Source organism: Oenanthe melanoleuca, chromosome Z, assembly GCF_029582105.1.
Source record: "Oenanthe melanoleuca isolate GR-GAL-2019-014 chromosome Z, OMel1.0, whole genome shotgun sequence".
In the NCBI taxonomy this organism is placed as follows: domain Eukaryota; kingdom Metazoa; phylum Chordata; class Aves; order Passeriformes; family Muscicapidae; genus Oenanthe; species Oenanthe melanoleuca.
This window is the reverse complement of record NC_079362.1, coordinates 4,975,779-5,119,957: the sequence shown is the minus strand read 5'-3', so window position 1 is coordinate 5,119,957 and position 144,179 is coordinate 4,975,779. Positions and strand designations below refer to the sequence as shown.

Below are 144,179 nucleotides of genomic sequence, written 5' to 3'. Positions count from 1 at the left end.
TAGCATTTGCTCTGTATCATTCCATATTTCACCTCCTCTCACATTAGCCTCCTATAGATTCAGCTACTACTTTTTGACTTGATATTTAAGATTACTCTCATACTTAGACAATATTGCATTACTCAGAAAAGCACTTTGTATTTGAATGTTCTGTTACAAATCAGAAAATACAAACATGTTCTTTTGAAGGATAACTCTGTGATGCTAACCAATGTAAATACAAATTCAGATGATTTGGCAAGCTAATATGAAGGGAAAACTCTTTAGTCTACATTTACATTTTAAAGCATGTGTTTTACTAGGAGAAAGTGAAGAATGTTGACATTCCACCACTTAGACCCTAGGCAAAGCAATGTCTCAATGCCAAAATGTCAACATTTATTGCAGTTTCCTTCACAATTAACATGCTAGAAACACATCTGGCATATTTCTTTCTCTTTTTCCCCCCTTTTTTCTCCCTCCCTAGATAGTAGATAGGAAAATGGGAAAGCAAGATAATTGTGATTTCTCTCATCCAGCCATCAGCTGCTTTGAAAAAAGAAAAAAACCCAAACAAAACAATCCAGAAAGCAGAAGGCAGCCATCTCAGGTGCACATATTGTGCACAGAGATCCATATTTATTGTCTGTAATCTATAATCCTTACATCCCTTTTAGAATATATATTTATTATAATTTCCATTCTTTATTAGGGTTTGTAAATCTTAGAGAACCTTGTAACTAACTGTTCTAGATTACAAGCAAAATTAATTCTGTCTGTCTTTGTTTTCATCTGCCTGGTAATGTCATGGTCGGTACTGTCAGGTGAATTTTGTTTCATGGCTGCACTGCAAAGCTCTCAGGGAAACACTCTGATTTTGGCCCAATTCCTCATCAAGCTCACAGAAAATAACCATTCCCCTTTTCCAGACACATCCAGTGGCAAATTGAGACCCTTTTCTGAAGAGCATTTGGCTTTCCTGCCTTGCTCTGATTCTGCACCTGTGAACTGAAAAGATTTTGCCACTGATTTTTCCTCGTGGTCAGAAGGGGAAAAAAAGAAATTTCCAGCTTCAGGAGCCATGAAGTGCAGACACAGGGCTTGGTGTCCTTGTCCAGCTTTTCATTATGAATTTATTACCTTTGTCCATATTATCCCTTGTAATCTGACTGCCTGAAGAACCACTTAATAATATCTGTGTTCCTGATATTTCATTCTTCCATTTGCCAACAGAAGTAGAAAAAGTCCTCTACAAACAAGAAAGGAGAAGAATAAGAAGATATTTCTGGAATGTCTGTCCCAATTGATCCTTTCTTTTTCCTTGGAAGAACAAATATAACAAATGGATGATGATTTACATAGTCTTTAAATTAATCATAGGGTGGGAGTTTTGTACTTTTCACTGTTCTTTCCTTGCCATTGCCTCTGAAAAAAAAAATTGATTACACTTTCCTCTACTACATGTCAAGTAGTGCTTCATTCCAGAGCTGGTTTAAGGTCTCTGCACAAAGTGCAGGCCAAAGTTTTGAAATGTTCCTGTGATGTGATTTGGACTCAGGACCACAAGGTTTAGAATTTGTTGTCTCCCCATGCAATCCCCCCCTGATCCAGGTTCTGCTACTTTCTTTTTACTATTTCCTCCATCCCTGATCTGTATTTTTGAGCATTTTTGCTTCTTAATCTTTTCCCCCTTCTGTTTCCAGGATGTTTACTGATGGAAGCATTTCCCAGTTTTTATTCTTCTGTGCAAATTAGTCTGCTTCCCCTTTGAGTGACACCATTATCTGATGTATATAAAGCATTCTGGAATAAGTTGGGATTGGTGCATTTGTTCCTGATGCAAACAGAGGTTTTGTCTCAGTATTCTTTTGTATTCTTGCTTTAGTGACAAACTGAAAAATGTCCGTAACTTGTCCTTACATGCTGTTTTTAACCACACAAAGAAGCTGTTTGCCCTATTGACAACTTAAAAATATTCAAGATACTCAATCCTGAAGAAATGCCGAAAGCAGTAGGGTTCTCCCAGCTATGAGCAAATTCAGGGAAGGAACTTGATAAATCTGTGGCCTGCTGAAAAAACACGGGCAGAATTTGTACATTTGTAGTTTTCTGGATGTGTTTTAACAATTGAAATAAATCTGGCATTTTCTCTTCTGCCACCAGAAAAATCACTTGAAAAAGGAGGTCTAAAAAATAAAAACAAACTAAAACTCCAAACCACATTTCTAAAATTTTGTTCAGAAACACAAACAGAATTATTTATTTTCCCCTTTTGTGAACAGAAAATTGAAAGATCACAGCCTCCTAAAGGCTAGCACTGCAAACCAGGCTAATCCTGACACCAGCACATCTCCTTCAGTAGTTGAGGCAGCCAAATGTGAGGCCAGCCTGGAGCATGAGGAAATCCAGCCAGGCAGACAGCTACATCACACATCCCTTACATCAGTCCTGGGAAAAGCATTCCAGAGCCTGGCATTGGTGCTCTGGTGCTTGCCAGGCACACCCAGCAGTGGCCAGGTGTGCTGGCTTCTGCAGCAGAGAAACAAAAGGAAACTGGAGAACATGCCATAGCCCATTTCTTTCATCTAGAGAAAAGAAGATTTTCTGAGAAGCCAAAAGAGAGACTGCACGTATTTTCTCTAAGCTACGGAAGGAGTGTTACTTCTTATTTACATCCAGAAATTTTGTTTTCTGTTTCTGCTCAAACTGTTTTCACCTACTGTTTTTAAAGGACATTACCTCATGTAGCTTCTCAGTTATCCCAAGCCATTCACAAGGAAATCAGGATGAGAATCCATACGTGACAAGCCACAGCCACAGCATGCAGACAGCATTCCAAATCCCCATTCCATGCAATTAAAAGGATTTTGATTTTAATTTTTTTTTCCTGTGTATAGGCTAAAGATTATTCCATTACATGATGAGTTCTTAGAAAAACAGGAATTGTATTTTTTCAGACTCAGGAGGGTTCCAGTGTTCAGGCTGAGACTGGGTCTGAGCTTTGTACCAAAGGGGCTGTGCCAGACCTGGGAAGACACCCTGGATTAACACAAATTGCAATCCATGTTTTCTAGACTGGCTGTGGGATCAGAAGCTGTACAATTATATGGCACAGGAGCAATTCCATGTGGTTCAGATATCCTTAGGGAGGCTGCTGCAGCCTTGATGATCCACCACCCATGAATAAACTGCTGGAAACCAGCTCAGCTGCTGATCCACACAGGAATGCAAAGGCATAATGATGACTTAGAGAAAAACTGTCTTCATCTTCATTGAGTTACAGCTGCTGGACCTGTGAGAAACACCAACAGCAGGTGATTTTGCCAAAACCAGTGTAATCTCAGAGAAAGAGAGATTCCACACACTTGAGAGAGTCAGCCTGTGAAATCTGGAGATGAATTTGGTGATTAATGAGATCAGTCCATTAAATCTGACCATTTCCTGATGATGAATGTGGTGGTTTCATGAAGATAATTTCTAGCTATTTTGTTGTTTCACTAACATTCAACCATTACTTTGTTTCCACGGTGCTCTCTAGGGAACCAGTAAATACTGGGAAACCTGTAGCTACTAATTTTAGACCTGTTTCCTCATTTTCAAAGAGTTAGCAAATTACAGCATGCCACTACCATGTATGGCCCATCTCTTGATCTGCATCTCTTGGTCAGTTATTCCGCTGTGGGCTACACACCAGATTTTCAGGATTGCTATTAATAATTTATTATTAATATGCTGTTTCATAATTATCAATGCTGTTTAATTGAATTTATGGACTATGAAATCTTACTCTGTGTATACCTCATTGCCTGAGATCCCCAATGAAGATGCAATTCCTAACACAAAACCAGGATATAATTAATTCCAAGTTTTACATACTCTATTGAACCCTTTTTGCCACAACAAATGGAGTTCTAGGAACTTTCAGAAAAGAAAAAAACAGGAACAAAAAGCAGAAGATTCATCTTCACACATTTCTAAGAAAATTTCTCAACCTGCTCAATTTCCAGAGGTCCTTTTTCTTACAATGTCACTTTAAGTGTCTTTGAATTTATTTCCTGCAAATGTAGGAAGAGTGATTTTTTTTAAAAATGTCCTTCCTCAAGCTAAATTTTATAGTCTTGTAACATTGGTTTTGTCCTGGGATATAAAGTGGATCTCCAGCCTGAAGAAACAATGCATTTTAATTATATAGAAGAAGCTGGAGATTTTTAAACATTTGCTTTAGTCTGCAAAATTTTGAAAAGTTTAATTTTTAGAATTCATAACTGGAGAGTGCTAAGTAGAGGATCTCAGAACCTATTATGCTAAAGAAAGTTCACCTCTTCTGCTAGCATGAGTTATGTTGCTGTTTTTATTTCATGCAAATGATGATAAACTTCAATCAGAAATAGGTGAGGATGAGATCTATCATCTCAAATTTAGTGCACTAAATTTTTTACGAGGTTTACTCTGAAGTAGAAATGGCTGCATGAGTAGAATAATAAACAGCCCTAAATTTACAAATACTGATGACAACATTGATGACAATGGTTTCATAAGTGATAAATATTTGGTGGGAGGTGGTCACACGAGTCCTGGAAATTGGCCCCCAGCTCAGCCTTGCACCACTAATACTGACAGCCTGTAAAATTTAAATTTCTGTTGACTGATAAGAGATGCCTTTTAACAAGAGAACACTCATTGGCATGAGTGATCACCCTCAAAATTATTTTGCCTATTTTAATTGAAATATTTTTAATATTTTGATTGCTATAACCAATAAGAAGTGTAAAATAGTGTCTGTCCTCAAGAAATCATCATTTCAGGATCTCCTGCCAAATGAACTGTGAACCAACAACTCTGGCAGATGTCTGGCACCTTTTTCCTGACTTCCCAAAAGTCAGCCTAGGTAGGGAAAACCTCTGCACATATTTGAGAGCTATAAATTAATTTTACATATTTCTATAAAAGCAAAACGTGTAAACAGAGCATGTCAGCAAAGCCAGCACAAGAAACTAGTGTAAATTGAGTGTGAGTGACAATTGTGGGGGTACAAAATCACATTATGATGGCTTTCACAGAGGTTTTTTTATGCTTAACAGGTGGATTTGGCAGCCAGGTGAAATGTTGGCACTTAAAGTTTATAATAATAAAGTTTCTAGAAGCACCAGTTGCGGTGAAGGTGATACCCATAATCACCTGCCTTTCCAGCCTGATAGACTCTAACAATATACAGGAAAATCCTCATATCTAAAGCTCCCCATAGGATAAGTTTGTATTTCCTTGCCTTAATCCAGCTTTACATAATTTCCCAAGGTTGATTTAAATTCATTTTTCTGCTTAAGTCTACTGTAGCATTAGTGCACATAACTTACACATTCAGCATCAAATTATGTGCAGAGGGAATAAAGTTATGTACCCAAACACCATCACTGCCCACCTGTTTTATCATGCTCATTTATTGTCTTTATGATGGTCATAAACAAGACATTGTGTCTTCAGATTTATGCAGCAAGATCAGTTCCCGTGAAGAAGTGAGACAGGATGTAGTTTATTGGAGAATTACAGCCTAGGCTTCACCTTTTTTGTTGCTTTCATGTTTTGAAAAATTATTGCAGCATTTTTTTCGTAGAAAGAAAGCAAGTGACAACATTTTTTTTTTCTTTTTTTAACAAATGAAACAATATTTTCAGTGGTAAATATTTATATATATAGAACATGCTTCAATTCTGGACTTGGTTAGTTTATTAATTCCAAGTTTATTTATTCAGTCCTGTAATATTATATGTAAAGGAAATGGGTTTACAGAACTATTGGTGATGGAATTCATGGCTTGTGGGGTAACAGAAGGAATGGATAGTGCTGTGTTTTGTAGTTTGATATGTTTGCTGCAGCTTGTGTCTCAACTAGGCAATTTAACTTTAGACTACATTTTTTCCGGGGGGGTTGATTTTTATCACATTGCTTTAAATTTTTAAAGGCACAGTATTGCATTATAGTTTTCAAGTTCTATTTTAACTTCAAAAGAGTACAGGAAAGTAAACAAGCAAACAAATAAAAAAATAAACAATGGAATAAATTGTGGGCTTGTGGTAAACTCTTTTCAGCTGCAAACTGGGAGCTCTACCAGTCCTTATCACTGAGCTATTTGAGTAATGTGAATGCCAGAATCAACTTGCTCACAAAGACAGGCTAAATGCCATGAACTATTTGTTTATTTGCTTCTGACACAACTATTTTGCTGATTCCACATCCTATATTGTATCAAATACTGGTTATGTAACCCTACTTTGGAAGAATGTTGCAGTTACCCCTCTTTGGGATGAAGATGCTGCCTTTTGCTGGCCTGGGGAGCAATCCCTCATAGACAAGCATGTGTAAAAACTTGATATATTTCTGCCTTTTTCTTTTTTTGGAAAGCATCTGCAAAGCATCATTCTTCTCCCCACCTCATTCATATAGCTCTGGAATTTTAAGTAGCCATGCATAATGTGCATAATGAATCCACCTGCCAATCTTACCAGCACGTGTTCCGTGCAGTCTCTGCTAGACAATTCCCTCCTCTTTTATATTGGTCATATTATTTTGTGATCAAGAAATTCATTGTTTATCCCACGCTTGCAGAACAAAGCCCCAGTGCATGAACAAGGCCCCTAGATGTCACTATAATAAAGATAATATATTTATATAAATATGTTATAAAGGTAAGATGGTCTTGAATGACACTCAAGGAACTTTATAGACACATTTTAATCTATGGTTTAGGGAGAAAAAGATGTTTTCTTCACATTCACATGTGTTTTCCACCAGGTTCTGTGCCAATGGAAGTAGTGGAGAACATGGCTTGGTTTTAGCTGTAACTCTGAAAAGCTCTGGCATGGAATTCTTATTTTGTGCAAAGAACCTTCTGGGCTATGTAAGAATAGTCACATTTTATATCATGTTTGGGGTTTTTAGTTCTCCTGGACCAAATTCTTCTGAAAAATGTTCACATTACATATATAAATCCATATTTGTACAATTGCACACCTATAAAAATACAAATATATGCTCTTTTCCTTAACAAAGGAGGACATCTAAGAGAATAAAACTGTTCCTATTTTTTGTGTTTGCATGTTGGAAAAAAAACAACCTAAATCCCAAGGGCTAGTTTTCTATCTTGTGGGGGAAAAAACCCCAATATATATAACAGATATATAAATATCCATGTATGAAATATACATAAATATCTATGTATGAAATAAATATGATGCTTGAATTAGCAGAGATCTGTGACTGGTTTTCTCTACATGCAAAACACGAATGCAAACTGTGAAATGTTCTACAGTAGGCTGAAGGGGAGAGGGGTGTAACCAGCATTTCCTCTTCAGTCTGAAAATGTACAGGAATGCAGCAGGACATCTGTGTGGAATTAGCATGGCTTCTGCCCCTCATGCATTGAGATCCATGTGCCTGCAAACTGAGACTCTGTAATCTCCACTCCAGATTTGTTTTTCCTAATAAAAACATCAGGACTGATTGTACCTCAGAGTGCAATATTTAAAAGGACTGAAATTAAGTTTTTAAGGAAGTAGGAATAAAAGCAGGCAGTTTAATGTTCTTTTGAAGTCTTTGAATCTTTAGATATCTTTAGATATGTGTAAGGGGTTGTGTGTAGCAGCCTATACACCAAACCTTATATTTGCAGGCAATATTTGGGAGCTGAATTTGGGAGCTTCAAATGTACTCAAAAAGTCCTTCCTTTTGGAAAGCCATGTGACAAACATTTCTGCCAGTTTTCTTATGGAATTTGCACTGATCCATGACCTATTCTTTTTCCCTCTTATGGTCCATAGGAAGGGCATGCTGTACACAACATTTTATAATTACAACATGCTGGCCTAGGGCTGCTGAAATACATTAATGCAAACTTTGAATTTTCTTAGTTAATGTAGTGCCATCACAGATGTTTTAAACGTTCAATAATGATATTATAAAATACTATATACTACAGTTTTATATAAAATATAAAACAGTGAGGTGGGACCAACTCTGGTCTCTTGCCACCTAAGCCATTCTGGGATTCTGGAATTCCATGAACTCAGCATTTGCATGGCTCTTATGGCATGTAATGAATCAAAGGCTACCTTTACTTATATTCCATGAACCTATTTCAATTTGGCAAAAAAAGAAGTTTTGTTCTAGGACACAAAAGCAATCATGGAATCATGGAGTTGTGAAGGTTGGAGAAGACCTTTAAGATCAACAGGTTCATTGGACAGGAAAACCACAAAATGATCACCACAGAAAACTGCTACTACTTCTTTTGTTCAGGATTATTTATATAGTATATAAGTAATCACATATACATACCATGATAATTTATATATGCATATCAGGATAATGACATTGCTTAATTCAGGGGTTATCAGAGAACATGTCATCTCAGTGAGTTTTAGGACAGCTGATAAATGTGTTGTTCAAGAGAAGATGAGTCAGAAAATAATGCTTAGAGGAACATATAAAATGACAACTAGTTTAAATCATCCAGCTATAAAATTATTAATGTGTCTTAAAACAACTTAAAACATGTTGTTTAAGACAAAACATGAAGTTTCTCCTGAGTAATTGGGCCCTTTCACCTGCTCCACCTATAGACTCCTCAGGGTAGAACTTCTAGAACAAGACAAAATAAATCAATTATTAATTATATACTTCTTCTTAACTCCTTCCATTTGATGATAGATTTCAGACCTTAAAGTCAGATTTAATTACCGGTAGTTGAGATGTCTAAATTAGGAACATTTCACTTCTGTTTACTATCACTTAAAAAAAAAAATTAAAAAAAGAAAAACAGTAGAGTGGCCCACCCTACTTCTCCTATGCTAAAATACATAGACATAGACATAGACATAGACATAGACATAGACATAGACATAGACATAGACATAGACATAGACATAGACATAGACATAGACATAGACATAGACATAGACATATACATGCACACACATATACATATATACATATATATCCATATATCTCCCAAATTATGATGAGGTCTTACAGGCAGAATGCACAAATCTCTTCTGGAATGATGTGCTAAAATATCTTGCCTTGTTTACATTTTTATTTGGGTCACACAGTTAAAGAATCACATATTCCAAGCTGGGTAATCCTTTTGTAGCTTCAGTAAATGTTCTGATGTTTTGTTTAATTGCATGGAACACTTCTCTCATGGCGTCTTTCAACACTTTTTTTGCTTTTTTCAAATTGTCTTTTGTCTTAAGTATCTTCCTCTTTTATTTTATTTTTTTTTATATATATTTATTTTATTTTATTTTATAAGCTTAATGATTTTCTTACTTTTCAATATGCCTCAGGTAACATATATGGTTTTTTGTCCTTCTGCAGTGAAAGCATTGCTTTAAAACCACTACTAAAATATTTTAAAATTTTATAAATTATAAAACTGAAACTCTGGGATATTTATATATTTGTTGCATATTCAAGGCACTTTATGTTGAATAATATATTCATATATATATATCAGTGAATTAATACAAAAATATGAATCAAAATTGCTTCTTAAATGGCTGTCATATCCTTCACATGCGTTGCAGTTTTATAAATGAGCACAGAGAGGAAATTATAACTCTTTAGTTATTTCTTTTTTATTGAGAAAAAACTTAGAGTGGGAATAAATTAGTTCAATCTCTTTTTACTTATTAGTTTTTATTTTTTGTTTGCCAAATGATGGCCATATACCAAATCAGTGCCTATATTTAAAAGGTGGGAGAAAAGCAAGTTAGGCCAACTAATCTAATTCCCTGACCTGAAATAATGCTGAAAAATTAAGCTATTCAAGTTTCTATGTGAAAACAAGAATACCAAAAGTGACTAAAAGAGACTCATCCAAAGCAAGGAAGGCACAGTCAGAGAATGAAGCAGACAGGCCGAATTTAAAAAAAAAAAAAAAAAAATTAAAAAAAATTGACTACTTAACCTGAGCAATGCTTTTGAAACAGTCTCAAATTACATTCTTCTATGTAAGAAAAAAAAAATCACAGTGTAGACTGAAATGTTTCATTTTATATTATTTACTCCATTTCCAGATTAATGACGATCTAGAGATAGCACAATTACATTGGAGGACACAATTAGAAATCAAAATGGTCAGATATATTAGACAAATGTGGTCAGATATATTAGACAACTGGTAAAAAGAGAAGAAAGCTCAGCTAAAAATCAAGCAAGCAAAAGAGGATGCAGCTCAACACTTCTTGGTGGTAAAACCACTGTCATCTGCACCAGATCATCAGCAGCTGTGCAGAATTCCTGTGCTTGAGGGACAGGTTAAATGGCCAATTTTCTTTTTGCTTTACAGCAGAGGTTTAATCAAATCAGTTTCCAAGGTCTTTGCAAAAAATACTTTAAAAATAGATCTGTGGTGAAGATACCAGAGATATTTAACAAACGAAGGTTGGGCACTCACAGAGCATGCAGAGGTGTGGATTCAGCCCAGTGGAGAAGAGGGAACAGCTGAAATGAAATTTTTAATCCTGGCATTGTCCTGACACTTCCACGTTCAATACCTGTGCTGGTCTAGACATCCACCACTGGGTGCTTTTGGTGACTCAAGCAATGAATAGCTGAAAATGCTTTTATTTTTCAGATCCATGTGGCCACTGAGAGACATAATTTTCAGCACTGTAAAAAGCTATTTACACCCACCAAGTCTAGTTTAATTAGATCCTGCATTAGCAAAATGATGGTCTATGTTTTTATTCTGTTTCAAAATGTCAAAATAATATGACTGGCTTTACTCAAAGTTAGCTACCTCTCACCCTTGTTTGGGAAGAAAATTTAATCACTTGAGAAAAATGCGGATTGAAAAATAATCCACATTAAAAGCTTTTCTCTGGAAAAAATTTCTTTATGCAGATGTACACATGCATGTTTCCTGCACATTCACTATAGATAACATTTTGAACAATTGTTACTGGAATTGGCCAGACTTGAAGTGGAAGTTCAAGTAGAGCAAAAGAGGTATCACTCATCCTTCTGCATCAATAGGACAACAATATTTCATGGCATCCTCTTGAAAGAAGCTTTTCCATTTTACAGTCAGGGAATAGGATGGGAGAGAATCTCTGGGATCAACAGATCCAAATGCTTTCCAAGAGCAGGGAGATACAACCTACAATATTTTTCCTAAATAAATTCAATTTCATCCCACAAGTACTTCTAGTCTTAGGTGCTACTTTTTCGAATGCAGAGCTGTTTTCATGTCTTATCCAAGTAGCTCTTAATTGTGGTGGTGATTTCATTGATCACATTGCATTTTCTTTTTTTCCATTAATTTCCTTCCATATTTTTAAGAGAACTGCTGTTAACTGAAGAACCCCAAGCCCTCTGGCAGCAATTTTTCCTCCTTTACTGTAGCAGTGGCTTTTACAGGAAGCTATTCCAAATTTAACGTGTAGTTCTAATGTGAATGATCAGAACACTGTCATTATTTTAAATCATGTCTGGTCTGTGTTCTTTTACCCATAAAAAGTATTTATGATGCCCATTCTAACGCAGACTGCTTTCTTGGTAAGCATTAATTTCTATTCATATTTACAAAGACAAAACTTATGCAAAGTAAGACATCTTGCCCAGTGAATGTTTTAATTTTGTGTCCTAGTTCCTTTCAAAAATCTAGCAAGGAGCTCCATAGTCCTCTTTGGATTTGAGTGCAAGGAGGTCTCTTGAGTCTTACAAATCACTTTACAAATCACTGGTAGCTGCTGACTGTGCTTTTGTTACTCTACTCAGTATTTCCTGTTTCACATAATGTCTCTCTTGGCTTTAAACGGTAACTTTCCCACTCTGTAATTTCTAGCCCACCCTTGCTGTGTAATTGCCTAACTTTTGGGGAGGAGAGGGGGTGTTGGTTACTTGTTTCATTGTTTGTTTGGGTTTTTTTCCCCTTCAAGATTTTCTAGCGTTGTCTTTTCCCAGATGTGCTGTTTAACTTCTGAGAATTGATTGCTTCTTTATCACTGTGCTTCCTGATATCCAAGACCCTGAGTTTATCTCAAATCAGGTTTTTCCTTTTGATTCTTTGTGTCCTATCTATTTATTCCTTGTGTTTTCTGAGGACAATTATTCACCCGAAGTGGCATGGAATCTTTCTCTTTCCCTGACTCTTGGCTGCATTTCATTCATGACAGGTCTAAAAGCTTCTGTTTAGAAGAAATTCGAAACCTCACTCACGATTAGGAGGTTTCTGAACTCTCCTACCCAGCTGCCTTGATAAATAGTTCCTTCATTAAATACTTTTCGTTTCTCAAGGTCTTTAAAGACTGAAATCCTGTCATGCAAAATTTCTTCTTCACAAATCTGAACAAAATCAGCTCCTGATGTATCAGAACACAGGCCTGTAAATGGAGATTCTCTTAGAGCCACTGGACCATCAAAGCAGAGGAGAAAGTGTAACAGGAGAGCTGCTGGCTCTGTGACCTCTTGTCTACTTGGGTTTTATTTCAGAGATAACAACACGCGTGGCTGCTGCTTCTCACCCCAGAAGTCACAGATAATATGCACGTCGAGCTAAATGAACGTTCCGGTTTTGTTTTAAAAGACAAAAAATTTCCAGGTCGCCACCGTATGCCACGGGCTGTACGGTGAGGTGCTCACCCCTTAGAGCTGCAGCTCAAAGGGATAAATCTTGCCAGATGACAAAACCAGATTGTGTCCTGTTGTTATCGCAGTGACCAGCAGCCAGAACTCGGGGACTGTCAGCAGGACACCTTTTTGTTTTCATTGCTTTTTTTGCTTTTCACCGGCGGCTAACTATACGCCACGTCTAGGTAAATGCATACTCTTAAAAAGCAAGCAGGAAATTTCCTACGCCACGGTTTTTTTTTCTGGGGGGGGGGATGCTTATGTAGGGAGAAACAACAAGCGGAGAACAAGCCAAATTTCCAGGTGTGAACTTAAAAAAAACTATTCCTGAAGGGAAGTGCCAGCTATTCCAGTACCGCACCTCCTGCCCTTGGTGGCAGCAGCCCCAGCCCTCGGGCTGAGCTGAGGGAGGACTCGGGGCTCTGACCCGGTGCGGGGCTCCGGCGCCCTCCCCTCCGGGCTCGTCCTTGCCCCCAGAGCCTTTGGTGCTAGCCCAGGGCGGGTTTTTGCCTCCAAGCCTCTCCGCTTGGCACAATTCCCGGAGTTTGCCGAGGTGCAGACTTGTTGCAGCCTCTGGGACCAGCTCTACCTGCCCCGCTCGCTCTCCGGGATCCCCGTTCCTTCCAGCAGCCTCCTCTCCTCTCTCCCCTCTCCCTCTCCTCTCCTGCCATCCCCTCTTCCCGGCCCCCTCCCTCCCTTCCTCTCCCCTCCCATCCCCTCACCGGCCCGGAGGCACCGGCCCCTCCTCCGGCTGCTCTCGCTGTAAATCCGCCCCTGGCGCTGGGCAGCGGCTCTTCGCTCCCCTCTGTGTCCCAGCACGTTTATTTAGGCGCGGTTAATTATCGTCTGATTCCCTTTTTTTTTTTTTTTTTTTTTTTTTTCCACTTATTAGGAGAAATTGAGAGTTCTCCTGGATTTCCTTTTACGGCGAAGCGGGAGTGCAGGCGTGAGAAAATCCCGACTACTCTACTTTTACTCCCCTCTTTTCTTCCCCTCTCTCCGCCGAGGGGTGTCTGCGGGCGGCGAGGAGCTGGCACAGCGTGGGGAGGGCACTTCCCGCGGCTGGAGCCTCTGCCCTCCCCTGAGGGGAGCTGAGGGCGGCGCGGCACCGGCTCTCCCGCCCGCTTCCCGCCGGGACAGCCGCAGCATGGGCCGGCTCTGCGGGCAGCTCTGCTGCTTCTTGTGCCTGTGGCTGGGCTGCCTGGCCCTGCGTGCGGAGGGAGCGGCCGGGAGGCAGCAGCAGCAGCAGCAGCAGCAGCGCCCGGCGCTCCGCGCTCCCTCAGGCGCTCCCTCAGGCTCCGTGGCCGCCGCCGCGCACCGGGAGGACGGGGCTTGGAGCGCCGCCGGCCGGGTCCGCAGGAGAGGACAGCAGGACGGGCTCCGAGGGTAGGGACAAGGCTGGAACCCCCTTCCCGTGAGCTCCCCGGGGCATCTGCCCCCCGCCCGCGGGCTCCGTGTGTGCCCGGCGCCGCTCCCGCTTCCCGCCCCTTTCCCTGGCTGAGGGCTCGGTCCTCGCCTGTGGAATCTGGCCTCCTAATTAGCGCGGTGTAATTAAGGGCAGGCGTTGTGAGGGGCCTGTGTGACAGCTAACAAACTGGGCTCCTTGGTGTGCCATGCTGGGATACTTTGACGCTCACTTTTTTGGGGTGTTTCTGCGAAGAAGTGACGCAAAGTCGGTTTGGTTTCTTCTTCTGATGTTTCGGGTACTTCTTGGTATTTTGTGTTAGCTTATGTTTCCTTGTGAGCAGGCATCCTTTCTGTCTTGTGTCAGATGGCAGCAAGCCCGTTTTTATGGCAAAGCTTCTCAGACTTTGAATGAAAGTAGAATCAAACTCATCCCTTCCTCAGTTGTTGCCACAAGGAGGAATGTGGTCTGCTGTTGCCATATCTACCTCTTTATACTAATCAGCTGAACTAACCAAAAATAAAACGCCATGGAAGAAGATTTTGTTCTTTTGGGAGGACTTTTTTTTAGTCGATGCACTTTTTGTTTGTTGTATGCAGCTGGATTCTTTCCATGTGTATGTGTGTAAAATGTTAACTTCTCTTTAGAGTGCCTCGTATTTTCCCATACACATTTATTGATTTGTCTATGTCGCAGGCCAAATGTGTGTAGTTCTAGATTTCGCTCCTACTGTTGCCCTGGATGGAAGACACTTCCTGGAGGAAATCAGTGCATTGTTCGTAAGTGTCTGACTGCTTCTGTTGTTTAAGGGGTAACAATGAAAGCAAATATTCTTCTACGAGTCACTGTTCCATTCAGTATGAGAAAAGCCTGTTCAGTTCTCTGTTTCACCTTATTTTTAAAAATATGGAAAAAGAAACCAAACCAAGTTGGATTTACAGGTCCACGTTCCTTGTAGCTGAAGGGCTGCCCAATGACCTTGATATGTTCTGAAGAGATGTCTCCACCTAATTTTTAAACGAAAACTGGGACAGGGAAGGAGAAAGGAAAAAACTTTGTCAAATGAAATACTGAACTATAGTAAAAGGAAAAAAAAAAGCCAAAAGGTCTTGATATAAGCAAATCAGATCTTGAAGTTTCTGAAACTTGGAATTACAATCAAATAGCTTCTTTACATCTGGGATGCTTACTCTCTTGTCTGCTATTTTTAGCTGTGTTTTGGTATCTGTCAGGCATGTAGACTGGCTACTGGCTGGTCATGGTAGGTACTGTGCTGACAAATGTGACCTTTGGCATGGCAGAAAAAAAAAAGGAAAAACGTTATGAGTGTGGGGAATGTGCTCAGTACTCTGGTGGGATGATGTCTCAGGGGATGTTTACCATGAAACAGAAAATGAAGTTTAACTTTATCTCTGTTAAGTAACAGCTGATAATAGGCACTTGCTTCCTTCAGACCTCACATTTTTAGTCAGTTGCCATTTATTCTGGCCTGTCACTGTCTTGTTTTGTTTATAAGTATGCTCAACTTCAGAATTCAGGTTCAAGAACATACTGCTCTTTATGTAAGCAATGGAGGTCTGTGTAATACTCCATCTGATAAACTGCAGGCATGCAGGATGAAACTGGGGAAGGAAAGGGGGATAAGCCAAGGTGTGCCAAACTTTTGACTCTTGGTGGCTTTTTTCTTTTTAATGATTTCAGGCCTCTCTCACCTGTTCACATCTAATGGTTTTACATGATTTAACTTGACTACCTAGTACTGAGGATAATATTTATCATTTATTTTCACCTAAAGCTGACTCAGAATTTCCCAGCAAAGGATAATGGTGCCATTCACAGGAAAATCCTTCTATTAATGTCCCTGTGGAATTAAAGGAGTTCCTCAAGATGTTCTGTTCACATTTATCAACTCTTTCAATACTGGCTTACTCTAATATACAATTTTTAAGAAGGAGTTAGGCTGCCTATTACACTGTTGATAGGATTTTTCAGATTCAGCTGTGTGTCTGGCTCAAATGTGGCTAGCAAGCATTTCAAGATACCTTTAATTAAAATTGTGACTCTCAGTGTCACTTAAGGGCCTTGGTCTCAGGTCTGCCCACATCCAGAATCCTCTTTGATTTATTTTTAATTTATGTGCACAAAGGACATATTTTAGCTCCTGCCTATTTGCTGCACTCTAATTGCAGCTTTCTAACTTGTTTGGAGGGTGAATGACTTTGTCAGACCAGTTTTGTCTGTGACACTTTTCTGTTTCTGCTTTTGGTGAAGTTTTAAGTGTACAGATTTCTATGCCCACATCTAATGTCTGTGGAGATGGTGTTCCCTTTAAGCTAGAGTTCTTCACCTAGAAAAAAACTTCTGCACAGGATGCTGGACAAGCTGTCAGACTTCTTATTGAAGCTATGCTGGTTATAATTCTGCATATTGTAACTAGTGATTTTAAAGTAGTACTTCATGAGGAGAAATCCATGATCCAGTGGCAGTTCAAAAATAAACCATTCTGACCTGATAGTGTTTCAAGATGATGATGTGGTAGTGGTGGTTGGTGGTCTGTGGCACATTTATGATTAAAAGTGATCTTTTATCTAAAAAACAAAGGTCTGCTTACTTTTACTCTTTTGTTACACCGAATAAACTGTTCTGATGAAAGCATATTTAGGATAAGCCTTCATGTCTAGGGATTTCAGTTTGTTAAAAAGTTACTCCTTAATAGATAATAAACTAGCAAAATGGACTGAATATAAACCTTACTTTATCAGTAGATTGACCTGTGTTGTGTAGAGATGGACTGAACAGGAATATAAGAAAACAGCCCTGTTTCCTGTGCTTGTCGAGTGCTCTAAATCCAAGTCCTGTTTCTCACTTCTGCTCATGAAAAAGTACTTTAAGTCAGTCCATGGTGTGTCTCTGATTCCAGCTAAATAGAAAAATCCCACAAACTCTTTGACCTCTCATACCTTCATGTATGGGACATAGTGGTAGCACAATTTAATGATAAATGTAGACAATGCATTTTGCATCTTTTTGATGCCCAAAGAGTGGCAGGTGATCTCCTCAAAGTGTTTGTTCCATTGGAGTCCTTCAGTGCAGATGTGCTGCTAGATTATTTAGTTCTCACAAAACTCTAAGCCTGTTTACAAAGAAATTGTGATTTTTTTTTTTTTGGTGGTGGTATTTGTTTGTTTGTTTTTGAGGTTTTTTCCTGTATAAGTTGTCTGTTGCACTATATATGTCTTTTTGAAGTCGTCCTGTATTGTGCTGTAGTGGCTTTTATGTTCTCTTTTGATTCAAATGCTCCTTGAGGAGATTAATTTAGATTTGCTTTAAAATCTTTTAGACTTCTAGCTCTTTTTCTTTGTGGTTCTGTCAGTTCTTTCTTCATTGGAGCTGTGTTGAATGATGAGTGAGAAGGGAAGGCAGGGCTCTGGATCATCAGGGGGATGGCACAAGGTCAGACACACACATATGGGGTGGAGAGGCTTTCCTGGGGTTTTTATGGTTAGTTTTAGATCAGAGTGTGGCAGCCACCAGTGTACAGAAAACTGTATTTAGGGAAAGACCACAAAATCTGCAAAGTCCAGCATGTGGGCTTTGATTTGCCACAAAACTGCTTTGGGTAAAGGGACAAAAAAAAAAGGCCCTAAAATTCCTTTAAAATGGTGATTATAAGAGTGAAACCCATTGGATAAATTTGCATTGTTTATATTCCTTCAAATTTTGGATTATTGGTAATATTTTTTCACAGGTCTTGTGGCCTAAAAGATGTATTTTTAATGATTTTATATTGCTTGCATAATTGACTGGTATTTCTGATTGGGGAAAGAGTTGAGTACCTGATCTCAGTGGTCAGGTCAGTGTTTGAATATGCCTGATTTAATTCTGATTTTCTTCAAATTTGTCAAGGGGTACTGATCATGCCAAGATTCAGTTTCCTTTATTTAACTTAAAATTACTTTTGCACATGTAATAGCTGTGTGGATTAAGTGAGTTTTTAAATGTTGGTGATTTTTTTTCCTGCAAGTTTAAGACTCAGGTTAATCCCTGTCACTCTCTTTCTGTGTTTTTCCTCAGCAATTTGCAGGAACAGCTGTGGTGATGGGTTCTGTTCCCGTCCCAACATGTGCACCTGTGCCAATGGGCAGATATCACCCACATGTGGATCAAGACCTGGTAAGGACTCACTGTGTTTTCGTTAGAGATTTAATTGGAAGTCATTCTCTTGAAATTCCAATGACAAAAATGTCAACTTTCTTAAAAATAACTTCTCTGTGTTTCTGCACACGCAAATGTAAATTTTTCTCAGGTAAAATACCTCAAGTACTTGATCAAGTTTGTTATGCCACACATGCCTGTTTATTCTGTGTGGCAAATTTAAATAAAATATGCTTAAAGAGAGAAGAAAGTTTACAAATGAATGTGTGTGGTATTTACATTTTCATTGAGTCCATTTTGGTAAGAAATTAAGCTTGCACACTCTCCAGTGCAATTAAAAGTTCAGAGCTGCTACGTAATAGTTATGAAAAACTCAAGAAAACCTCTCTGTGAGCATACACTCAAAATACATAGTGTAGATGGTACAAAGCTCATCTCTCAGATCCCATTTTAAAGACTGTGGGAGGTCGTTGCTTTGTGGTGTTTTTGGCTGATTTTGGGTGTCTCTCTGCAGCTCTGCAGTGCAGCATCAGCTGCAGGAATGGCGGGACGTGCGTGGACGAGCGCTGCCAGTGCCAGAAGGGCTTCTCTGGTGCCCACTGTGAGCAGCGTAAGTCACACACAGTTTGCTTGAGCTGCAGTGAAACCCCTGAAAGGAATGCTTGTCGTGGGGTGTGGTGGTCAGCTGGCAGCCATTTCTCATGTGAAGTGCTTTTGTGTTCCCTAAAATCCGAGTTACAGACTGGATTCACCGAGCAATTTTGGGAAACCCTTGGGGAGCAATGTCACTGTGCATCCCACTCTTCATACCAGATGCATTCTCTTTAGCAAAGTTTTCTCTACCTCAGAACAATAGTCTCGCTGCTGGGTTGAATAATTTTTTTTTATTTTGTACTTAGTCTAAGGAATAAAGGATTAAATATGGTTGAAGCTGTTGGATACTTCCTTGTGTTGGCAGACAAGCTAGAAAGTGAATTATTTGCCCAGCTTTACCTATAACAGCACAGTGTTTACAAGCTGTAGCAATTTAGCAAACAATAAAAATCCCTGAAGGCTGCAGGGATGAAGAAAGACTCAAAATGTATTCTGAGGCCAGCTGACTACTAAATAGGAGAGAAATTAATTGCATAAAGCAGTCTGAAAGAACTAGAGACAAACAGAGGGTAGCTATGCAAAAACCAGATGGAATATTGTGGAAGTTAATTTTTTTTGCCCTAGTCATTTTTATAAATGTTGGAAAACTCTTGTTCTTGCTTTAACTGGATAAAACTCTGAAATTTTATCAAATAGTTGTAATCTTGAACTGTGACCCTAGCCACAGAGAAATTTTGTGTTAAGGGTTGCTGGTCCCTTCCTGCTTTTTTTAATATATTGGGTCAACACCTCTATGCTCTCAGGCAAGGCAAATTTCCAGTGAATAAATGAAAAGATGATTGAATTTTCAAGTGGTGACCCTGAAGCAATCCAGAAAATCTGAACAAACTCTGGAGATTGGTTTCAGTGTATCAAGTAGTTAAAATTTCAAGCAGCATTATGGATATCTGTATTCTACACAGTCTTAGAAATGTAAATATATTTTTATTTCTATTTAGAAAAATGTAATTGTATATTGTTTTAATAAAAAAAGACAAGTTAACTGTCTTGCTGAAGTGTCATCCATTAATTCAGTAATGTAACATGCAGCAAAATATCTTAATTTTATCTGTGCATTCTCAGGAAAAGCTAATTCTGTTTGGTGTTTCTTGGTAAGAAGTAAGGCTTTATCACATTTCCACACAACAGTATATTTTATTCTCCACTGTGATAAAGGTGTCACATACTTTTTTTCAGTTTGAAATCACTACTTTCTCTAGGCTTCTGAGGTTCTTTTGCCCTGGATATTTAAATGTGTTACAAATGCCACATCCAAACTGAGGAGACATGTATAGGAAGGCAACCTAATGACTTTGAGACCAGCAATTTAAAATTTTAAAAGTTTTGTGGCTGTCCTGTAAGCTGAAATATTTTGATTTGGAACATGTGCCAATTTGAAGCAATGACCCAAAGCAATGAGTCAGAAAATAGCCAAAATGAGTTAGTTAAGGCACTCTTTTAATGGTGTTTTTCAGCCTCTCTGAAGAACCATCTTCCTTTTGAACTGAGCAAATTCAGTGGTCTGGCAAGAAGCTTTGTTCTTGATTCAGACCATTGGTAAAGAATTTGAGTGGGTGCTCTGAAGTCCCATGACAGTGAAATACCTTTTTCATCTAAATGTGCTGTGGGTTTATAATCCTTTCACCCCACCCAGCTTCCTCCCTCAACACAAAAATTTTATTTTTTGTTGCGATCTTTTAAGAAACACAGATTTCTCAGGCACTTAAAAGGATGTGTTAAGTGGGTAATTCTTCTCCCTTGCCTCTAAACATCACTCCTCCTTCCAGCAGCATCATCTCTGAGAGATGATTATCTGTCTCTTGGACTCCTTTCTCTTCTCAAAAGGTTTGTTGCTCTTGTGACTGGACAATACTGCTTAATATTCCCAAAAACCCTCACCAAATAGTTGAGATTTGATAGATAGCTAACTTCAGTGAGGGATAAAAGTTCTTATAATACAAGTTCTTATGTAATTCCTATTGTTATGAATGACTAGAGCTGCCCAGCTGATTGAAATACAGTACAAGTTGAACATCTGCTGTTAGTCTGTGCTGAGCAGCTGTCTGCAGTTAGCATCAGCAGGTACTAATGGAATTTGCTTTGCACAGCCATTGCTGGTGGAGGTGCTAGGAGGGAGATCAGCTCCATCCCCAGGCCTAGAGAGACTCAGAGCAATGAATATTTTTAAAATGAAGCATATGTTGACGTTGGAAATGTCACTGCCATGGCATTACTGAGCTTTTTATCTGTTTGTTTTGTTGGTTGAAGCTGTCTGTGAGAGTGGCTGTCAGAATGGAGGACGCTGTGTTGGACCCAATCGCTGTGCTTGTGTCTACGGCTTCACTGGCCCCCAGTGCCAAAGAGGTAAAACAAATCTAAGGAAGGGAACCATCAGCTGTTATATACAAAAAAAATGCTGTGTGCACATGTTTTGCACTGTATTTTCAGCCAGTAAACTTTCAGTAAACTTCTTACCGTTTGTAATTTTAGAAAGTGTCCTCCTTTTTTATTTTCTAGTTTGGCAGACACATTAAAAATTGACAAGTATGAAGCCTAACTGGTAGGAATTCCAGCTCATTTGGGCTGCATATTTTGTCCATATAGTAGTTAGATCATCTGTGTTTTGCCCTCTGCTATATGAAATAGCAATCCACCAAATTGCTGGTGGTGTTAGGATTGTGTGAGTCTAGATAATTGAAGGATTTTTTTCTGTATAACACCTCTTTCATAACAGGACCTTAGGAAGTAATTTCCCCTGCTTAGTTATGAGGAAGTCAGAGAAGGATTGAAAAAATAACCAGTTATAATAGTACAGGGACCAGTTCCTAAACCATTCTTATTCCAGAATGCATCTCAGAGATGGTTTCTGAAGGGAGTCCTGTGGAATTCCCTGTTTCAAATTCAGCTGTGAAATTCTCAGAGCTGTGCATAAATTGGGAGAAATATCTTGCATGTTTTTTGTTTTTATATGTTTTTTTATTTGTTAACTGTGAAATGGAAATAATTTCCATGGAGGTAAAGGAACTAAACATCCAAACACTGAAAAAGCAGGAATTTCTATTTGCTATTCCAGCCTGGTTTATATACCCACTAGGTATAACAGGCATGAGAGGAATGCAAAGGATCAGTTTGTCTCTAGTTTGTTGTTTTCATCCTCAAAACCTGATTTTCAGTTTTCTATTTACCCCATTTCCTATAGTTGCTTCTGAAGCAAGCACAAGGAGTCAAATCTTATATAGTTGGGTTTGTGGAGAAATAAGAACTAGTATTTTGGCCACTTTATAGCCATTCAGAGATATGTCTGTGCAGGATGTATACCTGTCTAAAGAAAGAGAGTACCAAGTCTCTCTGTTTAGAATGGATTCCCAAAGGATTGGAAAAGGTTGGGGTAATTTATATTTTGAGCCTTACTTCTGATGGATCTTAACACTGCAAATTCTGCAGTCTGGGCTATGTGTCTAAGATGGATTGTAGTTCTAGCCAAGCTATGGCATGATAGAATTGCAATATTCAAAATTATTTCTTTTTTTTTTTTTTTTTTTTTTTTTTTTAAATTTAGCTGCTGATTGCATTCAGACATGCTTTTTATTTACTGCCAGACCACTTGGTAAGCTTGCTTTTAGTCCCAGATAAAAGAAATCTTTCCTAGTTAAGGTTTGCTTCTGTTCTCTGGCTAAAGTCAGGGCTGTGGAATCATGTTAATGCATCTGACAGGCTCCAGCTGTGATGATGGCTCAGAGTTTTTACTAATGATATTTATACTTTTAAGAGTTTGACCTTCAGAGCTTAAAAGATTCTTAAAAAGATTCCATTCCACACATGGGTGTTGCTACTTAACTTTTGTGATGATGAAAGGATTTAGGTTTGCTTTCTTACCATTCAGTGTGAAATCTTTACATGCAGAACTCAGGCCCTGTACAGGAATTGATACATCAATGTTTTGGCATCCATATTTCCCAGCTGTCCTTGAAAATCCTAGATTTTCAATTCTATGTAGAATGCTCTTGTTCTGCAAGGGCTCATCTGCCTTATGTTCCTATTTGAAAATTATTTCAGTTAAAGGTTTACATTTTATTGCTTGAAATTTGAGGTAGTAAGCCAAATTTCCTTTTGTCACTATTAATAAAATATAGCATATACTGAGCATATGTAATTGCATATATACTAACTATCTAATATATCTAATCTAATAGAGTATGTTTTTACAGCTTTGACAGGGTTAAGTAAAATTTTACCTAGTCTTTGTGTTGCAGAGACCTTCTTATATTCAAAAAAAGAAGTTAGTAATTTTTTTTTACAGTTATTCAGTTAAGGAAAGATGACTCCTCTAGTATATCTTGATAATAACTGCAAAAAATATCTGAGTGCTCATTTTGTTTATGCTTTACAAGAGGTAGAGTATGTGAAAGTACTGTAAAAGATGCCTTAAATGCCTGTTTAGTTCAACAGTAATTTGTAATTTATGCATTTAATGTAATAGTTTATGCTTTGCAATAAATAGCAGAATGCAGTGATTTCTTCATCTGTGGCTTGCCATAGTTGCCTGTAATATTTTACAGCAAGAAGTGTCTCAGTGGTTTAATTTTAAACTGAACTTAGCAGCAGTTCATAACTTTTTAAGTAAAATTTTATAGTTTAAGGATACCTGAACTTCCCTTGCAAATCACATCAAAGTTATAAGAGACGTTTTATAATTTTTATTTACATCACTCTGTTTTAAATGCACACTTTTTATGGTTCTTTAAATTAAGTTCTTTAAAATCAGGTATTTTTTTCCTAATACAGAACATGTGTATGTTTCCTTCAGCTTGGCCCCCCAGCCTAAGCTGTATGATAAAATGTGGCTGGTTTTTCAGCTATCTGGGCTCTGAGCAGACTAATTTCCGGGCTGGAGACAGGAGGCTGAGCAGTAACTGATGACTGGCATGATTGGTGCATTTAACTTCAGGTCTTCTGGGGTAAAAAGAGAGAAAAACCTGTTTGGGAGCTCCTGCTTTTTCTGATATGTGCACTGACCTCTTACATTTCCTGTCAAATCTGGTCCTTGGTCAGCTGCTTGTCTTTGACATAAGACACACAAGAGCAAGCACAAAGACCCGGGTTTTTTGTATGGTGCTTTTAAAGGAAAAAAAAAAAAAAATTGATATTTCTGCAGTTGAATTTTTCCAGTGAAAGGAACAGAAAAAAGAAAGAGCAACAGAATAAGAGGCCTCATTCTCAGTTGTACATATAAGGACTTTTTTTTTCCTAACATGACCAATTCCTTTGCTTTCTGAGCATTGTAAATGATAGTTATATCTCTGCTTGTGATCTTTGTGTGTTTTTTGGTTTTTTTTTAATTTGTAATCTTTAGAGATTGGAAGCTCTGGAAAAGCAAGGATGTCTTTCTCCTTCTTTATGATGTGATGAAAGGAAGAAGAAGTGAGAAAGGCAAATCTTGTCACTTATGCAGGCTTGCCTTCATCCCATATAGGGTGAGGAGGAACAGTTCTCGTTTACTCTGTATTAAGTGGATCTTAATGGGAAGCAAAAGGGTTTGGAATGAGTAGAAATGTGTAGCTTGAGAAGAGCATCCTTTTGGAGAGGGAAGAGGATTTCAGACAAAGCTATCAAGCTTTGGCAGGTAAGATACTGGCAAAAAATAAGGAAATGCATTATTTGAATAGCAGCTTTCCAATAGCTAAAGGGGCCGAACACAGATCTGGAGAGGGATTTTTTGCAAGGGCATGCAGGGTTAGGACAAGGATGATGGCTTTAAACTGCCAGAGGGCAGGGCTGGATGGGATTTTGGGCAGGCATTGTTCACTGTGAGGTTGGGCAGCCCTGGCACAGGGTGCCCAGAGCAGCTGTGGCTGCCCCTGGATCCCTGGCAGTGCCCAAGGCCAGGCTGGACACTGGGGCTGGAAGCACCTGGGACAGTGGAAGCTGTCCCTGATGTGGATGGGGTTGGAGCTGAGCTTTGAGGTCTCTTCCAACCCAAACCATTCTGGGATACTTAAATTCTATGGTTATAACATGAGAGAAAAAGTTTTTCTTCAAGCTGTGCAGTGAATGGAAAAACTTGCCAACAGCACAGAGAAAGAAGTAGGATGAAGCAAAATGCATCCTCAGTTAAAGTGTTGTTAGTGTGCAGTAAAAAAGAATAACACAGAACTGAAGTGGATATGTACTGAAACAGCTGATAGCACAGAGGTTATAAAGATGTTTGGGGAAAATACACGTGGTTAAAATTAAGCTAGCATATCAAACTGACACAGATTGGTCAAATACAGTTGTGTTATAAAGAAGTACAATATATATTTAGTCTGTAGCATTGTTGAAGTTGCTTGTGTGTGCTGAAGTGATAGTGACCAGGTCTAAATGAAACAGTAGAAAATGTAATTCCTTAACAAGGTACTTCTTCTGACAGATATTTAGAAGACCTCTTAACTTTACACAGCTTTTCCTGTCTGTTTTTGCTAGCAGTACCATGAGGTGCTTAACAGCAAAAATATTTTTTTGATCAGCAAGCTGTTCTCTTCTTTTGAGAGTCATGGAAAGGTAGCTTTTTAATTTTGCTGTGGGGTTGTTTTGGGTTTTTTTCCTCTTTATTAATAGCTGCTATCATCCTGAGCCAGAATAGAAGTATTTTATGGTCTTCCTGCTTCTTTTCTTTCAGTGTACAGTAAATGAAAGACTGACCTGCTAAACATCAGTTTAGTTCATCTTCATTCCAATTTTAGCCTTTGGGAAGTGGAGCATGTGGTCTTGGGTTATTTTCTGCAGGTTCATAAAGGAGTTGTGCAAGGCCTGCTGAATGAAGAAAAAAGTAATTAATTTACTGTAGCATGCTCAAAACTACATGGCCCAGTTCACAGCGGATGTTCATGGTCACTGAAGGAAATACAAGTGTTTAATCATCAACTTGAAGCCTAATTTATCTAAAATTATAAAATAAAGTTCTGTTTAAGTAAATTGTCAGCAGTAGTTTAAAACTATGGAATGTGAAACTTCCTAAGATTTGTAACTTCATTCTTGTCTGCTTTTATCCCTTTAATTTTTTGTTAAAATGTTAATTTCTGTCAGCTTTCAATAGTTAGTTGGAAGTTGATTGCAAGCAAAATGCCACAATGGTCATGTTTGGTTTTTTTTAACAAAAGAAGCCTCAGTTTAGACTAAAAAAGCATGCTTCTATTCCTCTTGAAGATAGTAGGAGATAAAAATTGCAAATACCTGCAGCAGTAAGAGGCAAAGCTTTATCTGACAGGAAAATACCTGATTCAGGAGAGTAGATCAGATTTTGGAAGAACCTGTTATATATTTTGGTTTTTTGGGTTTTTTTTGAGACTAGATGTCATCAGGTGTTAATAACACACACAGTCCCTGCTCACCAAGCTCCTTTTACTGCTGCAGGTTCTGACCTGTAGATACTGGCCCACATCATCCCTTGATAGATTACAGCAGGGCAGATTCAAAAAGCTGCTTTTCTGCTCTCAGATATCAGTACCTAGTGGTGTTACTGGGACTACATTCCCTGCTTTTGTTATCCATCCTTATCTCCAAAAACAAGGTCTTCAAAGGCAAATATCTGCTTAAAGCACTAAAAACCTGCCAGGTGTTTACAGAGTATTTGTTTGCTTGTTGTTAGCTGCCTTTGGGAAATTTCTCCCTTCTAGATCTGCAAAAGATTTAACATTTAGCAGTTTTAAAAATTTCACTGGTAATGCTGATCATGCAGTAGTGATGGAGGAAGTGTTGTGATGCCAGTCAGTGTCTTCTTACTCCCTTCTTTTAGTTTTTAATTAAATCCCAATACTTGAATGACTCTTTGTTTGGCACCAAATGAAAAAGGTAAAAACCCTTCAATGCAGCAGCTTTGAAACCTTCAAAACTTCTCAGTTTGTTCAAGCACTGGACAGGCAAGTGCCAAAGTCATAGAAATAGTTGTTGCTCTTATTAGAATTAAAAGCAGAGGTTTTATCCCTATAAAGTAGGTCTGCAAAGGAAAAATGAAAATATGGATTTGAATGACCTCTTCTGAAGGCTTGAGAGTTTTCACCAGAGTGCAGCTCAGGCACTTGGAATGTTTCAGTCATTTAAAAAGGAAGCTCTGTAGCTGTGCTGCCCTAAATTGTGAAAAAGAACTACCAGAACTATTATGCCTTATACTTAAGGCAAATATATATATTTTCTTCATATAGCTATTTCTTAAAACCTGCACTCAAAAAGTAGTTTTTTTCCTCTTAGCTACTTGAGAAACAAGTCTAGGAGAGCATTAAAAAAAATTTTTTTTACATGTTAGGTAGGACATAGGTTAGCTTATGCTCTGCATTTCAAAATTGTTCACTGAAAAGTGAAACAAGGATCTGATAATTTAGAGCAGTGAAGCAAAATCATGAGTGAGTGAGAAACATGTTGCAGAGGAGAGGGATGAGAATACTTTTGAAACTTTCTGTCCATTCTTCTCCCTTCCTCAGTGAAAATTTTCCTCTTTGTCAGATGCATTAAAATGTCACCTTTTTTTAAAAAATTGTGTGGGGAGAGAGAAAACACAAGAGCTGAGCATGGCCATGATGGCATTGTTAGAGTTTCAGAAGAAAAATTTTTTTTCTGAAAAGTAAAATAATTACTAGTTTTATTAAACTAATTAATTTGTAAGATATTCAGAAAAAAATATCTTGATATATTTACACGATATCTAGGAAAGTTAGAGATCAGAGAAAAATTGTCTTTAACAAAGCAAATGCAAATACCCCTGAAATATCATGTGCATTTCTGTCAAATTCAGCAAGTTCTGATGTTATATATTGCTTATATAGACACTCTACACAAAATTGGAAAAAGCAGAAAAAAACTAAAGAACCCGGTTCTGAAGTACTGGGAAAAATGAAGAAATAATCAAATTTTTCACTTTTTGTGACTGTGAAATGTATTAGAACAAGTTAGATGAATTTCCTTTTAAGTTTACAAGTATTGTGTAAAGGAGGCTTGAGAGATTATTTGGGAAACTCAGGAAACTTGGAATTGTATTTCTGTAATGGTTATGAATGTCTGAAATTATTGTTTTACCTTGGGTTTATATTCTGTGTACACAGAGGTTCCATATTAGATCCGGGAGAGTGAAGGGAAGTGGAGGAGGGAAAGTAAATATTATTCAGTAACACCCAAACAGTTGTTTGTGAAACACTGAATTTGAAAAGTAAGAAATGGGAAGATACTTTTTTTTTGTTTTGCTTATTTTTCTCTCAAAGGGTATAGTCATCCACCTTAGACTTGTTTTGGTTAATAAGAAAGAAGTTTGATAAAACTATCTCAGTGTTGAGCCAGGAGAACAAATGTGGAGAACCCAAAACTCTCTGTGGCTCTGTGATTGAAGGTTAGATAGATGCCAGATATTTGGAAGTAATTTTCTTTTTTTGTATTTTCTCCTCCTGTGTTTTTCACACACCCTGGTATTTTTCATTATGTCCATTATGCTTCAAGCTCCCTTACAGCAAATTAAATGTTAAAGCTTAAAATTCTGTAAATTTGATTTGCATTAAATTTTCAACCTTACTGTCTTCATAATCATTAATTGTGCAGTATTAAAAGCCTTAGTTGCTGTAATAAAATATATATGGGAAAGAGTAATCCAGGTATTATCAGGGGTAGTTTACTGAAGCCAGTCAAGAGCACATTGCATCTAGGATTGTAAAATCATGGAGTGCCAAAAGTAAACTGGTTTATTCCACCTCAGACTAATAACTTGCTATATTGGAAACAGGATTAAATTAATTCTGTATTGAGAAGATATATAAATTATATTCTTTCCTATATTTTGGCTGTTAAAAGATACTTATCTTTATAATGCCTCCCTGAAAATCTTGTATAAGCTCAAGAAATAAATTTCTAAAGCCCTCTGGTTTTGGTGAGCACACCAAGAGATCTGAAGAACAGGAGCTGTGTTTCTGCCTCTGCACAGGCAGAACTCTAGTAAATAGTAGCAGGCTGGGTTTTTAGCTTATTACGAACTCAAATTATCACAGCAGTCTAGACAGTCATCTGGGGAAACGTTTCTTGCAGTTTAAATACATACATATATATATATTTTTTTATTTATTTTATTTTTTTTTTTTTTTTCCTAAGGGTAATGTGTGAAACAGCTGTTTTTCCCACTTAGGTTAATAATTAACAAGATTGCATTCAGCTCCAGTGTCTGTGGTTTAGTTAGGGTTTCTGGTCTACTGAGAATGCCTTTTGCCTTTTTCCATGCCTTTCTAATTTAGATGGGGGTACGTTATGAAATATTTTCCCTCCTCATTTTGTGAGTGTGGATACATTCTGAAAATCTTGGCCTCTGCTGTGGGGAATGACTGAACTCCAGAGTGAGAGGGTGAGGGTGGAGTGTGGGAATCTACACTTTACACTGTTCAGCAATACTCTTAAAAGGGTGTCCCATCTTAAAATTAAAGTCTTCCTTGTCACTGATCCTGATTTTCTGTTCCTTTGAGGCTGAACTGGGTAGCACTGACTTCACAGAGCAGGGAACCAAAAGCCTGTGGACAGTGTAGCTCAAGTTTATATCTTATGGCCAAGCAAAGTCACATGTTTTTGCACACACAGAGTAAAATACTGGCTTCTTAATTCCTGGGATGTGAATGAATTAAGAGCTTTATGTGCATCTGTCTGGCTTTCCAGTGTCCAAGCTTTGATGAGTAAGGTATTTTTGAAGAAGAAGCATGAGAGAAAGGAGCAGAAGGCAGCATGAAGGTGTTCCTTTGCTGCTTCTGATATTTTACAGCAAATATGTACAAACATCCTATTAGGGTAGTTGGTATAAACTGCTGAATCTTTTGAAAAGCCAAAAAAAGATTATTTTGCGTTTTTTGTCTACATATACACTTTGCCCAAGGGTGATTAAGGCTGTAACTTCCTGCAATGACTGATGATTAGTATTTCACTGTGTGTCAGATTGTGTGCTGAGTTTTGGGATTTCATTAGGTGCCATCTTTATATAGTAGCATGAGGAGATACATGCATTTACAAGGAGCTCCAACCAAACCAAAATTGGACATCTTGCTGGAATCAAAATTCAGGAATGTTTCTCTCTCTGCTTTTATTCTGTGCTTGAAATTTTCTATCAGTCTGTATATGATACTTCAGTTACACGTGGAAACATTTTGTGCCAAGAAGTTTTTAAGCAAGTTACTTGAATTCTGGAAGGTGCTGAATTCCATAAATGACAAAAGCAAAGTATTTCCATGTTTCTCTATTTCTGTGCTTTTTTGTGTGTTTATACACAAAGCTTTTCAAAATGTTTTGTGTTCTGAAATGCTGGAAGCATTTTTTTCAATGTTCAGAGCAATTAGACAAAACTGCAATTTATTTCAGAAATATTGTTGCTACTTGGCCTTTTCCTCCCCATGTGCTTAGGTATGTAACAACGAATTGCTTTTTAGTTAATAAGAGTTTTAAGATCTGCAGTTACTACTACAGTAAGACTATATCTGCTTAGAACTGTCACAATACCAATTATATGAAAATGTCAGTGTGAGCCATGGAGTTGTTGCTTTTGGAAAAGAGCTCCTGCTGCTGTTCCAGCCAGAGGAAAATGAGAATATGCATAGAATGGACGTGACAGAAATACTGGTGGAACCTGGAATTTAGCTAAAAGCTACTAAGCCCACACAGATTCCTGCATTGAACCTGTGGCTTTTCCTTCTGTCATTTACAGCTGCCCTCCACTTCCTTTCCAGCTGTCAAGAGTGTGTTGTTAAGTTACCCCATCAGTCACAGTAGTTTGTGTGATGGGAAGTTTTGCATCACAGGAGCTAATCAGGAAAGGTCATGTGAGACCACTAGAACAGTAATAAAATTTCAACCTGAAAAGAAAAGCTGTCAGCTGAATAAAAATGTCCAGACCTTTGTGATGTATTTAACATCAATGTTCAAAACCATTTTCCACTAAGCTGCTCTTCTCTGTTACATACAAAAATAAACTTTAGAGAAGTCATCACTTCAGGTAATGACTAAAGAACCTGCTGGGGCTGTGTCTCAACTTAGACTTAGCAGCAATTTAAATGTTTGAGACTTTTGTGATCATTATTTATGTTAATGACAAACATGAATGCTATTAAATATTTAATTAAGGACTTTACACATGAGTTTTTTAGAAAAGGTCAAGGAAAGGAAGCTTTGATTTTACTATTTAGGTTTGTAAGAACTCTTCAGTCTAAATAGCAGTACTACCCACAGATTATTTTTTCCAAGAGAAATTAGTAACATTGCCAACTCCCTTTCATATTCCAAGAGACTCATTGTTCATTTCCAGCCAGCAATCTTTTTTACCATAACTTTTTGGATATCACCTTTGAAAAAAATTCTTTTGATTTACATCAAGTACAATTCATCTACCTTCTTGTTACCTTTGAAATGTCCCTTATTGTGTACTTTGTGTTGGCATCTAAGCATTTATTGAGAAAAAGGCCCCCAAATTTCCATGTAAAGTTGATCAAAATATTGAAGGAAGATAGATTTCAGATAATATTTAATAAAAATATGCTCTTTTAAAATGTTTAATAGCTTTTTGCTTTACCGTGACTTACGATCTGCAGATGTTGGAGTTGAGTAAGAAGAATAATATTTATATATGCATATATTTCAGATTTGTGCTCTGAACCCAAGCACAGTTATGGATATTGCCAACCCTTTCACACTCACATGAAAAGTTTCTGGTTAAAAATGTTTCTTTCCAGATGCATTGCTTCCTTATTTGCTTATGGTTCTGTGCGGGTTTTTTAAAATAAAAACAGTAGAAGATACTTTCATTTAAAATTTCGGTCTGTGCTTTCTCACTAAAGGAAATTCAAATTTTAATACTCTTCCAGATAGCTTGAAATGGATATTCCAGCTTGTGTAGTTACCTTTTTTACTTTTCTTCTTTACTATTCGCTTTTTCTCTTTCATGTTACCTTGGAAGAGGTGAAATTTTTAAGGGCAGGAGTTGTGACAAAATTCAGCTAAAAATTGGATCCTTTCACGTGTACCAAAATATTTTAATGTTTTGTCCTGAGTGACAGTAGGTGGTATCTGGGATGTTAAACACTATGTTTCAAGTTTTTAGCTAGTAGGTATTAGACAGAATTTGTGGCAGACAGAATATTCCACATCTATTTACAGCTGGTTTTTTACACCTTCATCTGAATCATTTGTTTGGCCAGAGGAACAGGAAGAAAATTAAAAGAGATGGATACTGAAGCAACACTAGAAATCTCAGCATTGCAACTACTTGTCTCAGGCTCCTATGAACTAGACTTTTAAAGTATAGGTAGAGTAAGAATTTTGAAAAGGTATTAATAGAAAAAAATCCCAAGAACCATAATAGTTGAATATTCCCATTTGAGAATACAAGATATACACTTTTATGACAGAATAGAAATATTGCAGCATAGTTAAATGCAAAGTCCATGGTTTGATTTTTTCCTTGATGCCAGGAAAAAAAGCACTCCTCATTAAATTAAATTAAATTAACAATTTGCATTGTTGATAAAGGTTGTTATTCTTCAGGTCACTGTGCATATTGAATACAATTTTCTGGAGTTAAAAAATAAAACTGTGTAACACATGTGCTGAAGATCACTTTCTTTCACCAAAGCAGTTACCCTTCCTAGAGTAACAAATGATTTGTAACTTATTTGTTACTTATGTTCAACATATGTTCTTTCTGGCAAAATTATTCCATCAGCAGTGCTGGGAAAGGAATAAATGAAGAAACACCTAAGGATAAGACAAGCAAACCTGCATGGAAAAGATGATTGATTCATTAGTGCGAGTTTTTAAGGTCTGATCAGACATTATAATAATATAATGTGTGAAACAAATCCACAGCTTCATTCAAAGGTACAAGTTATCTTCAAAATGGCATCTAATTTTATTGCATTTGCTTCCCAGATGTAAAATTTACTGTGTGACTCCAGATCTTTGTGTAAACAGCTGAACTTTACCATTAACCAGAACGTGCTTGCCTTCACTTTTTATTTTAAAATCTTGTATTTTCCTCATAGTATAGAAGAGCAGCCACTAATCAATCTCTTTACCTTTGGGCTTCATGATGGGTAAACTGAACAAGTAAGGATTTTTAAAATGGGTGCAACTTTTATTAATAATACATTAAATTACAGTAATATTTTAAAAGACTAGTACTGTTACAAAGCATATTTCTGAATAGATACCATACTGCAGGCTTATGCTAATCAGCGTTGCTTGGTTACAGAATCTGAACATCAGATGAATGCATTTTCTGTTTATTAAGGTGTGGGTAGCACCCAAGCACAGGTGCTTTTCAGAGCATGTATTTCTATTTGATAGGATATAGTAGGCAACAGGTATATAGGTATCACTCCTTCTTGTACCTGGCTCATTCTTATTCTCTTGAAAAAACATGTTTTGCTGTTTGATTATATTCTCTGACCTTTCTACTGAGCACACTCTCTAAACTATTTTCATTGCTCAATTTGACAGAGTTTATACACAATCATTTTGTGTATTATGGGGAGGTAGTGAACTCAGATACAATTCACAACTCTAGTTTGAGTCTCAAATTTAATTTCCTCTGATGGAATTCCAGGCTGCTTAATGTGGAATATCTTTGTCCTGGATATTCCTGTGGGTAACCAGCCATTAAACAGAGAAATACATGGTTTGAATTTCTACTCCTGCTGTGATTCCTTCAAGATGTCCAAAGACTGATCCTACAAAAATTTCTACCTCGGAGAATTGCTGTAAATTGTGAATTGCTAAGAATTGTATTGTAAAAATTCAAGACTATGCAGGAGAACTAATTATTTCCTGAATAGGAATTGCTGAGTGAGCTGGGATGTCATGATTGTCAGCCTTGCTGAATGCAAATTTTGGGAATTTGAAGATGTGTCATTATTTGATTTCACTATAGAGGACATTTAGCCTTGGAGAACTGAACTCTGAGTGTGTGGAGCAAGGACAGGATTTTCTTTTGTATTTATTTTACAAGAAGTGCCATTTTTATGGCCTGATGATCACAGGAGAAACTCAGAGTGTAACTTTGAAGACTATTTGGTATTGATAATCAAGAAACACCAAAGTTCACAGGCCTTACTGAGTATTTAATATTTTTATCTTCTTTTTTCATCAGGCATTTCTGTATTTGTGTATTTAGTTGAGTTTATTTAAAGTGAAAAGCCCACCTGAAATTAACTACCAGTGTGTATAACTGCAGAAATCTTTCCTAGACTGCTGCTTGAGTGACCCTTACCAGAGTAAGGTATTTCTGTTTGAGCTTTCATTTTAAGAGCCCAGGAAGCTCAGTATAACATCTCACTGGGAAGACTGGTTTTTTTTGGGTTTTTTTTTGCTTTCCAAAGATGTCAAAGCTCTTCTTTTTTTTCAAGGTGAAAGTATCAAGTTATAGAAAGCAAGGGTTGTCAAAATTTGCGTCTTGGTTGTGAGACCAGCTGTAACCTAATGAAGGTGTGTGGAGGACAGTGTGTTATCCACATATTGATATTGGAGCCTGCATTTGGTAAGGAAAAAAGAGGAGGATGGAACAGCAGCTGGAGCAGCCATAATCCTACTGTTGTGCCTTTTTTCATGTGACTGAGTCTGGTTAAAAGCTTTGCATTTTCTTCTTTTTTTCACCCCCCACTCTTTTTAAGAGTTTCCGTGAGGGTGTGCAGTCTGGCTTGGAGCAACAAGCTGTTTATTTATTCCTAGAAAGTTTCAGTTAATTGTTGATCCCAGTTTGTGTTGACTCATAATGTAAAAAAAAAAAAAAATAAAATCTCTTTATAGAGATTCAGTGTTAATGAACTAACTATTCACAGGAATTCTGCCAGAAGTACATTTTCATATAGTTTCTATGCTTTATTTAGTGTACTGCATACAGCTTGGATTAGTTGTATTGTCCCATCGTTTTCTTCTGAAAATAAGTGGTGGTTTTGCCAATTAGTCCTCTGTAGGTAGCACTGTTTTGCAACAGGCATTCCAGCAGGAATGATAATTCTGTGACACTCTCTGGATCTCGGCATGGATCTTGATCAATGTGGAGTGAAAAAATGTGTGGCTGCTGTGGTCTGTAGCTCCCTCCCATAAATCACCATGAAGTAGGTTAGGAGCAAGAAAACCACTTTCCCGTCCTTGTTTGCTTAATCTGACCTTCTCTTCTGTTTGTTTGCTTGTTTGTTGGTAAAATTCTTCTGCTTACTGTGGATTTTACTGGGTATGTTGTAAATGCTCAAGAGCAGTGTTGCACCCAGCTGCCTTTCATTTGGTTGTAATTTTATAAAAGAAATAAACTGAACAATAAACCTCATGAAAACCATTACCTTCAGTGGAAGGTGTCATGCAGCTTCTGTAAGAACTGATATAGCTAAAATTTCCATGGAATTTTCTTAATACAGGCATCTACTGGATTAAAAAAAAAATTCCTTCTACAGCTGCCTTGTCTAATACACCAGTATTTCATTTTTTCCACCCAGATTACAGGACAGGCCCGTGCTTCACCCAGGTGAACAAGCAGATGTGCCAGGGCCAGCTGACAGGCATTGTGTGCACCAAGTCCCTGTGCTGTGCCACCGTGGGGAGGGCCTGGGGCCACCCCTGTGAGATGTGCCCTGCCCAGCCCCAGCCCTGCCGCCGCGGCTTCATCCCCAACATCCGCACCGGCGCCTGCCAAGGTGAGCTCCCGCTGCAATTCCCCTGTGGAGTCCTGGTGTGAAGGACAGGTGTCTGCCAGTCAAGGCAAGAGCTTCTCTTTGAAATGGAGAATGCAAACCCCCTCCCTCCAAGTTATTATAATTTTGAAATTAAGGGGCTCTCAGGCAAAGATATGGGAATTAGGAATAACAGTTCTTAACTAGGAAAATTAAAATAGAAATGCAGTATTACACAGAACAATCCCAAACCCTGCCAGAGTCAGAATCCAAGCTGACACCCGTCAGTCAGTCAGGGTGTTGGCACAGTCCCATTCAATGGTGGCTGCATCCTCCTGCAGGGGCAGATGTGGTTCAGCTGGAGCAGTGCTCCTGGAGAAGGTGCAGTTTCCTCTGAAGCTCCAGGGATGATGTGGCAAGGTCTGGTTTTCCTCTGGAATCCAGTGGAAAGAAGGTGCCTTGGTGTCCAAAATCTCAGTTTTTATCTGGGTAGGAAAGGCTTGGCTCCTTGCCCTAGCTGGAGCAACTCCCAGTGGGATGATGGAATTTTATCAGTCATGCCCTGGGACTCACTGGCCATGAACAGGAGATATCTCCTGGAGGGAGGATGGGCTGTGGGAAGATAAAGATGATTGCCCAGCTGGTTTAAAGATGGGACATTAGCAGATAGTATGTGCCACGGAGATCAGGGTCACCGCCCCACCTGGCTTCAGCAGATGGTGACAGAATACACATTTCTGGTCACATCAACCCAACACATGTGGCAACTCTGACAGTCACCCTGAAAAACCTTGCAAAAGGTCACCCTTCTACTTGTGTGTGTGGTCTGTGTTTCGTGATGAAATCTGGGTGTGCTTTGCTGCCTCCAGATTTTTGCTGTTGGACCTAGGGAACAAAGCTTAAGTGCCTGGAGAAAAGTGATTATTAATCAATACCAAGGAAAAATATTTGATGTTGTTTTTCCTTATGTGTCAGAGCTAGGCCTCTGCCTGCATGCAGCAGTTTATGTTTGCCATTTGTCTCCAAGTGATTAATATGTTTTAGACACTCTTTTCATAACAGTGTCAGGAACAGAAACAGTGCACTACAGAAGGGGTGCATGTTGCAATCTCCAAGTCAAGCTCCATTGTATGACTTGGCCGCATACAATGGGTCCTTGAAACTGCTCTGCCAGGCTGACCCTGACATAGCTTCTGGGGCTTCATTTGAGTTATGTGAGAGATCAGCGGTGCTCTTTAGCACCCATGCCCACAATAATTGTGTTTTCTTTTTCTGGCAGTATATTCCCTGTGGCAAATAGTTTTTAAGTTACCCGTTTAACCACGTTGTTAAATTCCGCTGGGGAGCATGGAAACAATGTGGTAGTCTACTTTGTGTGGTGGGTAAACAAAGGAAGTTTGAACAGCCGTAATTTTTGCTACATTTTTGACATATAATTGCTAAATAGGAAGCTCGGATTGTATTTATGTCAGCTAGGCTTAGCACGCAATGTTACAAGGTGATGGCAAGCCATAAATAAAAAATGCTTGGCCTTTCTTTGGGGAAAAGACAGAATTTCTTTATTTCACAGAATCTTTGCCTTCCAGCAGTCGAGATATTTCCATTTAGGCTCTGAGTAGGGGTAACTCCTGACCTGAGCTCTGTGGTGTGAGCAGGTGGTAGCACCATGTCTGCTCTGTTGTGAATTACCAGCCCACACTGATGCAGGAAGGGGCTGGATGTGGCACTTTGTGCCTTTCCAAACTCCACATTATGGTGCAGAGCCTGTTGAAGTAAGATCACAGTGTCTCAGAATGGTTGAGGTTGGAAGGGACCTCTGGAGATCATCCAGTCCAGTCCCCTGCCAGGGCAGAGCCACCCAGAGCAGGTGACACAGGAGTGTGTCCATGTGGGGCTGGAAAGCCTCCAGACCTCCCTGGGCAGCCTGTTCTGGTGCTCTGCCATCCTCAACAGAAAGCTCAGAAGAAACCAAATGTTTTCTCTGAGGGCTTTAGAAGCAAACAGAGGGATCTGTCCTGTTTATCAGTGCTTTTCTTTCTGTTGAGGACATCATAGTTACAGAGACTTAGACATAAGGGGCAAAAAACCTCTTTGGTATTCAGTAAAACTACATTTGTCTTGTATTGATTAGACCTGGCTCACTCAGTCCATACTTCAGGTGTTTGGCATTTTTTGAGTGAATACTTATATCACTAGATAGATAGGTTTGGAAGTTGGTATAAATAGCTCAAAATCAGTAAAACTTGCAAGCCTTGCTGTTGGAAAACAGGTCATAATTTCAATGTGTGTTAGATATTTGAATTTGACAGCATCTAACTCCTAAGTAGCAAGTTGCTCCTACTCTGCAAAGGATTTTCTTGATTCAATCTTAAATGAGTCTTTAGCACCTTTTGAGGGTTAATTCTGTTTTCTGGGTAATGTTCTTGTATAGAACATTGTAGTAGTACTGTTAACTTCATTATTACCATGAACAGGTTTTAAAAAACCTAAGAGAAGCAAAACCAATCAAAATTCAAATTGTTCGGTTGTGTTTCCTTTTTATATCTTTCCCCCAGAAGTTTCTATTCAGTCATGTCTTAAAGAGCAGTTGTGGCTGTTCAGATATCCCTCATTCCAAGAATTCAGGCAGGAGGAACTTCAGTGTTCTGCCTGGATGAATTTTATTGCCACTTCTGCATGGCCTTAGGAGCAGCATGATGGCAGAAATCCTGTGTTGGATGTTCTCTCAGTTCCTCCCTGCATTCCTCAGCAGTCCCATTTCCCACCTACACCCTTTTCCTGCAGACAGTTAATTTTTTGCTCTAAGGAGAGAAGAGTGGTCATGGCTGAGTAGATTTTGAAAGTAGGAAGGTTCTTCTTCCTGCATTTGTTGCTGACATGGTTATGTGCATGTAACCATTACAGGAGATAAAATCCAAGAAAATCTGTTCTGTAGTAGGAATACACTGTCCAAATGTAAAGGCACTGATGTGAACTGGACAAGAGAGAGAAGACAGATGGAGATGCAACTTTACAATGAAGAGTGATGATTTGTTTTTGTAATCTAGTGCTTTGTATTAATGTGTCTGAGCTACTGAAAATATTGGCAGTGGTGTCTAGGATCACTTACTCCTGTTGTGAAAATAATTATTAAAACAAGGGGAAAACACCATGGTATTATTTCTGTTGTGTGCAGTATTTCTGTTTTCTGGGGTGCAGAGGAACAACTAAGAGTTTTCCACTGAATTCATGAACCTTTTTGTTCCCAGATCAGTTACAAAGAAACTCCCCATACATATTCCAGGCAGAATTAAAGAGACAACTTTTAATTTGGATAATTTTTGTCACTACCATAGTAAATAAAAAACTCCCCGAAATTTGCATCTAACATCTGAGTGGATTTATTTTTCCTGAGCTTTTCGGTTTTTCAGAGTTTTTTTTGAGAAACAGCACACAGATGAGAAAGGGAAGGTGCATGTTTAAAGTTAGCTGTACAAATCCCACAGGCATTTTGCAGGGAAAATTCTGCAAAAAGCACAAAAGCTTTTTTCATTTACCAAATATTAGACTATGAACACATGGAAACATTCTACTTAATCTGTAACATATTGAACTTTTGTATATAGAACTCTGTCTACAGAGTTATTCATCAAATTTGCTGTTTATGGTAAAAAGTTTCTTGTGTTAATGTGATTGAGGTTTAAAAGTGTAAGTGGATAATTAATAATGCTGAAACTCTTGTGTGGTTTAACCTAACTGTCAAAGATACTAAAAAAAAAAAATCTTCATTTCAATTTGTTTGTATTTAAAAGAAACAAACATATATCCTAAAACAGCATTTAGGAAGCAATTGATAAAATATACCCTTTTAGTAACAAACTTCTGTTCTTCTTGACTTTTCTTTGTCCCAAAACACCAATAATGTGTTAAAACAAACTTGAGTTTTCAGCAAAAGGTGATACTGACAAAAAAAACCATCAGTCTTCTAGCATATATATATATTTTAAAGCTAGGATTAAAGTTGAATATGCTTGCTTTCTTCACACTTAAATATGATGTAAGTATCTTAAATATGATGTAAATATGATGCATTGCATCACTGGGATTGGCTCCTCAGGCTTCAGCAAAGCTCAACATCTATTTGCCTTCTTAAAATAACTGAAAGAAATTAATGGAAACCAATTGAGCTTAAAATTTCGTTCACCTCAGGCCTCCAGTGGTACTTCTTCTGTTTCTGGGAGGTGTTCATTGCCTGCTGCTGCTGCCATTATTTCACCATTCCTTGACATCTTCGTTTTTAAAACAGTGTCAGACACACTGTGGATTTTTAACAACTGATCTGCTGAGACAGGAAACTTAAATTAAGTGTTAATAAGGGACAAAAGGCACAGGCATGCTGTGTGTGATAAATGCATTTTGAGGCCCCAGGGTCAGAAGACAAACACCACATGTTTTACTCAGTAGGGAGCCTCTGGGTGGGCTGTGTATCAATAAATGCTGGAACCATCTTCCTTCTAGATGTTGCTAAGTCATGTCAAGGTTCACAGAATCACAGAATAATCAGGGTTGGAAAGACTCTCTGGAGACCTCCCAGTGCAGCCCCCCACTCCTTAAAATACTTCAGACATGAAGTGTTTGATTTCCAAGTAAACAAGCTGCAAGCACTGGTTATTTAGGGGAAATAACCCAAAAATTAAAAAAAATGTTAGGAAAGTCCATGCCTTTGATAAAGTCCTTAATCCATTTGCATTCTAACTGTTGCATTTTGGGTGTAGTAGTATGCTGGCTAAATCAGCATGGACTCAGGAGCTAAAAATGCCCCAAAACCCCCCAAACCTGCAAAAAGTGCTTCCCTTCTTCCTGGACTATGAGAAATTTTACTTGCTTAAATGGAAAAGCAGGTGACTGGACAAGGCAAATACCATATGATTATCTATAGCACCAGCACCAGAAGGAATTAAAAACTGAGGAAGCCCTATAATCCACAAACTCAGGTGGAATTTCAGTGCCTTGTAAGGGCTTTGATCATCCAGCTGAAAAAGAGTCCCAGATTCTTGCCAGATGTTACCTGAGGGCACCACACAGCTGGAACAAACAGCTCCAGAAGATTGCTGAAACACCTGGATGGTAATTTCATGGTACAGGTACTAAGGGAGCCAACCAGGAGAAATGTCCTATTGGAGAGTTTTGTATGAAAAATGGACAGAAACGTGGGCTGGTTTATGTAATGGAAGTAGAACTTAATGAAATGCAACAGGAAGTTACTGAAAGTAACTATGTATTTTGTGTCAGGTTGTCAGATCTGGGTCTTTTTTTTGTGTTTGCAGATGTTGATGAGTGCCAGGCTATCCCTGGAGTCTGCCAAGGAGGAAACTGCATTAATTCAGTAGGTTCATATGAGTGCAAGTGTCCTGTGGGCCACAAACAGAATGAGGCAACACAAAAATGTGATGGTAAGTGATGCTGTAGAGCATACCTAGAAAGGGGTTTTGCAGAGCACTAGAGCACTTTGGTAATGAGCATTATTTAATTGTTGAATACTTGTAGTGTCTGATCTGAACAGGCATAACATCACTGTGAACTGTGCTTTTTGTTTCTACTTTGCAGCATCCCTATTTTGCATTAGATATTTTTTTCTCTCTGACTCTTGTGGGTAAAAAACAGTGATTATTCTCTTTGGAAATTCAGAACTGTTGATAAAAACTCTGTGTGTGAGTAACTATAACTGCTGCTGAGTTACTAGAATTTTCTTTGTTTTCTAAAAGATATATTCTAGTTCAGGTAGATATTTTTGGCCTTGTGACTACTATTTTTGCCCAGAGTGGAAGCATATGTGGCAGTTTTGATTACTCTGGGTAAGTAAAAAATACCAGGGAAATGCCCTTCTATTTTAAATGAAAAATTAAGTAGACCAGGTTTAATAAGTGTAGTTTAATAAACACAGACCATATGTACTCAGTAAAGGTGTCAATGCAATTAAGAGCAGTAGTCCCTTATAGCTTAAAATAATATGAAAGAAAATTGCTGAGTTTTTGTGAGTTTGCTGAGGACTTCACTGATTTCAGAGACTTGTTCATGCCTTTGAAAGAACCCAGAACTTCAGACTTCATCCCAAACAGTGGATGTTTTCACATTTAAATTGTGTTGATAAGAGGAGTTTCTTACTAAAGGCTTTGACTTGTTGTTTGCTGGCAATTTAATTATGGTACCAAACTACATTATTCTCAGTATTCACTTACAAACAAATACATGATTTGTAGCCAAACACCCCCTCAGAGTTTTACTGAGATTTGCCTACAGTACAACATTCACAGAAAAATTAAGTAATATAGCCAGTTTAAAAGTAATGTCTTTTCAGTGAAAATGTTGCTTCCAGTGTTGTTGCAAGAAATATTAAGTAAAAAAAAAAAATCTGAAATTCTGAAGGTTTTTTTTTCTGGTCCTGCTCTCCACATTCTTCTGTTTCTCTGATGTTTGTTTTTTTTGTGTGGACTATTTTAAATTTCTACTCAGCACCTAAAAGGGTAGGCAGCAGACAGGTATGTAGATGCTCATGGTTGAGAAGGAACAGTGAAAGTCAGAAGGTCCCTGAAAACTTCAAAAATTGTATTAGGAAATTAAACATTTGGCATGGAAATTGGTGTGTTTGTCCCTGACCTCCTGGTATCAGCACATGGGGTTTTAAAATGCAGAGTAGGGTGAAAGAGAAGAGAGAGGGAGGGAGAAAGGAAGGGAGAAAAAGAAAGAGAAAAAGAAGGAAAAAAGGAAAGAGAGGGAGAGGGGTGGGGAAAGAAAGTTCCTTGCATTGGCTTTCTGCACAAATTAGTACAAGAGGTCCTTTATTGGTCTAGTCCCTGATTTTTACCCACAGACTCATAACCTGTTTGTGGCTGTTTCTCAGAGGCAGCTCTTGTCTATCTATCCATGCCTATAATCCATTCTATTTTGTTAGAAGGGCACTTGATTTTTTGATTTTCTTAACTGTGGTTCTTTTGATGCCAAAAGAATGTATTCAGAGACATGTTTCCTTTCTTCTGAAAACAGTACTTAGAGCATTCTTTGCATTCTGTTTTAACTTTTCTAAAGCTGTAATTGTTGAAAACATTATTCTGCACTTGATAGTATCCACTGGAAAAGGTGAATGTATTTTTAACATAGATCTTCTTAAAAAGTTGTGATGCTAATGGGACAATGCATAATAGAAGTGAAACATCATCTGCAGCCTGATTTTGCTATTTCATGGTTCACTAATCAACAGGTCTTCATTTCCTGTTGTTGGCAGTCTGCTGCAGAGCAGGTCATATGTTCTGGCTTTTTGTCTTTTAAGCCCCTGCCACTTAGTTAATTAGTTAAATTAGTTAAACACTAATTAGTCCCTGGTCACTGCTTCCCTAGTCAGATAACTCCCCACAGAGAATTAGGCAAATAACAGCCCTCTCCTTGCAGCTGGTGCCATCTTTTCTGGGGAAGAAAAACATTGGGAAAGTTCACAGCCAAGGTGGTAGAGCCAAAATTATTCCAGGATAATACCATGCTTACATTACTCTAGTGATGGAGCAGGGAATGAAAGATAAGCCATGGTGTTGTTCTGGCTTTTTTATTTGTGTGCTTAATTAAGTGTTCATAATCTCTTAAATTTATAGGAAACTAAATTTATAGGGTTAAATCTGTAGGAAAAAGCTATAGCCAGTCCTTCAAACAATTGCACTTGCAGTTAGTAGGACAGGCAATTTGAATGAAGTTACATAATTTTAATTATATATATATATGTATCCATATATCTGTGTCTGTGGGTGTAGGTTGGGCCATTGGTAAGGATGTAAGAAACTGGTGTCCTATGAGTTAACAGAACCTGTACACAGAGAAATTATTTAATAGCAACTACATTATTATAATGAGGGGTTTTTTTGTCACAAACATTGTGTAGAAATGATGTGGTATAGAGTATTCTGCTCACTCCTTTCCCTCTCTTAGGTCTGGAAAAGCAGATCAAATCATACTTACTGGCTACATAGAACAAAGTCCAGGCTGGAGACAGTAACCGTCCAGGCTTCAGTGTTCAGAGGCTGGAATCTTGCCAGAATTATTCAGACCTTCTTAACTATAACAATAATTCTTCTATTTTAGGAGAGATTTGAGATCCCCTGTATGCTCTCTGCCCCTGAGCATCCAGATGTATTTTGTGGGTTGGAGTTTTTTTTCTCCTGTTGTTATTCCTGGAAACAACAGCACTTGTTAGAATAAGTAGGAATGTCCATGTTGTGCTTTTTGTACCATAATAGTTGAAAAAATTTGGGAAAGGCCATTACAGGTATTGTATCAAATTTTAGATATCCAGTGCACCAATGTGGTGTCTTAAAGAAAACCCCAAATCCTCCACTTACAATATACTGAGTTTTCACTGTCTTTTTAGGAATGAAATGCTGTTAATTTTTAGGATATTATTATCTCCCAGAGTTAACTGAACTTATATCTTTGGGTTATTCAGAGAAGAATTAGATGTAGAGAAACTGAGAAGAGAGAAACTTCCAGTTATGCTTGCTGCTTTACAGAAGGGGTGGAGTATTACTTACTGTGTTCCAGGGATCTAATAAATGTGTTCTATTTTTTCTTCTCAAATAGCAAATACATCATACTCACTAAACAGGTGTAGTTAGTTGTGATACCCTTTACAATTAACAGTCTTTAAGAGGTAGGATGCCTCTGTTGCTTTTCCAAAAAGATACATTACTATGTACTGTGGATATCAAAAGCTTAAGACTTTATGAAACAGATTAAGGCCTTAAAAAAAAAAAAAAAGTGGCACCAAGATGGAAATAATCCGTTACAAGAAACAGTTCTATTTCAGATTTTCCTGCTTTAATGTATAATTTCATTTGACTGTATGCTATTCAGACTTGTTCCTACCAGGTATTACTACTTTCTAATATTTATTTTCAAGACTAAAACTATTTTCAAGGAAGTCTTTCCCAGAATTCAGCAGTTGAAAGCCCCATTTCTGGTACTTGTAATCCAGTTATTTATAAAACCCTGCTTTCCTTAGCAGTAAAAGCCATGAATTTTGAATTGTGGGTAGCCAGGCTGGGTCTTTTTGGCAGAAACTCACTGGGTAATAAATCTACAAAATTTTTGTAACACTTTTAATAAATGGTTTCTCACATTGAGACTGGCTATCCCATCCTGTGTGCAGCACTGGAACCATTCACTCCTTAACATAGCATCTCCTCTTGCTTATCTTTGGGGCATTTTCCCTGAGACCATTAATTTATGCATTTTGGAGTGGGGGAAGGGAAGAAAATGAGTAACTTTGTCAATCAGCCTCACTAGGCTTCCTGAGGTGAAGTCTCAGAATTTCCAGTCAAAGGTAATAGCAATATTTTGAAATAATTGCAAGAACCAGGGAGGGGGAAGTAGAGACAGAGATTTGGCTCAAAAACCAGTGAAACAAAAAATCCAATTACTTGTTACTGCTCCAGTAAGTTAAATAAATTATTCTTCCACCAGGTTTCTCCATGTTAATTGGTTTTGCTGTCCACATTCAGAAGACTGTGGAGTCTTCCTTCCACTGCCTAGATTTTAGAAAGATGCTTTTTTACCTTCCCAGCTTCCTGTCATTCTTGGACAAGAGCCCTAGGCAGTGTTCAACTCCCATGCATGCAGCCAGTTAGGAAGGATGGTCTGCATCCTGCAGCTTTGCAGAAGTGGTGGAAAACTTCCTTCACTTGCCAGCTACAAACTCCCCTACTCACTGCTCTGATGGGCTTTGCACTGTTGGACAGCTGGTCTGGAATTTGGCAGCCCCCTGTTACACAGAGCAGCTCATTTATCAGCCTGGTGACATCTCACTTTATACATATTTACACACCAAATTGCCTTGGTGTTCAGGTGGCACCACTGCTGTGGCACTGTCAGCAGAAATACTTGGATGCACCAAAAGGTTTGTTTGCGTTTGAAGGGCTTGGCCAAAGTTCTTTCTTGCAGCTGGAGTGTTATGGGGCCAGAAAGCAGTCAGATCTCATGAGCAATATTTGTGTGGTCACAGGAAGACCAGAGATGTCCTGGCTGGCTGCTGTGCCATCCTTCTGCCTTCAGCCTGGAAGCAGGATGTTTATTTTGGCATTCCAGTTCTGTGCTTCTCAGAGGTGGCACTGAGTCATTCAGGAGGAGGAAATCTCAGCCTGCTCAGGTGTACTCTGTGACTTGTAGTGTTAAACACTCATCTATAAGGAAAACCTCCAACAGGTGGCAAACAAAACTCTTTTCAGTAAGCAAGCACCAGCAATATTTTATTCAGAGCTGAATAATAATTTCAGAAAAGCTCTCTTTCCCTTTTTAAATGCAGTATGTACAAGTGCTCTGCTAATTATCCCATGTCCTTTCCTTTTTGGGTAGATATTGATGAATGCAGTGTCATCCCAGGGATTTGTGAGGGTGGTGCTTGCTCCAACACTGTGGGGAGTTATTTCTGCATCTGCCCACGGGGTTTTGTCTCATCTGTGGATGGATCCTGCACTCCAGGTAGGTGCTCCAGCTATCTGGCATTCCCCCTGCCCCAGGGCCTCACTCTGTTGTCCAGGCAAATGTAGGAATTGTTAATTATATTTGTTTCTCAAATCTGTATCTGATGAGCCCAAAAGTTAAGCTCACTTTGCTTTTAAAGGAGCAAATATTTATCCCTATTTGGTGCTTCAAATCCCACCTCACACAGGTTAATTTAACCTTTAGTGGTCCACATAAGGCACAAACATAAACTCAAAACAGCATTAAGCAGCATATGCTGATGTGCCACTAATTTGTCAGAAACAGATAATGAAGAAAACAGTGTTAGATTTCAACAGATTGCATCTTTTACAAGACAGTTTATTTAACAGCCATTAAATAGCTAATTTATTTATTTATCAAATAGCATTTTTGCTTATTTCCACTTGTCTTGATTTCTTATACATAGGTGCATGTGTCAAGTACGTGATTTAAACCATTCTGATCAATTAACTATAAATACTGCACACCACGTGTAAAAAACCTTAACAATTGCTCGCAGTAATGTATTCTCTAGATCTCATGTGGTTCTTATTTCAGGTGTCTCAGAGCTCTTTGTTCTCATAGTGGGGAAGGGATATGAATTCTGAAGAGGCTTATGACTTGGAGATAAATGATATCAGCAAGTAGCAACACAAAACCTACAAGTGATTTAATAATTTTTTTAACAATGTAGCCACCTTCTGTTATTCAGGTTCATCTGAAGAGTGCCAACTTCGAATACATTGTGGCTAGGCTCAGGAATACTGAAAACCTTTGATTTCCAATATGATAAAAATTTCTGTGGATTTGGGCATATTTTATAATTTAATTTTTAAAGTCAGCTCCCAAAATGTGACTGCTGTAGAAAAAATCACATGCCCTAATCTGCAAAGGGCAGGTCCTTATGTTACTAAGAAAATATGTCTGAAAGGGCTTGTGCTCTATCATATTAGAGTATAATTCAAATACTCTAGAAGTGTAATTTTTTTGTTTACTTAGGAGAAGAGTGAAGAATGTAAACCTTAATACAAAGTACTTTATTCTTACTAGTTTAAGATGAATATTTGCTTTCAAACAAAGCATCAGGATCTGCTCAGACCATGTATTTTCAAATTAATTGAGCTTTACTTGCAGTCAGCATTCAGGACTGTGTCAATAAAAGATCATCTGCCTTGAAGGAGAGTAGTTTTCATGTGGCATTACTAAATAATCTGTTGTACTTTCAGTCAACTGAGCAGAACAGACTGAATAGCATTTTTTAATTTAGATACATCTAAACCAAGGAAAAATTAATTAAATTAATTTATTGGTGTTGCTCTTGCTACATTAAGTTTTTTATATATTGGGTTTTTTATATATAAACCCTATTTTATGATAAATTTTTTAATTTTTTTTTTGTTTGTATTGCTTTTTGTCTTTCATATCCATATTTCCTGTTGAATTGAGCAGACTCTAGGATTGCATGGTGGAATAATGCAAGGCTAATGCCACTGCACCTGTATGATCCTGCAGTAAATCCAGTGTGGAATATGTGGGTCAGATAATTATTGGGTGCGGTTGGATGTTGTAGGAGTTTTTGGTTGGTTGGTTGGTTTTTTGGTTTTGTGTTTTCTTTAATACAACTTTTAAAGCATTTTCATCCTTACCTCAGGTGAACAAGGGAAAGTAGCTTTAAGAGCTCATGCTGATGCCTTTTTCTCCGGCCCTAAAAATACGAGTCAGACAAAATTAGGGTGATAAGAAGGGTGCCTTTATATGAGGATCCTCAAGTACACAAATTCATCAGGTAGAAAAGGCTGAAGATGCACCTGCCGTGTAACATGTGACAATTTTTATAAATTCTGAAAATTACCATATCTGACAAGTTAGGAACTTTCTGGTGAAGTAATTCCCCCAGTTATAGCACCTTCTAGATTCTCCTCTCTTAGGATGAGATCCAGGCCCTGCTTACAGAAGTCTGTCTTGGAAAGCTGGTTTCAGCCCTGGTTTCTAAGGAAAACCAAGATAGCACAGGGATCCTGGAACTTGTTTTGTCATTCTCCCTAGGAAAATGTTGAAACTAAGCTGCAATTATGAGGCTACAAACCTACAAGTACATGTGTAAAGGATACAGAGAGTATATAAAAGAAAGAAGGGTAAAACCACAACGGCATCCATGTCACTATTTTTGTTTTTTTTTTGTTTATAACTTGGCTGTCAGACCAGAGAGCAGGCAGCTGCTTCTCCAGCACTGCGAGCGGCCGCTGTGCGCAGGAGCTGCCCGGGAGGTTCACCAGGAGGCAGTGCTGCTGTGAGCCTGGCCACTGCTGGGCCAGTGCCTCTGCTCCAGAGGTGTGTCCTGCCAGAGGATCTGGTGAGTGCCCTCTTGGTTTGGCTGCCTTGTTTGCTCCTGCTTGCTGTTCATTTGGGTGGAGGTCACTGGGGTGTTTTAAACTGCTTTAAAATGTAGGCTAAACAGGAAAAAAAAAAAAGGTGGTCATGGATTGCATTATTATTTATTTCCATGTTTTTAATACTGGTATCGCCATCTGTTAACCATTTTTACTTTTGGTCCATGGTTGTTTGGCACTTGTTTCTTTAATGTCCTTTTGTTGACTTTGGAAATAGTTTTTGGGAAATGGGGAAGATTTTGTGGTCAGGCTCAAAGAGGAAATGACTCTTAGGGTCCATAGTTAATTTTGCTTTAAAGGAGCAGCTGTTCTCTTGTTCCATTGCATTTTGGGTTACTTTGAACTAGAATGTACCAGTTTTTAAGTTGTTCTTTCAGTTCTGCTCAGAGAGTAATAATGCACATTCCTAGTGAAAGGTATTTTCTTTATCAACACCTCTGAGAACCCAGGGAGTTATAATGCTGCTATCAACTCATCAACAAGACTTTTTCAACAAACAGTTGAACAAACATTCTTAAATTGCAGCATTCCTTTTTATTATTTCTTGTGTCCTTCCTCAAACACCCCCTGCCCACAACCAAGTGGAGTTCGGTGCGGCATCGGGGAAATGAGGAGCTGCCATCCTGGTTTTTGCAGCACACGGGGAGAGCTGTGCCTCCCTCCTGGGCTGGCTGTGAGAGGCTGACCTGCTCTGTGCTCTCTGTCCCCTGTCTGGCAGACGAGCACCGCAGGCTGTGCACAGAGGGGGCCCCTGCCCGCGGCGGCTCCCGGCGCGGCGGAGCAGCAGGGAACGGGCTCCTTCCCGGGGGCAATGGGAACGGCTTCGGACCGAGAGGAGCAGGCTTCATCCCCATCCCAGGCAGCAACGGATTCTCCCCAGCTGTGGGTGGAACAGGGCTGGGAGCAGGTGGTCACAGTCCCACTGGAAGCGGCCCGATCATTACAGGGCTGAGTAAGTGCTTGCCTTCTGACTTGTTTCACTGCTTTTGTTTTTCTGTATTTTTTGTATCCCTTCTGGTTTTTGCTTGATTTTCACTGCTCAGTCTGGATACGATATTCTTAACACTTAAAAATGACTTTGCTATTCAAGCACGTTTTAAACACCTCAGCTGATACATCAGGAAGTTCAGGAACCCTTTTTTCAACAACAGTTCAAAGGTAGAGGCTTTTGCTTGACTTCAGTTAGAGTCCCTGAGCTTGTGTTCCTGTTGAGGTGTTTTTGTCAGCACTAATAAAACTCCACATTTCTAAGTGTTTTCAAAAAACCAGGGTTTAAAATAAACTGTCTTCTGTATTTTCTCTTCCAACTGTAAAACCTACTTACTCTGCAGAAACACTGCCTTGGCTGAAAGCCCAAGGTGAGTAATTTTCTGGCAGAAGTCTCATGGATGCAAACATGGCTTATGACATGTGTACACACATCTCTGGGATCACAACCACAGAGATCATAAAATGTAAGAAGTGTTATTAAGACAGGTACACCAAAAATTGCTTTGACTTTCACACAAATCCTGGTTTACCCATGAGCTCACTGACAGGCTCATCAGGCCATAGACAGAAATGGTAAACCATATTTAGGAATGTTTGTCTAAAGTGGTTTTTATTTCCAAGAACTGTTTTGTTGTTGTTAGTTTGCTGCCAGGTCAACAGATAATGCTTTGGAAAGGTTTTTTTTTTATGTGTTTGTGCACCTGATAGCATCCTTTCTGAAGCCAAGTGTAATACTCATATTTACTTCCATTTGAAAATCTGAATATTTGCCTCTCATTCTGATTTTTTTATATTAGCAATACTCAATCAGACAATAGACAACTGCAAGCACCATCCCAACCTGTGTTTGAATGGACGTTGTATACCAACCCCCTCTAGTTACAGATGTGAATGCAACATGGGATATAAGCAGGATGCAAATGGGGATTGCATTGGTGAGTGCACATTTCAAAATCAATCACTCTAATATTCTTCATCTTAAAATCCAGGCTCTTTTCCAAGAATAAATAATATTAATTTTAATGATACAGGTCTTCAGAGAGAGTGCAAAGACCGTGGTTATTTTCAATTTTATATGAGAGCAATCTGTTTTCTTGCAAAGAAAAAGAAGGTCTTTAATTGTAGATACTGATATTTAGTATTCCTATTGCTGTACTTAAAGGCTATTGCACATTTTTGTCACATTCAGTAAAATAAGTTCTGCTTAATTTTCTCTTTTGTTAGGCTCACAAAGCTCCACTTTTGGGATGTAGTATTGTTATGATCAAGATGATGAAAGGTAGAATTTATGTTTTGGCTCCTTATCAGGATTATGGCAATTTGAAAGAGATAAAATAATTTTAAAATTGCATTAATTAACTTTTGGTTAAATTTACATTTCATATGAAAATACAGAATGCTAACTTTAACAACATGAACTCATTTTAAGAAAACTCAGTTAACAGGGGGTCCACCACATTCCCAAGCAGTTGCTCTGCTCCCATAGTCAAATATCCAAAAAGTTTTTAGAGCATCTAATCTAATTTAAACACTACATTTGCAAAAAAATCACCTTATTATTATTTCTTGTCTTATCCTCACTATACAAGGAAAGCAGTTCAGTACCTTCTTCATTTCACTTTTTTGTACTTGAAGGCTGATATAATTCTTCTTCTTTATGACATGGCAAGCTTGAATTTTTTTAGCTTTTTTATTTGGGTGAGAGTTTTCTGTACCTCTGATCTCTGACTGGGAAGTTCAACAGGCTTTAATGTCTTGCTGCATTCTTGGTTCTAAGGAGCCATAATCACATTGTGAATTTTGGGGAGTAGGAGTTTAGGGATGTCTGTCTTACACAGCTGTTCTTTATGGAGTATGGAGAGCCCTGGCTCATTTTTACAGCAGATTTAGCATCACTGGAATCAATATTTTCAACTCTACTGGACCTTGACACTCAGGGATTATCTGGCATCTTGGACTATCTTATCTTTTTAAAATCTAGTTCACATCTTGAGTTCATATTTTCATTACTTGGGGGTCAAGGTGAAAATGACATCTGAAGCACATGGGTTGTAGCAAGCAGAACTATAAGAACTTAAAGTTTTTAGGTTTTCAGTTGTCATTGGAGTATGGCAGTAATCTGTGGTTGGAAAGGCCCATCAGCTTTACATATCTGGGTGCTGGGACAGAAAATCACAATGTATTCTTGGTAATGGGGCTGTCATTCTGTCCCTGTCTCTTCTGTGGGGTTACACTTGCTTGGCAGTTCCCCTTCTAGTCCAGGTTTGTGATAGTAGTGAAATTGTATCTAGTTTTCAGTTTGGAGTCCAGGTGCCAGAAAACTGTGAGGTTTGGTTAATTGCTGCATTGAGGAAAAAAAAAAAAAAGTTGACCTGGTTAATTCTCTAGTGTACAGGTATGTGCCCAGAAAAAAATCTGTATTCACTTAAGGAACTTAATCTTAACTTTGCAATGCTTGCCTCAGCGTAAAAGAGTAGACTGAAAACAGGGACAAATTTGGATGCACTGGGATCAAAACAAAAATTTCAATTAATTTAACAAAAGCTGAAGATGTAGTGCCAGCTACACTGCTTTCCCACATTAAAATCGTGGCAAAAGACCCCTAAAATGCCTTAAAATAATTATAAGTATAATTTTCCCAGTTTTTTTCCTGCATTAAATGAATCAGTTGTTACTAATTTCAGCTCTGCAGTGGTTTGCCTTTTAAATAGCTGCTTAAATTCAGAAGATGTTTTATAAGAGAGTGAACTCTATGAATTATAAATAACTCTGTGAACTCTATAAATAACACAGCTTTGTTTCATGTTATTCTCTAATTGTGTTATGAAGAATTAGCCAAAGTATCTTAAACTCCCCACTGAATTTGGGATTTATGAACAGTAGTTGCTGCAAATTACACAGAAAGTTTCTTGGAAATACAGGCAGGAACTTAAGTAAAAGAATTTCTTGTGTGTGCTGATGCATATTAAATGAATTTAAAGACTTGCTTGAATCTAAGTTAAATATTTCTCTATTACTGGAAGCATAGTCTTGGGGTATTTGAAACAGGGTTAATGGCACATAAATGAACATTACTTTGTACTTCTCTGTCTGCCTGCTCTCAAAGCAATAAATTAAGGATCCAGAAATAGTTATATATTTTTCTATGGAGTGAAAGAAAAGTCCTGTTTCAAGATTAATCCTACCAAACCAAAAAACTATGATGTTACTCATTGTTCTCTGACCTAAACTTGCTTTATGCTCTTCTCACAACAGAACATGCCTGATGGGCCAAAGACCATGAGTGTCCTAAGTGTTCTGACTCAGAATGGTCAGTCCTTTTCTCCAAAATAGGCAGCTTTAATTTTATTACCTTTCCTTAGTCATTTCTGCTTATAAAGACTCTGGATAAAACTGTAGAGATTCATAAAAAATGGGAGCAAACCTATAGGTGTGCTGTGTTGAATTTTAATTGTCTTGTCAATACAAATATCCCTATTTAAAATTTAGTGATTTGTCTCCAGAATCATTGCAATGAGTCTTTTAAGGGGGGGTTTTGGAAGTTTCCTACTGTGCCTGGGAGAGTTCTGACTATTGTTAGAGATGAAAAACTGAGAATGGAGATGTGTGTGAGGCAAGTGCTGAAAGACAAATATTTTACAATGAAGGGGGAGACAGAATAAATGGGTTAAATATCTCTGTCTCAGATGTTTCCTGTTTATATTTCTGGAATATGCATGCTTTCAATGCAAACTCAAAGCCAACAACTCCTTTATACTAACACACATTTGCCATTTCCCTCAGTTATCAAGAGCTTATAAAAATAAGAGCATTTTAAGATGCATGTGGAAGTCATGTGATGCACGTGGCTTTGGAAGGATTTTCAAAGCTTAAGTCAGATAGAGAAACTCTGCATTCCTGCTGCAGAGTTTATAAAATTACAGACAGATCCTTTCTAGCATGAACATGGGCTTTTTTTTTGAAGCTAGTTGAAGCCTGTAATAGAGAAGGTCCTAAATGTCATTCTCTGCAGGAAAACTAAACAAAATAGATGAGTACTCTATGAAGTATTTGTAAGTTCCCTCTGTGCTCACTTATAATAAAGCAAAATATAAATACAAGTAAAGTAATTTGAATAAGGAAACTTGACAAAAAATTATTGTCAAGATGTGATTCAGAGTTTGATGTTCTGTTGGTAGCTGAGGACTTTGTTCTAAAGGGTCCTTGACCCCTTCCCATATCAGCTGAGCACTGAGGAAAAATCACCTCTCGTGAAAAACCATCCCACTCATGACAAGGAGCATCCCAACATCCAGGCATGGCAGAGAAACATGAGGGCAGGGAACTACTACAGTGACACAGACTGGCATGCAAAAACTCAGTTACCTCTGTGTTTAACACCCTGAATTCCTCTTTTCTTTATCTTGTCTCAATTCTTGTGGTTTTACTCTAGTGGTGGTGTGATCAGCAGGTATGTAAATGTGAATGAGCTAATTACTTGGGAGGGGAGGTATTTGCTTTTCCTTTATTCATTCAGCTGTTTACACAGATTGTGTCTGGGCACCAAGAGTGCTGTAAACCAGCATATTTTAGTGACTTGTGTAAACACAGATCTCTTTATGCATGCTGATGCTCCTGGTTTGGACTTTGTGTTCATTAGCAGAGTAATTCCTGTTAAATATGTGGTCTCATTTATGATTAAATTAGAACAAAAGTAACCTTTTGCCATCTTTTATGTTAAGTTGTTTGTGGAACAACACTTTCTAGAAAGTGAACATAAACATTATTTCAATTTCTGGTCACATCCCAGTATTCCCAAGATGTAATGAGTGAAGTTGGAGAGCCAGATTTGATAAAGAGTGAGCGGAAATGATCACAAAAATTGCCCTGGGATTTTCTTGGTATTTCTGGAAGCACACACTGGGAAATGCATGGTGAAATCAACCTTGTTAGGAACTGATCAACAGTGGCTTCAGAGCTTCTTATGGCAGCTTTCAGCCAGATGCCAGAAACTCCTGCAAATCACCACTGGCTTTGTGGTGTTAAAACCCTGTCTAAATGAAGAGATGAGTAATTACAATACATTGTAAATGAAATGAAGGGCCTTGCTGGGGGAAAAAGTCAAATTAGCAGAAGTTACTGATAAAGAAATGGGGTATTTCATCAAGGGATCCATTTGTCACCTGTAACCTGAGCTCTAACAGAGAGTAGTTGCTTAGGTCATCCTTTAGGAGCTGCAGTGGGGTCTAAACCAGCAGTCCTGCTCTGCCAGACCAGTAGGATACACCCACTCTGCTCCCTGGATTACACTGGGCAAGGATCCTGGAGGGTGTACAGAAATATAATGGGGTGAAAATCAGTTATTTTAGATCTGGGAATAGCTGTTGTGAGCCAGAGACACATCTGACTCACTGGTAACTACTGGGCATCAAGTTTGGGAAGGGTTCTTGAAAATAACTGTCGAAGTTTTCAGAGTGCTGTGTCAAATAAAAGTTTTTTCTGAGCAGTTAGCTGACATTTAAATTGGTTAAAATGTGTTTTGTTGCACCCAGGTACCCAAAACTTTTGGAAAGGAGAGTAAGGTACATTATAGAAAAGGGTTAGGTTAAATCTGGCATTATTCAGTGCAAAGACTGGGGTTGAGGATGCAGTGAAGCATAAATAATTGAGATGTGGTTAATGAGACTGTGGTCTCATTAAGAATCCCTCCTGCTGGTGTGCAGCCCCTCCTCACTTTTTTACAACAAACCTGTAAAGTAATAGGGGTAGTTTTTGGATGCCATGCTTTGCTTTCATTTCAAAGTGCCTATTTTGATTAGTATTGGTTTTATTCTGAAGGAGTATAAATGGTCATTGAGTTAAATGAAACTGGGTCATATTAAGTCAACCATTAAGGCAACCACCAGATCTCAAGATGCTCAAGAAAACAGTTTTCTGTTGCTCTCAAGATGCTTACAAATGATGCAGTGCCACTTCACTTCTTACAAATGCCTTTCTAGCTGAACCAAGAACAGCCCAGTGTTCCCAACAAAGTGATTTTCCACCAAGAACAGGCTTTTCTATTTAGCATTTGGCTGCTAGTTACCATCTTTTTCACTCAGAAGCTTCCAGACTTGGGGAGGGGGAATGCTGTAGATGTTGTGAAGTCACTAATGCTTCTGTGTGCTGCCAGCAGATGTTGATGAGTGCACATCAAACCCCTGCTCCAATGGGGACTGTGTCAACACACCTGGTTCCTATTACTGCAAGTGCCACGCAGGTTTCCAGAGAACTCCTACCAAGCAAGCCTGCATTGGTAAGAAAACTGCTCCATGTCTGCTGGCATTGCAGATGTTCTGACCCCTTGCCTCAGACTCTGTTTGAATTTAAGAAATAAGAGTGCATTTTCAGTAAATCCCAGTGTTAAATCAATTTGTATCCTAGATCCAGGCTGCTGCCTCATTTGTTCTGTTGTTGTCTTTTAATATTTATCCATTATTCTGGAATATCCAACCAGGGAATTGCCCAGACAGGAGTTCTTGAAAAAAACAACAAAAAAAACCCAAACCAAACTGAATGACAGGTGCTTTTTTGTGTATGTGTGCAGATGAAAGTGTGAGTAGGTTTTTAAAAGTATTCAAAAATTCAAAAAGAATTGCAAAGCATCACAAAATGTTGCATTTACTGTACACCTCTGTAAGAATAATATTTTTCCTTGATCCAAGGAGACTAATTTCTTAACTAACTCATGAAGTTTTTACTAAGTAATGGTTAATTGACTTGCCAGTGTTTTTCAAAGCAATAATTGTCTCTAAATGCATTTTTATCTTACTGTAGTTCTCTGTTTCTGTTGGATTTCGTTTGTTTGGCTTGGTTTGTTTTTTTGTTCCCCTTAGACATCGATGAGTGTGTTCAGAATGGTGTTCTCTGTAAGAATGGCCGGTGTGTGAACACTGAGGGAAGCTTCCAGTGCATTTGCAATGCTGGGTTTGAGCTGACTACAAATGGAAAAAACTGTGTGGGTAAGGACTCTTCTGAAAAATGGGGCAGGCATTAGCTTGTTGGTTCTAGAAATTGTACTTCATACTGCAGGTAAGGATCATTGAAGATTACCTTTCTTGAAATACTGTGAACTTAGAAGCCCTTCATTCAAATAGTTATCATACAGAACCATATGATTTCAAAGAAAATTTGGGGTAATTTTTGTTTTTGAAACTGCATCTCTTCTCAAGAGTCCTAAGAATAATGTTTTTCCGTAAAGCTTCACAGCAAATGATCCATAAATCAGCATTGCTGAAGAAAATACCTGTTTTTGACTGCATGGTGTCAAGAAAAAAACCCTGCTAGGTAAACAACAAGCTTAATTCTCTCAGGCTATGGAAGCTTTTTATCCTTTCATGTATGAAAGAAGGACACACCCTCTCCTTGAATACACAGCCTGCTGAGATATGTAAAGCAACTGATCACAACATGCAAAAAAAAATTGGTGATTTTTCTGTGGAGTGAAAACTCTTGAGATACTCTGAGTTATGATTAGAAACCAATCTTTGAGTGAAGAAATATTCCACACCAGTCCTGATTGATTATTTTCACTGCTTTGTCTTCTGGAGGGTGAGAAGCTAAAAGCAGTTTTCTTTGCAATGTTTTGTAGACCACGATGAGTGTGCCACGACAAACATGTGCTTGAATGGGATGTGCATAAATGAAGATGGGAGTTTTAAATGCATCTGTAAACCAGGATTTGTCCTGGCTCCAGATGGACGTTACTGTACTGGTATGTGAAACTTGGGGATATTGACTGAAAACAGCTTTTCCTGTCTGTTCATCCCTGCAAGAATGGCAGTCTGGTCACATGGATTGATTCAATGCCATATAACACCTTGCTGCTCACTAAAGTAGGTTTCTTTAGCTGTCTGGATTAGAAACAGATCTTTACTGAAAAAAGTATTTAATAGCATTGTGAAAGCCACAGCCATCAATAAATAATCTTCTGAAAAGTCTTGGAGCATTGTAAAGGCATCAAAATATTCAGGTCCTTTGTGAAATGGTAAAGTGAGCAGCAGTATGGTAAATTTAAGAGGTTTGAAAGATTTTTACATTAATGAGCCCCACACCCCCCCCCCCACCACATTTTCCACATCATTATTCAGAGTGCATAGCACTTGAGTCATTTTATGGGTCACACAACATTGTAAACTTTATAAAGTGCAGTCACTAAAAACTTCCTTTGAACATTTTAAGAATACTGTCTTATTTAGCTTCAGTTTCAGCAAACTAATTGAAGATATCTTTTGCTGCCCACGGAGGTAGGTCTGGGCTTGAACCACTTCTAGTAAATCTTTCTAAATTTTTAATCTTCTGATTTGAAGTTGAGCCATTTCTACTAGCTGTGATTTTCTTAATAACATGCAGTTGTGCTTAGAAATTGGCAACCACTTAAAATTACTTGAAACTGAAATTAACCATCATAAGGATATTTTGTGTCTAGTGCTCTTTAGCCATGCTGTATAGCAAAATTAAAATATCATGGGATGGACAAAGGGGAAAATTTATCATTGATTTTGCTTGATGGAGAATATGAAGTACCTCTAATCCTACAGTTCTTCTGCATGCTTTGGGGATTTTTTTTTTTGTTTGTTTGTGCAGCTGGAATTTTGATTATTCCAGGATTAACTTTATTAGAAATAAAGCAAGGATATTACTACCTGCTATCATAAAGTAATATGATAATGTTCTGAAACTATTAGCTGTAGTATTGCTTAAAAACAGATTGATTGCTGAAGTGTCTTGCCTCCTCTTAGATATTGATGAATGCCAGACATCAGGAATTTGCATGAATGGTCACTGCATAAATACTGAAGGCTCATTTCGATGTGATTGTCCACCTGGCTTGGTTGTTGGAGTTGATGGTCGTGTGTGTGTAGGTAAGTCAGATTTATTTTTTTTTTCTTCACAGAAGAACAAGTGGGATGATCAGGTTAATTACTTATCAAATGATTTGCATCTAAATAAAGTTGACATCAAACCACAAACAAGATGCAATCCCCTTATCCTATTGTTAGAAGAAAAAAAAATTCATTTCCTCTGTGGAACTGAAGAGACACTACCTCTTATTTACCTGTTACTCATATAAAAGTAAGCTTAAAGTGCTTACTCTTCCTGGCATCTTCTTTTGGTTTTGAGACACTCTTTCTAGTCTGATGATAAAAAGTATATTTTCATGTAATCAGCCTCTTATCCTCTCAAATGGTTCTGATTAGTATTTAAGAGATTTTTCACTAAGCTCTGCTAGGAGCTCTAGCATATCTTCAGGGAGCTTGTGGAACAAAAAATGGAAAATTTTCAAGCTGATGAAGAATTAAGAAGTGTGGGGGGCAAGAAGTATCCAATCCCTTGATCTCTGCTGATTGCTGATGAGGAGGGAGGAGAGGAATAAATATTTAACAGGGATTTCTGAGAATTATGATACTGTGTGTACTTTGCAATACTGCAAAGTTCCTTTATTTAATCCACAGGAGATTCCATCTTCTCCCTCTGAGTACCAGAGCATCAATTCTATATCCCCTAAATTTCTCCTTCCCCAGCTCCTTTATGTGTCTGTCATCAGGCACGTTAGTGACCAGAGACTCTACAATAATCATATTATTTAATCAGTGCTGTGACTGTTGTTGCTGATGGACTCATGGATGTTTTTCTGCCTTTGCCTTACCAGCATATTTCCAGATAAAGGAAAAACAGACTGCATCACAGTGCTTGGAGGTTCTCACACCAAAGGGATGGGACACACTAAATGTTGCTGTTACCAGCTCATTTGAAATAACATTTCAGATGGTGCAAAAGTTCAAAATTCTTCAAAACAAAATGTAGGACAAGTGTTTCTACCAATGCCAGCACAAGCTAGCTCCTTCTGTTACCACTTCAGCTTTAAAATGCAGGATAAAAACTGAGGCTGTCTTAAAAACATAGGCTCAAAGAAAGCTAAAACACAATTTCAGTCTCTCAGTTGGAACCCAAATTTTGTTGTTTTAAATAAATTAAATGTTGTAGTAAGCAAAACTGTGCTAAAGATTGAACCAACAAAAGCAAGTTGTGTTCCCTCCTGTGTGGTAGCTGAGTTGTTTTCTTCTGGTTTATTAAAAATTTGGAGAAAAGCAATGAGAAGTTAAACAATGAGAAAAGGCTGGTGTACTGTTTTAAATATTGGAATTTCATTGCTCAGAGGCCCACCAAGAAAACCAGATTTGAGTACAGGCTGTTCAGTACCTTTTTTGTGTTCCAAGTTGGCCTCATCTTTACCCCTGTCAGTGATACAGCTGCAAAGAATCAATACAGTACTCAATTTTCTGTGCTTTCAATTACCTAATGTTGCCACAGTTCTTGCAGCAAAGGACTTGACAGGTTGGCCATCACCTGTGAACACCATTTATTTAGAAATTATGTGTTACACAGCTTTAAGGTTTACCATAAATGTTTACATTTTCAACAGGAAGTACCCTTCATAGGACAAAAAAATCATAAAGCAGAATCACGATCTAGTTGGAAAATTCATTTTAAAAAGATGATGTAATTATTCTAGCCATAATGTAGCGTAGGAAATTTCAAATACTGCATAACAAAATATCCTGACACATGACTTGAGAATAGAATTTCCAAGCCACTCCACTGTTCAGAATTGTGTATGTGTGTTTATATATAACCCACATGCTGTGTTAACTACAGGAATTTTGTGCTATTCTATTTCATATATTGCATGACCTAAATAATATTTTTCAGACTTTCTGGCTGCTAGAAGATCATTGGTAGTTTGAAAATTAATAACTTAAATTGGATATCTTGTAAGAGCATTTCCACAAGTCTGCTAGGTAACTAGCAAGGAATATAAAATCTAAGAGCCCACAGTCCAGCTGTCCCCCTCTTTCTCTGAGCTCTGTTTTACTTCTGAATAATGACCTTGATCCTGGTGGGAGTACACTTTTAAAAAAATGCTGTTTTACTTAGTATTTTTAAGTATGGCTGAGTCAATCGCAGAACGTTATACAAGATTGAAAAAGGTACAGCAAAGGGGAACAAATGCTTGGAAAAGGAACAGTTACAGAGTCATGGAACAGTTAGATAAATACTTGGAGCCAAACTTGCAATATTTGAATATTTGCAGGCTTTTTAGGTTTGGCTGTACTTCCAACTGCAGCTCCATGCTTGGACACCTCAGCTGGCTCTGTGTGTGAGCGTGTATCACCTCAGAACTTGTGCTGAGCTGTGGCTCCAGCTTCACACACTGTTTGTTCTCTGCTGAGACACCTCTAATTACCTCTGCCCACAGCCAGAGTCATTCAGGACACAGCAACTCAGCTTTGTTTTACCCTGGTGACTTTGTAGAGCCAAATGGAAAAGTGTCATAAGCCTGATTTGTCCTTCTGAGGCTCCTGGATGGGACAGTGAATATGGATCAAGCACTGGTCCACCTGATACTGACCACAAACATGGTGATGATCATTTTTGTAGGTATTGAAGTGCTACAGTGCTAAATTTAAGAGTGTAGAAGTGCTGTGCCTTGGGAAAGAGTGGAGAGTCCCATAAACAGGTACACAGGTACAGCAGCAGCAATGCTAATCTCTGATCTAAGGCACAAAGTAAATTCTTGGTGCTCTGAAATGAGCAGCCAAAGGCTAATCAGACTAAACATGGGGAGCAGCACAGGTTCATCAGTAAGGTACAGACTCAGAACTGTTGTGAAATGGAGATCCTGAGCAGCAGGTGAATCATCCACAAAGAAGTGCCTGTCCTTCTCATTCTTGTAGCACAGCCCAAAGTGGGTGTGTCATACAGTTGCTGTTCTGCTTGTGGAGAGACAGCTTGGTTCTTCATCCTTCACAGGCTTAGTGAATCACTGACTGTGTAGATCAGACTGTTTTCCTGTAACTAGGCATGAAACTGTCCCCAAGTTCTCTGTGTCACTTCTCTAAAGCACTGATGTATGCTGAAGCACTTGCTCTCTTGTGCATAGCAGTTGCTCAGTACATCTGTAGCTTCCTCCAGCTACTTCCCACGCTCCGCATCTTTGAAGACCTTCCTCCAGAGTGTTTCTTTCCCACCTTCCGTTCTTCTGTCCCTCTGCAGTTTCCCTTGGTGCCATCTCCTTCCCTTGATTTTCTTCTTCATTCCCTCACAGACACATAACCAGGAGGAAGCCTCCACTTCTGTGGCAGGGCAGTGGTTGAAAGTTCCTGTGTTCATGGCAGAACTTGTCAAGAGTGGCAACTGGAGTTGTCTGAGGTAGAGGGAAAGGGTGCAGTGCCACTAATTATTTTGCAAAGTAAATGAGCAGACATTTCTTGTGCAAAAGTCCTCGACTGTTTTCAAGCATCATAATCTTTTCCTGATGTTAAGTGCAAGCAAGTTGTACTGGCTTCACCTAGATTCTTGGCAAGGAAAAAAACTCTAAAATCTAGGACATATTTAGCTGTGCTCCAGAACTATCTGTTCCATGGTACACCAAAAGCAAGAGAAAACATTTATGTGCAGGCATTTATGTTACACAGGAGCCAGCTTACAACACTCAATGAGCCGACAGGACACATAAGGAATTGCCAGTTCTTATTTGGATTGGCTCTGGATATTCAACATTCACTGTAAAACTTCTCATGCAACTTCTCTTTGTTGTTTTGGGGTCATACTTCAAGCAAGTAACTGTCTGGATTCCCTCAAACCCATTTAAGTTTCTGAGTCCACTCAGGCTCATGTCCAGGCCACATGCATGGTGGTTTTACTGGGGCACTGACAAGGAGCATGAATTAAAGCTGTGTTCTGTTCTGGCCCATAAAGATACCTGAAACAAAGAGTATTTCTGCAGTTATAACAGTGCCTATAGAGTTACAAGAGTCAAAAGTAAAGGCTATTTACTCTGTCTGTATCCTGCAGTTCTCAGTTACACATTATTAGAAGGACTGTCCAATCACATGCTTTTTAAAAGATTTCTAATACTATCTATTGCAAATATGGGAAAAAGCATTGAATCTTAGAAAGACCAAAATCAGAAAATTACAACAAAACACCAAACAAATGCATAAAAAGGAGTCTCAGAGACATTCTCATAGTTCTTGGATAAGTATAGGAGATTATTATTCCTGTCAAGATAGGTAGGGAGGGTCTGTCTTGGAAGATGCTTCTTCCTGCATCTTACTGGTCAAGGCTGTCAAATTGATTTATGTGATTAAATCAGCTGTAAGACTGGCAGCATGTACATGGGGAGCCTTACAGGTATATGGTTGGCCTGTATTATTTTCCTGCTGTCTTTTTTAGGCATGCTTTTTGGGGTTGAAGAACCTTTCAGGTGTTCTGTGTTTTGTTTGTGTGATAAGTGGTGGTTTATCCAGGCCATCAGTTCCAGCCCTCTCCCCAGGGATGGCACTTCAGCTTCCAGGGTGGGTTTTTAATCACAAACCCCCTGAGGTTCCTTATAGTCTGTGCAGTAGCACTGCTTTCCTCACTGTTGTGTGTAAGATTTGCTAGGTTGCTGTTCCCAGCTAGATTTTGGGGCCTCTTTGGTGTGCTAATCCAGCACTGGTGCCTGTTTGTGTATAAACCTATTAAGATGGTCATGTCACATAAATGCTGGTCTGAATGATCTGCTAAAATTGCATTTCTGTTCATGGTTTTGTAAATACAGCTGGAGACCATGCTCCTCCTTTCAGAAGCAGGTATTCTCCCCTATTACCAGCCCTGGGCTGCTGGTGAGTTATCCTGCCTGAGGAACCATTTTGGAAGTCAGAGATGTCTGTGGTACTTTCCAAAGGGAAGAATCAGCCACCACATGCTGATCCAGGCCATTCTCTGTTTCTTACTGGGATATTTGCAGATGGATTTACAGAGCTGCTTCGAGGTGTGGGTCACCTTTGCTGGCTCCTCTGGAATACCTCAGAATTTACTCCCAAAATCCTGCTTTAGGTGGTTTGAAAGTGTGCTCTGGAGAAAGCCCCAGGATGTAACCAGGCTGAGAATTGGTCTTGATGCCCTCAGTATTATTAAGGCAGTGCAGATGTAGCCAGTGTGACCTTTTTGCTGACCAGAAATAGGGGGTTTGAGCTTTTGGGAAAGCAATCATACACTTCACTCTCAGCCTAAGAATTATTACTTCTTCCCTTGTCCTTTTCTTCAGACACTCACGTGCGTAGCACGTGCTATGGCGGCATCAGGACAGGGCTGTGTGTCCGTCCCTTCCCTGGTGCTGTGACAAAGTCTGAATGCTGCTGTGCCAACCCTGACTATGGTTTTGGAGAGCCGTGTCATCCCTGCCCTGCTAAGAACTCAGGTAAGATTTTGTGTTTCATACAGACTTCAAACAAAAAAAATCTTGCTGAGGTCACATTGTTGATTTATTTCATGCCTTAAAGAAGACTCCACAAGGTAAGTAAATAGTATAAGTAATAATTGCAAGAGAATAAGCAGAATTCTTTAATGAATCTGTACATTTTCTAGTCCTGTCAGTCCAGTTTAAAAGAGCAGGCTCATATTATTTCTAGAAATCTATATTTAATTTTATAAGAATCAATTCTTTAAGTAAGCCTGGGGATTAATTAAAAAAAAAAAATGCTTGACTGTAGAGCTGAGGTGATGCATCTTGGACAGAATTTCCATTTAGTATTGTTTTCTGAAGCAGCAGAAAACTATTTAGAAAAAACCAAGTAAAACCGACTGTGATTAAAAGCAATAAATTGAGAGGACAGCTGTGTCAAGATTGTAAAGAAATCAACTGAGTGTTTAACTCTGGTCATCTAATTTTGGTTTTGTATATATACATGAAAGTTCAGCATGCAGTCTACCTGACAGATTTAACTGAATTATCTAGAAATAGTTATTTCATGTAAACATTGGCATTTCATTAGTTATGTTGTAGAAAAATCACTTAGGAAAAAAATAATAATGTGGATTTTGTTTAGGATGATAGAAGGTGAAATACTGGAAATAACATTTTCTTTTCCCCAACATCTCCACCTCAACTGAGCAGCTGAGTTCCATGGCCTGTGTAGCAGTGGAATAGGTATTACTGTTGATGGAAGAGGTATGTTGCATATTTTTTTAATATATGTGATTGTCATGGTTTAGGGCAAACCTTGGGAGGAAATTTCTGAAGTCTTTTTTTTCTAGAATGTAAATTTAAGTGGCCTCTCCCCCAACTGGTTTGGGAGGTAAACTTCTTTTGAGAAAAGTATAAAAAATTGTTTATTTAACAAAGCAGTTAACAATTTAACAATTTAACAATTCAGCTTCATAAAGTCACCCCAGGACAATGATTCAAAATTTTAAAAAAATCCTCAAAATTTTATTTTTCGATAACATATTAGAGTGGAGCTTTTAATCCCAAGATTAATATACTGGTTTTAGTATTTTAATTCTTGAAGCAAAATATTTGAATGTTGTCTAGAGAAAAGACTGGAACAGTGGATTTTGCCTGACCTTATCTAGGAAAAAAACGTAATCACTTTCAGAGTTCTGACTTAAGTGGTTTATTTGGTTGGTGTCTTTTTTTTGAGATTAGATATTTTTTCAGACTGGCATAAAACAGTTGTCCCTCATTTGACAGGAGTCACTTGTATTTGCAGTTGATCTTTCAGTCAGCTGGGATAGTAATAGAGCAGTTTTTCACTCCAGATCCAGTGTTCACTCATGGAGCATTTCCATGGACAGATTGTTTCTCTGTAGAGTTAAAAATTGGAAGGCAGCTTAACTGAAAAAACCATATCCTTATGAAAAAAAGTCCTAAGAGTGACCACTTGCATTTAGTATTGGGAACTGTAAAGCTCCAGATCCTTTTTCTAGTACCACAGAGACAGGGATTTTAAAAAATAATGGCTGAGCCAGGTCTGAAGTAGGGGCAAAGCATGCTGCAGCTTCCAAATAAGTAAAATGGTTTGAAGAAGGAATAGGAGAATATAGGAACATAAAATTTATTGTTAGGTATTTGTCTGATGTGTTAATAATTATCCTTGTCAGCATTAAAGCTCCTATTCTATGCAGCAGGAACAATAAGAACTCCCATCATTACATTTAGTAATAGCCTAAATAACATTTTAAAATAGCACTTAAATTATGGGATTTTTCAGTACTGTAAGTATCTGCATATTTTTTTCTCCATTGCTTAACGTGTTGTAAGCTTGTATGAATAATTTGAAATCCATGGAATATATAAATCCTCTCAGTTTACTTTTCAGTGAATTACACAAGGCCCATTGAAGAATATCTCCATCTCAGGGAAATAATGTCAGCATTCAGTAATACTGTTGCACAAGCAGCATCCTACCATAAGAATTTGCATGCAGCCTGGTAGAGAGGTTATGTGTCCTTTTGGAGACGGGGAAAATACAGTTTTCTCATTAAAACATTGAAACAACTGTGCTGTCTACCAAATGCATGACAAAGATCATGGGTCCACATCCCAACTAAAATCATTTTTTGTTTAGATTTCCAGAGCAGACACAGGGTTCTCTGTTCATCTTGTGCAGCAACATTGCAGCCAGTTTTCATGCTTGTACACTTCTTGTGTGGCTTGTCCCAAATATTCTAGCAAGCGACAGGATGCATTCTCTAAAGAAAATACAAATCTGAATATGCCAGATCGTATTTTCTTACGAAGTTTTTCAGATATTTCATAGCACTGAGTTTTTTACCCAAGGGTAGCATGATTTTTTCTAAATGCATATATGATTAAGTGTAAATCAGTATCTAAACTGCACTGTGATTAAAGAGGAAATGTTCTTTACAAAAAGTTGAGCCCTACAAGTATAAAACAAGCCTTTCATGAAGTCAAAGCTAGGCCAGCACCCTTTCTTTCCAGGACTTGGGAAAGGAACTGTTTAAAGTAATTGGATTACCATATGAGAAGAAGGAAAATATTGAAAAACCCTCTTTTCCTCAGAGGCAAGAAGTATTAAAATTAGTCTGTTACTCTTCTTATAGTTCATATGAATATTTTGGACTTTTCCAACTACAGCAGAAATTTTATATGGGACTGTAAGTTCAGGGAATATAACTCATCCATCATCCTGTTCCGTCTGTCTGAGAAAAAAAAATTAGATTTCCAAAAAGTTCTTATAGGACTGAATATGCTGTAGTTTTGACCTATGCGTTACTTCTGTATTAGGAAAATTCTTGTGCCACCTAATAATTTATAATTTCTTACCTAGTAAACCACAGGCACTGCGTGCACAGGCTCGGTGCTTTGCATCAAGCTTTACCTTACAAACATGTACTTTGCTGTCAGTTTAGGTTGGAAAGGATATCTGGAGGTCATCCAACCTAACCTTCTGCTCAGAGCAAGGGTATCATCAAAGTTAAACCATTTCTCAAGGCCTTGCCTGGTGGAATTTGGAAAATCTCCAATCATGGAGGTCTCTTAGCCTCTTTGGGCTGAAAAAAACCCAGTGCTTAGCTACACTCAGTGTGAAGAATTGTTTTCCTGGTGTTTAATTTAAATTGCCACTGTTGTATCTTCCAAGTGCTGTCTACTGCCATGTCACTGTGCACCTCAAAGAGGAATCTGGCTCCATCTTGTCTGTAATCATCTGTTAAAAACAGAGAAGTGCTGTTAGAGGTCCCTCTGATATTTCCTCTTTTCAGCTGAACAAATCCAGTCCCTTCAGCCTCTTCTTACACCTCAGGCACTGATGCTGCTGAGGGAATTTAGCCACACTGCTATGGGCTCTGTGTAGTCCAGGAGCACCCTGAGGGGAAAATTTTGTAATCCAGGTGATAGTTTAAACAGAGCACAGGCATTACTGGACCTGTTGATTATCAACACAGATGAACTAATAAGTGATATTCTGATGGCAGCCCCCCTGTTGGAATTCATGCTGGGTTTTGAGGGGTGTGGGCCAGGTGGGGAGTAAAGATACCCTGAATTTCATGAGCATGAACTTTCAGTTGCTTAAGGCATCAGTGAGTGGGATTCCCCGGGGAACTGCCCTCAGGTTTAAAGGAGCAGAACAGAGCTCTGAAGATGTTTTCCTGAGATCACACCTGTAAGAAAACAGGCAAGGAAGGCAAAGATTAGTATGGCTGAGTAAGGATCAAAGTGAAGAGTAAGAAGGAAATGCACAGCCATTGGAACCAGGGAAGGATGCTGTGAGGAATAGAGGAAAGCTGTCCAGATGTGTAGGCATGGGATTGGGAAAGCTAGAGCACTCTGGGGCTGAGTTTGGCAAGGAGTGCCAAGAGTTTGACAGGATTCTATAGGTGCATTAGGAGGCTTGAGGAGTGGGGCCATGTAAAGTGGCCCCAAACTGGACACAGTATTGCAGTTTTGGCCTTCTAATGTCAAATAAATGAGAATAATCACCTCTTTCAGCCTTCGGGCTGCACCTGTGCTGTGCCTTGGCTCTGACTGAGCCCCAGCATCGGGTGTTGCCCACACCTCTCACAGCAACAGCTTTGTCATGCCTGTCAGTGTCTGATGGTCTTGTGTTGCTGTGCTAATGCAGATATCAACGAGTGTGCTTTGGATCCTGACATTTGCTCCAATGGGATGTGTGAGAACCTGCGTGGCAGCTATCGCTGTAACTGCAACAGCGGCTACGAGCCCGATCCTGCTGGAACCAACTGTGTGGGTAAGTTTGGTGTTTTTTTATTGTGGCTGAATTATTTATCATTGCATTGATGCTGATTTGGCCTGACAGAATTCAGGTCACAAGACATCTGTTTCTTCAAGCTCCAATCAAAATGCAAAATACCTGGGATGATGCTTTCCTCAATCACTGCAGAATTGTTATTCTTACTGTATATTTTCCTGTCATTTGGTGGGTGAGTATTACTGTTTGGGAAGTGTGAGCAGGAGGAAACATTGCAGGTTTCACTCTCCATCTAATTAAATTTATTAGTTCTGTCCATACATGAAATCCAGTGGTTTGCTTTTTTTCTTTTGGGAATTCTTACATTGAAAAAAAGCGTATTATACCACAAGTGCATTGTATAATCATGTTGCTTATAGCCTGGTAATTTTAAGCAGAAAGGCAAAGTTTGTTTAAAATAAAAGCTAAGGGAAATCTCTCTGAAACCATCAGGATGTCCAAAGCATTGTCCTTAAGTACTGCCTTTATTTTGGTGAATTATTGCTTTGTGCACTTAAAGGAGGATTGACCTGTCACTGCTGTTGGTGCTCAACAGAACACCAGTTTTTCTCGGGAAAACTTGTTCTATACAGCTTTGGTATAGTTTTCATATCAAACATTCCTTCCTGGTGATGCAAAGCAAACACAGAGTAAATAAAGTGTCTCCTTTCATCTGCTTGAATAAAGGAACTTTGCATCTAGTTACTTCCTAAAGCCCTAAAAATGACCTTTTGGCAGGAAAAGCACTGCTGCAGGAAAGTATTGGTGTTTTTATTTTTAAAATGGTTCATGTAGCATTGGTTCTCCAAGTGGATTTTGTGGGAAGGGGTTTTGTTTATCTAGTGACTCTTGGGATTAGGTAAGTGCTAGTATAATCTATATATTTACTTAAATAAAGATAAAGCTGACTGGATGTGAGGATGTGTTTATTCTTGGATAGAATTGTTCAATAAAAGAATTTAAATTGAGCACTCAGATAAAAGGTTGACAGATTTTAATTAATGACACAGTTTATGAGATGCCAGGAAATAAAAATGGTCATCAGTCAGAACGCAGACAGTATTTTTGTCAGGTCAGAGTGGGTTTAAATCGTGAGCTGCATTGTTTAGTGTTTTTACAGAGCATATCACAACAGATTAGAGTCCAAATCTGAAGTTATTCCATGAGATTCTAACGAAATAATGCATTCATCACACTGTACAGTTTGGGCTAAAGGTTTGTATGACAGCAAGCTCAAAATTGCTCTTGAAAATGTCAGGTTAGAAATTTGTCTCCTTTCCTTGATTGAAATCACATGAAGTTAGATTAAGGACAGGTTTGTAAAGAACTCTTTTTAATTCATGGCTGCCAGACTTAAATATTGGATTCATTATCTGGGGAAATTTAGGCTTTGCTGTCTGAATCCTACAGGAATAAGCACAGCTTAGAAAATCTAAAGCAGTTGGGGAAGCGAAAATTCTCCAGATTGCAGTTATATTGCATTCTCACTTTTCTTCTGTATTTTAAAACTTAAAAACTGTCTAAAAATCTATTTGATTTAAGATTTCAGTTGCAGTATTAGGTTTGGGAAATCAAGCAGTCAATAAAAAGAAGACAGCCTGAAGCAGGATAAAATGTCATATTTATCTTGACTTATCCTATCAGTATTCTTCTATCAACATCGATTATTTTTACATATGATGGGCATTAAAGGAAAAGGCTTAAAATTATATTTTTTCTTCTTTCATAGAATAAATAGTGGGGCAATGACGAAGACACATTACTTTTAATCAGAATTATTTTAGTTAGTTTAAGAGGAGTTCAGGGAATTGTGTTAATGTATAGGATTTTCCAAGCCAGTGTGCTTGATATCCTGGTCTTAATCATAGGGGTTTTTTTTTAAATATTCCTCTGGAGAGGAGGTACATGTCCATTCTTGAGATGGACGCCATACATGAACTAAACAGGACAGATTTGAATCCACTTCATGGATAACAAAAACAATTTTAGCCTATAAAACAGAGTTAGAACAGTAATTAGCAAACTGATGTTCGTGTGTTTTAAAAAAATAAATAGTTAAAGTAACATTTTCAAAGCAAACAGACCTTCCTGAATTTATATGTTGTAGTCATACAAATGACAAAGGTGATTGTCATTTGACAAAGGTCACTGACCAAACTCAAACAATCAAGGTCATTGCAAGAAAACATAATTATTCTTTTAAGACTAACCATGAACTGATTTGTGAGTTTTCTAGCAGAAAAGAAAAAAACCAACAACTTTAAAGGCAGAACAGAATTTATTGCAGTAGGAACTGGAGGTGAATTAGAGCTCTGAAGGTAAGAGCTGTAATTTTTGGCTGGGGTCTGTCTCCTGCCCCTGCAGACATCGACGAGTGCTCTGTGAATGGGTTGCTGTGTGACAACGGGCTCTGCCGGAACACCCCGGGCAGCTACAGCTGCTCCTGCCCCAAGGGTTACCTGTTCAGCTCGGAGACTGACACCTGTGAAGGTGAGGAACCTGCACTTCCTGCCAGATTTGTTGTTTCTTGTGTCATGTCAAAGCAAAATGCTCATGGGAGTGATGGTAGATACCAGAGGAAAAGAGAGAGCTGTGATGCTGCTTAAATCTTCACATTTCTCTTTTAAATTCTCTCCTTTTAATGTGTTAGGTATTCCTGTTGGGTTTTTTTCAAATAGTAATTTAATTTTTATATGATAATGTTTTCCTTTGCTTAGCTACAACATTTTTAAACTACAGTAGAGGGGGATACGTGCTTGCCTTTAAACATGTAGTAGCAACACCATGTCTGACATTTAGAGAACTGCATCTGTCTTGATCACAGAGTCTCCTTTTTCTTTCCTCCCTTCTTCTCTCCCTTCAGTCTGTGATGATAGTTAATTCTAGATCAAATCCTGTTATCTGTGATGCATTCCAGGACCTGGGTATTACTACATAGGAATATTAAAATTGTCCTTTATTTTTACAGTATAACCAAAATTGCTTTCTTATATTACTATTTAACAGAGGTGTTAAAACAGCAAAAATGTCATATAGCAGAAAGTAATAATAAATTTTAATTACTTAAAAAAATCTTGGAAAACTGTGCCCCAAAAAAAGTGAAATTGAAAGCATTACCTTATGTGTCAACTCAACTCTTAATTAGTATTTGGAGTAGTAGAATTTTCCTGGTATTCTTCTTTATTTTTTGTTTGGTTCTACAGTCTTTAAATCTCAGTATTTGTAATCATTAGAAAGTTTTTATAGTAAATGGTTCAGCATTTCTTTGAGTGATGGGGAGGCTGTAATTCTTTGTTGCAAAACACTTGTTACGTGAACCAATGTTATCATCCACATTTTTCTGAAGTGGTGGAAGGTATTAATGTCTTCATGTCCTTATTATTATTGAGCAGGTAGAAGTTACTGCCATAGAGCTAAGCAAACACATAGAAAAGTGGAAATGGTTCAAATTACGGCAGTGTAAAATCATTCACATGTTCTATACAAAACATCTTCACCCCTTCTGTACAAAAGAAATTATATTCCTGTATATTTAATACACGGGGGTTTCAGAGGTCACCTTTAAAACTTAGTTCTAACTCTTTTTCCATGTTACAAATTGGTACCACTTGTGCAGAGTGGGGCTTTTCTTGTGCCAACCCTCATGGATTTACAGAGCTCTCTGTGCCAAATTGTCTCAGTTCCTATCTGCCCACAGTGCTCAGGAATTTCTTCTCCAGGGTCTGTCTCTGTCATTAGTGTCTGTGCACTGGAAGATTTCTGTCTCTGAAAACAGTGTACTACCTGCCCTTAATGTACCTGTTTCTTGAGGAATCTTCCAGACAGAAAAGCTGATGTAGTATGGTAAGGGGAGGGGCTCACTACCAAGAGCATCAGAGCATAAAATACTGACCTAGAGCTGGATGGATGAGGACCCAGAATGCAGACAACCCAGCCAGTCTTGTTGAAATAAAATGTATCTACATTTTCAAACCACAAACTTGGATTTATTTCTTAATGGTAATGATACTGTTATTATTAATACATCTAATAATCTCATTGTTAGATTGATGTCTAAATTTAGCTAGTCAGGTAAAAAAAGCTGGTCAGGAGGGGTTTTATGTAAAAGTGTCTGTAAAAACTATTAAATGTGTTGCTTTTTTACTCATGTTGGGTAGGCAATAGTAATGCTGGGTTGGCAGCAGAGTAAGAAATTATTCTCTTTCTGCCCAAATCCTGTTTCTTGTAATTCATTTTGGAGTTACAAGTTCACTGGTTGTAAAAACCTTCTTTAGCCAGGAGCTCTGTGTTGAACACTTAAAAATGCTCTGCTGCTTATTAGTCACCAAGAAATTTTTAATATGACTGTCATCAGCAACTCTGAAGAAACAACAAAACCCTTCACTGTTTTTGTTTGTAGTTCAATTGAAATTTTTTATCAGTTTGTTGCGAGGAGTACAGACATGTTTGAGGCTCCACAGTCCGTGAAAGTTGAGATTTTTATGACAAGCTCCATGGTTTAGTTTGTGTTTCCAGTGACATAACTAGTTAAACGTAAACCAGATGTGCTTTGAAGTTCATTTCCAGGAATGTACAGTGGACTGTTTCAATTTTGGTTTCTCTGACGTTTACAATGTATGCTCACTCCACTTAAGAGAAAAAATTTTAAAAGCACACCTCAATAAATATCTTTATTCATAGTGGGTTTTATTTTACCACACAAAATGGTGTTAAAATCCATTTGGTTTCTTGCTCATTCTTTTAAAAATGATCATTTTGTGGTATTATGAGAAAGGTGTAGGGTAAAAATTTTTGGAGTTTGTTTACATTGTGCGTATGATAGTTTTTCACATGAATCAGCAGCACACTAATGCTGAAATGCACTTAATATCATCCTTTAGTCTTTTTTTTTTTTTTTTTTTTTTTTTTCCCCTGGATGATGATTTTGGGATGTAGTCAATTCACTATTATCAGCCTATTACTATCCAAATTCATTTAGTTTGGGTTTTTGTTTTTTTTTTTTTTTTTTCTTCTCCTTACTTAGCACGGTGCTAAAGTATATCAAATGCAGAAGGGCTATCTCTACTTCTCAAAATGTTGAAATGTTTCAAAATGTGTTGAACTTTGGCACCTCTATCTGCACTTACTCCCTTCTCTGGTTGTAGTTTCGGGGACATTGGCGTCCAGGCCCTCAATTTTTTGTCGGATTTTGGTTTAAACTCTGAAAATTTGAAACAAAAGATGTCTTTTCTTAGAAGAAAATTGGTTGTAATCCTGCCTTGCTATATGCCAGGGAAAATTAAAGATAGGCATTATATACTACTGCCATAAATGTGAAGCAATTTTGAGTTTCATGCATCTTCTTGAAGTGATGTTTTGGATAGTGGTACCTGTCTGCTTTTTACTTTCTCTTGCTCATTGGTTGTATCTGTGCAAACCTGTGTGAGGTCTCTTAACAGCTGCCAGCTGTTAAAACAGTGGGGCACTTTACATGAAAATCACCCATTTTTAGTTTCAAGTACCTTCACAGATGATGCCTGGTCCCTCATGGAAATTTCTCTGAAGTTGCAACTTAGTAAAAGAAGGGAGGAACACTTGTTGGACAGAGATATATCACTTTAATTTTGTTAATTGTCCTGTCTTTTCAATTTTTTCTCATTTTTATTTAAAGCTAGACAAACTTCTGAAAGCAAGATGGTGGATGGAGAGGAAGCTAAAGTGTGTCTTTCTCCCAGTGCATTTCTATTCAGTGGATTATTTGACATAAAGTAGATTCCTTTTTCCTGTCAGTGTGATTTATGATTTTAAGAACCACTTGGTTTCTCTGCAAAGGCAGCAGAGAACACTCCCACTACCAGGTGTTGTTGGCTGGGGAGAGAGTGGGAAGCAGCAGAGGCAGGCAGCATTCCCTGGGTAATAAAAACCTGAGGTAACAGAGTATAAAATACATTCACAGGGAGGAGAAGGCCTTGCTGCAGAGCAGATAACTGCTGGTGAGGACTCCTGATTGCCAGCTTGGATGCAGAGGGACTTGGAGCTTATTCTGCCAGAACTAACAATGAGGCACATTGTTCGGACCTGATAAAGCCTCTTAGATTTTACATCCCTTTATCTGTGTATGATTTATCTTTAAAATGGGCAGTCCACAGTTTAAGAGTAGGCTTCAGAAGCATGAAGCTCTGTTGTTGTTCAGAAAGTTGCTGACAGTCAAAGCCAAGTCCTGTTTGCTCTTAGTAGATAAGTCCATTAAGTAAAGGATCTGTGAAAGCTGGCTTTTAAATTAAGTGCTTGCTTTTGGCATGAAGAGAGACATCACAGTTTCCGAAGTTTACTGATTCTGGGCATTTTTATCTATCTCTCTCTCTCTTGCTTTATTTTTTTTTAATAATGCGTGCATATTATTAAATTATATATATTTAAATACCTATTGCTTCCTGTGATGCACAGATCTCGAGTGAAATGAAGACTTGATGCATCATACCAAAATAGCAAATTGTGTCTCTTAGAAAACTTAAAAAAAATATGGAAGGCATTTCAATTTGTCTTGAAAATTATCTCTTATTATGATGCTATTACTATCTCTAGTGCTTAGCTAGACACTGCATTAGGTTATATTTAATTTAAATTAAGCTGGTTTAATTTATAGATATTACAAGATGTTCCTCAAGCACTGCTAGCAAACATAAGCAAGTACTAAACATTTTTTACTTCTGGCCTGCCAAAGGAAACTGGTTGGATTAGAATATATGGCTTGATTCAGGATACATAAAAAAAATAAATTAGTTGGGTTCAGAAAGAAATGGTGGATACACATCAACAATTCTTCTTGGAGAGAATTTGTTTGTATTGTTTTAATCTTAAAACTAATTCCACTTAAAAGAAAAAATCAGCAAATAATGCTGTCTGCAGGGGTCCTATTCTTACATGTGAACAGGCTTAAAAACCTCAGAGGCATAAAAAACAGGATTTTGGGGCTAAAGAGAAGCACCATTTACAGTATTCCAATTGCAACTGCTATTTCTTCAACATTTCCATAACTAGAGAGTTGCAGCCAGCATTGTGATATTTTGCTTCTGACAGGGTTTTCTTAATTCTTCTCAGGGAGCCATAAATGGCAGAAACAATGAGGGCTTTGTTTGTGCTCTGCATGGTGTGGCTGGGAATGCATTTGCATTCTGTGAAAAAAGAGTTTTGTTTTCTCAAGGGACAGTTGCAGTTGATGCTGGAGAACTTTATGGCCCGTGATGTTGGAAATTAACTGTCCTTATTTAAAAGGGCCATTTAATTAACACTTCCAAAATTATATGCACTTCAAAAATAAAGGCTACCTGTCTGTCCCTGTATCTTTTGATTGCCTTGATGGGAGGAGTGGAGGGGAAAATATTTTAGGCAGTCCTGGTCCCTCACAGTCCACAACAGCATTTAGGGAGTATAAATCACTGTGCAATACTCCCCAGAAGCACTCTGTAGTTCTAATAATGTCTTTTGTCTCTGGATTACAGATATAAATGAATGTGAAAGCAGCCCATGTGTCAATGGTGCCTGCAGGAACAACCTTGGGTCATTCCACTGTGAATGTTCCTCTGCCAGCAAGTTGGACCCTACAGGACTGATTTGTATTGGTGGGTATTTCCTCGTTTTATTTTCTCTTTTTATAAATAAAGAAATATATATATACACACAGAGAGACATATATTCTACATACATATAAAAATGTTGGCATCTTTTGAGGGTTCTTTTGGAAAAACAGCAGAATGCAGAGATTTTATTGGAGTAACATTCATTGATGTTTTTTTTTCCTTTGCCTTTCTAAGAAAATTCAAAGGGATTGCAGTCTTCTGTACTTCACAGGTGTTCATAAGCTGCCATTATTTCATATTATTTGTGTAGCATAATTGAAATTATTCTAGGATTTGTGCCCCTGTATTGCAGTGTCATTAATAAGTGGCTGTCATTGTTAAGTGGGTGATGCTAATTTTAAATGTTACTTTTGTTTTCAGAAGCATTTGTTTGGTGTTTTCCGTTCAAATTTCATGCCTTGTCAGCATTTTCTTAAGATGGAAAAATGAATACAAAGACTCAAGTTTCTATTTACCAGTGGAATTCTTCCATGCCTTAATATGTTTTTTAAGTGAATGTTATTTCTGTGTCTAACTCTTCTATTTCCTTGTAGCTGGTGAAGTTTATTATTGTTTTTGTAATTTTCATGTTGTGCTAATTTCTTGATATAACCACACTAACCTATGCTTTTTGTACCTCTCATTTTTAATCTTGTATTCTTACATCCAAAGGGGCCCAAGTTCACCAAGAGCCTAAATTATAACAGTGCTCTGGATTCACTTTGCAAATGGTTTTCGTTGGATTGTTTACAATATGATGTCCCATTTGGCCTGAATAGCAGTGATAAATAACATAAAATATAAACAGAAAAACAGCTGAGTAGTCAGATAAAAACTGAAGAACAGGATCCAGCTACATACTGTGAGCCTAATCACTAGTTTTTCATGTTGACAAAAATTGTCTCGGGGACCATGTTTTCCCACTACAAGTGTGAATATGTTAAGACAGAAGGGTCAGAAGCAAAGTTTATGCAAGACATACAGATTTTTTACTGCTACAGCCCAATTTTTCCACCTTGACCAAAATGTCATTGGCACTGGAAGCAATGAGAGGAGGGCAGGAAGGGTTATTGAAAAGTGAGTGAGGGCCTGGAGATTACAGGTGGCTTACTATGTAGAAAATCTTAAAAATGTTCTTATCAAATGTATTCCATTTAAAATCTCAAGTTGATTTTCCTCCATTAGTCCTGTAGAGAAAGACTTGCATATTGAATATATCTCTCTTTTTTTTTTTTTTTTTTTAAATCAGATTGCTTCTGTAAAGCACTGCTGTAACAACAGATACCTTATTCCTAAACATAAATGAAGGACTAAAATAATATTGAGGTTTAGGATTTTTTGTGTTCTGCATAGGAATGATCAAAGTAAGGTAATGTCTGATTCTGACAAGTTTGTGGGTTTTTTGCTTTAAATTTGCTCTCATGTCAGAACCAGAATCAGTACCAGATTATTCAGCAGAGATGTGAGACATTTGTCTCTTTTCTGTGAGCTTTCCTGAGCAGAGAGAAAAATGTCTTGCTCAAATTACAGTCAGAATGCAATTCACAGCGTTTACACTCAGATTTAAGCTCAGACCTTCAGCAAACGAGGGTAGAAAGTTCAGCAGTTAAAATATAAAGTTTCAGCAATGATATTGACATACTGTGCTTGCCCATGAGCAGCTTTGGCAATGTTAAGACCCTGCTCATGGAGAGAAAAAAAAGGGAAATTGTTTTTGAAGCATGCTTGAAGTATAAAAGTGTTTCATTGCTATTTTGGGAATTGCCCATACCTTAGGGATACTCCCATTTGTGCTTTTTGAAATACACACTTTACATGCTTTTTAGGCATATTTTTAGTCAAGATTTGTGGAGTTCATCCAGTGCACAATAATAGGATGCCATCTGCCTGTAGTATGCATATATTCTTCTTCAAGTCAGAATCAAAGAGATAAGAGCAACAGAAGGAATGCTTTGATGTTGGATAATAACTCTTTCACCAAGGATTTTTGTCTGGACAAAAGAGGCAGTGCAAAATAAAGGAATAGCCTGAAAAAGATCAGCAGACTTTGACAGGATAGCATGGATGCAGCTGGTGTGAACAGAAGCACCTGCTTATTTGTACAATTTAAATAATTTTTGAGATAGTGGTTTTGACTTTTCACTCCTATAAAGTTTGCAAGTTAAAGGAAATAATGTTGAGCTCTCTATTTATGCACTTGTTCAAATATGGAGCTCTGTCCCACATGTTTGAGACCGATGTTAACCTAAATAATAAAACTATTTTACACTTAACTCTTAATGAAATACCCTGCCCAGCTTCTGGGCCTGATTTCACTCACATTACTGGGTGAGGTTTTTTCCTGTTGCTTTAACCAAAGAAAGGCTGTGCTCCCTGTGGTCCACATAATTTTTTAACATGACAGCTTGGTAGAAAAGTTGATGCTGTTTGGAAGAAAATAAGTTGGAATGATTCTGTCTTAAGCACATTGTTCCTGAGCATGGGATACTGGCTTTTTGCACATCCAGTGCATGTAAGTTTTAAACCCAAATCCTATTCTCCTTTCATTATTCATCAAACTAAATTTGTCTGGGTCACTTGCTTAGCCTTGAACTCTGAATATGCACCTTCATTTAAACCCTGCCCAGGCTGATCTCCTGGTTTGGGTCTGACTTTACAGGCTGCTTTTCCTGTCTGATCACCAAGGTTGTTGCCTGTCTCAAGAAATGTTGTGCCTTTTGAGAGTAACCTTGTAAAGGTAGGGAAGTGTAAAGGTAAAGATAAAACCAAGTACCTGATTCAAGATCTGACTTACTTTTCAAAGTGAAACCAATGCAGCAGCAGAGCCACACCCCTAAGATAATATAAAACACTCCTACCTACCATGTTTTATTTTTTTAAAAATTCCTTACAACCTTGAAGGCTTTCCTTCAAAAAAGACAAGAATACCTGCATTTCAGAAAGGGTTCAGGCCTTCAACCTGGGAAAGGGAGTCCCAGGATGGGATGTCTGCTTTTGTATGTTTTAGATGGATCAGCAACTTGCTGAAGTAAATTAATAAATCCACTGCAGTGTATGGAAGACTACTGCCAGCTGTGGGACCTGGATGGTAAAATGCCCCTTTACACCAATTCTAAACTAAAATGTGCATGAAATTACTCTTATGGAAGTTTTTTCTTTTTAAAGAGAGCCTGTGCTCCCCTGGTTGGCACTCTGCCTGCTGGTGTCATGGATGTGGGGTGCCAGCTCTTCTGGCTGTGACAGCTCTGTATTGTTTTTGCTTTCTGTTCTGCTGCAGACAGCCTGAAGGGGACTTGTTGGCTTAATATCCGAGACAGCCACTGTGAAGTCAACATCAATGGTGCCACGCTGAAATCTGAGTGCTGTGCTACCTTAGGAGCAGCTTGGGGCAGCCCATGTGAACGGTGTGAATTAGGTATGCTCCAATATCCTCCATCTTTTGGGAGAAGGGAATAAGTATCACTAGTAGATCCTTATCACCTCTGTATATTAAAAAAAAACAAACCAAAAAAACCCCCACCCCCTAAAAAACAGAACAAAAAATCCCAACTAACCAAACCAAAAAAACCCCACCAAAACGAACCCCCCCCGCCCAAAACCTATGAGAAGAAATTGTCTTCTTTAGAAGTTATCTATCTTAGACTTGTAATCTCCACCATCAGAGATCATTCTAATAACTTTGAAGCATGCCAGGAAATAGCATGTGAGTAGACCACTTAATGGCTACAATATGTTCCATCTCCACAAGGACTGTGTATTGACTGGGATAGGGAGGTAAGAACTAAAACAGTAAAGTGAAATATCTGGTAAAATTCTGGACTGTTTTTTATATTGTGGGCTGTTAACACCTTTTTCCCAACTCTATTCAGACATGTAGCTTATGTACCATTATTGATTGCAGAAATCAAGATTTCAGGGCTAGTTATGGAAGCTGGAAGCAGCAATGCTAACTGTACTCTGGTTTATGGCAAAAATACTGATCCCCTTAAGGTTTGAAGAATGCCACTGGCAGCTGAACTGGTGTCAAGATGTTTTAGCCTCTGATTTTTAATTGGAGAAGTAACTGTGGGCACATGTATCCCCTCTAACAAGCAGAGTGAAAGCAGCATTCAGCAGAGCTCTTAACTCTGCACTCTGCAGTGCAGCAAAGATATTCCTTTGGACTTCAGGAAGCAGCATGGTCAGGTTAGACTGATAAAACTGATCAAAATCTAACCAAACCTAGACAGATGATTAGTTCAGATTGCATGTGTTTGGGCCCTGAATTTCCTATTCTGCACGTAGTTAAATTACAGTAAGCTCTCAAATTATTATATGATGCTTAATTTTACATGCAACTCCTAAAGTGATCTCATTGCTCAGATCTATTATTAAGCTTTGATGGGAAAAAATTAGCTGATAATTGATTTTATTGCAGTTTTAAATCTTCAGGCCTCTTAAAGGAGTTTTAGCTACATGAGAATGCAGAGACTGATCTGATTTGATGCTGGTAATTTCATGAGAAAGTAATGGTCTAAGATTTAATTTCCTCAGCTATTCACTTAGTTTAAACAGCATGTATGAGTCAATGCTTTTCTTGATTGAGGCTGGAGCAGCCCCCACCTTACACCGTGAAATTACTAGTGAATTCTGAAGCTAGATGTGTTTTTAATTTTTTTTCTCCTGCCTTCCTGTCACTCTAAAGCAGTAACAATCTTTTTTTTGCTTGATTCCAGACACAGCTTGCTCAAGAGGATTTGCCAGAGTGAAGGGTGTTACCTGTGAAGGTGAAGTTTTGGCTTCTTACTCAAGATGTCACTTTTTCCCACCCCCCCCCCCCCCCCACTTTGAAAACGTGATAAAAGGGGATTTATTGTGTAGTTTCTTTCCTGTCACTTAAAATTCTCCATGGAGCTGTAGCTCTCCCCTTGGAGTTCAGCAGGTAACCGAACTCTTTGTGTCCCCGACAGACGTAAACGAGTGTGAGGTTTTCCCGGGGGTTTGTCCCAATGGGCGGTGCATCAACAGCAGAGGCTCCTTTCACTGCGAGTGCCCCGAGGGGCTGACCCTGGACGGCACAGGGCGAGTGTGTTTAGGTAAGAGCGCACCCCACTCTCACAGCTGTGCCCCATAGTTGTCCAAAATCCTTCTTCGAGAGGCTTGAAATAAAGTGGTTTGTTTCTGAATTACCCCAGATAATGTGTTGCTCAGATACCAAATATCTGTGCCAGTTCAGAGAGGAGCTGTTAGTTCCTTCGAGGAAGGAGTTTGTCTTGAGTCTTGTTTTTTCCTCAGTGCTGTCAGTAGGCTGTGCTAAAGTGCTGTCCCTGCTCTGACTCCTGATCACTGTCCTGGGTGATGAGCACAAATATACTGGTGTAAATTAGTCTTTTTTTTTCAGTACACAGGCCAGTATGTGTGGTTTTTTTTCCTGACATTTGGGTACATAAGATTTTGCCTGCACACTTGGTTGATTTGTATTCTGGTTGACCTTCTTTGCTGCTAATGAGATGGACTCTTGAGTATCATAACCAAAATTAATTTTTCTGGAAACCCTATTGTGTTCTCCTGCTACTGGTATTACAGTAAGCCTACAACAGTCAGCTTTTTTTTTTTTTTTTTTTTTTTTTTTTTTCTTAACCACAAGAGCCACTAAAGGGTCATTTCATAAGTCAGAATACCTGGTACAATAAAGAAATACATGTGCCTGTCCTATCAAATAAAAGAGTCATTTTATAAGTGAGAATACTTGGTACAGTAAAGAAATACAAGTGTCTACCCTGTCAAATACACACAGAATCCTAAAAAACACAAGTCATGTGAGGGTAAGGGTGTATCTTGATATTGGGAGACAGCAAAAGTAACTCTTGTACATTTATGTGACACAAGAAGGACACAGAAATTTAACTATAATGAAACATTAGCAGCTTCAAATGGCAGTACATTGTGCAGAAATGTAGAGTCTTGAGCAGGAGCTCAGCGTTAATGTGTGCTTGTCTTCTGCCAATTGACAGGGGAGATTTAAAAACACAGACACCATGGAAAGAATTGTCTTATTTTACTAAGAATATAAAGGCAACACAAAAGTAAAACAATACATTCAGTAAAACTACACTCTTGGCTTTAGCAACAAGCAAAAGTAAACAAGGTAGTGCACCTAATTGTTACTTTGTGAGAGAAATGATAGTGACTGAGAAAGATACATCACCAATTGTCTAAATACTTTACCATCATCCAGATCCTCACTCTCTGTGGAGCCTCATTCACAGCGATGATCTGGAGAACCCTTCCCAGCAATTGGGAAAATCCTACTCAGTGTGTCCACCCATAGCTGAGGTTTCCAAATTCACCTCCAAAGTGAGTCAAGCTTTTATAGGCTCAAATCACCAAGTCAAAGTGGCCTGATTATATATATTTTAGTGCATAAATTCCTGGATTTGATGGCTTGGCCAGGGCCCAGGACTCAGCTTGGAGGGTTTCCCCTAAAATACCCTACAAACAGCCTTCTGTTCATGAGGAAACTGATGCCTTTTCCAGGGCTACCTAAAAGCAGAGGCCAGACAAAATCGAAGGAATAAAAAGTGGGTATATTTATTGAAGGGCCTTCTGGTACATTTTGGGCAGACAAAGCTCCCTAGGGGTTACACCCAAAAAACAGACAGCAGGTCACAGGTTTTCACACTTTTATAAGTTTGATCCTTTTGCATATTGGGAGTTAATCTCCAATTACAGCTTCAGGTAATGAAGTCATTTACCCCAAGTTTTCTCCCTCTCCAACTCACTTTTATTTACACTTGTAGGGCCTGAGGCAGTGAGGTGTCCTTGATTCCCAGCCTGGAGAAGAATTGTTGTGTCTGCCCAAAGTGGGAAAGCAGCAGCTAGCACTGAATATGGTGTTTGGAGTTATACACTAAAGATTTACTGTATCACTATACTTCAATGCAGGATTGTATAAATATATAAATATATGAAAAATATCTGAGGTAAAATCCTAAGGCACCAATGGAAAGTTTCTTAAAACGGCACATCTTTTTGTAGATAACTACACAAGGTTATGCAGAGCTAGCATAAGCATCTTTATCATCTATTTCTAGCTAAATAATACTGATGGAGTTAATCACACAGCGCCCAGGATTCATCTTTTAGATCACCTCCGGCCGAGGCCTGCCGCCCAGGCCTCAGCGGAGAGGCAGCTGAGGAGAGGCACAAACGCCTGTTTGTTGTTGTGGGACGCAGATATCCGCACGGAGCAGTGTTACCTGCGGTGGGAGGAGGAGGAGTGCGCGCAGCCCGTGCCCGGCAGGCTGCGGATGGACTCGTGCTGCTGCGGCCTGGGGGCGGCCTGGGGCTCGGGCTGCCGGCGCTGCCCCGCGCCCGGCTCCGCGCAGCACCGCGCCCTGTGCCCGCGCGGCCCCGGCTTCTCCAACAGGAGGGACCTTCTCACCGGCAGGCCCTTCCACAAAGGTCAGCGCTCCTTTTCTGCCCGTTTTCGCGCCCGAGGGTTAACGGTGTTATAAATGAGAAACAAAGTCTCGATATTCAGCAAAATATAGGTTGCTTTGTTTTGTGTAGACAGAGAAAGCGGCGCGCTGGGGAAAACGTGAGGGGTCACCGCCCACTCCACGCTTCCACCGAACTTGGGTTGCAGCTGCTTTTTATAGACTGGTTTTCCTTGTAGTAATCAGTAATTGTTATTGCTTTGTTGTAGTAATTCTGCAAGGTAAGCAGTGGTGGTCAAAGAAACTTGCAAACTTCCGTGGGACAGCTCTTGGGACAATTGGTCGTAACCACCTGGTCTTGGTAGATAAAAACCAGAAGAAATGGGAAGCCTGATCTTTAGCAGATAGTTTGTGATTGATCACACAAAGGCAAGAAATCTGATACTGCAAAAAAACCTTTCAGACTATGGAAAACCCCCCTTTTTGTTTTTCCTTCTTTTACAAACTGGTATACACAATATTCATAACAGGGGGATTTAAACAGGGTGGGTTTAATCATATATTTCCCTTTATCTAGGTCCATGTTATTTTCTTATTTTAAGTATTCTGGTTTATACAAACTCCAAAACCTCTATGATTAACATGAATCATTTATCAGTTATCACAATGGTGGGTGCTCCCTGGGCGTGTCCTGAGGGAATTCCAGGGTTTGGGGCAGCTTGTTGCTTGAGAAGTGGGATAAAGGCATTTGCGTGAAAGAGCTGATGGTACTGATGCCTTGGGGTGGCTACCTAGAGCAGAAGCTGGAAATTAAGAGAATAAGACAAAATTCAGAGAATAAAAGCACCTGTTTATTGAAGGCCTTGAACAGGTACACCTTGGGCCTTGAGCCTCTGAGAGAGGCCTTGCCCAAGATGGACAGTGATCACAATTCTTCACACAATTAAAAGTTTGTTTTTCCAAAGCTGGCTTTTATATATCAGTTTAATCCTCCAGTTACAGCTTTAAAAAATAAAGTAATTTACTCCAAGTTTGCTCCCTCCCCAAGTCACTTTTATTTACGCTTCTGGGGCGTGAGACAGTGAGTCCCCACTGTCCTTGAGTTTCAGGACTAGAGAGGAATTGTTTTTCCTGAATAAAATGGGAGAACAGTAGCTGACAGGCTATGGTGTTTTAGACCCATACACTAAAGCAGTACAGGATCTGAAGAACATAAAAGTTAAATCCTAAGGCTTCAATGCTTAGGATGAATTGTGGGTGCATCGAAGAGGGTATCCTGAAGAAATTCTGAGTTTGAGGCTGCTTGTTAAGTGTGCTTCAGAGATGGTATAAAGGTATTCTCTGCTTTCATGGGAACATGAGAGCAAAAGGTGTAAAGTCTGAACTGGGTAAGGAGAAGAAAGAAATTCCTGAAAGGAGAGGAGCTCTGGATTACGGGAATAACACTAAATGTGCACATTTTTTAAGCTAGTGCTTTGCAGGGGGTAAACTGATCATCAGATGGTCTGTGAAGTTAGTTATTTTAGATATAAGCATAAAATATCACCAAAATTTGACCAGGGCTCTCCGGGAGATTGAAGAAGGATGGATTCATTCTCTGGTGTGCAAAACCAGTGAGTGATTAAAAGAAGAGAGTGTTTGTTGCATTGTGATCATGAGGCAGTGCCAACAAGAATCTGCAGTGATAAAGGAGTAAATAAAAGTATTTTGTCCAGTTTTTGCTAGCTTCACCTCCTGTAAAGCAACAACAAAACAGAATGGGCTGGAAAATGTTAAGAAACCAGACCCAAGTCACTCCAGATGGCTAAAACTTGAGAAGAAAAACTGTAGTTTTCTGTGTCCAGAAGCTCAGGTAATCCAGGAATTCATTAGTATTTTTTTTTGTTACTTTCTTTTCTTAAAGAAATATTCTGCAGCATTTGTCTTGGAATATTTTGAGTTGCTTGAGAAAACTATAACAGATTGGACCTCTGCTTCACCATAAATTAGCTCTGATTTTTAGGAGTTGTTACTCTTAGGTTAAGCTCTTGGTTTTTGTTGATGATTTACTATAGAAATAAGGAAAATAACAACAACAATTGCAACAATAACTTTATCAATATTTTTATGATATTTCATAGATCTTGTCTAGGCTGAGATTCTCTGAGGTTTGTCTTCCAGTTTCTGGTTTTTTATTTGGACCACTGTTATGTTCCAGTTGCAGAAATGCATGGGAGGTAGATATTTACTTCATTGAAGATGATTCTCAGAAAAAGGCATTGCCTCAGCAAATAATAGTAATGTAGGAAATCCTTGTCCTCTGCAAGATCCTTTAACAGTTTGTGTTACCCAGAATTGAGGGTAACATTTGAAACATTTGAACATTGAAACATTTCACTTGATATTCTATCAAAGAGAAAATACCATTTTCAAAACTGAACTCCAGATAAAACTCTGTCAGTCTCAATATAAAGACTGAACCCAGTTAACCAAGGAATAGTTGCACATTTCACAAGCTGGCTCAGGAATGCCAGGAATATTGTTTGTGACACAAAGCAAAATTGAGCACAATACACATATCAGAATTTCACTTCTAAGAGCATCACTGCATTTCTTTGCTGATAAACATACATTTTTAATGACTGGTTTGTGGATTGTGAAGCAAATGAAGCATGAACAGTCCAAAAGGCAGGGAAACATCTCACCTTCAGTCAAGTCTCCAAGGATGTCCCAAACCCTGCCCTTTATGCTCAGTGCAATTGGTAAGAAGGAACAGGAAATCCCATTAATTCCATATATCTTTGTCGTTATGAATGTTCATTTCTTTTTTTTATTCCTAGATATCAATGAATGTAAAGTGTTTCCTGGGATATGTATGAATGGTAAATGTAGAAACACAATTGGAAGTTTCAAATGCAGATGTAACAGTGGATTCACTTTAGATATGGAGGAAAGAAACTGTACAGGTGAGTAAGCCCTGCATGTTCCACAGTTTTCCTGGAATCATGGAATAGTCCTGGTTAAAAAAGAGTTGAAAAGACCAACTCCTCCAACCTGTTGTAGGTAAAGGGCGCCCAGATGAGATTACCTGGCACCCTGTCCATCTTGGAAGCACCCAGTGATGGGGACTCCACCACATCCCTGGGACTTTTTAAAGGAACTTGCTCTTGTGGCATAGCTTGCTGGTCTGAAAACCTAATGCCATTAATTTCCTTTCCATTTCTAAGAGCTTAATCTTTGGACAGAATGATCAACAGTCTCAAGTTTCCCTTTAAGAAACTGGTTATTTAATAAAGGCAACATTTTTAGCATTTTATAGTTGGTGTTTAAGATGCTCAGGTCATGCTGTATCAGTACAACCTAAAAAATCAATAAGGATCACCAGCAAAGACAAGTTTGATGTTCTAATATGGAGATTATCTTAATTTATGTTTCCTACTTTCTGGTCATTGTATTACCAAATTAATTTAGAGACTGCAAGTTAATTTTCATTTAGATTTGATAGCTGAGGACACACAAGGGCACCTCAGCAATTCTGATACCAGTGCAACAATAACTCAGGAGGATACAGACATAGGAGTTTAATTTATGAGTTTCAGATTTTGTGCTTTACTGTCTGGAAAATCTGAAGATAAGCTTGACAGTTCTATGGCTGTGAGGACTTGGATGCCTGCATTGTGGGTGGCTCTGTGCTGCAAGTGAAGGAGGTTTTGTTACATACAGGCGTCCATGAGTGTGTCTGAGTAATAACTACAAAGTGTGGGTGGTAAGGCATGTTCACTGAGGTTGGTCTGGATGCTAATGTTGCCCTTACTGGTGATTTCCTTGTTTTTATAGTGATTGCATTGATGAAGAATGCATTTAACAAACTTTATTTCTAAACTAACCAGAACAGGTCAGAAAACTCCCTGCAAAGCTTTTTTCCCATCTGTTCTGTGGTGATGAAATTATTCCACTGAGCAGCTGTAGAGAAACAGGTTTTCTTAAATAGATGACCTTTTTTCTTGTTTTAAATCAGCTAGAAATTGTTTTATAAAGCTTGTAGGAGCCCAGATACTCATTCATGTCCCAAATCTGCTGTATGGGTCTGATACCTCCACACATCTGTGAGAACTGGGTGTCATCACCCAGCAGAAACATGGACAGTGGCACAAAGTCCTCTCTCTGCAACCCTGACCTGTTTCACTGGATCATATCCACATTAAAATTCCTCTTTAGATTTCTGACTCACAACCAGTGTGATTTAAGAAGAGCTCTTGTGTCTTTTCTGCTATAGTTTTCCACTGTAGGTTTCATTCAAACTTAACTGACAAGACAACCAGTGAGCTGTAAATCTAGTTTGATAGGAGCTCATTCCTAATGGAAGAGGGGTATGTAAGTTTATAATGCTATTACTGGATAAATATCTTCATCATTATCAAATTGCAATCAAGGGTACTGTAGTCACGGAGTCAGTTGATACCTCTGTAAGAATGATATCTTAGAATGTTTACACTTAGTTACCTCCTTAAGAATCTAACCTTAAATTACACTTAATAGAAGCAAACTTGTTACATAGTTTACTATGACCTGAGAGCTCTGATGACACAGCCTTAGGAATCTTTCATGAACTGTTTCACATAATCAGATGTTTCTAGAAGTAATTTTTCTCTATTCATTTGATACTGTATATGGTTCCTGTAGACTTAATTTATAGTGAAATTTTTTTCTGTGAGGAGCAGGATAACCTTAAACCCAATTTGATTTTTCTACCTCTCCACTGTTGTGAAACAGACATTGATGAGTGCAGGATTTCCCCAGACTTGTGTGGAAGTGGTACTTGTGTCAACACTCCTGGCAGCTTTGAGTGTGAGTGCTTTGATGGCTATGAAAGTGGATTTATGATGATGAAGAACTGCATGGGTAAGTGCTGCCAGGATGCCCTGGAGTCTCCATTTGCTGTGCAAAGCCTGGCTGTTCTCTGAACTGCCACACTGAACACTTCAGATGAGTCATTATTGTATATACATGAGTCAGATATGCAGTTTATAGAGACAGATAACTGAATTAAGTATATAGCCTTGCTTGTTCTCTATACTAATTGCTTATTATCCTTAAGAGACGCTTATTCCGTACGGATATTTTAGAATCACAGCAACTCTTCACACAATTAACTTAAAAACTGCTCATAGGGTACCCAAATATTTGGTAAAGTTAGGAATAGAAAGTTGGAATTTCAAAAGTAGTGTCAGTCCCTTTTCATTGCTCCTAGGACTCAAGAAATTCTCACAGCATTTCCTGAAAAAAAATTACATCTCTTTAATCTATTTAAAGTTGTAAGAATAGGTCTGGAGACACCAAAATCTGTCTAGCCACCTTTAAAAAATCTTGTCACCTTTGCTTGTTTTTTTGCAAATTGTGATGCTTTTAGACTTTCCTGGAAGCCCAGAAGTGTGAGTGCATTCTCCACCTTGAACATCTTTTGTATTTCTCTCCATTCACACCTGTAGTGTTAGCTGGTTTTACCAGGTTTGTGAGTCAAATATTCAGTTTGCCTTTATGACTGTAGCCAGAATATTTCCCAGCCACACCATTGCAGACACAAGAAGTACCAAATTGAGGAGTCATCTAGGTCAAAATTGAGACACAAACATCCACCATGACTGCATCCACAGACAAGAATTTCACTGCATACATGAACAGGTGTCTGGTTGCCTTAAGCATTTAAAAAAAATATACATCACATTAATACATTGTTCTAAAGGGTAACATCCAAAAATTTGCTACCTTTGTTTGTATTCCATGTTTTACTTAATATCTAATGTTAAATGATGAATTTCTGGTTTTCTTGAGAGAAAAAATACCCATTTTTAGAGTTAATAGCAATATGTAATTTTTCTTTGTCCTGTTGTGCAGCATGAGTAAATGAGCAACACTATGAAATCATTGTTTTATTTTGTCACTTGTAGACACTGGGAATAGCTTTTCTCTTTGTTGCCCCTTATATGTGCCCATTTTATATCTGCACGTGATGGTTTCTTTGCAGATATTGATGAGTGCGAACGCAACCCTCTGCTGTGCAGAGGTGGCACCTGTGTGAACACTGAGGGGAGCTTTCAGTGTGACTGTCCCCCAGGGCATGAGCTGTCACCATCACAGGAGGAATGCTTAGGTGAGTTTCAACTCAGGAAAATCATCCAGTTTGAGGAACAGTCAGTCCCTGGCAAAGGTGGAATCCCAGGAATCTCTTAACAAAATAATACTCCTGCTTTATATTAGTATCTTCGAATCAAAGACTAAAAGCCTGTAAAATCCACAGTGCCTGTAATGCTGTTGACTCCAAAGGGGAGTGTTTTATTAGGTCTCTTAGGGATTATTTTGCAATTGAAAGGACTGTACCACTCATGGGAGCAACTTTACTCAGTCAAAAAAAGGCAGTGTCCTGTCTTAAAATGCATTTCTCCTTTTAGCGTATAATCCACCAAAATGATTAAAAAAAAAAAAAAATAAAAAGAAAAGAAGAAAGAAGGAAAAAAAAAGTTTAAAAAGAAGAACATAATCTCTGTGGCTTATTTTCTAGATGGAAAATGGCAGACTTGGTAATTAATGCCCACAGCAGACTCTGTAATTAATGCTCTCAGACCTGAGTCAGGAAAGATAAATCTTTGGACATTACCTTAAACAAGCTGTGCAGAACGCCATTCCTTGAACTGCAACATACCAAGAGCAAGAAAGAAATTGAGTAAACCTGAAAGCCACCAGTTTTCAATATTATCTCTCATTCTCCGTGGAACTTGAGCTGTTAAAACTGTTAAGTATTCTGAATTGCAACTGATATGCACTATTCTTCCCCAGATGTAAATGAGTGCTCGTTGAGTGACAGTCTCTGCAGAAATGGCAAGTGTGTGAACATGGTTGGGACATACCAGTGCTTCTGTGACTCTGGCTACCAGCCCACTCCTGACAGACAGGGATGCACAGGCAAGTGTTGTGCACCTGCACATGGGGGTTTGTGCCTCAGCTGTGTTGTTCCATCTCTCCTTGCTTTTATTTAATTTCACACCTTCCTTTTGAAAATTAGCAGGGGCTGTTTTCTCATGTGCTTTGAGGCTTATTATGAGCTGTTGTGGAAATACAGAAGTATAAAGAAATTTAAAGAAGATATAAAAAGATGGTTGCTGTAGTGAACTCTGCAAGGTGCTTTGAAATTATACTTACTGTACTTCTCCATTAAAATCAGAGGTTTGACCTAAAAAACAGAAAAATACACTGAGATTTTTTGATCAAGCAAGAAAATCCCTATTCATTGATGGCTTATCTCTCACTTCTCTTTAATCCTTCACTATAATAATGCTGAATAACGCAGCTGCCAGCACATCAACTCCTTGCAAGGAGAACAGCAGTACTGAAAGGGTTTTTTATTTGCTTCTTATAGCTCTTTCTTAAAAAAAAAATACAAATTTGTGGTACATTTCAAGCTTTAAGTTTCTCAGGGTTTCCCTTTTTTTCCTTTCCGAACTTTTGTTTCTTGAGCTTTTTTTCACGCCCCTAGCAATACACAGGAACAAAAGCAACATTTAACTTAGCCACTTGCTCCCACAGATGAAAAAAAACTGTTGGAAGAGGGAAAAATGAAAATCTGAGCCAGTCAAATGAGAATAAAAATTCAGAATGAAGCCACTGATAGACTTCTTGATGTAAAATGTAAAGGGAATATGACTTTTTTCTTAGAGAAGTCGACTTACTGCTACCAATATTGCTCCCCCAGATATTGATGAGTGCATGATAATGAATGGAGGCTGTGACACCCACTGCACTAACTCAGAAGGCAGCTATGAGTGCAGCTGCAGTGATGGCTATGCTCTGATGCCAGATGTCAGGACATGTGCAGGTAGGTTTTGGCACATGAAAAGCTCCAGCTTCACATCTTTCAGCCAAAATCAACGTGGTGTTCCAGCCCATCCATGCCAAAGTGACAGAATTATTACCTGCTTTTTCCTTTCCCCCACAGATATTGATGAATGTGAAAACAATCCAGATATCTGTGATGGTGGGCAGTGTACCAATATCCCAGGGGAATATCACTGCCTCTGTTATGATGGATTTATGGTTTCTGTAGACATGAAAACTTGTGTTGGTGAGTAGCTGTGTGCACCAAATTTAGTTCAAGTCTTGAAAAATATGCAGCTTTTGTTTCAAGATGTTCTTTCTACTGTATCCTTAGAAAGTGGGTATTGAAATTATGTATATTATTAAAAAAAAAAGAACTGCCTGCCTTTTGGCAAGTCCTTAACAATAAATCAGATCCCATAGTTGAAAAACATCACTGTGATTTTACTATAGTGGATTATGTGTACTGAGAAGGGATTAGTTGAGGAGTGCAGAATGGGGGGGCACTTCAAAAATTTTTCATTGGAAGAAAATTATTATGAATATGTTTTAAGAAAATTATTTTAAATTATTCCTGTACGGAAAAGTTTGCTTCGCATTACTTTAATTAGCATCCCAAAAAAGGTGAAAACAAATGGTATTTGTTTTACCACAAATCAGAGATATTTAGACTACACATTTATCCTTACTTTTTATAGGGAATTTACACAATAGAACAGCTGAAATATATTATGACCTCATAGAGTAAGTACCTTCACCTGAAATAAAATGTTCCAAAATGACAATAATGTCCAACTAACAACTAATTTATAATCACCTACAGATGTGAATGAATGTGATTTGAATTCCAATATCTGCATGTTTGGGGAGTGTGAAAACACCAAAGGTTCCTTCATTTGTCACTGTCAAGTTGGGTATTCTGTCAAGAAAGGAACCACAGGATGCACAGGTAAAACAGATTTCCATTGAATGTGTCACATGCTTTGGTTGGCTTCCAGGTACAGTAAATGCACAAGTGTTCACACACGAACAGAGGTTGGTATCTGCAAATATATTATATATATATATGTATCTATATATCTGAGTGTTTCCATCTGCTGTCATGTGCCAGAGTTTGAAAGGGAGTGTTCCTTCACCAGTATTAATGCTGGAGGTCCCTTGCAAACTAATTTTTAAGATTTTATCAGCACAGGTTGTGTGATCACTCATGTTACTGAACATGGGTTGGAGTGGCAAGGCTGTAGTTGTTTTGGAATTATTTTATCATTGCTCATTTGTCACTTGTACCTGGAGGGTGACCTCATCTCAACTCAAACTGCAGGAAATGGCCATGTGGTCTGAGGAAAGAACAAGAGGAAAAATGAAAGTAAACAAAAAATCCTTCAACCTTTGCCAACAATTTTCAAAGCTCTACAGACACTCATAGTCACACTACAAGTTCCTGTGATATTTAAGCAGTACATTTTCTTTTGCATGCTCTCAAGAATACAGGCTTATCCAGAAAAGCTGACAGAATTTCTCCTGCAGTTTCATATTTAGGAATCTGTTCTATAAATACTACAGCCCTTGCTGTATAATTACTTTTATAACTGAAAGGTGACTGTGCACCCAAAGCCTCATCCCAGTTTTAGACATTAAAAAGGTCAGCATATTTCATATTTCTGGAAAACAGCATTAATTTCAAGCTGAAAAGCAGTTGTAGGAAAGTGGACTGATTGCCATGTTTACAAACAAAGAGCAAAAATAAAATGCAATTGTTACTTGTTTTTACTAATTCAGAATACAAATAGATAGCTTCAGTTATTCTATGTTCTTAACCATTTGTTTTTTAAAGGACTGCAAACCCTCACAGAGGAAATATGTAAAAGGAACAGAATTTTTAATATTATTATGTAAATACTGATAGTTTGTTTTGTGCTTGTAGATGTGAATGAGTGTGAAATTGGAGCTCACAACTGTGACATGCATGCCTCATGTGTCAACGTGCCAGGAAGTTTTAAATGCAGTTGCAGAGAAGGTTGGGTTGGAAATGGCATGAAGTGTATTGGTAAGTATATGAAAAATAAAGATCTTTTTTCTCTTTCTCCACCCTTTTTATTTCCTTTTTTTTTCTGAAAGTATATAATGTGATTGTATGATTAGTCCATTAGAAAAAAAATAATTATTCTTTTGTCTGCTGCAGCCTGTGTAAATGAGTATCAAAGATTATTATGTTTCACAGATTTGGTTTTCTAAGAAAAAAAACATTTTACTGTGGTAGAAAAGTAATGCTGTAACATCATACTGAATTAACTATGTATTTTACAAAGTTTGTATGCAGCTGCTACTTGAATGTGCAAAAAACCACAAAAACCAGAAATTAAATAGATTTTGTTTTGTTGTTTCCTGTCAGATATTTACAGTCCTTCAAACATTTTTTTCTAAATTTCTTGTAATATGTGTGACTTACAGCCCCTGATATAAACCAGATTGGGACTGGAGGGGCGGGGGAAGCCTGTATCTGCTTTTGCTCTGGTTGTGTATGTCCTCTTGCCTTTGTGTTTCAGTTTGCTGGGTAAAAGATTGTGATACTTGCTTTTTGTTTTGAGAACATTTTGGGATCTGTGGAAGAGGAGCTTCATTTAAGGATTAATTTTATTGATGTAACGTGCTAAAAAAAATTGCCATATATGATTCTCATTTCTTCTTTTTTTTTTTTTCTCTCTTTTTTTTCTTTTTTCTCATACATATTAACATCCAAGTGAATAACTTGCATCAACCCTCATGAGATTGCATTGTTTTCACTTTCTTCTATTGCTTGAGGAGGCTTTCTAAATAAGTGGCAGATTTTTACCTCACTACATTTCTTCAGTTCAGTTTCTAAAATTAGTTTTTTAACTAATTAGTTTTTAGATAATTAGTTGGTTTTTAACTAAAAATTGAATTTAAGCTCTTTAAGAGGACATTAACATCCAAATAATGAATCAGCTGAATTCCATCTGTTACTCAGAAATATTCTGCCCAGGACCACATGTTGTAATTTAAAGGAAGTATTAAAATGGAGTCACTCTAGATTAACTCTGCATCATCTCATAGTAAATGTGTGCATTTATGGATACATAGTCATGCTTGCAGTGGTGCTGGTTATCTTGGCAGTTAATTGCCAGCTAGTTTCCTAATTGCTGTGCTGCTGGCTGCCCTTTTTGTCCCTGATGTGCAGATCTTGATGAATGCTCCAACGGGACCCAGCGGTGCAGCGCCAGTGCCCAGTGTGTGAACAGCCCGGGCTCCTACCACTGTGCCTGTGCAGAGGGCTTCACTGGAGATGGCTTTACCTGCTCTGGTAAGGAGTTTTGTCACACCTGACTCTTTCTTGGTTGTTCTCTTGTATGGAACCGTTGTGGATTAGCCCTAAGCCCACAGTGCAAGACAATAAATGTGGAAATGTAATTTAAGATCAAGCTGCTTCCTGTCTGCGTAAGAAATGGTGTCAGAAGCGCCTGATTTGTTCTTTTGATTTGTGTGCCAGTTGGACTCACTGGGTCCATTTTTGGGGGGAAATTCCTGTCTGCTGCTTCTTCCTCCTCATCATCTTCATGCCAATTTATTTTGAACATTCATGTCCTGCTTGCAGCAGTGCCTCTAGTCAAGAACACCAAATTCCTGCTCTATTACAGTTCCTCTCTCCGGTATCATATCTTTTCCCATCACTCTATTCCCATACTCTATTCGTAGAACTGGATGTGATCATTAACATAGGAAAAAAGAAAAAGAAACTGCAGTTAAAAAACATTGCCGGTGATCACTGCATTTAAATTTGTAGGTGAGAATGGACATTGTTATTCACACAGGAACTGACTCAAAATAAAGTGCCACGTATGATAGAAAGATTTTATATTAAATAGTAATTTCTATGTCTTGGGCTGCTCTGCTCTTTATCACTTACAGAGTGGAGATGAGTCATTATCTCTGCTTTAGAGTTTTAACACATCTTATATTTGGTCAGCATGTTTAAAGGTCTGAAGAAACACATTCTGATGATAGTAAAATACCTTGAAAATTACTGTGAATGTATTCATTATTGGCTAACTGGCTAACTACAAATACAAATTAATTTACAGCTTAGAAACAAGATTTTCTGATTAGTAGTGTAAATTTTTTTATTTGAGAACAAAGACCTTCAAATACGACTTGATTTTTGTATTTCAGGTTTTTGGTTCATGAGCACAAGGTTTTATCCCTATATTGAGCTTCTGTATTTCTTTAAAAATCAGATATAATGCTAATTGTGGACTAATAAAATGAAGAAAGCATATAATTTTCTTATTGAACAGTCATAAGGATACCTGAATTACCACTTCTTATCACTTATCACTTCTTATGATGACTGCAATGGTGAATGCCCTCCCTTGCCATTTTCTTTCTTTATAGCTGTTTTGGGGCATACATATATCCTGGTGTGCAAGCAGTACTTGTAATGTTCCTCAGCCTGGAGGAATATTTTCTAAAATTAATATGATAATAATTTTGTATGATTTAGGAAAATTTGCCTTTTGAACATTTTTTCTGTCAAAATAGAATAGCAATATATACCAAGAGGCAAAAGTTTGACTTTTTAAGCAAGGTATTTAACCTATTTGTCAAGATAGTAGTACTGAATCTTAAAAGCTTGCATTATTAAAAAAAATTCAACGGTTAATGAGAAACAAGGAGGAAGTAATTGTAGAAAGGTGAAGGGAATAATTTTGGAAATTGTGTTTGATTTTCTGTATTCTTTCAATTTACTTCAGGGTATCAAAAATTCTGTTTTATAACTTCGATGCTCAATAGCGCCATTAGTTTGAACATCAGAATATATTTACATGTATTTCCTGTAGTTCCAGAGAGGTTTTCCTGTCTTCCACAGATGTTGATGAGTGTGCAGAGAATGTCAACCTGTGTGAAAATGGGCAGTGCCTGAATGCCCCTGGCTCCTTTCGCTGTGAGTGTGAGATGGGCTTCACTCCTGCCTCTGACAGCAAGTCCTGCCAAGGTGAGCTGGAGCTGCTGCTGCCTCAGCTTTGTCCTCTGAGCTGGGGCTGGCTGCTCTAAAGCAAGGAACAAGCAACAGGACCTCAGCCTGGAAGCAGAGAAAGCACCACATGTTTCACATACAAGAAATTTCTTCAGTGTGAATTATGTTGGAAGGTTGCTTTCATCTTTTTTTATGATGTTTTGCTGGCCTTCATCCATAAGTCCCAGAGCAGAGGTTTGCCTCAGAAATTTTGTGAAATTGTTTTTTAGATTCCTTCTTGTCACTATTGGATAGTGTATAGAAAATCCTGTGTTATCTTTCTAGTCCAGTTCAGCTTCTATTCCCTATCATGTTCTTATACCTTTTATTGTTGTTGTTGTTTAATATGACTGTATAGGAGATGAAAACAGTTTAGCTGGTTCCCCAAAGCTTTTAATTTATTTCATATTTAAAGGTGGAAACCACATTGGACATTAAAATTCTTGGTGAGACACGAAAAACAGGTTTCAAAATTTAATCTCTAAGATTCAGTCCAGAGTGTGGCATGTTCTAACATTCAGGTGTACATATATGAATCAGACTTCAGAATAATTCAGGTACTTCTGAGGATTTACCTGTGCATAGTCAGACTTGTTAATCATTAGCAAGTATTGTCAATCATCTTCACTGAATTTCTTGGTGCACCTCAGTCATATCACAGTGGTGCCAATGGTCTAATAAAAATCCCCTAATATAGGTCCAATCTATTGCAGCCAACCAATGTTTTGAAAAACAATGTAATTCTAATATTTGGGCCAGTGTGCTGAAGGATTTGGGCCCAACAATTGAAGGATTTTGAAGAAATGCTTGATATATTACTGTGATTACAGCAGAGATCTGAAAGCCTTCCATTGACTAGATTGTGCTGTTGGAGAAATAAAATATCTGGGTATTGAATTTTTAAAAGTTAGCTTTTATTTCTCTCATTTTGAAGTTGATATATTAATTTGTCCTATGGTAAAGAGTGTCCTTGGTTGATTTCTACAATCAACGGACAAAATCCAGTCTTGATTTAATTAAATAATTGTAATACAAGTTATTAAGTTCTTCAGAAGTCCCTTGAGATGTCAGTATATTAGCTTCTCAGTGACCTGATTTGGAGGTTATTCCATGGCCATATTCCAGGGTATTAGAAATTTTATTTTCCAGATTAAATTGACTCAGGACTTCTGGATGTTAAGCATTCATTTTCCCTAAAAAATGTGTCTCTGAACATGCCCTCAGAAGTTAACCTTTCTCATGTGTTACTATAAAGAGACATTTTATCACTTTTCAACCTCTGGCTGAGGTAATCCAGGTTAAAAGTAGATATTTTATTGCTGCAATAATTTTAATACCCCTTTTGCACATCTTGTGCAAAATTAGTTCATCAACAGAGTACTGTACTCAAAATTTCAAATTAAGATTTGGCTGTGCTTTGTAAAATGATATTAATGCTTTCTACTTCCCTGTCTGTGCTAAAAATAATTCACTAATAGTGCCAGAATTGCATTTGCCTTTTCCACAGCTACTTTATTCTGGCAGCTTAAAAAGTCTTGGTGTCTGAGAGTACCTGGAGAGGTTTTTTTTTCCAGTCTTATCCTACTTACTTTCAACTCAGAAGTATTTTACAGTTTGTGCCTAAAGCCATAGTTTTGCAGTCAGTGGTGTCAGTGTTCAACTCCTTTCTACACTGCAGCTGGCAGAATCATCCAATTTTCTGTCAGTGTCTTTCAACTTAATTTCATCTTCAATTTAGATGAGCATACAGGCAGCCCTTTGGATGCATTTTAGCTCATCTGTGTGTAGTTACTACATAGCTCTTTCAAAGTGGGCTAGAGAAAATCATAGATAATTCTTACTTCCTATATCCCTATTTTCCCTGTATTCTTTTTCCAAGGTGAATGTCTGTTGATGCCTACACACACTTTTCTTATTATACTTTCTTTACAATTGCAAATTCACAAATAAAAATTTTGTGTAGCATTCTACTCAAACTCAAAAATGTTAGTTTTTAAAATATTTGGTGTGTGTCTCCTCTTGCTTTTATAGTGGAATAACACATAATAACAACAGCAGCAATAATAACAATAGTGTGGTCATGCTATATGTAACTTTCTGGTTTTAATATATTCCTTCAGACACCGATGAATGCTCCTTCCAGAATATTTGTGTGTTTGGCACCTGCAACAATCTCCCAGGAATGTTTCGTTGTATCTGTGATGATGGCTATGAACTGGATCGAACTGGGGGAAATTGCACAGGTAAATAACTGCTTTAAAGAAATATATCAGCAAAAAGGGTGGCTTCTTAAATATGCAAGTGATCAAAGTTTGCTTGTAGTCCTTTGGTGAATTACTCATAAAACTTTCCTTTAGTTTCAGCTAAAATTCACTTGCATTTGAAACTTTCTTGCTTTGTTGTCTTAGAAAGTAAAATTCCCCTTTTCTGTCCAGTAAGCAGATTTATGAGTGTGGATTTCCTGTTTTAGATGTCGATGAATGTGCTGATCCCATTAATTGTGTTAATGGTCTTTGTGTAAATACTCCTGGAAGATACGAGTGCAATTGTCCTCCAGACTTCCAGCTGAATCCTACTGGAGTGGGTTGTGTGGGTAAGTAAAAGCTTCCTGAGATATCACTCCAGAAATCACTGCTTTTGTGCAAATAAGATAGAAAAATAACCTTTCCACAATTCTAAATATCCTGTTATACAGTTTTTCAGTATTGTCTATCTCGACATCAATAACTATCAATATTATTGAAGTGCCCATGTCTTCAAGAGCACAAATTACCTGAATTCCTTCTCCTAGGTGTGAAATTACAGGTAAATGCCTGCTATTCTTTGCTGATCATGGTGTGCAGCTGTAAGCACAGCTGTTAATGTCCTTTTTACGTAGATAACCGTGTGGGCAGTTGCTACCTGAAGTTTGGACCAAGAGGGGACGGGGGCCTGTCCTGCAACACCGAGATTGGGGTTGGAGTCACTCGTTCCTCGTGCTGCTGCTCACTGGGAAAGGCTTGGGGGAATCCCTGTGAGACCTGTCCCCCTGTCAACAGCAGTAAGGAAATGTTCTCGTGTTCTCCTGGTGCTGCATTAATTTAGAAGGGATGGAAAAATAATTTACAGTTTTTTTTTGTGTTGCTGTGCATTGGTCATTCGAGACAAGTTTCCCTGCCACTGTCAGAGGTGTGGACCTGAGCATCACAGACCTGAGCTGACCTTTAGTCTTCTGTCACTGGCTTGGTGCCTGTTCTCATCCTAATAAATCAGTGCTACCTTTAGAAGGCACTTCCCAACAGACCACTTGATACGTTAGGTAGTTTTGGGCACTTTATTTTGCTTTTACTTTTCTCCCATTTAAAAGAAAAAAAAAAATTAAGAGATTTGCAGATGGAATAGAGTGCATACACCAGCTGTATGTATATCTACATTTTTGCTCAGGAGCAAAAATAAATAGGGAAATAAATTAATTATGCTTAGAACTCAAATAATGGCTTTAATTTGGAGGGCTTCATTATTCTCAGAGTGTTGATAATTGTTGTGTATTTATGTCTGAGTCCTTCTTGAGTACTTTCAAAGCTGTTACCTAATGATAGTTATCACCTTTGGAGAGCTTTGAAAGTCTTCAATGAATAATGCAACACAAATGTCAAGCCTCATAATAGTAGGAGTTCCAAGTTTAACACTTATCTTTATGAGTGGCATACTGACATTTCATATTAAATAACTAATCAAAACAGAAAATACGTGCCTCTGTAAGGACACAGTACGGAAAAATCAGTATTGTGCCTGCCTTAAGAGTATCTGAGGTTATGGCTATAAAAGAAAGCAGATCTACTTATCTTACATTGTTTTTCTTTTAATCTAATGCACTTGCTTTATTTACTGGTAATAGGTAAAAAAAGTTGAAAGCAAATGACTGTAAGGAAGAATAACCATTAAAAACACAAATGACGTTTTACTATTCTGTTGTCATAATTTTATTTTTTATGAGACTGACACGTTGTCTCTTTTATACCTTACTATAGCTGAATACAATACTCTGTGTCCAGGGGGAGAAGGATTCAGACCAAATCCCATCACTATTATTTTAGAAGGTGAGTTTCTTATAAATTACTGTGATGACTAATAATAATAATAATAATAAGGGATCATCTTTGAAAATGAACTGCATTTTTCAGAAATCATTATATTTAGTGCAAATCAGAAACCACTGTTAATGTGAATTGGGAAACAACAAGAAAAGGCACACAGCAAAAGAATATTGAAGGAGTCCAACACCATTTCAGTAGAAAAGCTATTTAGTGCATACCTTTTGTGTGCTTTCTTACTTTGACTGGATTTCAAAATTGGGCCCTGAAGGATAAGTCATTTATGAAAATTACAGCTGATCAGCAGAAGATGCAAATGTCAGGAAATATTCATCAGACAAAACAGCTCTGGTTTGAATAAATAGACAGAAGTGAGGAATTAGATGCCAAATTCCTGTAAACAGCAATGGAACATTTGGCTTAACAAGCTGAAACTGCTCCTTAAGGGCTGTTTGAATGGAAGAGAATGAGCATCTTATCCATGCATTCCTGGAGAGCAATTTGGAAGCCAAAAACCCCAAAAGAAACCACACATGACAGTTCAAAGCTACTAGTTGGCAAAATTTCAGGGTAGTACTTAAATTTGCTTCTTTCTTTTCATTCTGGAATGAAAATACTGTGAGGTTTTTTTGTTGTTTTTTTTTTCTTCTTTTTTCAGACATTGATGAATGTCAGGAGCTGCCAGGTCTCTGCCAAGGTGGAAATTGCATCAACACTTTTGGCAGCTTCCAGTGTGAATGCCCAAGAGGTTACTACCTCAGTGAAGAGACAAGAATCTGTGAAGGTTGAGTCCTTTGAACCTCTTCCTCTGTCAGGGTGCACTTACTATGAAAACCACTAATTTTTAACCTTAAATCCATAACTGGGCATGGTACACCCCATCCTTATCTAGAGTCTTCCCTAAAACATTGTCTTTGGCACCAGTGATACAATTAGCACAAAGCTTGAAGTGGAACAATGGGGTATGTTAATGTTTATTTTAGATATTAGATCTCAGACATGTGTATTCAGTAAACTAAGGGGGTATTGACGATTTCTGGCTTCTCACTTCAACACCTTGTATCACCTGCAAGTTTTATGATGCTCCCTGCATTTTGGGTGTGAGCAACAGTTTAATTTACTCAATATGAAGTTCATACCGGTTTTCCTTCTGTGTTTGAGATTTTTCATAACTGTTACAATCAAAATTGTAAACTGACACAAAACTAACCCTGCTGTAAGAAGGTGTGATTGTCTTTTGGGAAGTTGATTTGCTCCTATTTCAGTGGCAAGTTCAAGAACTTTAGTTTATTTAGTGTATTGTCTTGCACTTATGAGAGCTAGGGCTAAACTTAGAGGTTAAAATCAGAGCTTTATTTTCCAAGCTGTTCTTTAAATGAAGCATGTTTGTTATCTTAGAGTGGTTTATTATGGTCATATTTCTCAGAAACATTTGCTTGGACTTAGACCTCTTCTCGCTCATCAACTGCAATGTTTTTTCCTTGGTCTCTAGATATTGATGAGTGTGTTGCTCACCCTGGTGTCTGTGGTCCTGGCACCTGCTACAACACTTTGGGGAATTACACCTGCATTTGTCCACCTGAATATATGCAGGTGAACGGAGGACACAACTGCATGGGTATGTGAAATGTCATTTTTACTAGAAATGCAAGAATATCAGAATGTTTTAGGGCCAGACCCTGTGCTTTACGTTTATTTTGACTGTTTTTAGCTCCCAGTTGGTGTCATGTTGTCAAGGAAAGAGATCCCTGTGATTGGCATGCAGCCTTCAAGGGCTCTTACTCCCTAACAGGGCTCACTGTTCATTGGTTTGTTTTAGCTGATCATTTCCAAATGGTGGGGTTTACCATACAAATGGATCTCACGAGTTTCTACACTGTGTTTATGATTTCTTAGAAGTTTGTCAGTTCCCCCTGTGTGTCTTTAAATGAAAACAGAAAATATGCCACATAAGTCCAAAACAAAGACTGTGGATTACATCAATCCTTCAGTTACTTTAAATGCCTGTGTTTATGTTGCATTCAGAAGCATTGTCTGGTTTGGTAGGGGGTTGATATTTACATAATACCATAATTATCATAATGTTGGTTACTTCATAAGTGCTTCTCTTCTCACATCCAGATATGAGGAAAAGCTTTTGCTACAGAAGCTATAATGGAACCTCCTGTGAGAATGAACTGCCCTTCAATGTGACCAAAAGGATGTGCTGCTGCACATACAATATTGGGAAAGCCTGGAACAAACCTTGTGAGCCATGTCCAACTCCAGGAACAGGTGAAGCTTTTCTGTGGTCACCCCATTTTGTTACTTTCTTTGCTTATCTACTACTTTGACCTAATAACTAAAGTTAACATCCCAAAAGAACTTCTACTCAGCAGTAATATTGGTGTTGAAGATAGTGGCTGACCAGAGATACCTCCTGTCTAATCTGTCTTCCAGGATCTTTAATATAGGAGAGTGTAAGTTAGTTCTTGGTAGTTGGAGACACATTTATCCTGATAGTCCTAGTCTGTCAGAACATCAAGATTGGGTTTTATGCTGGGTGTAGGAAACTTTCTAGATTTTTCAGCTGTCTCTCACATTTGGTTCATGATCTGCTTGGTTGCTTTTACATTTCCTCTGCTGAAGGTGACTGAACTTGAAAAAAATTGCTCAGTAAGAAGGGCATTACAATGGGAAGTAAAAAATTCTTTTCTGTAAATGGAGGTGAAAATAATAAATGGACAATTCATTTTAAGTCAGTTTTTATAGAATTGATTTCCTGTAATAAAACCCCTGAAAGCTGAACTCAGGAAAGTCATTGATGGGAGAATCACCAGCTTGGAGGGAAACCTGACATTTACTGAATGATCCTTTACATTTGAAAAAAAGAGCAAAGATTCTTAGATAAAACTAAAAAACTCGTGTACCTGTTTTGTACACAGTTTATTGTTTAATTGCCTTAAGTTTACTGGTTTAGTATCACTAAGTCTATATCTCTGGTGCTGTGATTTAAAAATAATTTGTGATTTTAGTGTGAAGAATGTATTACTTCCATTCCAAGTGGTTTTTCCTGGTGATATGAGGTAAACAACAGGTAATTTAAGAAAGATTTTCCCTCCCAGTAAAGAGGAGGAAAAGAAAACTGAAGACTGAAAAGAAAACAGTCTTTTCCTTCTTAAATAGAAGGAGGAAGAATGAAGGAATGCTCCTAGGAGTCAGGAATGGGAAGTGGAAGAAAGCTTTAGAGAGGAAATACATGTTTGCTACCACAGAGAGTTCCTGAAATTCTTTCCCATAGTCATTTATCTTAATGTCATAAAATTGTCATCATGGTGACAACATGATGAGAAAAGTACAGCAAACTGCTAGCAGGGATTCTTGCAATTAATGTTCTTGGGTAGAAGAAAGAATTCTCCTTTCAGATTAGTGACACGCATATTCTCAAAAACTTCTGCAGCTTTTAATGACTTGTTAAAAGCAAAATTGCTTGGCATTGTGCAAGGAGTTATGGGGTTTAAATATTTCCTGAAATATTTTCATATTGACTTTTAGCTTTTCTAAATGACTTTACTGTTCCTGCAGGCATGGTTGAAACTTTTTCACCATGAAAAGGGATTGTGTGAGGGATCAACTTCCAAGTGGAAATGGTTGAATAGCTGCACTTATGTTCTATAATCAGTTGTTTTGCAATCTGGGTGGGGGCTGCACATCACAGATAGGGGTTGGGCTAAACTGACCCTAACCACGTCACCAGACTGAGCCCAGTGCTCATTAGGAGCATTATTCTGCCCTGATGAGGATTGTAAGTGAACTTCACATGCCCCATGCATCCCTCTGGTTTTTTTTGTTGGTTTTTTTTTTTTCTTGGTGAACAGAATAATTTCTTCCTTTTTCTCTGTTTATGCTTAACAATCAGTCTCTCTTTGATGACTTTAAGTAGTAAAGACTGTTTTGTTTGATCTTACACATTATACAGATCATAACTATTATCATACAGACTTTAATCAGAAATAACAGTTCTTTTTTGTTTGGTTTTTCACCCAAAGAAGTGTAGAAAGCTGCTTCACTGTTTAGAGGTAACGAAGAATGTACAGAACTCTTTCAGGTTTAGTAATTCCAGGAGTGCCTGATCTCAGTTTTTTTCCTGTTATGTGACAGATCTTTTTGTCCTAAAAAAATAGTATAGTTATAAGTGTAGGGGATTCTGAAATCTTTTTAAAGTTACAGATGCAAAGCCAGGCTTCTAGAAGGTAAATTTCTGGCATGTTTTTTGTGTGAATATTTTGGCACTTGATATAAAGATATTTTCATACCACCCTTACCTAGTTAAATACTCTCTCTCTCCACAGTAAAAACTGGGGGAAAAAGGTGTGATAAGCTGAATTCACTGAAATTCATGAAACATGGAGGTAGCATAATAGAACAAAAGAGGTCCTGCAACCCTTGGAGCTTCTTCCTCGTCCTCCCAGACCTGATGTGTTTTATCATGGAAGCAGGAGATGACTGCCCACTAGGACAGGGTAGTGAGCACAGGGCTTTGTTTTTGTCTGGTATATTTACTGACAGCAGTAAATGGCATAAACCTCCTTGCAGAAAAGAACTAAGTTGCTAAGCCTCAGATCTTGCGAGTAAGTAGTATGTAAAATATATTAGTCTATTAAGCCATTGCAGTAGCTTATTTAAAGATATATCTAGAAAAGAGCAGTAAATTGCTGGATGGTAAAGCACTGTGGTAGACAGCTGTACCCTGTACCCTGTACTGCAAGAATAACCTGGGTGAGCATTAAACAGACATTAAACAATAGGACAGAAGAAAGGAGAAAATGCTGATGTTCAGATATACTGGATCCTGCTTGGCTTAGAGAAGTGACTAAGTGTGTCTGAATGCAGGAAAAAGATTTTGTCAAATATCATTCTGAACAGTGATTAACTAAACTTGCTAAAAATGAGGATGTTTCATGTAAAAGAGGCAAGAATTACTCCATTTATAATGGTGGTTAAACTTTTCAGAATCATGAGCTGCTGAGGAGCTGCCATTAAAAAATGTAGATAATATGAAACTCAAACTACAGCCAGTAAAGACTATTATGGCTCCAGATTAAAGAGCATTACTTGCTCTTTAAAGAAGCAGCTCTTTGTTTTTCTTTTTTTGATGCCAGAATAATCTGTCAGCATTTCAGGTTTAGAGACACATCAAAGGCAGGCTCCATACTCTTCCTTGTGTTGGGTAAAGAGGTTTCCTGTAGGTCCTCAGTAGCACCAACAGTGGGCCAAGCACTCATGAAAGTCTCCAGATATTAAAGTTCCAGAAACACTTTGAATTTTATGTCAATCTGATGTTTTTGTAATTTTTACTCACTTTTTAAAAGCATATTTCACTTTAACCTAATGCCCTGAATGTACAAATAACCTGACACACACCTTGAAATGCTTCTCTGGCAGTAGTTTTTGAAGCATACTTTTTCTGGATAATTTGAATGCTGATAGAATATAAAAAGGTGCTGAATAGCAGCTGCATGGTTACTGTTTGCAAACTTCATTTAAACTGGTAGTGTCTTCACACTGGAATTGCTTCATTTCCCTCAAATAGGTACAAATTCCTCTGGAGGTATTATGCAGTTTTGACATGCTTATAGTTGTAGACCTGTCATTTTTTATATTTCTATCTAGATAAAAAAAATTATTACTGTAAATATGTAGTAACTTTTTGTCTGGAGAGCACTGTTTTGCCACTAAAACACCATCTGCAATAGTTAATAGAACCCATGCTAGAAATTTTTCTCTGTGTGTTGCAAACTTACTCAAACACCTTTCCTAGAAAAATGTTAATTTATTTTGCACCTCTCACCAAGCATTTCCCATTCTCCAAGCGCAAAAAGAGGATATAGAAGGAGCATATTAAAAATTGTGGGGGTTTTGGAGCATCTCTTTTTAATGAACAGTCACCATTCTGCCTCAACAGTTCAGTGGAACTAGTTTGCAGTAATTCTTCAGAAAATAAAATAGTATTGTGAAAGGAGCTTAGGTACTGATAAATTGTATTTATTTATCATATTTGGAAGTGCTGCTGTAGATTCTCACTACAGATGCTTAGAAAACAGGAATAAGCCTTAAGGAGCAAAAAAAACAAAGAAAAAACCAAACCAAAAACCAAAAAAAAAAACCAGAAAAACAACAAAAAAACCAACAAAAAACTCACGAAAACCTAACTGAATGGCTGCATTCTTAAATCAGACATTTGCTTATGTGCCAAAGTCTGCAAAGATTTGAGGAAAGTATGAATTACAATTTCAATTTGCATTAATTTATTGGCAGTCTGAAATTTCAATGCAAGCCATAGAAGAGACAATTGCTCTCCTGAATAGATTTGGCTTAAGCCAACTCTTGAGTAGCTGAGAAGACTGCAAGTAATTCTTGGGAGATTTATGCATTCCCTGAAAATGCATTGCTCTCTGCTTTATTCTAGTTGAATTCAAGAGCCTATGTGGGAATATTCCTGGCTTCACTTTCGACATCCATACTGGAAAAGCTGTTGGTAAGTTTCAGTTTTATTTTAACTAAAAATTGTTTTACATAGTTTTTGCTCCTGCATAATGTTAACCAATGTGAACATTTCAACTAAAGTTGTTAAATTTCATTTTGGAGTAACAGTGGTGACATAAATTGAGACCAACTTTTATGTAAAATTTTTGTTTGTTTTAATTTCTACATTTTGTTATGATATTTTGCTCATGGTGCATCATAGTTCATTACTTTGAGTTTTAATCAATAAGACAAAAAGTTTATCCTTTAAAAATACTTCAGGACTTCGCTGCACATTTGTAAGTTTTGCATCTTGGCCAATATTTAGTGTAGCTCTGTTTTGATCACTTCCTGAACTTCCTGTGCCATTTTCTGTCATAATGGGCATATGTGTGGTTTTATAACCCATGTGCAGTTTCTGTGGATTGAAAGGAGCGTCTCAGTTCAGTTTTAAACATGGTGAAAATGAGAATCCTTGCAGTGTGTAAAGACATGATGGACTGTGCTTAAAGTAGTTCCTCTGCCTTTCAGACATTGATGAATGTAAGGAAATCCCAGGAATCTGTGCCAATGGAGTTTGCATCAATCAGATTGGCAGCTTCCGCTGTGAGTGCCCCACTGGATTCAGCTACAATGACCTGCTCCTGGTCTGTGAAGGTGATTTGAAACTTGCTTATTTTCTGCTTAGTGCCCTTAAGCTTATCATTAAAGGAAGGTAACATTTAATTCATGTGATTTTCAAAATCTAAGAGATAGACTATGAGGTTTTGTAGGGCTCGAGGTTATAAATCAGTTTAAATCAGCTTGTCTTTTATGGATGCACATGCACTGAATAAAATTTGTGATTGTTTTCTGTCAAGCTCCTAAATAGCTAGTCAATTCTTTTGTTTTATTTTAGGGAGAAAATTCACTTCTTGTTCTTAGAACTTCTCAAAGAAAAGTATCTTGGATTTTTTTCCAACTTGTGTCTCTTCTGCCAGTTTTAGAACTTGTAGAAGCTAAAAGTTTCGTGTGTCATAAAGTCAGTATGAGTTTTGTCATTTTTTTGAGGATTTTGTGCTAACATGTGCAACCTAAAAAGTTCCTAACCGTGCCACTTATTTTTAAAGTTCAAAGGCAAAGAGGAAGTCTTTTTAAATACAAAAATTTCTTTAGGCAGATAGTGCAATTTTCAAAGTGACTGATGCATGATAAGTTGGATTCATGGGATCCTCTTTCATCCAAAAGATGACATGGGTGAAATGGTGCTGATTTTGCTTTTTGTGTGCATTCCCAGCACACAGGGCTGGAGGTCAGGCTGCTCGAGCTTTGTGGAGGACTGAAGTTTTCCTCTTGCACAGACAGATATTACATTGTAAATCTGAGGCAGGAGTGGTTTCTGATGTCTGAGCTCTTGGTGTTTCAGATATTGACGAGTGCAGCAATGGGGAAAACCTCTGCCAGAGAAATGCTGACTGTATCAACAGCCCTGGGAGCTACCGCTGTGAATGTGCTGCTGGCTTTAAACTCTCACCCAACGGTGCCTGTGTTGGTAAGAAATCAGAGACTTTCCTCTCCTGCTTTTACCTCACCAGTGGTATGCATGTGTTTCTCCCAGCATCCTTTATTTTCTCTTACCTTGTGCATTCTGCTGTTTTGCTTTATAGCCACATTTCTCAGTAAAAGTAAAGACAGGGTGATATTTTTAAAGGATATGTTCTAGATATCAGCCAAATCATCACAGCAGTTTTATCCTCAAGGTGTATAAGCAAGCACTTCCTGTAAAATGAAGTTCTGTTACGATTTAGATTTACTTATGGATAATTTTGAATCTGGTTTTAATCGTAACAACGGGTTGTAAAAACATTATTGTGTAAAACGAGGGTATAATGGAGGTCAATAATGTGCACCATCTGTTTTGTGTTTTTGTTATAGATCGCAATGAATGTCTGGAAATTCCTAACGTTTGCAGTCATGGTTTGTGTGTGGACATGCAGGGAAGCTACCAGTGCATATGTCACAACGGCTTCAAGGCATCCCAAGATCAGACTATGTGCATGGGTATGGAGAGAAAATACATTTCTGTGTGTGGTTTGTTTGCCTGTGGGGTCTTTGAAGGGAGGAAGATGAGTCTGAGTTTTTCAGTAGGTTGTACTGACATTAAAAAACTGACTAAGGCATTTCGGGGTTTTTTTGTTGTTTTTTTTTTTTTTTTTTGTGAATAAAGTCTGTGAAATTGTCCTCGGAGGGTATAAATTAGTTTGAGGAAAAAACTCAGAACAAAAGAATGTGTTCAGAGATAGCTCCATGTTACTGAAGAAACATTTCCACATAAATACATCATACTGGCTAATTTGACAGAGTTTTTATAGGATTTATCAGAGAGTGATAGAGCTTGGACCTAAAACTACACATTTTTCAATTATTTAAATCTATTGAGTTTATGTGTCATTTAATAAACAGAATTCCCCTTTTAATGTGAGTTTATACGTATTTCATGTGATAATGATGGTATGATATATAGGAAATAAGATTGAGCAATAAGAATGATCATGTTTTTTTACTTAATAATCAGTTCTACAGGGTTTTAAAATGAAAAGGTGATGCATTTCAACTTTAAACAGATATTTAAAACCTATTCATATTGTAGTACATATTCATATTAGCCTAGACTCTTCTTGTATTTAAACTAAATCACAGTTTTCAGACTATGAGAGGAGGCTATTTGGGAAAGTGACCTGTTTTGACAAAGCAAAATTTTGAAGAACTAGCAGGACAAAAATCTCAATACTTTCCAGATCCCCATGAAACCCCAGAAATTACTGTAACACATAGCAGGAGACATTGAACTTTAGTCCCTTTTAAAAATGGATGTTTGCAAAAGTTCATAAGCAGTGTTTGCAATTCTGGATGTGATACTGACATTATCCATTTACTTTTATAAACTGAAATGTATTTTCAATAGCTTTTCATGGGCTCTGAAGTAAAATATGTACATAACAATTGATCATTTCAGGGCTGTGATGTTTAATCCTTTGTAATCAGTCCTGATCACTTGTATATGTTAAAGAAATTAAGAAATTTTAGTATGGAAAACAAGAAGACAGAATGCCCTCAGATAACTGCATATACACATTTATTTTCACATGTTTATTTTAAAATGCGCACAAAGTTACATCATGTGGTGTTTTTGTCTGTGTACTGAGAAGCTGCAAAAATCTGTAGCATAAACACAAAAAGCCACAGGAAACGAGGGGCCAAATTTTAGGATATTGCAATTATGCACAGCCAACACATTATCCCATACCTGGGAAAACCAGTTCCCACATGCAGTTTTTTCTCCTTGCAGATGTTGATGAGTGTGAGCAGTATCCATGTGGAAATGGAACTTGCAAGAACACAGTTGGATCATACAACTGCCTGTGTTACCCAGGATTTGAATTAACTCGTAATAATGATTGTGTGGGTAAGAGACCTAATCCAGGCTTTTATTTTTGTTGCTGTTGGCATACCAAGGAGGACAGTGTGTAGTTAAACAGAAGAGATGTCAGGGTCTGAAGAAATTTAATTGAGTGCTGCAGCTTCTGCTGTTACCAGCACTAGAGGTTAATCCTTCCTGTCATGTTTTAAACTAATTAAAAGTGTTTTTTAATTACAGCCAATTGAGGTAATATAATGTTATCCTAAATATCTGGACTACTGGGGCAGCTTTCAGTTCATTGGTTTTAATGCATCTCTCAGCTCCTGTAGACTTCCTTGGGATTTACAGCACATCCTTGGCTACAGGCACAAGCCCCCAGGCACCACTTGTTCTATCCCACCACCAGTGCTGCCTCCTGAATTTAAAATAATTCCTTTATTTCACTATTCTGCTTGACTCTTGCACAGGATGAGAAAGAAGCAAGCCAGCACTAAGAAAGCCAGGATAGCTGATCTGTAACCTGCCAGATCTGCTCTCCTAAAAGGAGCAAAGTTACACAGAGCTGACACAGGCATTGCTATTTCACATTCCCTAAAGCACAGGGCACCAGAATATCTGATAAGTTTGGACTGCTTTAATTCCTGGGTTCTTGTGATAAAGCAGCCAGCATCCTGGGCTGAGAATAGGCTCATAAATCTCGAGATCTTCTCCCTTTTGCAGAGCATAAGCAAAGAGCTTCACACTGAAGGAAGACACAGCAAAGTCTAATTGTTCCTTCAGTTTCAGGAGAGAACTAATACATTTTAAAAAGCATTTTAAATCCTCTTCTTGTCCAGGAAAGAAAAAAATTTAAGTAACAAGAATGTGCTGCAAAGTACAAGTTTTTCTTACAGCATGATGCTTGTCCAATATCCTTCTCATTTATTCTTCCTCATCCATATTTTTCCTTATGCAGTGCTCCTTTGAGTCTGCATTACTAAATAACCCTACAAAATACCAAGCATTTTAAAACATTATTTTCAGAAGTGTTACAAAGGAGAAAATCATCCTGTGGAAAGCAAATTACATAGTCCAAAACTTGAGATTGGTAGAGACAGGTTTTTTAGGAGGAACCTCAAGTTCCTCAAGAACCACACAGATCCAGATAAAATCCAGAACACCCCATGCAGCATTTTCTCCTCTGTTGGTAGACTTGATGTCATGCAGTCCCTTACCATTAATTGAATATCTCCAGATGCAGTAACTGAGGTAATGCTATAAGCCTGGAAATTGTAATACCTTATTAAAAAATGTGTTTTAATTAGCATGGGCACCTTAATGCTCAAGTGAGAATTGATTTCCACCAGCTGTCAGCTGATTTCTTGTTTCTACAAAACGTATCTTTTCCACAGAAACACTAAGTATTGAAACTTGAGTGTGTATATAGCATACTGTATGTAGTATACTGGGACTCAACTCTCACTTCTTGGGTTCAATTTTGATATGTTTTAATATTTATTTTTTTTTATCAGATATTGATGAGTGCAGTTCCTTCTTTGGTCAGGTGTGCAGAAATGGACAATGTTTCAATGAAATTGGTTCTTTCAAATGTTTGTGTAATGAAGGATATGAGCTTACTCTGGATGGCAAGAATTGTGTTGGTATGTATGAAATCACATGATGTTAAAGTACTGATGAGAAATAAACTAACAGCTCCCATGTAGAGGGCAGCAACACAGTCTGACTATGTAAACACCAAAAGAGAACGATAGTGACTCAAATGAAAACACAGTAGAAGTAACAGGATTTTTTTGGAATTATTGTTGGTCTTCAAGCAATTAATTGCCTTAAAAAAAGAAAATTAGAACAGAACCCTTCAGTCTTTTTCATGTTTTGTTACTGTAAGAATTAAAGATTCTAAACCTTCCTTGATTTCCTCCTCTCCCCGAAGATACCAATGAGTGTGTGGCACTGCCTGGTTCCTGCTCTCCTGGTACCTGCCAAAATTTGGAAGGATCATTCAGGTGCATCTGTCCACCAGGATACGAAGTAAAAAGTGAAAGTTGTATTGGTAAGGCAAGTTGTAACTGTTATTCCTGAACAATTTAAGAATTTTCATGTGGTTCTAACTGGGTGGAAAGCAGTTGTACACCCCAATGGTTGTGAATGTTTCCTGACTTAAAATCAAGGTGACAGGGAATAGGTATGAAAAGTCTTCAGGAAGAGGTTTAGAAAAGGAAGGCAGAATATTTTGTACTGTATAGTTCTCTGTTTTGAACATTGATTTCTTAATTAAAAAAATAAGTACTTTTTTATCTTTCAGCCACTTTTGAAAAAATACAATTTATGAAACAGATGTGCTCACTGCATTTATATAATTTTTTTACAGAAGGTAATATTGGCAATCAGTGCATGAACTAAGCATTTGGTTTCAGAGGAAAATTAATTATGGCATTTATAGCAACAATCAGTTAAATAAGTTTTTTCTAACAACTGTTTTCTGATTTTACCTTTTGTATAATGTCTCTCAAGTGCTGAAATTCAGGAAGAGAAGGAGGATACAGCAGACCTGGCATCAATTTTTATGTTCTAGTTCATTCATAGAGGTCTCACTTAAGCCTTGAATGCCATTCAGGAGCTGAATGTCACACACTGAACTAAATTTGCTGTGGCAGAGAACAAGAAATATATCCAAGTTACAGCTCCCTTCTCCAACAGAGCAAAGCATGGGGAACTGTGAATTTTTTGGGCATTTAAGATTTGACTTACTGCCACCTAATCTGTGTGGCTGCAGGAACAGGAACCATTTTGAGCTTTTTGTCTTAAACATCAGGATTTATTTTTCTAAGCCCCAGAGTTCTCTCAGCCATTTGTATCATGACACCAATATTCAGTTTCCCTGCCAACTTCATGATTTCTTTTGGCAGCTGCTGACTCCGTATTAGCAGTTATGTTTGAGGCGAATTCAAATCACCTACAGTCCTAAAATCATGAATATAAAATAGTGAAAGTTTTTGGTTTTCAAGGAATGTTAGTGTTTATGGCCACTTTAGTACCTTCTCAGAATCTTGTGGTTTTGAGAGCATCAGTGACTTCCAGACAGATTTTGGCCCAAATTGAATGGAAGGGTGTTGCGTGCATTCTTTTGTCATCCTGCCATGTGTCCAGAAAATCTGAAGCTAGAGCTCCTAGGAAATGCCCAGATTATCACATGTGACTGCACTAAAACTTAGATTAATATTTTGTCAGCCCTTGCAGCAGATGGTCCCCATTACTCTCTATTGATGTTGTATGCAAACAGCTTTATGAGAATCCATTACTTCTGTGTATGAAGTGAAGGTTGGCAGTGGCTGATTGCTTTGTGAGCTCAGGGTGATTATATGCAGGAGAAACCAGAGCAGCTGGGGCCACAGAAAAATTCTTAGCTTTCACCTACCCATGTGAGATATTTCTTTGCATTTTACAGGAGTAAAGGTGAAAGGACTTGTTTACTTCCACAGTCTAATGGCTAATCACCTACCCATCATGGCCACAGAAAGAGTCTTAGCACCAAACCATTCTTTGAGCACTTCACATAATGAGCACTTCAGAAGAGCAATTTTCCTATTCTGTGCAGCTGAATTTTAGAGTTTTGTGTATTAACAGCTATCACAGCAACTGGGAAATTATTTACCATTTTCTGTGAAATCAGCTGACTTGGAATGCCTCTTACAGAAAGAGCCTGTCCTGGGAAGCTACTGCAGAGTTCAGTCAAATCCAGATTGTGGTTTGTCCATGTACCTAATTGCAATTTCTGAAAATGGGACTCAAGGTAGTATTTTTCAGAAGTTACATCACAGAATCTACTCCCACTTGATTGATGGAAAATTCTTCCATCAATCCAATTACATTTTCAAAATAATAAAGATTATATTTCCATTGTTTTCTTACCTGCTGAAAACAGAGTGGTTTTCTGAAACTTAGAACAGCAGATAATTCAGTAAATAAAATGGCACTACAAATTTAGTATTCAACATCCAATAAGCTAATTTTCATGCAGAGAGCCTTGTTCCTACCTATACTTTGGTTAAGCTTGGTGTGGTTTTATTTTAAAATGCTTATACAGCCACAGGCTTCTGTCATTCCTTACTGAAAGATTCAAAAAGCCATGTACTTTGAAGATTATTAAAATACATCCCATAATTTATCAGGTTATAATAACCTTTAAAAATTACCTTAGCAAGGTGGCTTATAATTTTTTTAATATTTGCAGAATAGGATAAGTTAAAATAAAGTTTTGATTAATAGATATGAAAAAATAAGGGTCTCTTAATATATTATTTTCCTGCTTTGTTTTATGTGGATGAGGGATGTAAACCTGATGCTGCTTGAGCTGCACAATTTTATAGGCTCTTGACATTTACACTAAATACTAATACTTTGGCTTATGCGTTTGATAATTATTTAATATAATATTTAATTATATACCGCTACTAAAAATAAATCTTAATGTCTTGTAATACTAATATGTTATAGATTATTCAACAGAACAGGAATACATTTTAAATAACACAATGAGAGTGGCAGTAAAAGACTGCTAAATACAAATCTGGGTGCATAAATACAGTTAAAGGTGTCACTCTACTAATAACTAGCTATAGCCTCAGTCCCAGAATCTTGACAGGAAGCACAAAAAAGATACACCTTTAATTAAAAAGAAACCCCAACATACAGATTTTAAAAAATAATCTTTGGATGTTTTATACTTACAGAAAAATATTGTTCTTACAGGAAATATATTCTGAAAGCATTTATTTGATGTTTATATTTTGAGTATAATGAAGAACAGAGAATGATATTTAGAAAAGAAGATGCATGCCAGTGAGAAACTCTGATTTGAAGGAGTCTATGAGACCTACAGGCTGCTTTATCTCTTGGGCACTTTATTGGAAGCTGTTTCAGTTCAATCAATCAATCAATAAATAAACAATCTACCTAGGAGTTCACAGCAAGTGAGGTTATGGTGAAGATTTCTCCGTTTCTTTACAGATATTGACGAGTGCAATGAGGATCCCAACATTTGTCTCTTTGGGTCCTGCACAAACACCCCAGGAGGTTTCCAGTGCATCTGTCCCACAGGTTTTGTGCTGTCTGAGAACAGGAGGAGGTGCTTTGGTAAGTTCATGGATAAGGAATGTAATAACTCAGTCTGAAAGATAACAGATACTCTGTAGAAACTCCTTCCAATTTGTATCTTTACAAAGATTGCTAAGTGCTTTATAAAAACTATGAAAAATACAGATCTTACGTTATTTCTCCCAGGGCAGTCATCATCTAACTTGGGAGAAGGTTTTAGCTCTGCATAAAAGGTTTTAGCTCTGCATAACTGTATTTTCTTCTCCTAGATACTCGTCAGAGCTTCTGTTTCACCAACTTTGAGAATGGGAAGTGCTCAGTGCCAAAGGCTTTCAACACCACAAAGGCCAAGTGTTGCTGCAGTAAAATGCCAGGAGAAGGATGGGGTGATCCTTGTGAGCTCTGTCCAAAGGAAGAAGAAGGTACATACTTAAAATTCAAAATTTGTTGCTGAGGGTAAAGGAGCACATTGGTGTTGTACTTTTTGGTCATTAGAGATCTTTCTGGTATTTACTCTCAGTGGCTTTTTCTAGAATGATTTTTCAAGTCAACAGAAGGAGTAAAATTGAACTGAAGAAACCGTAGACAAATACTGATTTCTTGGTTTTGCTCTGTAGAGACCTGAACTAGTATCCTTTTTGGATGGCTTTAACCATGTCTCATAATTCTGTCTCTCACTTGCTCTATTTTTTAATGAAAATGTATCTCTGCAGTTGCTTTCCAGGACTTGTGCCCATATGGGCATGGAACTATTCCTGGAATTGATGATACACGTGAAGGTAGGTATTCTTCTGAATATAAAAAGTAAAAATTAATACTTAAAACTACAATTGGATATAATAGCGTGTGACAGCTTACTCCTCACAGTGCTGGTGACAAAAGGCTGATGTGTAAAATGAGGGAACACTTCTTGAAATGCATGGCTCGAGACAAACATAATAGAGTGCTTAGAATTTTTTTTAAAGCCTTTTCTAAGACTTGAAATTCATCAGCTGAGTGGTTGTTAATATCTTCCTGCTTTTTAGATGTCAATGAATGTCTTGAAAGCCCAGGAATTTGCTCCAGTGGTCACTGCATCAATACTGATGGATCGTTCCGCTGCGAGTGCCCCATGGGGTACAACTTGGATTTCACAGGAGTGCATTGCGTAGGTGTGTGCAGTTATAGGAATTGAAATCTTGAATTTAAAACACAACTGGTCCCAGTTCTCTTCACTCTGCATTTATTCATTATGTACAGATACAGATGAATGTTCCATTGGCAACCCCTGTGGAAACGGAACGTGCTCTAATGTGGTTGGCAGCTTTGAGTGCAGCTGTCACGAAGGGTTTGAGCCAGGCCCAATGATGAATTGTGAAGGTAACCTGTGCTCTTTATTATTTTTTTTCTCCTTTGGCTTTTGTCCAGTCCTCAGCATAATTACTTTATTAGCCATGTATTTCATGCTGTAGTGACTGGGAGGAAAAGAAAGTTTCTGTTCTATGAAATATAGCAAAGAAATCTGAATTGATTTAAGCAGAACTTTTAGTTTATCACAGGACTTCCCACACTCAGTGGGAATGCCCCATGTGGGGCATTCTCATAAATGTTATATTTTATGAATTATAATTAGTTTGCTTTCTGAAGCTGACATTTCTCATCACACAAAAGTACATTAAATATGAGCATATAATAAAAATCTGAAATAGGCCTGCCCTAACTTGCCATACTATGCTCAAGTAGTTCTATATATATATTATGCCATTATTCTTAAGCAGAGCATAATTCAGTTTTCTCTAGTCACTCAAAAGCTAATGGTTTGGATTACTACCTTTCTGATAATTTTAGCTGAAAAGAGAAGCAAAGGTGTAATAAAACTTCCTTGGTGATTATTTTGAAACTTAGTAGAGAATGACTGTTTTGTTTCTCTCTGTTCAGATGTCAATGAGTGTGCTCAGAACCCCTTGCTGTGTGCTTTTCGTTGTATCAACACCTACGGTTTCTATGAGTGCACCTGCCCAGTGGGATATGAACTAAGGGAAGACCAAAAGATGTGCAAAGGTAATGACTGATGTATAAACTCCTCCCCACCTTCCAGCACCAACACATAATCCAAATATTTCTGTGCATATTGCGTTCATTATTGGTGGAAGGTAGCAAACAGCACAGCAGGTGATGATCTGCTCATTCAGAACTCACAAAAAAGTAGTATTTAGTGGTTTTGTCATCAAATGTAACCCTTGAAGTAGACTGCAATGCCAAGAATGTCACAATGGTGAAATTCATCTTTAACCTGACAAAATGATACAGCTCATGAAGATCAAGATAATAGCAGATAATCACAGATTTTTGACTTTTCCTACAGAGCCTTTACTTAGGGAAGCCTATATGTCCTTTCTCTTGAAGCTCTCTTCAGGAACTGAAGCTACTGGAAATTCAAACACAAAAGTTTTGGGTTTTTTTCCCCAGATCTAGATGAGTGTGCTGAAGGTCTCCATGACTGTGAATCAAGAGGCATGGTTTGCAAAAATCTGATTGGTACCTTTGTGTGCATTTGTCCTCCTGGGATGACCCAGAGACCTGATGGAGAAGGATGCACAGGTAAAGATCAGAAAGGGAAGAAGGCATTTTTGTGTACGTGTGTGTGTATATATATATATATATAAAATCAGAAAACAACAATTCATGGAGGACAGTTAAGCTGTCTAATGATACGCAACATCTTAAACTTTCTACATTGTTTCAAGTTTGTGAGTTCTAACTGACTAATAAAGATTTCAGAATAAAAGCTCCATTGCTCAACAGGTAAATCCAGAAGTGTTTCAGACAGTTGGACATTTAAAAAATTAATTTTCCAAACAAATGAGACCTCAATTTATGGGTCGGAAGTAAAATTTTCTTACTTCCTTTAGCCTTAATATAAATAATATGTCACTTCTTTAAAGAATTAAGACTCTTAAGATTCTGAAACTAAACTGTCATAGTTCAAAAGAATTTTCCATCCTGCAAATAAACAAACACCTTTCCTCCATCATTTACTCAATTAGTTGAGGGGAAGACAATAGCTATATTTTGGCAAATTGTACTTTCTTCTGGTATATAGGAAAAAACCCAGGACCATTCAAAAATTCTCTGGGGGGGAAAAATTAATACCCATCTTAGTGAATGTTTTAAATAGAAGTATTTTATAGCAATGTTCCTTCAGCAAGAGAATAACTACTCTCCTGTAGAGATCTTTATGATTTTTTTTTTTATTATTTTAGGGAAAACAATCTGTATTAACAATTTTGTCCCTTTTTTTTGACATGTAATTGTGCCTTTAAAGAGCCTGTGGTTTTTGTGAGCATGTAAAGTATCTAAATTCTGAGCATTTTAAGCATCTAAAAATTTGTGTAATTGCTTACAGTATGTGTGCCATTAGCTATAGAAGAAAATACATGAAGACTGTAAACTTTCAGGAAAATGATATGTGGACTAAAATATGACTTACTGTGGGAAAGATCAAATATATTCAGAGATTCTTGATGGTTACAGAGTGAAGATTTATCTCTCAAATCATGCATGTATTCCAATTTTATTTAAATATTACTTACCGGGTAAATGTTGTGACTGGAACTTGCTCTGGTGTTTTCTGCTTCTTGTGGAGCATTAAAGCTTTTATCCTGGGATGAAGTACAGAAGGAATGGAATAGGATAGTGTTGCTTGGAAAGCCCTTTCAAGGCTTAATCAGTTGATTTTTCCACATCTTGAAAATATTTTTCAACTATTACATGAAATATTTAATGTATTCTAGAGAGTCTGATACATTTTCTTGTAATGAATTGCTATGGTTATTGTTGTTGATGTTGTTACTTTTGTTCTTATTGTTGCTGTTACTATTATAATTTTTATTAATGCTTTTATGTTTTTTGTAAAGATGAGAATGAGTGCCGCTCCAAGCCAGGTGTCTGTGAAAATGGTCGTTGTGTGAATGTTGTTGGGAGCTACAGATGTGAATGTAACGAAGGATTCCTGTCAAGTCCATCAGGCACTGAGTGCCTTGGTAAGTGTCTCTTTTGTACACGTCATCTCACATTAGAGAGTAAATGCAGAGAGAAAATTAGACTTCTGAACACCTAACATCTACAGAAATTAGATAATTACACATCTTAATTAAATAATGATACAATATTAAATAATATTGTTAAATATTATTAAATAATTATAGGAATGAACAGCTTGTAGTAATCAGGCCTCACATAGATGTGTCTTAATTCCATAGGACATAAATATAGGCAAAATACAGGAATTTTTAAAGAAGGAGAATTTAGTCACTCTGAGATAAATAAAAAACGGATGCAGAATACAACTTGGTTATTCAGAACATGATCTTAAGCACCATATGGCAACTAGGCATCTGAATTTTCTGTACTTATAATTCAGATAAAAAATACTATGATTTTACTAGAAAATTGCAAGATTGTTTTTTTAGGCCGGCCTGCAAGATAAATGCTGATGAAGGGTTTTTGTTCATCAACCTGTATTTTCTTTTTAATACATTCATAATTGTTCATTTGCACTACAAAATTCATCATTCCCTTTTTTGGAGTCAAACGGAACTGCAAAAATTTACTTTTTCTTAACCAGTGTTCAAGTGTACATACAGTACTGAAAGGGTGTATTTATTAGTATTCTTGCATGAAAAAAGCATAGTTATCTGATGCTATTACTATAAAACCAGCTCCCTGTAAATTGTCATGAGAAGTGTGCTGACTTAATGGCTAAGCAATAACATTGAAGTGCAGAGTATTTCCTAAGGATTAGAGCCAGATGGGAAGAGAAAACTGCAGTCTGCTGACCCCAGCCAGTCATTAATGCCAAGGAAATACCCTGTTTGGAGGTCATTATTGCTTTCCTATATTTAATAGGCAATTTTCTTATTATTTTCTGCCTTGGGAAGGTTTGCTTTTTGCTGCTTTTCGTTTCAGGTTTCCTGGGTTAGAAATTACAATGAAAAATGGATCTGTCAGAAACACAGAATTTGTTCTGAATTATAGCACGAGCTTTAAGTCACAGATTAGATTGTTTTAAATATCTTGTGCAAACCTTTATATTCCGCTCACATTAAAATTCATTCCACATCTCAAACTGGGGACAAAGCATTTATGTGTTCTTCAGGTCATAATGTCCCTAAGGACCTGCTAAATATCCCTGTCTGGGAGAACAGAGATCTGCAGAGTCTTGCAAAGTACTACAGCAAATATTTTCTTTCTTAGAACTGACACTTTCAATGAGGACAGCTTTATTTGATGTAAACAGTTAAGTTACCAGGTGGACAGATTAAGTCTTTCCTAAAGGCAAAGTTTGCCTTTTGCCTAATTCTTGTAAGAAGTGTACATATTCTAATTTGTAAAAGAGAAGATCATCTGAGTACTGATAAATTTACACATTCTGAGGGATCACTACTATCTTTGTGAGGAAAAAAAAGAAAATCTTTCATTTAAAAACATAAGCATTCTCAGATCAGTAATTGACAATGTCTCCATTTTAATCAAGAAATAAGACAGGTGACATACCCTATACAGAAGATATAATCCCTGCAAGATTTGGAATTTCTTTTAGCACTGGAAACTGGGATTTGTTCTCTCAGCTCCTTCTTGGAAGGAAACCTGTAGGAGCCAAATGACTTTGAAGTTTTGCTTCCTTTTCATTATTGACAGGCATGAACTAAAAAATTTAAAGATGAAAACAGAGTTAGGGGGCAGGGGCATGCCAACAATAAGGCCACACAATTTTATTTTTTTCCCCAACAAGAGTACCACTGAAAAAGTACTGAGTTGCATATACACTTCTAAGTTGTAAGGATTTTTTATTTAAACCACACCAGGATAATTACAGATGATCAAATGTGTTATTTTGGCCAATAAAACAAACAAACTAGACAAACTTCTAACCCCACTCCAAATAAATCATTCAAATGCAAACACAGCACAGGCAACTGAAGTAGAAGCTCAGTTTTGCCCACAGCCTGTTTTACTGCCAAGGGCACAACTTTCCTTTGAGCAAAACTCTTACCCAGCTCTTGCAGATACTGAACCTTAGGGATGTCTTGGATATATTTGGAGTGGCAGCATTTTACCAGAGCACAAAGCAATTCTGAAAGATCAAGATGGACTTCATGGTTGCTAATAACCTTCTGCTGCTTGCATATATTGACAGAGAGCCAGAATAACACACCAGATGCTTAATGGAGCAGATCTTTATCTCCTCCTCTGTTGCAGCCTCTCTCCTTCTTCCTCACAGACAATCGCCGGGGGTTTTGCTTTGCTGAGGTTCTGCAGACCATGTGCCAGATGGCGTCGAGCAGCCAGAACCTTGTCACCAGGTCCGAGTGCTGCTGTGACGGGGGCCGGGGCTGGGGCAACCAGTGCAGGCTCTGCCCCCTCCCCGGAACCACCCAGTACAAGAAACTCTGTCCACATGGATCAGGCTACACCACAGATGGAAGAGGTATTGGCAGGCCTGGAAAGAGGCAGAAAAGGGGGAAAGAATATGCTCGCGTGCTTAAGAAAATGCAGAATTCTCTTTGAAGTTCCTTTGGAGAATTTCCTGTTAAACATCAGAGTTTGGTTTTTCAAATAATGCTGAGAGACCAAAAATTAAAAACACATTTGACAGTAGCTCCAAACAGATCAACTGTGCAGAATTTTCAGGATTAGGATCTGGTTGGAAGTACCAACCAGTAATTAAAAGCTAGAAATTATTCTAAAACTTTCGTATTGCTGAAAAGCTGGACACATGGCAAGGCAACAACCATCTTATTTAACAATGATCTCACAATGCTTTGCAGGTACTACTTCCACACAGGAAGCAGAAGCTAATGTGAATTTCTTAATGTTGGTGGAAGTAATTATAAGAAAATTCTCTTGAATGGGGTTTGTATTTGGAGTTAGCAAAACTGGAATCTGAGTACACAGTGAAACAGCAGGAGGGTGTTGATGCAAAGAACAGTAATGAAATTTGAAAGATGTTTGGCTTTGGTTTCAGATTCATTTTTAAAGAGGGAGAAAGTTCCTGTCAGAAGCATGGTGATGAGGAACTCTGCAAAAATGGAAGAGAAGAAAAAAGTCAAATTCAAAACTGAGATATGACACATGCAATATATTTAATGACACATATTTAATAATTTCTATGCAGATATTGATGAATGTAAGGTCCTGGCAAACCTGTGCAGGAATGGGCAGTGCATTAACACCATGGGCTCGTTCCGGTGTTTTTGCAAAGCTGGCTATACCACTGACATAACTGGCACATCTTGTAATGGTAAGATTCATTAATTAACCATCAGTCAAAGTAATCATCAGTTATTTTTGTAGCTTTTACACAGTGAGTACAAACCCTTGTAAACCCCTGTAGCAAGCCATTCTTTTTATCTCTTGTCCTTAGTTTATTTTCCTAATACGCATTTCTGGTTTTGTATTTCATTTGGGGAAATAGAGGAACAAGCTCTGCTGGCAGTATTCGTGCAGTAGAATCATCACTGGAGTTTATTAAAATGTAACCACTTTAAGTGACAAACCAGCTCATTACTTCACAGTCTACATTTTCCCACTTTTTTGTTGGTTTGCAGGTACAAGTATACCATAGTATACCAGAAACTAGATATTTGTTGCTTAGATCAAAATACCAATGCCACTGTCACTCTGCTGTATTACTCCTCAAGACAGTTTGTCATGGTAGTTGGCATCCCCATATAAACTCCATTTGTAGAGAAAGCAACACATTTGTAGAGAAAGGATTAGGAACCCTGAACAAATGTGAATGGGGGGGCTTTATTCTATGAGCATTCTTCTCTAAAATGCTGTGCTGTGTAGCAAACATCTTTGTGTCAGGGAGATGAGGACAAAAGATAACTTAATATTTTCCTCTCATTAGATCTTGATGAGTGCTCCCAGTCTCCCAGGCCATGCAATTTTATCTGCAAGAACTCAGAAGGGAGCTATCAGTGCTCATGTCCCCGGGGTTATGTCCTGCAGGAAGATGGAAAGACATGTAAAGGTAAGTAGGTATAAGCGTGGTATTTTTATCAAATTTGATTAAATGTGCCTCTCTCTTGACTTTTTTAAACAACAACACTCTTACTTTCAGATCTTGATGAATGTCAAACCAAACAGCACAATTGCCAGTTTCTCTGTGTCAACACCCTTGGAGGCTTCACATGCAAATGTCCACCTGGTTTTACACAACATCACACAGCTTGTATTGGTAAGAAAAACACTGGTTTTCTTTCATAAGCTTTTCTGTAAGATCAACATTCTCAACTATCTCTTGTGCTCTTTATGCAGAGCAATAGTGTCAAGAGGGCAGAAAACAGATTTTGAAAAGCAGCAATTACAGCTAAAGAAAAAATAAGTCTATCCAGTCTGTCCACTATTTCTATTTTCTTGGTTAGTAAAGAGTTGTACATATTTAATACATGTTATTATGTTCTAAGTATAACCACATGGAGACAAAAGGGTGAATTATTAAAATCTCATTTAAAATGTAGTTAACCAAAACCAGACTGCATTTTGTTTTTTCAGTAGATACAGATGTCTTTAGATCTTAAGCATAAGTATAAATCTTGCCAACTGAAACTGTTTTAGTTCAGCTAACAGAGAGGGGCAGCATTTTTCCAATATCAGCAATTACATGCCTGCTCTTCCACACTTACATCACAACTGAACTACCACTAGCACTTCCAATTCATTAATTACTCATTGCACTGCATGAGCCTCCATTTAATCTGGCATTTAAAAATGAGAAGCTACAGAATAAAATGTTGTACCTCTGTGGATTTTATTTTTATGTTATATGAGCATGTCTAACATCATGCCACAAGGTAAACCAACCTTCTATCTCCTCTGTATTTTGAAGATAACAATGAATGTGGTTCTCATCCATCACTATGTGGATCAAAAGGAATTTGCCAGAACACTCCTGGAAGTTTTACCTGTGAATGTCAAAGGGGATTTTCTCTGGATTCTACTGGATTAAACTGTGAAGGTAACTAGGAACAGTCAGATTCTTTATCGTGAGCATCCTTACTTCAGTTTCTAGTGAACCATTTGATTTTAAAGACAGAGCAGATCACTAGCCACAGTAAAAGTAACAACAAAGTAAAATTGGAAAGCATGAGACTAATTGTAAGTATAACAAAAGGATATGCAAGAACCTATTGTCTCGAATAATATTTACAGAAATTAGGATAAAAAGGTGTCTGTCTAGTTGAACTCTTCAACAGTTGTTTTCAGGCTGCCATTTCAACTCAACACTTGCATCTAAGTCTAGTAGTAGTGGGGCTTTTTTATATTCATGTCTTCACATGTCTAAACAGAATCTCCCTACAATTTTCTTTTTGGCTAATTTTATTTGTCCACCTGAGGGTGGATTAAGATTAGATTCTAAATCCTGTACTTAATTCTCCTACCACAGAGTTACACACCTGAGAAGGCCAATTCACTGCATTCAGAAAGATAATTATTACAGTTAGAATGCAGGTTATATTGATTAGTTTTATCTCCCTCTATTGGCCCAAGGTGAAGCCTCAGTCAGGAAATCTCTCTTTGAGAGCTGCAGACTTCTATGTGGGCCTCAGGTATTGAGCAAAGAAGAAAATAAAAGCAGTACAAGGCCACCTGGCTGCTGAGAATTAAAAATGCAAGAGCATACATGAAGAAGTTTATTACCTCTCAAAATACCAGCAACTCTGACAGAGCATTTAAAACAGGAATTGATATTTAGAGGCTATTTCTAGAACAGCAGTCCAGAATATATGCTGCTAGAAGTCTTACTAAGATTTATCTCCTGACAGTTTACTTTGTTCTCATAAACATGTTGTCTGATGTGCCTCTAAAATGAAGAAACATTTTATTTTCTACTAGACTTGCATACTGTACCTTAAAAATTAGATTGCTTGCAATCTACTTATTTCCTATAGCAGATACAATTACAGAAGTCTAAGTTTTTAGAATTTGGAGGGTGGGATGGTTGTGGCTGTCTCCTTTTATTAACACTTGTTTCAGAGTCTTTTTATGTGGCTTTTGGTTTTTTTCAAACACATCCATATTTGACATTCAAACTACAATATGTTTCAGGAAAGCTTATCCCTGAGTGGTTGGTTTAAAACTGAAATTACAAAACCCCTCAAATTATAAGCATTACACTAAAGCAATGACATGTGGGATTACCAAGAATAGTGTTTATTCTCCAAATTTGAGTACTGAAAAGGCTCAAGAACTCAAATCACATTATTGATGGAAAAAACAAAACATTAATTAACTTTAAGGCTTTCCAGAACAACAATCTGCATGGTCCTTCTATCTTACAACAGTGCTCCTCTGTCATAAGTCTCAGAACCACAAAATGGCTTGAATTGGAAGGGACCCCAAAGCCCATGCAGTGCCACCCCATCCATGTCAGGGACACCTTCCACTGTCCCAGGCTGCTCCAGCCCCAGTGTCCAGCCTGGCCTTGGGCACTGCAGGGATCCAGGGGCAGCCAGGGCTGCCCACCCTGCCAGGAACAATTTCTTCCATGTATCTATCTGGGTTCAATTTACCCTTCTTCAGTTTACAGCCATTCTTCCTTGTCCCATCACTGCATGCCCTTTCCAGCTCTCCTGTAGCCCCATTAGGCACTGGAAGGATCTCTAAGGTCTCCTTGAAACCTTCTTTTCTCCAGACTGAACAGCCCCAATTTTCTGTCAGCCTTTGCAGCAGAGCTGCTCCATCCCTGGATCATCCTGAGCCTCCTCTGGCCTGGCTGCAGCAGCTCCAGCTCCTGCCTGTGCTGGGGCAGCTGGGGCAGCTCTGCAGGTGCTCAGGGTCTCACCTGGGGCAGAGGGGCAGGATCCCCCTGCCCTGCTGCCCACACTGGGGCTCAGCCCAGCACAGATTTGGCTTCTTTGGCTGCCAGAGCACATGGATGGGTCATGACAAATTTCTGATCCACCAGTGTTTGGCAGTGGGTGTAATCCTGTGTCCTGCTCTGCTTCCCTCCTGAAAACACAGATGTGGATGAATGTGATGGAAACCATAGGTGCCAGCATGGCTGTCAGAACATCCTGGGTGGATACAGATGTGGGTGCCCACAAGGATTTGTCCAGCACTACCAGTGGAATCAGTGTGTTGGTAAGGAAACAAACAGCACAGCATGCATTTAAACAGCAAATGTTTCTCAGTGTTTATAGGGACATTAGGCAAGGGCAAGAATGAGAAGAACAAAGGGTGTGCAAACAGAAATCTTTTTTATTTATCTCCTACTCCTTCCATACACTTACTACTTCCAACCTAAATCAGCAACAGGAGGTAGCAAGAAAACAGACTCAGCCTTTTGAAAACTCACTGTGACAATTAGCTTTCCTAGAAAAGTCTAAATTCTGACCTGTTTCTTCTGTGAAAAATCCCCATCACTGAATGTTCATAGAATTCCAGAAAGTATCAGTGTAAATACCTCTGCTGAGGGAAAAAAGCATTAAAAAAACATACCTGTCATAAAGAAAAAGCACAAAAAACATTAGCAATTTAAGAGTTCTACAGAATAACATCTAAAACAAATGGTAAGAAATCAACAAAAGCATTAAGGATTTCCTATTTCCAAAACACAGTCTTAATGCCAACATTAGTTCTTCGTGCAGGCAATGGGACAAATAGGAAGCTCAGGAGTTCTGTTTAGATTTAGCTCATTCAATCCATCAACATCACTTATTTTCTGTGGTTCATGACCTAAGCTGTATCACATACAAAACAAAACATGGGGTTTTCTTTTTTTAATAAAAGCCAATATGCACAGAAACAATGTGATCCAGTGCTACTCACAAAGACCAACACAAAATATTTACATTTTCAGGTTCTCTTTCATGGTGTTCTGTCCATGGTGTCATTATCAGAGCATGACTGTGAGCACTGCTATATGTTTCATTTAGGCTGATTTCACTGTCATGATTCTATACATAAAAATTAGTTTATTTTACCCATTTTAACATTAAGTAGCACACTAGCCAGTTTTTCTGAAGTCCCAATCACTGTGATCACTCCTGACTTAATACTGCTCTTCAGCAATGAAAGCAAAGGACTGGAGTGAGAGTGACAGAACACACAATGAACAGCTCTCACAAAACCCCAAACCAGCTCAAGTTTCTGTAAATTATAGTCCTCAGAAGAATCTCCCTCTAAGTGGCTGCAAGCAAGAATGACAAAGTGCTCTCTAGTGGTCTTGGGGAGGAAAACTGGGGGGAGGAAAACTTGGTGAGGAGAACCTACAGGTTTTAGAGAAATGCCTTGGCTAGAGAAATAAAATAACCATGATACCAGCTACCAAAACAAGACTTTCCATACCACAACCTTCCTGTTTTGGGGTTTTTTTAATTTGGGTTTGAGTTTTGGTTTGTTTGTGGCTTTGGAATTTTTTTGCCTGAAACTAAGCCACAGTGACTGGAGGTGTCATCTTCTCTATATCTTAACAACCACAAGTGAAGATGATACTCCTTTTTTCTTTCAGAAACCAAGTCTCTTTGGGATGATGAGGTCAAGGGTGTAGCAGATGGGACTTGCAGATGCTCTTATTTGTTAGCTGCATCGTGCTGTCTCGCAGACTAGAAAACAGCAATATTTTTGTGTTTGCTTCCCAGATGAAAACGAATGCTCCAATCCTCACACGTGTGGCTCTGCTTCTTGCCACAACACCCTGGGGAGTTACAGGTGTGTCTGCCCATCTGGGTTCTCCTATGACCAGTTCTCCCATGCCTGCCACGATGTGAATGAGTGCTCCTCTGCCAAGAACCCCTGCAGCTACGGTTGCTCCAACACTGAGGGTGGCTATCTCTGTGGCTGCCCCCCTGGCTACTACAGAGTTGGACAAGGGTGAGTTTCCCCACGTGTTTCTCCACATTCAGAAGGTGCAGAGGTGCAAATGAAGGACAAGCTGCTAAGTCCTTTCTAGTTTTGCACAAAATATCCAGAAACTAGAAAAAAAATAAACTATCTGTACATGCAACATGACACTAATGTAGCATATTAACAACATTATTTATATGCTATATTAAAAATTAGTTAATTAATTAAAATTAACTAATTAAGAGTTCTGCTTTCTCCCCCAGTAGCAGCACATGAACTCCTTCACAGACCTGCTCAGTGGGATTGATTATGAATAGGGATACCCTGTGTATTGAGATAATTAAGGGGTTTAAGTATCACTCATCAACCAGGAACATTAAACACAAATTAACATTGTTCTTGTACAGAATAATGGGTAAATTCTGCAGTCCCCAAACTTCAGGGCAGGCTGGTTTTGTTCGGTTTCTCTGTAGAATTGTAAATGAAAATTAGATCAGGCTAGAAGCCTTCATCCAGCGTTTGCGTTTCCCTCAGTAATCCTCTCCAGTGTGAGAGAAATTAATGCACAGCCCTCCTGCTGAGGGAAGGGCAAGGAAGGGGATACAGACACTGTGGCACAGATTACACACACTCCATTTAGCAGGGACAGTTCATAAAGTAACTGAAACACGTTTTCATTCCACAGACACTGTGTCTCAGGGATGGGATTTAACAAAGGCCTGCACCTGCCACTGGATGGAGATGCTGATGGAGAGAATGCTTTGTCCCCTGAAGTGTGTTATGAGTGCAAAATCAATGGCTACTCCAAAAAAGACAGCAGGAAGAAGAGAAGTGCTAACAATGTATGTACCAGGATAAAAAAGCACTGTTATGTTTTTCGAGGTATTTTCAGAAATATGACACAAGTAGTAAATGGAGTTTATCTTTTAAACTGGCCACATTGAATGGTGAAAATACCTTTTCTCCCCCTGCCTCACCTGGGTCCTGTTGGCAGTAATAATTTGACAGTAAACACATAACAGCCGTGAAAGGATGAGGTTTTTAAATTTTGCAAACATTCCTTTGTACTGTGAGATGTAGTCTAGTTCCTGGAGTACATCCAGGATAAAAATTCTCCTTTAGATACAGAGACCTGGGAAGCTGGACATGTCTTCAACATGTTCTGCTGCCAAGAGGAGGTTGGGCAGCATTTATAGTCTGGGACAGCTAAACAAATCATCTTGCAGAAGATCATTTTAGCCTTGGTGTCTGTTCCATAGCTGCTTATAGGGATGAGGGATTAGCCCTGGCTGGTTGAAGTCCAATATTTAGAGAATTGATTAAGTTTTTAGAGAATTACAGTTCAGATTTAATTTTTGTCTTGCTGCATTTTGTGGGCTTATAAGGGTAAGTTACAGGAACTCGTATCCAGTTTGTAATTGTTATATCTTGTTATTACACTTTTAAAATATTATTAACCTTGTCAGTTTCTAGAACTTTCTGGGCAGTAAAAGTGACATCCAGTGAAAAAACCCCACTTTCTAATCATTTCATCATATATGGGGTTCAGGTATTTAAAGTACTGCATTACTTGCTCCTGTTTAAAAATTTTCCTTATTTTCACTGTGCTTTTTTAGTTGCATTACATACTGGTACAGTATGGAATTTCCAGAGAAGGTTTCAGGGAATTTCCATGGAGTGTTGTGAAATGCATTTCTCCATGGTTACTGTTGGTCGTAAGAACATAAGAACTGTGGCTCTTGTGTGTAAACACTAAAAACAGAGGTTTCTCCTTGTGGTGGTGCATTCCCTCCTCCTCCTTTCCAGGCTGCAGTGCCATGTGAGAAATCCTCGTTAGGCCTCAGCCTTGAAAATTAAATCTGCCTTTTGCTGAGTCCTGGTTTGAAAGACAGGTGTCTGCCAATAAAGGCAGAAGCTTCTCTTTGAAATGGAGAATGTAAACCCTCTCCCTCCAAATTATTATAATTTTGAAATTAGGGGGCTCTCAGGCAAAGATATGGGAATTAGGAATAACAGTTCTTTACTAGGAAAATTAAAATAGAAATGCAGTATTACACAGAACAATCCCAGCCCTGCCAGAGTCAGAATCCAAGCTGACACCCGTCAGTCAGTCAGGGTGTTGGCACAGTCCCATTCAATGGTGGCTGCATCCTCCTGCAGGGGCAGATGTGGTTCAGCTGGAGCAGTGCTCCTGGAGAAGGTGCAGTTTCCTCTGAAGCTCCAGGGATGATGTGGAAAGGTCTGGCTTTCCTCTGGAATCCAGTGGAAAGGAGGTTCCTTGGTGTCCCAAATCTCAGTTTTTATCTGTGTAGGAAAGACTTGGCTCCTCCCCTGGCTGGAGCATCTCCCAGTGGGATGATGGAATTTTATCAGCCATGCCCTGGGACTCAATGGCCATTAACAGGAGATACCTCCTGGAGGGAGGATGGGCTGTGGGAAAGATAAAGATGATTGCCCAGCTGGTTTAAAGATGGCCCATGAGCAGATAATGTGTGCCAGGAGATCAGGGGCACTGCCCCACCCGGCTGCAGCAGCTAGTGATAGAATACACATTTCAGCCCAATACATGCTGGTACCCTGATGGTTTTTTAAGTGATCTCAAACACTTGTTTGTAACACTCCTCTACACGGCCTCTTTGCAAACATGAAGTTAAACTATTCTCAGAAAAATCTGAAGTCAGAGCCTCCTGTTCATTGTGGTTGTACGGCCTGATTGAGGCCTTTGGGATTTACACGTTTTCTGGGACCGAGGCAGCAGCTGTTAATTATCCCGACTATCCCTGCCTCCTGCTCTAACCACTCTTCCCTCCCTCAGGTGAGCTGGGTCAGCCTGGACACGGAGACTCCCCTGGAGGTGAGCGCGGCCGTGTCCGGGCTGGGCCGGGAGCCGCTGCTGGAGCTGCTGCCGGCCCTGAGGCGCCGCCGTGCGCGCTACGTGCTGTGGCAGCCCCGCGGGGCCCGCGGCCCGTTCCGCATGGTGCTGCGGGCCGGCGCCGGCCGCCTGACCGCCCTGCGGGGCCGGGCCGCGCCCGGGCTGCACGCCCTGCAGATCGCCAGCGACGGCGGCCCTGAGGGCGGCCTCAGGGTCAGGCTGCGGGTGCGCCTCCATTAGCTGCTCCTCAGCCGCCCCTGATCCGTCTGCACGCCCCAGAACTGCGCTTTTCAGAGAGAATCTGCCTCCGAGAAGAGTGTTCTGGGGGGAGGAAGGCAGAGGGGAAGAGCCCTTCCTTCCTATCCAGCCGGGACTGCAGAGCCACCCTTGCAGGAGGGTGACTTAAAACTCTGCCACTGCCAAACTTCTATTAGGAGGGCAAATCATGGTTACTGTATCTTTCATATAACCTCGATTTAAAGTGTAATAAGAAAGCTAAAGTTCAAGAAGTCATCATATGGCACTAAATGGCACAAAAATGTGAGCTATTTTTTTTTCACGTTAGCAGTCTGTAACACTTTGGGTATTTTGCTATACTTCCTAATGAAAAAAAATATAGAAGTTTATTTATTTTTAATGCAGTAATATATGGAGAAAATAGCAAATTATGTAAACAAAAAGGGAAACTTGTTTTTCTTTCATTTTATAAATTTGAACTATAACATTTTTAGAGGTACCTTCTTAATCAAGAAAAAAAGAAGTGGATTTGAAAGATGTTTTCTTTTCTACTTGGACCAGCACTATACAAGTAATTCTAAAATATATCAGAGCTGAAAGATCACTGTAGTAGGATATCCTGAAGTGGGATATTGTAAACTGTTCACATGGTAGGATATTCTGAAGTGCTCTTGCAAATGAGAACTAAGGAAGAAAATTTTTTAAAAAGGGAAAAAAAAAGTATCATAGAGGACAAATATCATAGTATCAGTCTCTGCAGAGATCATATTTCACAGGAGCTCAGTGGGATTGTGTTCTGAATCACCCACAGCAGACAGTGGAAGAGGCACAAGCCCTGTAGCAAAATACCTGGACTGTTTTTAATCCCCTTGGAACTGCAGAACCAAACTGTGCTGCCCTTCTCTCAGTGACCTCAGAGCTAACACAGGCAGCCACACCTCGTGCTCAGAAAGGGTGCTCCACAAACTGGCATTGATTAATTCCTGCAGGCAGCTGAAGGTAATGTCTCTCAGAAGAGAATGTTTCACTCTGTTTGGTGCTGGCTCGAAACCAGGGGGCATTTCCTGAGCCCTGAGTGCTCTGGACTGCCACACCTGTAGATTTAATTATGGAAGTTATGTATCTGAAGTTCATTTGTTAGAAATCTCATTAATGCTGTAGTTGTACACGCCTCATTTTATCATAGCTTGTTCTGTAAGAAAGATGATTGTACAATGACTTGAGTTTTAGTTTACTTTAGTGATTTTTTTTCATTTTACGTTTTGTACTGTCATGTGTTAAGTGTATGTCTCAATGGTGCTTTCTGTGACAGCTGGTGTCTGTAACTGGCCATGCAACAGAATCTCACATGTGAAAACAGCCAAAGCACATCCAGGATTGTTCCAGTTGCATGTAGGTGCTGACCAAAGACTATAACAAGTTAAACTCAGTGATTTTTCTTCTCTTTTGTTGAGTTTGGGGATTTTGAAAAGAGATGTCTTAAGAAAAAAAGCTTTCTCTTGAACATTTGTATCATTAAGACAACACTTTTCTTGCAATAAAGCTTATTTTGGGTTATTTTTTGTCCTTTTTTTTCCCATTCAGAGTTAAACTGGTGATTGATTCAAAGCAATAGCCAATAGTGGGGTCTGGAGCCACATTTACTTGAGATTACTTTCAGATGTGGTTGTGCAAGTTTCATTAGGATTCAAAGCTGTCTCTGGCTTAAATGACTTGAAACCCACAGAAAGAAAGAGACCTCTAGGGTCTGATAAATATCTACAGCTCAGCACTGACTTAAGGCTTATCAACTGTAATAGGTGGTTTAGAAGAAGGCTGCTCTTGCTCCAGAATTTGAGCTTTCCAGGAAGCAGTGCCAGAAAACCCATCAGGCTGCACACAGAAAACAGCAGAGCGTTTTGTCCTTTGTTGTCAAACTCCCAGGAGGGAAAGTAGCAGCAACACTCACACATGACTTCTCTGAGGCTGCAAATTCTGGAGGATGCTATTGGCAGGGATTATTTACATGTGCTGTGCACACTTGTTAAGATTTTGTAGCTTTTTTATTAAAAAAAAAAAAGCGCCTGTCATCAGGTAACACTTGAATTAACTAATTACACAGTAAGTACTAGGTATAGAAAAAGTCTTGTTTCTTTTCTATAAAGGAAGCATTATCATCCATCATAAATTGCATGAAACAGTTACACACAATCCCAGAAAGAGGAAAAATCCCAGCTTCAAATCCAGATGAAAAAATAACTAGGATTAGAAGAAAAAAAAATCCTGAGGAAGAAATCCAAAAACTCTTTGCAATTTATCCTGTCACAGTATAAATTTATATACTCATTTCTCTAAATTCTACCTTTTTACAGCTTCTAGTCTTTTAATGAGAGACACTTAATGAGAAAGCTGACTGCACATGCACAGGCAGACTGGTGTCCCAGGAAGCTACAGAACCTCCAAGCCTGTTGCTAAAGGTAAAATTAATATCTTGCTATTTAAGAGAGCCTGTGACAACTCAAATGCAGATTTTTGTTACTAATTGTAAGACCTAAGGTAGGCCTGGGCAGCAGGGACTTTAGTTATAACTGTGTAGTATAGACACAGGTTTGATTAAAGTATTTTAGTCTAATCACCATCATAAATGTTAAAAAATTATTTATATTACTTGCATAAATATGTCTGGTTTTCCATCTTTAATCCCACAAAGTTGTATAGAAGGCTCAGTTAGGCCCATAGAATCCTTTAAACATAAACTGGTGGCTTAGCTAGGCATGGGCAGTCAGCATTCCAGAAAGGGCTGTGGGATTCTCCTGTGGGATTTTGTTGAACTGACTCAGGATCAGCAGTCACACCTCGGGTTGGGTTCTGCAGGTGAAGAACCCACAGAGGAACCCAGGAGTGGCAGCACCCTGCAGAACTACACAACAGCAAAAATCTCACTGCCCTGAGTGTGTTCCTTAATTCTTCCCATGTGTAATAAATCAAACTAACACCTAAACTAAACTGGAGCTGCAGAACAGGCACGCCTTAAATCCAAGAAAAGGGCTGGGTTTATGAGCCTCACTCTGAGGAGGTGAATATTCACACTTTGTGAAGAAAATGTGAGAGGGAAGAGCTACATTTCACATCTAAGATAAAATCCTTGGTCCCCATTGTGACTGCTCGCATGTTTGACACCAAATTGCTGCAGCAGAGGCAGGAAATCATTTCTTTGCTCCCACAGAATTCCAGAACTGGTGGAAGAGGTGGTTTCTCACACATTCCAGCCACTCATCAGCATGGGTGGTCGCAGAGAGCTCTGACCTGGGGATTTGGGCATGGTTCTAGCACGAGCTAAAACCTCCCCAGGCATCCTCCCTGCCTGGACTGGTCGAAAATGAGGTCATTACCCAAATCCTACGAAAATGTCAGGAAAAATACAACCCTCTCTAACACTGTCTTTTTTGTCTTGGCAAGTCAGGCAATTTTTGGCCAGGGTTTGTGAGTGTGGCTGTCAGATTTTCAGCCTCCACACTGAAGCTGATGGAAAGCTTTTTCACTCATTTATAAATTTTTTCTAAGCAGTGAAGTTACTGTTTGTTCCAAACTACATAATTTTCTTCATTAATTAGTGCGTTTTCCTCTGTTGGTTATTGATTTTTTGCTCTTCATGCTCATTTGGCCCACACTTTCAGTCCTTCTATCATCTTTTTCTCAGACCAGCTTTCCAGGTCTCCATCTCCTCTGTATCTTCTGGTTACTCCTTGAAAATCCTTGAAGTGCCATGGATTTAGGATCCCAGATATCCAGTCCTCAGCTCCCTTTGGCTTTGTGTATTGAAACCTGTCAGGGTTAGTTTTAGCAAAATCAAGTTTTCAGTGATTTAATGATCAAAGGAACGATTAAGAGTCTGTGAGGAAACCTATCTAGTGCTGGCTAAAAGCGGTCTCTGCTTGCAATTTAATTAAAGCAACCTACTAAAAATTAGTGAGGAGAGTGATAGCATCTCTTCTCATGGCCAAAACCAGACCTCCAGACACAAAGAATGCCAGCAGGAGCAGCTCTTCTTTGCCTCAAAAAACACTTGCTACACAAGCAGGGATTTTTTGTTACATTTTAAAATCCTGTGACTAAAGATGTTCTCATGTAAAGTAAATATGCAACACTTCTCTGCAGTTTTGTCCAATTCTGGTATTTCTGTATTGCTCATACACTTATAGAAGTATTTGGTATTTCTATGCTTCAACCTCTAGCATTTCCTGAATAATGTAGATTCAAAAACCCGTCAGTTACCACTAAGATTTGCCTCTGGGCCAGATTCCTAAGAAGCTGACAAAGAAAAAAAAAAAAAAAAAAGCATTCAAAGCAACACAAATATGCACATAACTAAACAGATACTCCCTCTTCTCTGCAATGATGAGAAATGAAGAATTCCTGTCACCATTACACCTGAATTCTGGAAGTATTTGGAATTTTAGACCAGATCACCAAACTCACAGCTGAAAATGAGCTGTGTTCCCAAGGCCTGGCTTGTGGTTTTGAGCCCAAAGAATTTCAAGAAAACAGGATCTGAGCCCCAGTTTACTTATTTAGCAAAAATAATTCATTATGTACCTAAGTGAGGGAAATACAAGGGCCTCTCTGTGCTTTGAAAAATAATGTTCATATCTCCAGACCTTGCTGTTCTTCATGTGGGGAGGAGGAATATCAAATGACCACAACATTCAGATGAACATTCATTTTTAATAAAAAAAACCTTTAGCTTTAAGGTCAACACACAGAGCAACCATAACACCCAAAGGCACAAATTTCACTGTTGTTCTGTCTGCTCCAGAAAAATCATCCAGCAGAAGGCTGAAAGGAGCTGACTAAAAACTTACCAGTTCAATAGAGACTCTGACAAGCAGCTCACCCTCAGGGTCAAAAGGTAATCCAACTGTTCTCCCAAATTAATACATCTCTGAAAGCCACGAATTCTTGGAGATCAGAAATAAAAGCAGTTTTGAGTTGGACATTTGAGAAGAACTTCTACCACACAACACTGACAGGCACAAATGGCCTGAGTCAGGTGTAAACATTTACCTAAAATCTGCACTGAAACATCCAGAGTCTGCATTTAAACGCCCCAAACCTGCCAAAATTCCGAGCACTTCTGGGAAAAACATTTGGAAAAACCCAGAAGAAATACAGCCTAAAAATCTCTGAAAAATTGCACTAAGAAACACAAAAATCCCCTTAAATTCGCACTAAAAATGGGCAAAAAAGTCCTAAAGTCTGCACTGATATACCCAAAATTTGCCAAAATTCCAAGGACTTCTGGGAAAAATGCTGGGAAGGACCTCCTAAAGAATCCACACTAAAATAAAAAAAAAAAAAAAAAAAAAAAAAAAAAAAAAAAAAAAAAGTCCTCAAATCAGTCACTGCACTCTCAAGGTCTGCATTGAACCACCCCAAACTTGCCAATGTTCCAAGGATTTCTGGGAAAAATCTTCTGGAAAAATACGAGAAAAAACTACCTCAAAAACAACAATAAAAAAATCTGTAAAAATTTGCACTAAGAAATGCAAAAAATCTTCTAAAAACAACACTAAAATGGCTCAAAAAGTCCTAAAATCTGCACTAAAGCAGACAGAAATTAACACCAACAAGGAGGAGCTGTGTGGTACAAACACAGCACATCTGGTGTGCTGTGATTGGGTCAGAAGCTCAGATCATAATTTTTTAACATTTACATTTGTTCATTTTTTACCTGGATACATGCACAGCCATAGAGGAGCAGTGTCAGGAAGCAGATCTGGCAATTCTGAGACAAACTGTGGCAAAAATCCAGCAATTCCTCCCTCTTCCAGGTGGGCTTTTGAACTTGTATAGCCTTCACATTTTATGCCTAATTAATTAAAACTAGAATTAGAATGCCAGCTCCAGTCTCCTGCCATTGAATCCTTCACATCCAAGCTGCTCTCATTTCCAGGCCCCAGTTTTAGGCATAACCACAACCTTCAGCATCTGATAATCACAGAGTTCATTTCCCCAATTACTCATTAATTATTCAAACACTAGCTTAACAATTTCTGTGTCAATTTTTTTTTTTTTAAGTTAAGAATCAAGATTCAGCTTAAAATGCCTGGTTTTTAAATCTGTCAGGTATCTTAGAGAGCTTAGATATGATGAATTAAAACAAAAAAAATCTCTCCAACTATATATTTAAGTATATTTAAGGCCAAACTCACTGCTGGGATACCTCAGCTCTCTGTACCTCAGTCTTGATCAGTAAAATTGTAATCATTAAAATCGTAAAATCAGTAAAATTGATCAGTAAAGTTCTGCCAGCAGCAGAAAAAAACACGGGAAAAAAAGCACTGGAAACTTTAAACTTTCTGTGCTTTCTGACTCTGACCCCCAAACCAACACTGCTCTTGACCTGAAGCCTTGGAGAAGGCTCCCAAAATTAAGTAATAAAGTTAAAATCACAGGTGTGTCTTTGAAAAGAAGTGTGTAATATCACATGGTGAAGGGTTTGGAATTTAATATTTAAAATACAGTAGTAAGTGTGAAACAAGATAAAGGATCCTTGGGTATTAGCTCTTCTTCCTTCTTGTTCTTTCTTCTTGGTATAAAGTAATAGTTTTTAGTTGGATAAACTAAAGTGTTTAGTCATTGTGTCAAAAGTATAACTAATATAGATGTTAGCTTTTAATTAAATAGTTGGGCCTTAAAAACCCTTGTATAACAAACAAGATATAGCTCCATTTTGTCATTTTTAGCTTATTAACTAAAGGTGCTGTAGCACTCACTGCACTATAGGTAAGAATTAATTAACAACCAAACACAAAAATCCTGTCTCTTGTACTTCAATCCCAGCTCTAGCTAAAAACAAGCAAACAAACAAAAAACAAAACAAAACAAAACAAAAAAACCAAACAAAAACCCAAAACAAAAAACCCCCAAACCAACCAAACAAAAACCCCCAAACAAAAAAAAAACCCAGCCAACCACTAATATCCACAGGCCTCTGAACTCTGTAGAAAAACCCTTTTCTGATTCATCCATTGAATCCTTGGACATACACAGCATTTTAGGCTTATCTTTATTTCAGCATGCCTAAAACTCAGTGAGGTCTTTTACACTGTGCACAGTTTTGGCACACACCAAGCACAGGGTGATGGCCTCAAAGAGCTGCTCTTGAATTAGAGCTGAGATCCTCTGGGATGGCTCATGGTGTAGCTCATCCATTAATACCACCCCATGGAAAATATCAAGTATATCAGACATGCCATTAATTAAACAGACTGAAACTCCTTTCTTATCACATGATGCAAAGAAATGCAATTTCTAAATGCTCCACAGAATAATGAGATCCATCCAGTCCCTAAACAGCTGCTTTTTTTGGCTAAAAAGCAGCTGTGGGGGAACCCAGTTTTGAAGCCAAGATGGACGCAGAAGTTGATGGTTTGAAAATAGATTTTATTTTCTGCATTTATTTTTTGATATTTACCTTATTTTTATTTTTGTTTTTTAAGTTCTCTGCTGCTGAGAGCACACATGTAAATTTTATAAATACACACACACACTTCAAAATCTGAGAGTTTGTGGAATATGGAGCTAATCACACATGAGTCTTTTTTCCTGCTGGATGAACTGAGTTACTCCTCCAGTGAGAGGAAAAGTGAGCTGCCCTTCCTCAGGGCTTCAGTTCCTAAGGAAAGAACAGTCCAGAGGAAGGGCCCAAGGAAAACAAACCACAGCAACCAAACCCTGAATGGAGCACCAGCAAGGAAAATGCTTGAAAAGCTCTTGTTTCCTTAAAGTTACATTCAACAAATGTAAAACAAATAAAAACATTGCTGCTGACAAGAGCAAAATAAAAACCCAGCAAGAGACAACATGAAAAGGGCATAAAATATGGATATAACTTGGCATGGTCAATAGAAACAAAACAAACAAACAAACACAAACAAGAAACCTGGCCTTTGTGGAAAGCAGTGTTTTTTTAATGTTTCTAAAGTTCCAAAACGAACACAGACAGAAAATGGGGTAATATCTGTTTCTCCACAGAAGATGCAAAAATGTTACAATCACAGTGCCAGACCTGCCTTCCCCATTGTCCAGACAACACCTTCCAAAATGAATGAAATGGAAACTTCTATACATGAGAAGAAACCACTCTTAATTGTCAAGTTCTTTGTCTCCAGACTAAGAACTAAAAGTATTTGTGTATAATATAAATATTTTTAAAAATAAACACCATCTTCCTCCTTAGATTTGATTTTATTTAGTGTTGCTACTTAATTAAAGGAAAAAACCCTTCTTTTCTTACCTTTTCAATTTCAGCCATGCAGTAGCATACAAAGAACTGTGCATTCAGGTGTAGAGTGCTGTCTGCATCAAACAAACTGGTTATGGGGGCAGCCAAGAACAAATATTCTAAAGTGATCCAGAGAAAAACCAAGATTTGTTAAAAATCAAGAGGAAGCAGAATCTAGAATATGGCCCACACAAGCTGTCAAAACCCCAAATTTTCAGTGATCAAATATCAAGCATTCCATGACTAAATGGTTTATATAAAAAAAAATAATAAAAAGGCAGAAAAGGATAAAAAAGGCAAACCACTTTAAGCCCTTCCACAGTAAAGTGCTTTGAAAAACCAAATAAATTTAGTATGCACAGAAGGCATTCACACACCCTCCTTGTCCTGCTGTGTATTTCCTTACACCACTTTTGATGTCCTCTCCAAGGCAGAAGGCAGAACCACAGGATCTCATCCACAGGGATTCATCTTCTGCCAGTTCCCTCCACCAGATCATTCTGCAGCTACTCTCGTGGCAGACACTGAAATTCTCACCACCCTCAGCTCCTGAGCCCAGACTGAGATGTTTGCAGCATTTCTGCAGGTGACAGGAGCAGTCAGTGCCTCACAGCACCCCTGGAATGTGAGTGCTCCACAGGGCAGAACATCCCCTGGGACAGTGAGCAATTTCTCCTACACCTACTGAGAAACAGGAATATTTCTGTTTCTTGAAGCAAACAAACAAGCAAGCAGCCTCCTAGAAAACTGCAGCTGCTCAAAGTGGATGACCTGGACAAACAGCTCCAGTTTCCAAAACCTGTCAGACAATGTGACCTGACCAGCCCCACTTTTACTAAAACCACCATGAAAGTCTGAAATTTTAGGAGGAACATTGGTATCCCTTGGTATTCCTATACCACAGGCCAATTTAAAAGGTCTGTTCATATATGGCAGTGAAGCAAGTGAAACCACACATCTTCTCCTGCTTTTGTTAAGATTTGGGAAGTATCTTTCCTTATGCTCAGGGACTGCAGGAACAAGCTGATTTATGCATTTGATTTTTCTTTATCAGAAACTATTAATTATCCCACAGGAATGTTTTAAAGGAGATTACAAAAAGTAATTTTAAATTGTTATTTTTAAAGAAATTACAAAATAATTAGTTTTAGTTGCCTCCCATTAGAAGAATAAACTATTACTATTATTCACAACAAGACACACACAAAAAAGTATTTGGTCTGAATCCCAAATCTACCAATAAGTTGTTTTCTGGCATAAAAAGCTGCCATAGAATATGATTAATTACTATCAGAGCAAGGACAAAGCTACAGCTCAGAGTTACTGCCCTGTATTTAGGGACTGACTACACAAAGCCAAAGCTGCAGCAGGGGAAGATGGGTTTTATCACTAACCTTGTTCAATCCTGGGAAAGTGAAAATGTCTCAACGTGATGTGTTTGGAGCGATGGCACACGGATGCATTTCCAAACCACAGATTATTGCTGGAATGTTTTGTGTCCAGGGCAGAATGGATTTTGGGAATTCTAGAATGAGTGATGGGTTTGAGGGTTGGCCAACAGGATGGAAAAAGTGAGATCTGTGCTCTGGCTACAGAGGGAATCGTAGCCTTGCACTTCCAAGTCTCAGCTGAGTATCAAGCCTCATTTTTCTAGATCCTTACAAACATGGCAAGAACATGAAAGCTACCCCCAACTCCTGCAATACAAAGAAAATAGAAATGCCATGAGTAAAGTGTTCATCAAGGTTTATCATGTATTTGCCAAAGGCTGAACTTTACTCCTGCCATGCCTGAGTTACTACTATTACTTCTTGAAGGGTACAGAAGGATTTTAACGAGATCAAAAACTCTTAATAAGGCTCCATAAAATGAAATCTGTATGAGGTTAGCCAAAACCCTGCAGAAAGCCCACACCAGTGTGTGGTTAGCCTTGATTTCACCTGTTAATTCTGCAAATAGCTGTCCTTGGCTGACTCTGCAGAGTGCTGTTTGCTCCTCTTGGCAGGCACTGTGCTTTGACCTGCCATGATTTACAGGTGCTTAAACTACAAGCCTGACTTTTGTGCTGATAATTTTGCACCTTATCAAATGGCTTTGATTCCATTTTTTTCTTCAGCACTGCTACCCATGAGAGAGGAGTTGCATTAAATTGCCCCCAGGTTTTACAAAACACATGGACCAACACTGGATTATTCTTTTGCACAGGTGTCCAGCCCCTCACTTGATGTGTAATTTTATTTAATACTACTCTAAATGTTGTTGTATGCAGTACTGTTACAGCAGTTGAATGGAATTGTTGAAGAGTCCCTATAATTTGCAATGCTGTGGTTAAACCATCCAGCCAGATAGCTTGGTCTGAAAAATGAGTAACCTCACAGGGCCAGGACTGAGGATATTTCAAGGCTAATCCCAGATCTTTAATTTAAGCCAGAGCCTGTGGAAATACTTTGCTCGTGACTGACTCCACGTTACCATCTGTTTTGCATGGACAAATTTAATTGCAGAGACGTTCCAAGATTTTAGTAGCTGTAAACTGTTCAACAGTGTCAAAAAGTGATTTTCAAGCTAAATACGAAAATGTGTCTAGTGCTACAGGATTCAGTTTCCTTCAGTACTTTGAACAGCCAGTGCCTCAATATTTCAGGATGACACAAAGCATTTCCTTTTGTCCAGCTCCCACCTTTGCAGCTGGAAGTGGCAGACAGTTGTCTTCTTTGCTGCTTATGAAGTAAAATGCCTTATAGAAAGTCTTAGATCACTCTGAAACTAGATGGGACATGCCAGTGTGCTCTAACTTCTCTCTCTGCCTGCAGCATTTCTCCTTCTGCTCTCTAGGCTAACACTGCTGGAAAGAGACACTGAAAAAAGCAAGCATCACCCAGTGTGTTATGAAATGGTTACTTGGCTGCTTGAACTCTGCAGGCAGCTTCTGCTTGAAGGTTCCTGCATCTTTTTGGAGCAAAACCACAGCACTTTTTCTCCACAGGACCTCAGAATTAATATTAAACTCTTCACCAGTCCATTCAAAATTATTAAAAATATAAATACAAAAAACAATGTTATTATGGTGATATTTGTTGTTTATTCAAAGCAGTAAGTCATTTAATGAATGGGAGCAGTGGAAGCACAGAGTGCGTTGACAGCACAGTTTCAGGCGTTACACGAAATGCTGAAGGGCTGTGGTGCCACCTGGTGACAGCATTTTAGCTGGAACTCCTAGAACTGTGCAGGGAGAGGACTCCCCTCACTGATGCTCCATTAGCAGGAGTTGTGTCATTGCTGTGGATGGATCCAAGGATGGTCCATCCAGGGGATGCATCCGGACATGGAACCTCATGCTGGAGTTTGTTTTGGCTGCAGCTCAGCAGGATTCCCCAGACCCTAGAGAGGGATTGTGAGGCAAATCTCAGAGCCAGGAGCTGCTGCCCTCAGATTTCTGCCAGCAGGGCTGAGAGGGCCACGAGTCAGGCTGCTGTAATGTTTTTACATCACTGTGAGCCAGGCAGAGCAGGCTGACATTCCCTTTGCTGTTGCTCTCTGTAGATTGTCTCACTGCTGAGAGATCTTTAGAGGAAGATGTGTTAAGAAGTTTAATTCAACATGGCCTGACGGTTCAAATCCTGAAGGATTCTCTTTTCCTGCTCCTGTTGTGTGGTGAGGTGCAATTAAAGCTGGCTGTGCAGGCAGGGTGCAGAGGGTTCCTGGAAGCAGAAAGACAAAGTTTTGTGGAAGAGACAGCAGGCAGGTCACAGGAGAGACAAAGGAACTTCTCTCAGGCTCCTTGTGCTGCTCTCAGCTCTGCAAGGACAGGGTGTGGGGAATCAGCAGTGCCTTGGGACCTTCTGTTTGTGCAGCTGCCAGCACGGCCAGGGGAGCCCGAGGGATGGAGCAGAGTCTGCCAGCACCAGATCACCTCTGGGCATCCTGCACTTCAGGAAAACCTCCTGTACCCCAAGGAAAACATCTTCCCTGCTGCTCTTTGGAGAATGTGCCTGCTCTTCACCATTCTCTCCTTCCATGGTAACACTCAGATCTCTGGACCAGCTTGCATCTCTCTCTGTCCTGAACACCAGGAGTGTCTTCATCCACCTCATACACATTAAACTCTGGAAACCTGTTTTTTTTGTAGCACACAAAGGCAGAAAAGCAGGAAGGATTTGGTGATGCACCAGTTGCTGCCACCTGTGTGACCTGAAGCCTGGCTCCCAGGCCAGCTAAACAAAATCAGGTTTTGGGATTTACAGAGCCCACAGGGGGGATATGGGAATTGTAACTGGACTGGTGAAGGGTGTCCTGCTTCTGTTTTAAAACAGAATCACAGCAGTCATTCTCTGCAGTGTGAGCCTCCACTCTCTTGTGAACTGATGAGACTGACCTTGATCAAATCCTCATATTTTACCTTCAAACACATGACTGGGGTCACTAATGTGTCAATTCAGCACAAGGTAATGTCATCATCCAGCTTCACTTCTTCACACTGCTCCAGGCAAACAGGAGGATCTAGAAAAAGCTGCTACAAACCTCCTCTCCTTCTCTAGAGGATAAACCGGGGCACAGCCAATGCCATGGGAGCTGGCAGAACATTTTAAAAAGCTTTCCCTTCCCAGGGGCTTCCCAACCTCACTCCTACAGCCTCGACTTAAACATGACTAACAATGGATATGCAGAAGAGCTCTGAATGTAGCAGGGATCAAATACCAAAACTGGTGAGATTATTAAGTTTTTCAGTGCTCTGCAGGATTTTAACAACAGAGCCCACTCTTTCTTTATGCTTTTAAACTGAAGATTCTCCACCCTTCAGTGGAGTGTACTGAACTTAGGGACAAACATGTCTTGCTTACCAAGCAACTTCACAGCAGTCTGAGAAGGTATTTTCCCAACACATTTCACGTCCCAGTGGATTTCTACTTCAGTAGGAGAAAGAGGAGTTAACAGAGTCCTCTGTATTCAGGGGCAAAATTGTAACAGATTTTCAGATACCACCACTGCAGCTGAGACAGACCAGGGCCGAGGATGGGTCTGAGCTGCCACGGCAAATTCTACAAGGTGAATTTCTTATGCAATGACTGCTGTTCCTAGACCTACTAGAGGCAAACATTCCTCCCAAAAAACCAACATGGT

General features: G+C 38.4%; 1 protein-coding gene across 1 annotated transcript; it reads left to right on the top strand.

Annotated features, from left to right (window-relative positions):
• The first annotated feature begins 56,333 nt into the window (after positions 1 to 56,333).
• On the top strand, positions 56,334 to 132,339 carry LOC130265325 (fibrillin-2). Its single transcript, XM_056514345.1, has 52 exons — positions 56,334 to 57,057; positions 58,085 to 58,207; positions 63,439 to 63,591; positions 64,288 to 64,341; positions 67,757 to 67,882; positions 70,247 to 70,372; positions 75,364 to 75,483; positions 78,758 to 78,895; positions 80,196 to 80,246; positions 80,430 to 80,555; positions 82,696 to 82,923; positions 85,718 to 85,843; positions 87,651 to 87,779; positions 88,903 to 89,028; positions 89,712 to 89,837; positions 90,625 to 90,747; positions 90,868 to 90,993; positions 91,570 to 91,695; positions 92,671 to 92,793; positions 93,946 to 94,068; positions 95,632 to 95,757; positions 97,899 to 98,021; positions 98,249 to 98,371; positions 98,657 to 98,818; positions 99,789 to 99,857; positions 100,510 to 100,635; positions 101,344 to 101,469; positions 101,973 to 102,125; positions 106,300 to 106,368; positions 106,887 to 107,012; positions 107,761 to 107,886; positions 108,270 to 108,395; positions 109,684 to 109,800; positions 111,267 to 111,395; positions 111,686 to 111,805; positions 114,763 to 114,888; positions 115,119 to 115,271; positions 115,563 to 115,628; positions 115,875 to 116,000; positions 116,089 to 116,208; positions 116,767 to 116,889; positions 117,298 to 117,429; positions 118,746 to 118,871; positions 121,112 to 121,318; positions 122,006 to 122,131; positions 122,744 to 122,866; positions 122,957 to 123,073; positions 123,725 to 123,853; positions 125,860 to 125,979; positions 127,479 to 127,710; positions 128,369 to 128,525; positions 130,499 to 132,339. Exons 1-52 carry the CDS (start codon positions 56,961 to 56,963, stop codon positions 130,793 to 130,795), a joined length of 6,771 nt encoding a protein of 2,256 aa, XP_056370320.1. The 5' UTR covers positions 56,334 to 56,960; the 3' UTR covers positions 130,796 to 132,339.
• Positions 132,340 to 144,179: the final 11,840 nt, after the last annotated feature.

Excerpts from the sequence above, each read along its gene's own strand:
- LOC130265325 (XM_056514345.1), top strand. The coding sequence starts at position 56,961 with ATGTGCTTGAATGGGATGTGCATAAATGAAGATGGGAGTTTTAAATGC. Across the intron at positions 89,838-90,624 it reads TGACAGACAGGGATGCACAG|ATATTGATGAGTGCATGATA; the intron begins GCAAGTGTTGTG and ends TTGCTCCCCCAG. Across the intron at positions 95,758-97,898 it reads TGACAGCAAGTCCTGCCAAG|ACACCGATGAATGCTCCTTC; the intron begins GTGAGCTGGAGC and ends ATATTCCTTCAG.